We start from the raw sequence: 121,896 nt of genomic DNA, 5'->3' as shown, positions 1-121,896 counted from the left end.
ATCTATGCAAGCTTGAAGGCAGGTTCCAACCACACAAAACAACTATCAAGAGATGACGTCGAAAGAAAGGTCAAGGAAAATAGAAACAGATTTGTGCAGTTTGCAAAGAGAATGGGAAACCAACACAAAATATAACTTCAAAATACACCATAGGAAGAAAAAGGTTAATTAACTTACAAATTAATCAGCCCTATATTATTGAGACACTTTTTTTTAGTTTACTAACTGCATAAACTTTGCACTCTCTTCAAAATTATATAGAGAATGAGCCCCTAAAATAAGGAACCAAAACAAGGATGGTGCCAGAAATAGCTTGAATTGATCCTGACCTCGCACTCATCATTTCAGTTAAAATATATAATCTGTAACTATAAATTTACAACTATAATCCAATTAATTACATTGTTATTTTGGGGGGGATTTTTTATTTATTTATAGGCCTATGCAAATGCAGCCTATACTATAGAGTAATTTTTTACATTTCTTAATTGAAATTGACGCATTTTTTATATCTCTAGGCTTGTCAAAAAAACATGAAATGATTTTTTTTTTTTTGTTGTTGTTGTTTTTTGTTTTTTAGTAATGTCACTGGTGCATGATGTTTTCCTCTGAATGTGTTTATAATGTTAAATTTCTCTCTCTCTCTCTCTCTCTCTCTCTCTCTCTCTCTCTCTCTCTCTCTCTCTCTCTCTCTCTCTCTCTCTTATTTTATTTGTGAACCAACCTTTACAAGGTGATTTAATATAATTTCATTCCTGTAGAGGTTCTATATGTTCTGTCTTTTCTATCTGTTTATTGTTTGATACATTATATCAATAATAAAAAAGTCCATTTCGACACTTAAACAGTATTTTTAAAAGACCGGGTAAAGGGTAAAATTAAATATTCCACCAATAAGACAAGACGGCCGCATTACAAGTAGTACGAACGAAGGGGCGGGACTTTATGAAACAATTGACAATGCCTTCTCCAATCAAATCCAAGAAAGGATTTACGTAGCTGCGCCTCTGTCCAATCAGATGTCAGTGATGTTGCCGCTGCGCTCGACGCGCCTTTCAGTTCTCAGGTTCTGGCAGTTTTGATTCACTCTTCCTCCTCACGTCTGACCGTCTCCTACCTCATCCCACCACTTCTAACGCTTTTTTCGGACATTTTCTTTAAAACATCTCTATAAACCACCATGGCTGATACCGCTGTTGACACGACCACCACCACCGAGGTCACCGCAAAGGTAAGTTACCTTAAACATCGATGTATTTGTAAAAAAGTGGGTTTGTATGGAAATTAAAACAGAGAAAACGACACGAAACCTCGAGGGTTTAATGTTGTTCTCAATGAGAAAATGTTAAATTAGTTTAATTCGAACGCTAGCATCATATTTTCCGTTTATTCGTGTTTCGCGCGGAGTCGTGTTTAAATTAACGGTTAAAAGAAGAACCACTACGAACGTTTAATTCAAGGATAAGTCGTACAAAATAAGGCAAACCTCTATGAGGGAAAATTTCGACATATATTCCCATATGTAATCATATCCAATTAACGTTAAGTGTGGGGTTTCGGGGGTGTGGGGGTGAATTTGTGAACCATCTGCTAGATTTTTTTTTCTTTCTTTGAAATGTTGGTGTGTGTGTGTGTAAAGTCAAGGCTCTTGATCTCTGCCGCGCGAATAGGCGGGAATATCGCCGCCGCGTGCTGTAAAACGCTCGCGCCTCCCGCCCCCAGTCTCTTGAGCACGTTGTCTTGGCGCGCGCTCTGCCTCCTTTTGTTTCTAGCTCGGCGCGTGTGCGCGCATGCGCGTGCACGACAGTTACCGGGAAATAAAGGGGGCAATGGGGCAAGACAGCGCGAAATAACCTCAAGTGACCTCGACATGTGTGTCCAAACAATAGATTTAATTCACGAAGGCATGAACTTAAACTGATTGTCTTCATATAATAGACCCATTGTGATGTCGTTTTCAGAGAAAGAACACACAATGTTTCAAAAAAAAAATCCCCACTTTCTGTAGTTCACGTAGAGTTTCCGTTATGACAATGTGGTATATGTGTTAAATTAAAGGCAAATCATATAAAATGATGGCATAGTTTTCTAAAAGTGTATTTAAAACCAAAAACCTGAGGTGGTTTTCATGACCCTGGTGTTGGTTTGCCATTTAATGTATTTTAACAGGCAGTCAGCCAGCTGGTGTGTGTGGTCTGTGCCTCATCTGTGTGTGTGGGTGGGGAAGTAACTCGCGGAAAACAAACTTTCCCCTTTACTACCATGAGAAACGCGTATGCTATCAATGTGAAATAAGCACACGCTGCATTGTTTATGTAGTCTGTGGGGGTTTATTTATTAACCGATAAACTTCTGCTTTATTTCAGGACCTGAAAGAAAAAAAAGAGGTGGTTGAAGAGGCGGCAGAGGCTGCGAAGGAAAACGGCAGCGAAGACGCACCTGCCAATGGAAATGGAACAGTAAGCGTTGAGTATTTCCCAGCAGGCCTTGTGGCTTTTGTCCCCTAGTACCCGTTCGCCGCGCAGGTGTTGAAGGGCCCCCTCCCCCTCGTTCATCACACTGCTCTTTGTTTAGGGTTCGAGAGCTGACACACATGCATCTTATGAGAAAGCAGCTTTGAGGCTGGTTATTTACTTAACTGACCTTCCGTAATGATACTTAATCGTTGACTTTGTTCATAAATCCCCAAGTCATCTGGTGACATAACTTGGTATCGGTTTCACTCACGGTGTTTTCTCTCTTTAGACTACTAATGGTGCTTCACATAAAGAAGAGGAAACCCATGAGGACGAAGAGGGTGGGGATGATGAGGAGGGTGAGTTTGACCTTTTTTTTTTTTTCATCATTACTGAATTTACTAGTGCAAAAACTGATGAATGACTTAATGACACACTTTTTGGTTGTCAACAGCAGGAGAGGCAGAGGAGGAGGAGGAGAAAGAGAACGGTGCTGAGAAAGAGGCAGACGAACATCCCGTGAAACGTCCAGCAGAAGAGGAGGTGGGTTTGCGTTTCAATCCACACATGATCACAAACCCTCATGTCTCCAGCACGTCTAATCATTGCTTTTCTGCTTTTTCAGGAGGCAGTGGAAACAAAGAAACAGAAGACAGAGGAGAACGGCGGCTCCACAGAGGCTGAAGTCAAAGCTTAAAGTTCTCGCTGCCCTTCAGTAGCTCTGTCTGTATGGTCAGTTCGACCTAGTAGAGTTTGTGCTTTTTTGTATATTTCACAGACATTCCTTTGCCGCTACAAGATCTTTTTTTTTTTTTTTTTTTTATTGCACTGAGGCCCATAACATCATCATGACCCTGTCCCCTCTTTTGTAAGACCTTATTTATTGGCGTAGGACCAACATTAGAAAAACCTGTATTAAAATAAGCGATGGACAGTTTGTTTTAGCACACGTTTAACAAGCACACATTCTACTCTGTTATTTGACCAGCGGATGTACACGCAAGCAACTGAAAGCATGAGGTTCTTGTCATTTTCATGGGTGACATTTTTCTGATCCACTAAAGACCAAAGATGAGTTTTAAGCAGGGGCTAATAGACAATGTTTAACCTGGTTGTGCTGCTAGAAGTTAATCCCTCGCTTTAGCAGATCAGTTAACATAACAGATGGCTCATATGAACGAGAGGGTTCCCTCAGTCAACGCATCGCCCGTCCGCCCCCCACTTTTCCGAACGGCGTCTAACATGTTAATTAACCCCTTTTTAAATCTTGAAGGTCTTTTGTTCCATATGCATTTAAAAGGATTATATCTTTCTATCCTTATGTACAGTTTTGGGGTTTTTTGTTTTTTTTCCATTGTGTTTTATATGGGAAGTGCAGAATGAAAACAATCTATAACAGAACTGTATGCTGGTACTGGTGTTCTTTCAGTCCTTCAAGCAAAACCTTTTTTTATTACTGTGTTTTGGTTGCTTTTTTTTTTGACCACTGCTTTGTATAGTTTGGTTCAGGATTATAAATAAAAAAACAAACAGTCTTGTCTTTTTAAAAAAACGAGTGCCTCTTGGGTCTTTTTTGGCGTTGCGTTGGGTTGCAAAACATTTCGCGAGCCGCTTATAACGAGATTGAACACACAAGTGCTGGTCATAAAATTAAAATATCATCAAAAAGTTGATTTTCTTCGAGAATTCAACTTTACAGGTGAAACTAATATATAGACTCATTAATTTCAAGCCTTTGTTATAATTTTGATGATTATGGCTTACAGCTTATAAAACCCACTAAATCAAAATCCCAGAAAATTAGAATATTACATGAAATCACACAGTAATTATGGTCATTGAACCATGTTTTGTTTGTTGGCAGTGTGGGCAGGTGCAAATCCTGCTGGAAAATGAAGGATTTCGTGGGTTTCATTAGCTGTATAAGCCATAATCATCAAAATTATAACAAATAAAGGCTTGAAATATCTCACTTTGCATGTAATGAGTCTCATTAGTTTCAAGTTGAATTCTTGAAATCAACTTTTTAATGATATTCTAATTTCATGACCTGTACATCAAGTATTTGAAAGAGGATTGACTCTTTGCTGCTGAATGTACTCTTGGTTAAATCTAAAAGTAGCTCCTCACATTGAAGACTAGTTACTAGGATTTTCATTGGTTTGAGCTGGTTTGATCCTACGGCGCCCCCTGCTGGTTAAATCCTTAAACATGTTATACTAGAAACTACAGCAGTCAATCAGAACGACATCTGCAGTCCTGTGACAGTTTAATTCTCAGAGCATTTACCTGTACAGTGCCACTTATTTACATCATTTCGTTAAAGGAAGATACCATATCTGTACATGCTTGTGTAGATTAGGCAAAAAAATGTCATCTCGTTCAGGTCTTGATTTGCTTGCTACCTGGTGAACATGAGGTTTTTATTTTAAAAGTATGAAGTGTCGCGTGTATTGCAAAGCAAAACAGACAAAACATTAAAAGATGCTTGGCAATACAGGCGCACATCTCTGAGCGCTCTGGTGGAGAGTCCGGATTTGTTGTCGTCACCAAACAATACATTTGTCTTGTTCTTCCACACAGGGCCTGTTTCCGATCACTCACGCCTCGGCCTCAACGTCCGCTCTGCCTGATAATGACAAGAACGACGGTCATTACAACGATCACGCCAGACCACAGGAAAGCAGGCATGAGAGCGTGCGTTCCATGACATGGCTCAGTAGGGGGAACCATAAATACGTCATTTATGTTTTTCTTATACATATGTCATTGGAGCGTCCACCAGTGTCAAGCTACGAGCCATGTTACAGTATGGCAAACATGCGAAAGGAATATTGCTACTGTGTAAGGATGCGTGTAGTAGGTAGCTAGCTAGTATTCAAGCCTAATCACTTTAAAAACAGTATATGCAAACCAATAGACACACACATTCTCTGTTTTACAGTTTGAAACAGAGGCCTACAGTAAGGCTTTACATGCAAACAAACCGAACATCTTCAAAGTTCACGTGGACAGGATACATTTGCTTTGGACATGTGAGAGGGGTTTACTTTTATTAAAAGCAATGAGCTTTAACAATTAGCTGACCAAAAACAAGCTATAAACATTTTTGGCTTCCTCCTTTATGAGGAATCGACAGTAAAAAAAAAAACATTTGATATATGTACAAGCCAGATGAAAGAAGTCAGGCATCATGTTCACAAACACACTTTCTCTCATACACACACTACTCAAGCTCGCCGTCATGCAGTCACCGTCGCAGCATGCTTGCGTTAAGAGATCTGAGTGAGATGCATAGTCTAAATCGCTCTTTTTCCCTCTCTCACATCTCCAGCGCTGCGTTCGTGAGGCGTAAAGTGAGCAAGCGCAGAGTCTGAGCTGTTCGTTGGTGTCGACGGGGTCCAAAATTAACTTTTTACCATGTTTGCCAATGGCTGTTGACCACTTCTGCACAGTTTATACAACAGTGGGTCCAAAAGTCTGCATTATTTTTACATTTCTTTCTAGTTTAAAACAATTAGCTAAATTTGAGTATTTACTTGAAATATTTATCTCAGTAAACTTTAGTTTGGTTTATTTGGATGACAGCAGCACTTTAGATTATTTTATGGAAGCCCATTTACGCCACATAAGAAGAAAAAAAATCATGCTTTGGTAAATCATAATAATGAGATAGAAATTTTGACATACTAAATCGAAATTATGACTTAAAAAGTCAAAATTGTGGCGTGTAATTTAGATTTTCTAAGTCATCATTTTTTTTTTGTCATAATTTTTACTTTTTGTCACAATTTCGACTTAAAATCATAATTTCAACTTTTAATCATAATGTTATAATTTCGACTGGCAATTTTGTAATTTTTTTAATCTTATGACATTTTAAGTCAATTTTGATTCGGTATGCCATAATTTAGACTTTTTAAGTCATCATTTTGACTTTTCATCACATAGTTTCGACTGTTTTGTGTCATAATTTTGACTTTTTATGTCATCATTTAATTTTTTTATCTCATAACTATGATTTACCAGAGCATGACTTTATTTTCTTATGTGGCGGTAATGGGCTTCCATACGATGTTTTTCAGAATAATTTGAAAATGGCATAATTTACTGTGATAAAATTACCTAATTACCTAATTTATTTACACCTAGAAATTTGAAATATTCAATAATACTTATTCTTTATTTTTATGTGTAAAAAAAAAAAAAAAAAACTTAAATGTGGTCTCAGACTGAAGGACCCTAATGTATGTATATTTTTTGTACTTGAAAAAAAAAAAAAGATTATCCCTTACATATTTGTGTCATATATGAAAATTGTTACAAAAACAACATGATTCTGTTTGTTTTGGTGATATTTGTAGATTTGTCATTAAAAAAACCCTTTGGCTTCCTATAAACATAAAAGTAGTTTGCAGATGCACAACAGCCCTTGATCTTTTATTTAGAGGAGCTGCTGGAATTTCTTTGCTTTGATTCTTGGATATCAAAGAGCGTTCTTACATCATGATTTACGTTATGTTGCAAATCAAGAAAGCTGGTAACTCGTGTGGTGCTGATGGAGTGTTAATTTTGGACCCGGTGTGAGAGAGCGGATCTAAATGTGCACCAATAGTGGCTGGGTCTCACTCTGGGGAGGCTCACCCTCGGGTGCTGGCAGATGGTACACCACACACAGTGAGGAGTACAGGCACCCCACAAATGACATCAGACTCGAAAAGTACATCACGCCCTGGGCCCCGCCCACCAGTGACGTCAGAGGGCCCATCGCCACGGAAACCAGGATTTGAGCCAGGAAGTACTGGCAGCTGAGCAGGGAGATGTCCACCCCCATACCTCGCCTGGTCCCGTCCTCGGATGAGCCGCAGAACTGCGAGAACAACACGTGAGATCGATCACAACTGAAGTCACACAGATGAAAACATTTAGTACTGGAACTTTAGTTTAATACAAGTTAAACTCAATCACAACCGACATTAAAGTCGTCATGAAATCAAAATTGACCCTATTTACTTTGTTAGCGCATATTGCTAGTCTTGCAGTGCACAATGAATCCGTGCAAGTTAATAACATGTTTGTCATGGTAATCTTTAATCAAAATCTGAAAAGTTACTTGACGTAAGTTGGGTTGAAAACGCTTAACCACTCCCCTCAAACCTCAAACTTTAACTTTGGGTCCCTCGATTAGTGAAAACGAAGAAAAAAACATGTTCTGTATTGTACTTACAATGGAGTCTATGGGGAGAAAGATTAAAGAGGGTTTAAAAGCAGAAATGTGTGTTAAAGCACTTACAATTACTCTCCCATGAGCTGTACAGTTGTATCAAATCTTCGTTTTATGTGTTGCAAACATATTATTACAAATAGTTATGTTATATCTCTAGTATTTAGAATCCTTGTTACATGTCCACTATAAATGTAACGATTCTATATCGTTTTGCACAAACAAGGTTAGTAAGCAATTTGGTCACTAGTCTCACGCTAACACAAATAATGCTTCACTTTTGAAATCGTGTGTATTTTAATGTTTATTCTGATAAGGCACTTACGGTATTCCTTATGTGTGCTGTTTGAGCTGTAAAGATGCATAACATTCTTAATTTCATATGTTGCCAAAATATTATTGCAAATAGTTGAGTTATATCCCTATTTTCCCTATTATATCACTATTTGGTATCCTTGTGCATATTGTCTAAAAGTTACATGTTCACTTTAGTTGTGAAAGGAAGATTCTACGTATATAATTTTGCACAGACAGCAATTTTGTCACTAGTCTCATATGATAAAAATAATTAAAAAATTTCAATTTTATACTGATACCGTGCACCATAGACTTCAGCTGCAAATGCATTCCCATTTACACAATTTTGGTTTCACAGACGAGGCTTAAGTCTAGTCCCAGACTTAAATGCATGTTTGAGCTTTTTTAACTGAAGGCAACTTGCACTGTTATATCTTAAAATTTGTCACTACCATTGTTTTGTCTCATGATGACTGGTTTTTCTTCAAGACTGGTTCTTCAACTTTTGGTTACACTTTATTTTAAAGGGTAACTCTCGCCAAAATGCAACCTAGGCTCTTTTTGTTAATCTACCCGAGTCAAACTTTCGTTTAAAGGGATAGTTCACTTTGAAATTAATTTTTGATATGTTTTAGCTTACCTCAAGGGCATCCAAGATGTAGGTGTCTTTGTTTCCGCAGTAGTTTCAATTTTGATATTTTTAGGTCAAACCGTTCTTGTCTGTCAGTCATTTAATGCAGGTCGATGGTCACTGTCTCAAAACACAAGCACAGAGTCCAAATTAAAACAATTCCCCATCGTCCAAATTAAACAATTCCCAATCGTAAGTACACATTGATGGCCTAAGACATGAAACGAGCGGTTTGTGTGAGAAAATGAACAGTATTTATATCGTTGTTATCTCTTGAAAACAGCACACGTCCAAATGATCTGACGGCGCGGGCGGGTATAGATATATACACTAGATGTCGCTTGGCTACGGTTTCGTTCCAATGAACTGCAGTAGCAAAGGCGACATCTATTTATACATCTATACCCGCTCGCGCCGTCACATCATTTGGCCGTGTGTTGTGTTCAAGAGATAACAACAATATAAATACTGTACGTTTTCTCACACAAACCGGTCGTTTCGTGTCTTAGGCCATCAGTGTGTACTTACGATGGGGAATTGTTTAATTTGGACGATGGGGAATTGTTTTAATTTGGACTTTGTGCTTGCTCTTTGAGACAGTGACCATCGACCTGCATGAAATGACTGACAGACAAGAACGGTTTGACCTAAAAATATCAAATTTGAAACTACTGCGGAAACAAAGACACCTACATCTTGGATGCCCTAGAGGTAAGCTAAAACATACCAAAATTTTATTTCAAAGTGAACTATCCCTTTAAAAGCATAATTAGAATGGAAACTCCACTTTTAAGATTGACCGTATTTTCGTTTTAGGTCAAAATGCCTTTTGAATGGGAGTGTATGGGGCACTTCTATGATAGCATCAAAATCACTATCCCTTTAAAGTGTGTTTCTGTCGCAGATGAACCTCCTCTCACCTGTGGGCTCTGGTAATATTCACAGAGCAGAGAGTAAGGCAGCGTACAGAGAGAAGAGAAGAGCACTCCGTAGGTGACGCAGAGAGACAGCAGCACGTACAGGTTTGTGGAGAGAGTGGCCAGTCCTGTGCCCAAACCAAAGGCCAGATAGGCAAAGAAATACAGCGAACGTAATGAGAAGCGCTCCTCCAGCTTCTCCAGAATGGCTGCGAGAGGAAAACAGGAAAAAAGAGAGGGATGCTAATACACACTAGTCTTTGTGCATGGTCAAGTTGTACAGAATCACTCTCACTTTCACCAACCTGAATAAAAAGCAGCACTGAATGCATAGATGCACATCCCCCAGCAGCCCATGGTGACGCCAGAGTTGTAGCGCTTGTACTCCTCCGAATCGTGGTGCGCCTTTGGGTCTCCGCCAAACACAACCTCCCCCATGAAGTCGGTGTAGAAGAGCAGCATCCCCTCAAACGACAGCCAACCTGAGGATCATGTTTCAGTCCAAGTTGATGATGGAAGATGAAATAGTTGCACATAACCACTCACGCTTATCATTCACAAAGTTGTACACATCCTGGGGCCTTTGTGTTTTTAAAATGATTATCTATCAATGTATAGCACTCCCAGATCCATTTAATACATCTTAACATATTTAAATCTATTCCCTAAAATCAGTGTTATTTTAGCATTATTTATTCACTCTAATAGTATTTATTGATAATTTTGTATATTTTTTAAATAAATATATATTAAATAAAAATATATACTTTATATTTACATTTATTTAAATTAATTAATTTATTATTAGTCTTTTTATTTATTCGTTTTTTGTTTAAATATTTCTATTTAACTTTAATTCATTTTTATTTCAGTTTTAGGTTTAGTAGTTTTAGTACTTTAACTTAAACTTGTTTTTTTCCCGTTAGTGGCCAAGGAAATATTGCAAAACATTTTTTTAAATCTAATTGCAAGGTTTTTCATCATATATTTAAATTTTACTTCAGCTTTATTTCAATTAAAAGGAAATACTGCAATTTTTTTTAATTGCAAGGTTTATCATCATATATTTAAATTTCATTTCAGCTTTATTTCATTCAATTAACTTTTATTGTACATCAAAAATTATTTTAATAGTTTTTAATTTACAATTACAAAGATAAATTCAGCAGATTTCACTCCTAAATCAGTGCAAAAAATTCCAATATTTAATCAGCTGTCTGTGCTAACACTTTAGTCTGTTATCAAAATCTTAATGTCAGTGCTAATTATATATATATATAAAAAAAATCCATATAAAATATGAGCCTCAGACATTTTATATATGGCTAATATACAATAACTAATGATCTAATTAATGATCTAATTTTGCATATGGCTAATATACAATAACTAATAATCTAACTAATGATCTAATTAATAACTAATGATCCATGCGACGGAAGTGAATCAATCAAAACTAACTTTAGCTGGAAAATATCTTTATTCAAGAACCGCTATAAAGCCAAAACAATCTCTGTTACCTTAAATTATCCGTTTGTTACTGTAAACCCGCTTTGAAACAATCTACATGGTTAAAAGCGCTATATAAATGAAGATGACTTGACTTGACTTGACTAATGAGATTGAAAACCTATAGTACCCAGGAAATGGTTGGTGCACAGGCTTCGTAAACATGGAGGCATCCTGCAGATGGCGGTACAGAGCAGCAGGATTGACATCTCAGAGTCCGCTCCCTCATGGCTGCCACTGAGGTCACTGTCATAGCGCATGCCATTCAGCAGTATATTCGCCACCTTGGGAAACGATAAAGATGCTGAAGTTCAATGCCAAGTTGCATACATGCAATAGGCATAGTCAAACCACTGACCTGTTGACTGAAAGTGACCGTGCGTCTACGACCGTTGTCCAAGCCACCGCTTTGAGTCACGATCGGGTCCTCTATTAAGGCCAGACTCTGAGGACGCTTCAGTATCCCTGAGGAACTGCCTCTCTGCGACCCCGACGCCTCATTAGGCTCCGCGGGTTCAATGGCTTGATTTTGCTCATTCGCTTGCAACGCTTCACTCGCCTGCAACTCTCCGTTAGGCTGTGAGTGTGTGTTTTGCTGTGAAACCTCATTTGCACCCGGTGTCTCACTCTGCCCTTGAGGAGGGGGCGTTTCTCCCGGTGGCTCTAATGGCTGAGGAGTCTGCTGTCCCGTGTAGCATTCGATCAATACTCGGTCTATGTAGGAGGTGCCTAAGGAGGACGCGAACTCATTGATGCCCGTGAGCGAGTTGTCCCGACTGATGAAGCTGCCGTATTTGGGGGTCAGAGGACTGAGAGGGGAGATGGGGCTGGTGAGGCCTGCGTAGAGACGTGCGTTGGCGCTGTTGGAGCGACCCAGTGGATCCTGGTAGCGGTAATTGGAGAACTGGCTGTTATATAGGGCTTCTTCTTCGTCCTCTTCGTCCTGCTCGACGGCAGCTCCAGGAGGAGGCGGGGGGGAGGGCGGAAGAGGGAGGTTGGGGCTCTTCAGGTTTTGGCCGCTTCTGGTTTGAGGCTGGGATTTGGGGAGAGTTCGCTCAGGAATACTCGTGAGGGTCATGGCCGTGGTGGCGGCGAGGGTGATGCTGGTGAACAGGTATATGACCCGGAGCTGGCCACCGATTGACCTTCCGAACTCAGTCTTGTCCCAGTTAATGCCACCCACAATGTAACCAAAGCCGCCTCCAAGGCCTGAGGTAAATGAAAGAATAGAAGTGAAATGATAGATGCAATAGTAATGTGATTCAGTGCTGTTATTGTTAAACTGTGCATATCATTTTGTGTAATGTAAATAAAGCTAAAATAAAATAAAAGGTACCGCTTTATTTTATAGTTTCCTTATTGTTACATGTACTTATCATAGTAATAACAGTAAATTATGCACAATTACATGCAACTAACCCTCAACCAAATCATAATCATAATCCTACCCTAACCCTATAGTAAGTACATGTAGTTAATTATTATTACTCAGTACTTAAACATATAATTACACTGTAACAATGACACCTTAAAATAAAGTGTAACCAAAAAATATATAAATGTTAGATGAAAAATAAATGTTATAAATGCTAGACTGAAATAAGTGTTAAATAAACTACACTAAATAAAACTTATAAAAATGACAAAAGCACATAACAAAATGACGACTTAAACTAAAATTAAAAATATAAAAAAAGGAAATTCACGATATTAAATATTATAGTATAGTGTAAATGATACTAAAATAACACTTATTTTCAAGGAATTGATTTAAATATGGTCAATTAAAATTGGGTCTGAGAGAACTATATTTTTATAAGTAACTGAAAACATAATAAAAATTAACTAACTGAAGTAATAAATAAGTTATGGTTGAAGTACTAAAATTACTAAAAAAATAAAATTGGTATAAAAATAAATTAAAGCTAAATAGAAGTATTTAAAAAAACAAATAAAATTACAAAAACACATATCAAAGTTACTAAAAATAAAACTACAATTAAACTGAACATAAAAGCTAATTCACAAAATTAATAAAAACTATATTAATATATAAATAGTACAGATTTTCAAGGAAATTATTTAAATTATGGGACAATGTGTTAAATGAACCTGGGAGAACTATACTTTTACAGGTAAATGAAAACAGTCAAATTAGCCAAAATAAATAATAATAAAAAAAGGCCACAGGGCATATACAACTTTGTTAAAAATGATAAAAGCACATAATACAATTAAACTAAAATATCAAATAAAAATGTAAATGTAAAAATAAATGCCAATTCAAAATATTAATAAATACTATAGTAGTATATAAATATGACATTATATTGGTTTGAGAAAAAGAGAAAAAAAAATGCTTTAAATGAATAATTCGCCATAATTAATCTCAAAGTTTTCCTCTAACCTGCCAGAAGAGCATGTATATTTAGGCCTCGGTCTTGGTCCTCTGGGCTACACACATCCATCATGTACGCATGACTGGGGTTGTCAGCTGAGTCCGCGCTGAAGTCCATCAGAACCACACCGCACACCGTCAGCACGATGCCCCACTTGTGATCCAGGGCTGTGTCCGCCAGCGCTGAGCCAATGTCCCGTCCATTCAGCACCAGTGTTAGACCCAGCAGAGCCCCTGCAAACACAACCACAGAACAACATTATGACCAACTTCTCTAAATAAGAACCGAAAAACTGTAAAAAGAGAGAAATAGATGCTTGATTTGAGCAATTAGTGAAGTTTGCAGTAGCTAAATTCAGTACTGCTTACCTATCGCCAGGGCAAAAATAAAAGGTCTCCTGCGGCCAAAGCGAGACGTACATCGGTCACTCCATGCTCCAAGAATTGGTTGCAGTAGGAATCCTGACAATCATAAAAGACAATAAAAAAAACTGGTATAGCTATACATTATATAACAGGCCAGTTAATAAGTGCTGGAGGTTAGGTGTCTTGCTCAAGGGCACCTCAGTCATAAAAATGTATATGTTAAATATTTATGTTGCAATATAAATATATGAAAAATGTAAAAGAAATGTTGCCTTGGCAAACTAACTGAAATTATTATTTACTGAAGCTGAAATAAAAATAGCTAATAAAAAGTTGAAGTATTAAAATGACAAAGATTTTAATTAAAGCTAAATGCAATTAAAAAAAAAAAGACAAAAGCTCATAATAAAATTAGGAACATTTAATTAAAATAAAAACCTGAAAATATAAAATTAAAATTAAATAAAAATATTAATAAATACTATAGTAATAGAGCAATAATACTAAATGTTGGCTGCAATTGCAACATAGAAGTGGCAACATTTTTAATAAAAAATATGTTGCATGTTAAATATATATATATATATATATATATATATATATATATATATATATATATATATATATATATATATATATATATATTGCAATATAAATATTAAAAGAAAAACTTAAACTTATTTTTTTTGGGAAAAAATACTATTATATAGTAAAAATAAAAATAAAAATATGCCTTGGCATACTAACTGAAATAAATATTATATATATATATATATATATTGCAATATAAATATTAAAAGAAAAACTTAAACTTAATTTTTTTGGGAAAAAATACTATGATATAGTAAAAATAAAAATAAAAATATGCCTTGGCATACTAACTGAAATAAATATTATATATATATATATATATATATATAAATATATATATATATATTGCAATATAAATATTAAAAGAAAAACTTAAACTTAATTTTTTTGGGAAAAAATACTATGATATAGTAAAAATAAAAATAAAAATATGCCTTGGCATACTAACTGAAATAAATATTTACTGAAGCTGAAATTATTTTTTAAATAAACTAAAAAAAAAACTAAAATAAAAATAAATGAAAGCTAATATAATTATAATAAAAATAATAATAAAATATGATAAAATGTGATAAAATAATAAAAATGACAAAAGCACATAAGAAAAAACTACACATATAAAAATAAAAGACAATTTAAACTCTTAATAAATACTATAATAATATATAGATAATTCTAAATGGTGGCTGAATCTGCAATAGAAATGGCTAAAAAAATAGGCCTATGTTGCATGTTATATATATATTTTCCTTTTCAGGATATCAAATATAATGAAAGTGAATGCTTTTACAAAGTAATCCATGCGTTCTTCTAAAGGCATATAAGTGCTTTGTGCGAGGAACAGACCCAAAAACTTGGCATCTGCTCTAGCTTGTGTACGTTCAGGAGAAAAGTATAGATTTCTGAGTCTGATTTGTGAACGAAGTAGTAGAATATTCTCTATGAAGGATTCATTCACAAATCCGACTGATCCAGTATTTGAAAGAACCTCAATGATCTGAGACCGCTTGCATAAGAATAGATTTAAAATTAGAAGTTAGTCGTTTAATTTTTTATTTAAGATTGCACATAAATAAAAGTAGATTGGATCCGAGACTGATTACCCCTCGACTAGTTTTAAACACAGTGGCTGTTTATGCAACTGGACTTCAATTTCTGTCTGTTTTTTTTTATACAAAGATATCACATGGCTTCAGAGGCCTTTGAATATGAATATTTGAATTTAATATACTACTTTTATGTACATTTATGCATTTAGCAGATGCTTTTTTTAATCAGTGACTAATTTATAAATTTGGTGACACCTGGTGTTGTTCGCACTATGATCCACTATTTAATCTACAGGAACATTTATCATTTGCCTTATTTTTTAAGCTTTACATTCGAAAGTCTGCGAGGACATTCAAAAATGTCTCCTTTTATATTCCGCAGCAGAATCATTTGTTTGAATTAATCCTTTAAAGGCTCACTGAAGTGCCTTGAAACGCACAGCTTTGTACGATGCGTTGACGTAATTTACCCTGAAATAGGAAGCTAAGGTGGGACATATTGGCCGTTTCTCAATATGCGTTCTTGTCTGTACTTGTGTTCTTGTGAAACGTCATCAGTCGCTGCCCAAGTACCGTCCCAATACACAAGTTTGCATTTTGGCAAGAACGGTTAAAAATCCCATAAGTGTTCTTGACACGCCCATTTTGCATAGGTTGGTAACTTGTGTGAACTTGACGGCAGAAATAACCCAGCATTCATTTCGGCATTCGAGGAACGAGAGGTCAATACAGCAAGTCATTTTTCTACAATTTCGCACGCTATTTCATCACTAAATTCACTTCTGAGAACATATGATGCGAGAAATCAACTGTGTAGATTTCAAATATTGGCATTTTTACGAAAATTTATGGCGAATCGAAAATGCGCTCAAACGTTTTCAGAAGTGAGAATCTCCAGTTGTAGAGTAATCCCTTGAGCTGAGGGTAGGCTTGGGCGATAAAGCCTGGCTGTTATCGTCAATAATTCTCGTTATGTTTGGGTACGGCAGACGGCGTCTGTGCAATGCCAGCAAGAACACATCATCTCAAACTGTCAGCAGCGTTCTGTGTGCTCGTCACGTTCTGAGTTCATTCTTCCAAGAACAACTAGCAAGAGCGTTCTCCCCAAGAACACAAGTCCGTTCTTTGCATTCTTGGTTTTGAGAAACACCCATTGAATGGCTCCTCCCCCTTTTCAAATAGCCAATAGCGTTTCGTTTACCTCACAGACTGCGAGTCGTACTTGACAGCACTATGGAAGCGAATCCGAGCGCTGATGATACATTGGATTCAATAGTAGAGGTTTGAATAAATTCCATTTAACTATTAACCAACGTACAGTTGGAAAACGTAATAAAACTCAAGCGTTTGAGCAAACCGAACGGTCACTTTGGCCAGGTGGTATTTACAGCAAAGGGGGCGGAGCTTTAGATTCTAGAGAGCATTTGATTGGACAGAAGCTGAAGTCCGAAAAATCCGTGATCAATTTTAGTGGAAGAGTGAGACTGTAAGTTTTGAATGCTTATATCTCCTAAATGTGAATTTTGTCATTGTTTTGGAACAAACCAGCTTATTCATAACATTAAAGGAGAACTCCGGTCAATTTTACCATTGAGCTCATTTTTTTGTAAATTTGGAGTGCTGTCAATACAGAGAACAACGACAAACATTTTCTTCCTGTTTTCGGTCGAAGTCCATAGTAATCGATTGTCGAGTTCACACGCGTGATCATAGGTAACTAAACCTATGCGTGTGAACTCGACAATCGATTACTATGGACTTCGACCGAAAACAGGAAGAAAATACAGGTATGTGCGCTGGCTGAAATAACATCAATTTTATACATATCTTTCACATCTACTACAGTCAGATCCACTCGTGTTCACTCTGAAGGAATCACTCACATTAGCTGTGCACTTGTAATGACACATCAAGGATGTTAAGAGACTAAAAGCAGGTTTAAAACTTGCCCCATTGAAGTCAACAGGGTGCAAATTTTAAAAAGAGGATAACACGGTGTAGGCAACACCGATTTTTGTCGTTGTTCTCTGTATTGACAGCACTCCAAATTTACAAAAAAATGAGCTCAATGTTAAAATTGACTGGAGTTCTCCTTTAAGGCTAACATATTCATACTAAAAGCTAAAAAAACTTACATTTTGATGATTTCAGGGGGGCTTTAATATCTGCTTACCTAAGATTGGACTGATGAACCACACAAGACTGTAGAACTGGTCCGGCAGCCCCATCTGAAGTAACACAGGAGTAACATACGCCGTTTCCATTGCGTAGCTGAACTCGATACCAAACAAGATGGATCCGTTGAAGAGAAGCTCGGGGAAAGTGCGTCTCGGAGGCAGTTCGCTGAGGTCGAGCTGTTCCAGGGGACACGGGGTGTTCGGCGGCGGAGGAGGAGACGGTCGGATCAGTTTCCGGCGCTTCGGGTGCCTCTGGAAGTTATTGGCTCTGTGACTGAGGTGCCGTGTGGTGGACGCTGGGAAGCTGGACGTCTTGGACAGAGTGGGTCTCCATGAGCCATCCTGGGCAGTCCCGAACTTCCCCCCCACAGGACTGGACAACAGGGGGTCGCTCGAGGTGCCCATTCCAGGAGATGACATTCTGCTCACACTGCAAGGGGGAAAAATAGAAGCGTTGATGCAAATTTCAAAAGACATGGAAAAGCAATCTCAAATGCACAGAGCGCTCTTAGGTCATGGTGACATTGAGGTAGGACAAGATAAACAGCACAATTACATAAAGCCATGGCGGAAAGCATCACAACAGGGGGTTCGTGCATCAATATTGAGATGAATGAAGCGCCATTGCTTCAAGGTGGTCAGTGATATAGATATGACACTTCCCTCGTGCACACGACGCACTGCAAACCAATGCGCAGATCCAGAGTGTGAAGATGCGCAGTGCACATGTGGTCTCCTCATAGCTGAGGAAGCAAAACGCATAACGGCAGCCTTCTGAGAAACGCACCAGGCGTGACTACAAAGAGCACGTGATCTTCGATTAATAGAAATGTTTAATAGGATGATGACAAAGGAGCGGTGCACTATTAATCACCCCAATCATTTGATCTCAAGGTAAAGATTATAAAATCGACTCCTCCACTCGTTTGTTCTTTGTGAGAGGCGTGCACATGGAAATATTACCTTTATCCGGGATGCTCTTCATGCATTACTGGTGGTTTGCAAACAGCAGACGGAACGGCGAATCATGTTGACGCTGCTGTTTAACGTTTCTTCCTCTTTCGTCCTTTCTGGCGCAGTCATTTCTCTGCTTTTATCGCGCTCCTCCGGTCTTCCCCTGTTCTCTCATCTCTCCTCGGCTGAGGCTCGGCTCTCCCCCGTGACGTCACGGCATCGCCCCTCCCGCGCAAATCTGCAGCATCAGCATCAACTGAAAACTGACACCTGTCTAAAACACTTCAAACTCTTAAAGGGACTTCACCCAAAAATGAAAATTCTGCCACCATCTACTCACCTTCGAGTTGTTTCAAGTTGCTGATCAGGGGAGCGCGGGGCTAGTTGTAACACACTTGTTTTAAATACGTCCACACATGCTAGCATGACGAAACTTGGTGTGTTTACTAGTTGCCGCCAAAAAAATTTTTTTTTTTGGAAGATATCCATAGACATTTATTAAACCATAGCAAAAGCAAATTTCTCCATCTCTATTTTTTGTGTTTATTTAAAATTAGACAAATCTGATATTATTTTAATCTCCAATATGTTATTTAACAGTTGAGATAGTTCTTTAATGCTTCGCTAACTAGCAGAAGACACTAGCCGGGTTTAAATCCCAGTTGTGCAGGCGGGGCATGTTGTCACACTGCGTTACAATGTGCCCCTATTAGAAATATGCTATTATATTCTATACTTTTATTAATTCTATTGAGAAAACATGAGAAAAAGGTGAATAAAGACTGAGAGTCAATGTTCAGAAATTACTAATTATTTATTTGTTTTGAACTATGTTGTATAGCTGTGTTTTCCTGTGTTCGTAGTCAAAACTCAAAAATGAGTTTATTTTTAATTATTAAAAAATGCCATTATTTTATATAAAAAAAGTTAATAATTGTATTTTATTTAGAAAATATTTTAGTTTGTCTTGTATTTTTTTTATTAGATCAGATAACATTTTAAGCTGTCATATGGTCATGTTACAATGTGCCCCTCATATGTTACAATGTACCCCACCTATGGGGCATGTTGTCACATTTCACTTCCATTCTTTCGGGGTATATCAAGAAAAAAGTATATACTGTATTAATAAAACAAAACCACATAATTGTACTAGACATGTGTGAAATTTATGTGGGAAAAAATAAATACTCTGAACCATAAGTAGATTTACACAAACTGAGAAAGTAAAAAAGCATTACTTTGTGCCCCGCTCTCCCCCACAAAAGACGATATTTTAAAGAATGTAAGTACTCAAACAGTTGATGGGCCCCATTGACTTCCATAGTATTTTTTTCTATACTATGGAATTCAATGGGTGCCGTCAACTGTTTGGTCACACATATTGTTTAAAATATCTTCTTGTGTGTTCAGCAGAGGAAAGAAAGTGTTCAGCAGAGGAAAGAAATTCATACAGGTTTGGAACAACTTGAGGGTGAGTAAAGGATGACTGAATTTTCATTTTGCGGTGAACTGTTACCGTCCCACTGGCGCTTTTTTTATTTATTGCCTTTTTCAAATGACATATATTAGTAATCATCATGTATTAGATATCATTCGAAAACTTACAAACTCAAAATTCATCCTGTGAAAGCCATTTTGAAATTGGACCTTGGATTATGTTACCATGGAAACGATACTCTAATTTATTTTAGCGGCTAATCCACGGTGTCAGGTTTCATATTACAAAATTAATTTTAGTACTTTATAATCAAAACCATTTCTAATCTTGACAAAACACATATCATCTGAAAGGTCTGAGTCTCAAGGTTCCATATTTTGTATAGAAGTGATATTTGGACAGTAATGTATTCATTTATTATTCATTTATTAAGAGAATGCATTAACAAATTCATTGGAATGTGGCTGATACCCGGTGGCTATTTTTGGTACAGTGCCTAAACTAAATCCATAGGAACTTAATTTTTTGTGAAATCAACTTCAAATTTGGAACACAACTTGGTTGGACATATGGCTTTGATTTTATCGTATTTTTGTAAAATATATATAGAATAAAAAATATTTAGTTCAGTACATTTGAATTAGAGTAAATATAAACTATAATAGCATTCCATAATATTCCAACCAAGCTAGCAAAAAGTCGTCTATTAGACGTTGAATAGACGTAAATCTTCAACATCTAATTACGACTTTTCAACATTGAAAACAGGTCGATCTTCAACGTCTTGATGGAATATGTAAAACTCGTTAAATTTATTTGAGATAATAACGAACATGGTTTGGTAGTTTGTTTTTCTCTGTTATTTTATGTGTAACAGACTTATCGTGTAGATTATCAGTTGAAAACACGTAGTCAAACAGTCCGGCCAAAACTACTTAGTTGAAATCACGTTGTAAACCAGTCCAAGGCGGACCGACTTATTTTCAACCATATTTCAACGTTGAAAGACGGTAATTGTTTACTGGGAAAGCATTCTTGAATTACAACCATTTAAGTTTGGATAGTGCATTTTTCACATCTATTCTCAAAAAGAGGGGTGACAGTTAAGGCCTGTTCACACCAAGGACAATAGCTATAAATATAACAATAAAGATATAGTTCTAAAAATCTTTCTCAGTATATTAAAGAATAGCTGAGTTCACACCACTATAACGAAAATGGCACAGAGAAACTATATCATTGGAATCACTTTCAGAATGATTTTATCCAGCTGATGAATGATAAAAACACTGACAGCCAATCAGAATCCATCTTCTTGTTACAGACAAGCACGCTTAGAATAAACAATATGGTCCACTGGTGTGGATGCTATTGTTATCTTTATAGTTATCTTTATAGTTGTCTTTATTTATCTTTATAGTTGTCGTTGTTGGTGTGGATGGGCCTTTAAGGGGTTAAAAGCCACATGGACCTTCAAGGTGTCAAGATTGACGTCATAGTTGGGTAAACTTCTATAGCGGTGAATGAAGACAACATTAAATATATTTTTTGGTGTTCCCATTTGCTCAAATAGCAAAAGAAAAACTCCACAATGATGTGTTTTCACAACTTTAAAAAGAGGAATAGAATAGAGAGCGATTGATAAAGGCAGTCAGAAGAGAGAAAGATTACCTTAAGTCAACTTTACAGTCAGTTGTAGCCAATTAGAAACACCCTCACAGCAGCGTTAACTAGGTACTTGTTTCAAAGGTAATATAATACAAAGTATAGTGTTATAAATGTAGCCTACATACATAAAAAAAAAAAAAAAAAATATATATATATATATATATATATATATATATATATATATATATATATATATATATATATATATATATATATATATATATATATATATATATATATTAGGGGTGGAGCCGAACCCGAATACGGTATTCGGAAAGGCACAAATAACGTGTTTTTTACGAATACTTATTTCGAACAAATACTTTTTAAAATATTTGTATTCGGGAACAAGAAAAACTTTATATCAAAAAGCTGCGTTTCCTCATGAGACCGCAGTGCAGAGTGAGTGAGTGAGTGAGTGAGTAAAAGAGGTGACTGACACCTCTCAAACCCGGTAGTTGATGCGCGTGCATGCCCGAGCCACGAAGCGCGTGCCGTTGCGTCCTCTTCATAGTTCATAAGCGCTGAGACATAGCGACTGGCGGTGCTGCTGATGTGGTGGCTGTAAATCCACTTGTTGATAAGAAAGGAGGAAAGAGCCACGTATGGAAATATTTTGGATTAGGCTAATATCACGTTGTCATAAGGGGCCGTTCACATAGCGCGGTTTTTGCGCGTGCAGATTTCAAATGTAGGCGCGCTCGTTTTTCCAGGCGCGCCTATGGTTGCATAGCAACGACAGACGCAGGTTTAAAAAGCCCTTTTAAAATTAAATATGAATGCAGTTTTGGATCAAATAAAAGTACAGTCAAGTCAAATAAAACACGTTTTATCTCCTGTATAGTTTGGTAACAAAGATACCATTCATTAACATTACTTAATGCTTTATTAAACATCAACACATTGAGCGAACAATATATTTTTACAACATTAATTAATGTTTGTGAATGTTATTTATTACAAACATTCGATTGGTCATGTTTGTTCACTTCATTCATTGTGCATTAAATAATGTTAACAGAAATAATGTTAACTTTTGATTTTAAAAATGTATTTTTAAATTAACCCAAGGAGAATAATTGCGACAGTATAATTGTTTATTGTTAGGTCACTTTATCTTATGTTATCTAACAAATGGAATCTTATTGTAAAGTGTTTTTAATACTACAGTTTCCATCTTTTGTAATCTAAATTAAGCTTTGGTACCAAAATAGGTACAGAGAACCGTGGATTTTCACTGGTAGCCTATACCGAATACTGAAATTTTGGTACCGTGACAACACTAGTAGCTCTGTTAGCTCGGTAATTTAGACAATAGGCTGTTGACAGAGTAACGTTAACGTAGGTAATGGCTGTTATGTTTTTTTTCTTTTCAATGACGTTCCTTGTTACATGTTCATTGCTTGATTTATGGAAAAACATCAACCAATATTGCATATCCATAATTATTATAATGGATATAATTAAAGAATACTTACACTATAACGTAAATTAGAAGTGTAACGCAAAAAAAAATAGATTTTTACGCCTATTTTGAATTTTACTCGAATACAAATACAAATACAAATACAAATACTTTTCCCCCCTCAACAAATACAAATACAGATACAAATACCGGCTGCTTTGCACACCCCTAATATATATATATATATATATATATATATATATATATATATACTGTATATATATATATATATATATAAAAACTTTGCAGGATTTACGATTTTGATGATGACCGCCAAAAGGTGTCATCACAGTCTGTGAAAAGGGGTCCATTAAGGAGTGGCAAACCAACACCTTTCTGAAGTTAATGATTTACTATACACCGATATTGAGTCAAATATATATATTTTTTCTCTTGGTCTGTATTGATTAATGTAAATCATTACAACGTTCTAATTGAGGAAGACAGACTGAAGTTACTGACCTTTGATGTACTAAACCACATCCTAAATTATCTTATAGAATATGTTAGCCTTGATCTTGGGCTCAAAAATATATATTGAGTGATTCATAGCATCTATTTACATTTACAAGTACTGAGTTTGTACGGGAAAAATAATTTCGGGAAGTGATTAAATAACTAACAGATAATAGGCTAGTTGCCGTTGTCAAGTTACTGACCTATGATGTCAACCACACCCTAAATTACCTATTGAATATGTTAGCCTTGATCTTGGGCTCAAAAATACATATTGTAGACTAGAGTGATTAATACAGCATCCATTTACATTCACAAGTATTGAGTTTTTACGGGAAAAATAATTTCGGGTAGTGATTAAATAACTAACAGATAATAGTTGCCATTGTCATATTTATGTAATATGCCCCGCCCCTCGAGCGCATGGTTTGAATTCCCAAAGCTGTGATTGGCCTATACGAGTGTCACTCACGTCATGTCTTACACAAGTGGGCGTGTGTATATAACAGCGGCGAGTTTGTGTGCTTGTGTAATGACAAGTGTAAAGAACCGCTGAAGCAACAAGGGCATTTTTCACACCTAAAGGCCAAAAATAAACACTAAGAAAATGTCGTCTGTGAATTTGACCAGCCTTGGAGCCAACCAACTGAAAAACACCACGTCTGGAGAGGTAATAATTCAACTATAATGTTCCTATAAGTTAGCATACAACTAACGTTAGCAGACTAAGTTAAGTTACAGTGATGTTCAGAATCATTTCCAAAACTTAAATGAGTGCTAAAGAAACCTGGTTATTGATAACAAGAAATACAGTACTGCTTTATTTTAAAATCATTTAAATTACAATTTCAAAGTGTTGTCATGAAAAACACTTCCTGTTCTGATTTTTCACATTGTGACAACAATAACTTGCAGGTGTCAAATGCGATAATAACACATTATGAGTCTTTATAATCTAATGCAACAAAACAAAACTTTAAACCTATGCAGTTATGAGATTCTTTTGAGATTTTCTTCTTGTAGTTGGGTGTATTGATATTTAAAGTAATATATGTAATGGTATTTGCCTTCTAAGTTTTCTTTTTTTTATGTCTTTAAAGGCATATTTTTTCAAACTATTTAAAACATGCATGTGACTCAATTTATTTTAAATACTTAAAAGTGAAATTACTTGAATACCTAAATACTTGAGATTTTAATTTTATTGAAATAAATAATTCTCACTCAGTAAGTCACATGATAAATTACCATGAACATTCCATGAGCATTCATTCTTTTTAGAATCAGGAATTCAGGATTTTGTCACACATTAACATTTATATGTAGTATTTTAATTATGAGCTCATAAAAATGGCATGTGTAATAATTTTAAATGAATTAGAAATTGAATTTTAAATGAACTCTAGGCTTCATACGTAGTGTCAACCACCCAAAAATGTAAAAAAAAGTTGGTTTCATCCATATGCGTGTTATTCCAGATAAGCTGGAACTAATGAATGAAAATGTGATATGTCTGTTGATCTGTTAGTCTCTTGTCTTGTTTATTAGATGGTGGAGGTTGGTTCTCTGTGGCGGGAACAGACGGTCATCCTCTTCTTCTTGCGGAGGTTTGGTTGTCAGGTGTGCCGGTGGATGGCAGCGGAGGTCAGTAAACTGGAGAAAGACCTGAAAGCAAATGGCATCGCTCTGATTGGCATCGGACCGGAAGAGCTGGGAGTGAAGGAGTTCAAGGATGGGGGATTCTTCAAGGGCGGTGAGGATTTGGCACTTGGCTTTATATTGTTTAATATTGTACCTAATTTCTTAGTTTTACACTGTTTCTCAAATATGCAGTGGGTTATTAAAGTCTGAGACCACAGTGAAAGATCTAGTAGGTTCCTTATGAAGGCCTGTTCAGACCAATATCTATAGCGATAATGATAAAGATTAAAGTTCTAAATATAAATGAATAGCAGAGTGCAAAACACAAATGCAATGCAACGATAATGACACAGAGAAATAGTATCATTGAAATCACTTTTAGATCTACTGACGTCGTGCAAATTAATGAACAAACGCAGCCGGATCATTTCCACAATAACCAACGCAATCTGCCAAGAGAAGCACAAATTAGCGCCTGGTTTAAGACATGCTTTTTATGGGCGGTTAATAATGTCACAAATACCAGTAAATTGACTTACGCAAACCTTGCATGATTCATTTGAATACTCTCTTCCCATAAGTTTTGTGTGTAAAAGGGAAATTCCTACAAATGCATATACACTAATGTCAGCCGCAGAGATAACCCTGTTCACGCCTTTTCAGCGATTATTTTACACTGGGTGTCTTTAGCAAATCCTGACAGTAGTTTTTCAACACCAAAAGAAAGTTTGCGCTTGTTATCTTTATAGTTATCTATCTTGGTGTGAACGAGCCTTGGCTCATAATGCATTTGGGTTTGTTTTGACCCAAAAGAGATGCATAAAAATTTCTTTAAAAATTCATAGTTTTTAGTATGGGAACCAAACTTTGGAAATGTGTCAAGTCTATGAAAAACTTCTTTTTTTTTTTTCTTTTTTTTTTTTTACAAATATTTAAAAAAGAGATTTACATTTTTAAACCTGGAAATGAAAGAAACTGTAAAATAATGCATGACATAACATAAAACACTAAGTGTTTGATCATATGCATGAAACTGAGTGACATTGATCATTTTCTTGCTTCAATTGAAGCACAAGATGCTCAAATTCACCTTGTGCTGGATTCGGGTTTTCTTCGAGCGTCTCCAAAGCAGGAAATAACAAATTATCAAATGCAAAATGCAGTTTTCACAAGTGCACTCTTGGACCCCATTGAGTTAAAGAACGATTTCAATACTGCATTCTTTCTTCTGAAATAAGTGATAACCTCAGGTTAAGCTCATTGTGTGGGTTTTGAATTTATTAGTGATAAAACTCGTGTTTTTTTACTGTCTTTTTTACCTGTTACTATGCTTACCATGCCTGTGTTTACCTTGGGTTTGCCACTGATAAAAGGTGTCAGGCGTTTTCCTGATCCTGTGAATATTTAACTTTTTCTTTGTTCTAGACATCTACATTGACGAGAAGAAACAGTGTTACAAAGATTTAGGCTTTAAAAGGTATGAGGTTCAACTTTTACTTGTGGTATTGAATTCTTAATTTAAAAAGTCTTAAAGGAATAGTTCACCCAAGAATAAAAAATTCTCTCTCAAAATGTACTTACCCTCAAATTGTTATAAACATGTTGTGTTGAACACAAAAAAAGATATTTTGAAGTATGTTGATAACCAGACCCCATTGACTTGATGGACCCCATTGACTTGGTCTGGTTACTGATATTTTTCATGAAATCTTACTTTGTATTCAGGAGAAGAAAGAAATTCATAAAGCATGTTAGCATGTCAAAATTAACAAAAATCCTCTGTTTTCCAATCTCAGGTACAATGCCATGAATGTGGTTCCCGCTGCCATGGGAAAGAAAGTACGAGATATTGCCTCAAAGGTATTTATAACGCATTGTACATTCCCTTTCATAGTCATTTTTTAAAGCAAATTATAATTCTGGCCTAATGATAATTAGTGATTAAGTGACTAATGAGATGTCTTATTTGTTAACAGTTTTAATAATGACCAAATTCAAGGTGTTAAAAAAAGAATAGCTTATTTCAAAATGTGCTAAACTTTTAGATAACTCTTCTGATTCACGTTTTTTCACCCTGTCTTGAAGGCAAGTGCAGAAGGAATTCAAGGAAACTTTAGTGGAGATCTTCTGCAGAGTGGAGGAATGCTCATCGTTGCAAAAGGTAAAAAAGTTTCTGAGTAAGATGATTCATAATTTTTACTAGGAAAATGTATTGGTCAGGTCTTGTAGTTTTTTATAGTGATTATCTTTCTCTTCCTCTGTGCACTGATGAATGTGTCATAGAAGAGAACTGAAACTTGTCATCTAAGCAGTCTGCATTATTTTCACTAGAGGGCAGCATGACTTCACATTTAAAAAACGTAGCACATGCAAATCTGTTCTGTGCCATGAGAAATAATGTGAAGAAATCTGCTTGTAGCAGAGATTAACATTTTAGAATAATACCTTGATGTTTCTGGATTTGATGAGTCTCTGAAATGTGTCTGGGTCTCAGGGTGCCAACAGTATGGCTAGCACTAATTCAGCAATACAACTAAACATGTTTTCTTATTACTTGAACTCTCATTAACTCTCATTACTTGAATGCAACTGGATGTTGAAGTTTGTTTGTAATTCTCATTAATCTCATGATGATTCTCATTAGATTCTTATTGCTGTAACAGAGTGATGAGAATATTTGTCCAGACGCAATTGTTTTTCTAATTAAAATTAGAAATTAGTGGTTCAATGTGATTTCACTTTTCTAACTTTAGTTAGTGTGTAATGTTGCTGTTTGAGCATAAACAACATCTGCAAAGTTACAACACTCAAAGTTCAAAGCAAAGTGAGATATTTGCTTTTAAAGAAATAGTTTTTTAAGGACTACAACAAACGGCTGGTAGAGACTACACGAGCTTCCTCCCGGGACATCACTAACCCTAAAATTTACATAAACCCGCCCCCGGGAATGCTATTTATAGTTTATCAAGACAGAATATGCTAATCAATGACTAGAAGATAATTACACATAAGCTTCATAAATTCACCAACTAATCATTCAGAAATGTCCTGTTGCTTCTACATGTTGTCACTTCTTCTTGAGTCTCTCCATCATTGTCTGACTCCGGTTTGAACATAAAAAGGCTAAAAGTTTTTGAAATTTTCAGTGCATGTGTGTGTGTGAGGTAAAAGAACACAAGCTCTTGAAGCTCCGCCCCCTGTGCCGGGAGCAGCAGCTCATTTGCATTTAAAGGGACACACACATAAACGGTGCGTTTTTGCTCACCCTCAAAAAGTGACAATTTTAACATGTTATATAAAAATATCTGTGGGGAATTTTGAGCTAAAACTTCACATGCAGGCTTAGTTTACATCTTTTGAAAAGGGCATTATACCACCCCTTTAATGTTTAAACTGTACCACCATAACGTTTCATGAAACGTGTTAAATGTGCTTAACTGTCGTGGAAACAATATCACAATGCTAAATGTGTCACTCTGTTCAGGTGGAGAAAAGGTTTTGCTGCATTTTGTCCAGAAAACGCCTGCAGACAACGCATCTCTGGAGGACATCACCAAAGCTCTCGGGATCTCGGCGAACGTCCAGGCTGGTGAAAAGCCACAGGTAAAACAGGAAGTTTTAAAACAGAAACAGGCCCGGTTTACACCTGGTATTGAGATGCATTTTGGTCGATCGGATCACAAGTAGATGAGGCAGACACATTACCGTTTACACCCGTTGTTTTTTTTATCCATCTCTTTTGACCACTTTCTGTCCTGATTTCTTCGAGGGGTGGGTCTATGGGTGGGTAAATGTATGTGTATGTATGTAAATGTATGTAAAAACATACGGAGAGCATCAGCTTTAGTTTCTGCTCTGACAGCTTTAAGACCACACCGATATCAGGAATGGTGACAGGACATTGTGCTTTGGGACGTTTTTCATCTTCAAACCAAATTTGGGTCTTAATACTGACAAAGTCCCGTCTGGCTATCACACTTCTCATAATGTTTATGCTTTAGGTCAGTAGGCCGAGAGTAGGCGTCTTTAGTGGCTGTTCAAACGCATTTGAACACATGAGCATTTACACTCCGAGAGCAATCTCTTTTTACCTTTGTAAGTGGCTAAAAGTGGACAAGCTCAAAACGTTTTAGACCCCGTTTACATCTGTATTTAGTGTCGCCCACTTGTGATCCAATCGACCAAAATGCATCTTAACACCAGGTGTAAACAGGGCCTTTCATACTGGAGTATAGTCAGATGTCGCATGTAAATTTAGTGGTTGTGATTGTCATTGGGTGAACCAGTCAGGAGTTCTTCCTCTAAGTTGTTTCTGTATATTTTATGGTAATAGGAACAACATTGCAATAAATAAGGAAAACTAGATAGAAAAGCATCAGTGGTTCTTCACTAGGGGCCTCAGTATACTTCCAAGAGGGCCTCAAGGTGACTTAAAACTATTTAAAACCACACAAAACAAGCATTCAAATCAGTTAAAACAGCAAAAAATGTTTTACTTATGCCATGCTCTAAAATATTTTATCTGCTAGAAAATAGTAAGTAAAAGCGAGAAAAAAATATTCTTAAATCTCGTTAGCCTTAATCCTTATCTTAGCCAGTAAAGAATGAACAACTGGTAAATTCATGGATTAAAATGAGTGGACATTCAGCTCTTAAAACTTCTGGAAACCTGCTAATTAATTTACAGAATCTAGGAATGTTGGGATTTCGGATTTTCTTGTGGGCCACTGAAGTGCATTACTCGATGCATTAATATCTAATTAAAAGTGTGCTAGAGCTGCAAGATTTAATTGTTAAAAGATCGCGATTTTCATTCAAACACGCACGTGATCTTATTCCTAAATGACATTGATTTGGTTATGTCCATCAATCCTTTGACAAGTACAATCGCTGCAAACATTCAAATCTGCGAGCAAAAACGCTGATTAAGCCAGTAATGAAACAAGTGAAGTCATTGAATCAGTCATTCAAAATGATTAAAAAAAATAAATAAATTCAAATATTTATATATAATGAAATCAGTATAAAAAAAATCGAATTACTCATGATATTAGTCGTATACATAGGATTTTAGTCATACTGCCCACCTCTAATAACTATCTGAAGTGACATTAAATGGCTCAGATTAAAGTTTTGTTTTTTAAAATGACTATATTTTTTCAAACAAGTGGTTTCATTATTGTACTCATGTTGATGCTTGATATTGTATTACTTATGAACAACAAGTGATTCTTCTCCTCAAACTGTCTAACATTACCCACTCGTACATGTTTCACTTTAATTGACTCAAAAATATGTGACCACACTATTGCAATAATGTGTTTTTAAGGCCAGTCTAAATACTCTTTTTGTGTATTGTGTTGGGCTACTTTACATTACAAGGAAAATTTCACTGTGGATTTTACTGCAGTAAAGAGTTTATAGAGTGTAAGGTTTTAAGTTGCATTGATCCATGCAACCACACAAGAACGTTTAATTGCATGCACTGTGAAACCAGGACACCAGAGACACGCTTACCTTGTTTTGCTCAATTTCGTTGGAATAATATCTTGTTTTTTTTACCTCAGTGGCTTAAATAGACCAGAATATGAGGAAAAGCACAATTAAACCCTTGAAGGCCTCCACAAGACATGCTAAAGAATCCGTGTTCTGCCGCAGCGTGACCTAATTCATGTCAACGAGCAACTTCACCAGTAGCTGTTCTAGAAAGAAAGGCATGAATTTTCACTGATGTTAGAGCACAGATGCTTTGGCTTACGTAAGTGGATGTTTGAACAAGTGAAGTGATTGTGGGGTAGAACAGAGTCTTGTTGTGAGGCTCATCTCTTGGTTTAGTGTGATCTTAACCACCCTGAGGTCCCATGATGCACCTGGGCGTGAGATTACAGTGGAGCTCCTCTAACGACAAAACCCACTAAAACCAGCAGATGCCATTTTTGCTGCTGGTTATTACAGGGGGGGGTTTACATAGACGTACAACTCCTAAAGTCACACATGGTGTGAATTAAGGACTTAACCGTGGTATCCTGCAGGAAATGGCACTTTTGGCCTTTCTTTTCCTTGTCAAGCTCAAAATGAGGTGAAGTAGACAAAATGACCATGTTCAAATGGTGGACGCACGCAGTTCTTCTGGTTCTTTGTCCAGTCGAGGAAGCAAACACTTTCTACATAGAGAATCCCCAGAGAAACAGAAGAAATAGAGCAACTATTGTTAGAATAACCTTGTAACATGAAATTATTCATATGCCTAACATATGAAATTATTTTTTTTAAAGTTTATTGAATACAATACAAATAAAACTAGAGCTTAATAAAACATTTTGTATAAATTTCTTAATTCATAACTCAATTTGATAGAATATTACTATTAATTGAAATGCGTAAATCTTGAAAAAATGTTTTTTTTTTTTTTTTTGTGCAGAATATGGAGCTCAAAAAGCACCTAAATCTTATTCAAACTGAACAAAAATATGCAATTTGGTGCAGTTGCTGATATTTTAATGGCTGAAAATATGAAATTCTGATCACTTGTAGTATATATCTTTTTAACAGTTTAGCAGATACTTATCATAATTATCATTTAAATATCAGTCGTCACTCTATATGTGACCCTGGACCAGAAAACCAGTCACATGGGTTTGAGATTTCCATGAAATTGAGATTTATACATCATCTGAAAGCTGAATAAATAAGCTCTCCATTGATGTATGGTTTGCTATGATTGGACAATATTTGGTCGAGATACAACTATTTGAAAATCTGGAATCTGAGGGTGCATAAAAATGTAAACATTGAGAAAATCGGCTTTAAAGTTGCGCATTTATGTTGGCGGTTGTGCTGCATTCACTCACAAAAATAAATGTTTTATATATTTACAGTAGGAGATTTACAAAATATCTTCATGGAACATTTTCTTTACTTAATATCCTAATGATTTTCGGCATAAAAGAAAAATCGATAATTTTGACCCATACAATGTATTGTTGGCTATTGCCACAGATATACCCGTGTGACTTGTGACTGGTTTTGTGGTCCAGGGTCACATATCTGCCAATAATATGTCTTAGTAAGATATTTAAATGCTGAGTTTAATGATCAAAGCTCCGTAGTTTTTATTGTGGGAAAACATATAATGTTATGCAATACAATGTTGATTACCATTTCTCAAAAGCCTGATGGATCATATTTGATACTCCCATTTGAACATGATTTAAAAAATAAACGTGTGTTGAGATTGATAATCTAGTAAACCTAAGTTGCTTCAGTCCAGTTAATGTTGAAATATTAATAACAATACAAAAGTTATTCTTACTTTTACTGAAAATCAGTAAAGATTTCACAGCAAAAAGACACGTGAACCACAAGCTGAAGAGGGATGCATTTACAATTACATTAAAACACTTTTTATTTGCTAAAAAAGTATAATCTATTAATCAGACGACAGAAGGCATGTAGTAGATTGTGTGCAACAGATCATTCATCAAAGTTGATCATTTAGAGGCTTTAAAATTTTGCATATCAAAAATGAAACGGTACGCTTAGTGTTAAGAGTATAGACATCTTCTGGTTTCACTGTTTAGCCTCTATAAAAGCTTAGTAACTCTGTATGTGTAGATGTGTGTGTCTTCAGAGGACTTTGAATATAGTGCACAAGTCAAACGGACTGCTTTTATTATGCTTTTATGATGCTTTGTTGTCATTTTGGGAGCTCAACTGTCCCAGTACTTCTTCAATTTCATCATACTGATTGCATGCAAGACAGAAAAACATGCGTGAGTAAATAATGACAGAATTTAGATTTAGATTTCCAACACAATCCAGTTCCAACTGAGATTTTCGTTGCTTAACCTTTATTTCCAAGTACAATCAAGACGTATAGAAGTACATGGACACATACAATTGTTTAAAAGTCTTTGCATTTATATTTAGATGACAAAACATGTATTCCCTTATATTTCTGGCCTTATTAATTAATGTCTTGCGACAATTCAGAGAATACACCACTGAATTATTGTTCTTGAGATTTAATGAGGTGAATAAACCAGCCAAAAGGCTTACAGATGTTCTGACACACGTTTAGACAAAACGTTTAAAGTCAAAATAACAAAAATGTGCTATTCTTTCGTTAAATGGTTAGTAGTTCTTGTAATTTGTCAAATAAATCATATTAATCACATTGATATTATGAGCACTTATAAGGAATTAATCACCAGATTTGCCAAAATGCAACAAGTTTGTAGCTTGTGATCATTGAGAAATCTAAAATTAGTTTAGTTTGCATACAGTTTGTAATAAGACCTTTTTTTTGTCATTAAGTCATAAAAATGTTGTCATTTTTTGTCTTATGCTCATTAAGGCTGTATTTATTTGATCCAAAATACAGTGATAACTCTAATATCGTGAAATAGTATTACAATTTAAAATAACTTGTCTTTATTTTAATATATTTTAAATTGTAATTTATTCCTTTAATCAAAGATGCATATTCAGCATCATTACTCCAGCACACGATCCTTCAGAAATCATTCTAATATGCTATCAATTGGTGCTCAATAAATAATTAATGTTCTTATGATTAATGTTGAAAACTGTTTTTGCTGTTTAATCAGCCATTCTGATTGCAAGGAACATTTATTTCATCAGTTTTCTTCTGAGCCAAATTTTTGTGAAGTGGCACTCCATATTTTTAGACCGCTTTATTCTGAGCTATTATTGTGGTCTCATTTGTTTTACTTCGTGCCGAAGTCAAAAGTCTGGCTACTCGAGAAGAATCCATTGTGTCGTACCACTCCCTTAGATCTACCAGAAGACCTTTAGTCCATCTGAAGAATAAACATGTGTCATTCAGCAGCATATCTCAGCGCAGATCGGCCCCGAAGGTCTTGCAGGAAGGAAGGGCCCAACAGACACAGTCGAGAGCCCAAACCCAGTGTCGTCACTGGATGACATGGGAGAGTCTCAAGGGAAATCGATTCGACCATTAAATTGTATGCATTCAATAATAGATCTGTCAAGGGCATTATAGTCTCACACAAGACTTTCATAACCTGCAGATAACGTCCTCACATTTGATTTTTATTGTTGGTTGTTGTTATCTTCAACTATTTGATGATGCTCCGAATACATTAATATTTGTTTGTCAGACATGCATGAATAATGGCGACTGATATATTTCTATTCATATGACGAAGCTCCACAGCTGCTCTATATTAAACAGTTACTTTTGGAGTAGCCGACGTTGCTTTGAAGTTCAATAACAGGACGTGTCGCAGGTCTTGTCTACCCATTAAAGACTACCGGTGTCTGTTGTCGTTTTTGAGCCACCGATGCCATTTCCTCCGTGGGATTGTGGGGTGCGATCGGTTACTTTCACACGACTGTAAATCCAATGACAGACTGACCTGTGCGTCTGAGTTCTCCTTTGATTGTAGCTTGAAAGATCGACTTTCTTTTATTAAAGGGAGAGTTCATCCTAAAAAAATGTCAATTCGGTTACAATTCGGTGTCATTGTTTCAGAGTTATATTTATAAGGTACTTAATAATATATTTAAGTACCAAGTAATATTAATTAACTACATGTACTTACTATAGGGTTAGGGTTTGATTTGAGGGTTAGTTGCATGTAATTATGCATATTTTTTCAGTAACCACATGGGAAACAAGGACACTGTAAAATAATGTGTTACCATCAACTCTGTCATCATTTACTCCCGTCATTTCGTTCCAAACCGGTATGAAACTCAGATATTTCAAAAGTCTGTCAGTATTGTTTTCTCTTTTCCATACAGTAAATGAGGTCTAATGTTATACTCAAGTTCTCATTATTCATTTTTACACTATCAACCAAATGATTTTAATATTTCTGTGTCTTTTACAGTGTAATGAAGACGTTTGCACGAGATAGAGGATTCAATGTTCTTCAGGGATGAATGGACTGTGATTCCTGGTTATCCAGTGTTGTGTTGCCCCTTATCTGATTCAAATCATCTTTTACATGTATGTGATACTTTGGTTTAGATGCGTAAATATAATGCACTTGTCATACAGTTACAATGAGCATTTTTTCCTGCATTGTTTCTTTTGTTGATGAGTAATTAATCTCTCACAGTAGTTGTGTGAATAAACACTAATGCTGCTTTGATCCTCAAATTTTTGTTTGATACTCAAATCCTCAAAGTTTGTGTTTTGTCATAAGATACTCCATTTAATGAGATTCTTTTATAAACCTGAATTTATAATGTTTTTTCTAAACACTTCTGACCAAATGTGACTTGTTAATTTAAGAATGTGAATGACATTTTTTAAGATGCACATATTAAAACTCTAACCAAAGTATATTTGTGGTTTTTACGTGTGAATGTGAAAGAAACACATGCATGACATATATTAGTTGCTTTATATAAGTTTATTTTTGATGCTTACATTTTTCTCTTATATATATCATACAATATCTCAGTAAGTTTAAGGTAGCTAAATAACATTTTTAAGCCATATATGTTTGCTTGAACAATCAATATAGGCAGAACAATATAATTACAAAGCATTCACTTGGAAAGTCATTAAAACATATATGGTCTCGATCAAACGTGGACCCCATTTAATATCAAGAGCATTTATGTCAGTACGTATTAACTGAGATATTTCAACAGTCAACTAGTCTATGAACAGAACGAGACCAGCCCCAGACATATATTCATATAGCAGCATCTGTGGTCATGTGGCATATCTTAACATAAGGGTGAATCTCACAAAACCTGGAAAGAATATATAATGCTGGGTTATTTCAACCAATGCTTGGGTCAAATATGGACATAACATTTAATTAAACAATTTAAACCTAAACATGAGTTGAAACAACCCAGATTTTTTTTTAGAGTAATATATATGCCAACTACCCCTAGTTTTTAATTTTAAGTTTGCAATGAAATGTAACTTGGACATGTTTTCATGAGATTCATCCTTGAACTGAAAAACAAAAAATAACAGAATCTGTAAAATGGAATTGTGAACCATTCTTGAGTCTGACAAGTTCTTGGCATTGTCCCGATATAATGCATTGAAAAAGAGACTTCATATTTAATCATCATAAGCTTATTTCTAATTAAACACCTTCAGAACCAACGACACTGAAGACACTAAAATGCACACAAATTATATTTTACAATTCACACTTGGCAAAGTATTTGATAGATTATATGTAGTTATTCTTCCTTCAGCTCAGGTTTCTTCAAAGCAGCCGTATAAACAATCACAGAGGGTGATTTAGTGTTTCACAGATACAAAATAGCAATTTTAAAATGCGATTTTCTCAAAAGCAATCAGCAATCCTTGGCACAGAGAAGTCGCTCTTTAATGCGGTATAAAGAACAGGTAGTTCACATCACACCTCATTTGATTTGTTCTCAATAGTCATAATATTAAAAGCCTTAAGGCAAAAAAAAAAATGCACAAATAGGCGTCTAGCTGATGAATGCGTGCTATCAGGGAATTGATAATGTTGTGTATATGCATATGTAACATATTTTGCCATAATGCACCTGACTTCGCATTGACGTGATTGGCAAGTAAATCAACCCAAACATTGTTAAATACTGTACATAAAACCAATATGCACATTCTCTTCCTTGACCATATTAAAGCATTACAATACTACACATTTAGATAGAGTATGTTGCATTATTGGGTCTACTATTGTTTCCAAACCATCGGATTCTATCCAGCACTTTTAAAGCTCAAATCCTTATGTATCCAATTTTATTGAAAGGCAGAGAGCTGCACTTCTTGTCTGGCAGGTCTTGCATTGGAAAATGCATGCACTAATAATTCAGGGATTATGTTTTATTTGGCATTTCATCACTTTAAAAACCCTTTCCGCCGCTGGCAGAATCCGAAGTTATAATATTCAATTTGTTCTAAAGTTGCTTGCATTCAATACATCGCTCATCTCCCGTGCATCAAACAGTACGTGCCATTAGAGTGGTGTCGAGGTTTAGATTGGCTAGCAATGAAGGCAGATATGAACATTCAAATGATCAAAGTCTCTGTCGTGAGAGATAACAGTCATAATCAATAACCCAAGGCAACCCAATATCGACTCCGCTAAGCTTCCCAAGAACTCGACAGTTTTTCTGTCTGACGTCCGTTTGATCTTTTCCATTCTATTATTTTTCCTGCGTCCTGTTCGGCTCTTTAGTTCTGCTGTCATTACGGCTTAATCAAGACGGAAATAACAGTCCCCGGCCTTGACCGGGTCTCTAATGAGAGGGCCGCCTCCCGAAAGCGTCCATTTGAGAGACAACTGTCGGCTGTCGCTCCAGATAACACATGAACCCCTGCTGCCCCATTATCCTCCGTCTCAGATCAGTGTATGAAATCAACTTCGCCAACTTCCTTCAAATCACAAACCCACTGGCTTACGGATCCTTGAGTGAGACCTTTGCTTAACGATTCCTCCTGTCCGGAAATGGTTTGGTGTTACATGCCACCTTTTATGAATAAAATTACATATTCCCTGCTGGAAAATCATGAGATTTTATAGTTGGTCCAGGCTAGTTTAGATAGGATTTGACCTGGGGCCAGTTGCATAGACATCTTACATCTTACTTTTCGGTATCAAATCAGACCAATCTATGTTTTTATGTAACGGACTTAAAAAAGTTTTGAACAGTCTTAAAGGAAAACATTTGAAGACTAACTTGTAAGACTAGTCTTTATGCAACCGGCCCCTGATAGACCAAGGTGGTTAGAGTCAACCAGCAATTTAAATGAATTTTCAATTATTAGTGTATATGCTTTACAAAAAAAAATACTATTTCAGTCTTACATGTTTAATTTAATGTTACTTGCCATTTCTTGAAAAGTTTCTTGATAATCTTGAGCAGAAAATCATCATATCAGAGTGATTTCTGAGACTGATGCTGAAAATTCAGCTTTGATCACAGGAATAAATTGTGACATTTACTAGGAATTTCCAACTTGACCACTTTAATTTGTTGTTTTTATGTGACATGAACATTTCCACCAATGATCAGATGCTTGTGAAGTATTAAAACTAAACTAATTCATGACAAAACTATTGGTTACTGCTTAAGAAAGTAACCTCGATGTACTAAAAAACACAATTTCTCTATGTTTATTTGCAGAAGTCAGTGCTGTGAGGATGTTTTTACTAAGAGAACCGGATTAAACAGGAGGACTGAAGCGCTGAAGAGCCCTCAGTCTCAGATTCTTATCCCTAAACATGCTAAAACATCCATAGGTAAGTGTTAACAATAGCAACGTACAGAAGAAGCGCTCCCTGGCAGAACACACAGCTTGTATGAAACAAATGTACGGTCTTGAGTTCTTGTCGTAACTTTTTCGTTCCTGTATTGCAGCGGCTTCCAGCATTTATCTGCCGGCTTTAACAGAAGTTAAATTACAAGGCAAGGCCATGAATAGGATCTATTAATGGACAAAAACACATGAAGCTTTAAGCGATATGGTTTTAACAGTCTTAAGGTTGTCAATTGTCAACACGGGCCCGTTTACGTAACGCTAAGCCCTCGCTTTCAAAGAAATACAGATTCTTCTGTGAAACGTACATCACGTTAGGATTTTTTGGGGGGAAAACAGCGCTCAATACTCTGGCTTTTGCCTCTCACCACTGCGTGCTTTAGAAAATAATGCCTTATACCATAATCAAAATATTTCAAGGCTGCTTATTATGAAACGAAACATGATGCCTCGACTGGGTTCTATTCAAACCACAATCTCGCTCGGCTTCCAAGCCTCCAGTTGTTGGCTGATTTTAGGATCGCTCAAGCACAACGGATGTCTTCTTGGAGAGCCGACAGAATCCAAAGCCAACCGAGGGGTTTATCCGTTTACATAATCTGGAAAAATAATCTGATGTCAATAAAACCCTCCCTCTCGTTAATGTGAAACTATTTCGTTTACATGTATTTTTCCGATGCCAAAACCTAATAACGTGTCAAAGGAAACAAGCGAACAGGACGAAATCTTGCTTAAAAGTCTCTGAACAGACGATGAAAAAGCATGCCTCTTTTTCAGGAAAACAACACCCTCACTGCGCACGTTCACGACGCCTGCACTTGTTGGTTATATGTGCGCTTTTGAAAGTTCACAGTAGACATCTACGCAGTCACACATGTAGGTGTCTACGCCATGGTCGCGTCTGTCACGTCAGACTAACAGACGGGCAGCAATAACAGCACAACAAGCTCTCCTAACCGCTGCCTTTCTTCCTAAAATATACACTGACTCCAGGAACTCCGACGGCAGGTTACCACACTCGACACTTCTCCTCGGGGTTCATGGGAGTTCCTCGTTCACAATGAAACGCTTCGGAAAAAGCCTCGAAGTTCTGAAGGGAACCGAGAACCCTGTTAAAACACAAAACAACATGGCACTCAAACCTTTATAAAACACCTACAGTGTGTCCATACAAAATGTGTTTTAATCACACTTAAAAATGTCTGAATGCCTTTTTTATATATATATATATATATATATATATATATATATATATATATATATACAGTTTAGTGTTTACAGGGACAGTGCACATTAATAAACATTTATGTCAATGTGCCAGTTTAGCCAGCTGTAGTCCCTGGGCAGGTGTAATGTCAGATAAAATACATTAAAACAAATCAACAATACTTATACATACAGTAGACCACATTTCATAAGAATACATAAAGTGCATTAAAACAAGGACAGCAAAACATAAACATTGCATTAAACAACAAAATCGCTGCAGGATCTTTTCTCTTTTCTTCAATTCAATTCACGTTTTTTGTAAGTCACTTTTCACAATACATATTGTTTTCAAAGCAGCTTCACATGTGTCTACATTAAAATTTAGAGTGATTTCTTATCTTAATTTTAGCTTAGTGTCTTTGAATCAGCTGGTGTTTTGAGGATTTTTAGTGGACGTATGAAGTCAGTTTGCTCAGGTTTTACCACATGTTATATTATTTGCATATCTAATATAGCAAACTGGGGTAAGGAAATATAAAGTTGCTTCATATATATATATATATATATATATATATATATATATATATATATATATTATACACTACTGTTCAAAAGTTTGGGGTCAGTACATTTTTTATGAAACTATTTCAACAAGGATGCATTAAATTTATAAGAAGAATTGGACATTTATAGTGTTGCAAAAGATTTCTATTTCAAAGAAATGCTGTTGTTACGAATTTTCTAATAATCAAAGAATCCTGAAAAAATGTGTCATTGTTAATAATCATAAAAGTTTCTTGAGCAGCAAATCATCATATTAGAATGACACTGAAGACTGGAGTAATGATGCTGAAAATTCAGCTTTGATCACAGGAATATATTATATTTTACATACATATGTTCAAATAGAAAACAGTTATTTTAAATTGTAATAATGTTTCTCAATATTACTTTTTAAAATAAAGCATGAGAAACGTCTTTCAAAAACATCTTACCGAAAACTTTGATTTTTAAGATCCATTAAAAATTTTAGTGGGTAGAATTTGTTAGTATCAAGAATTCTTGCTTATTTTTGCTTGAGTTTAACTCTTTAGCCGCCACTTACGGAAATTTCCGGCTTTCTGTGTTTTACTGTTATACGGTAGGGGGCGCTATTACGCATCTTCTGAAAGAGTACTGAATCTCCAGATCATAGGCGAAGGAGAAGCAGAAACAAGTGATAGCATATTTAAACTATGAGTGTGTGAAATAACGCGATCATCAACATTAAAAAGCATATAAATTAAAACCGCCTAATGTTACCGAATGAAATGTCGACCCAGGACGAGCTACAGGACTGTGAAGCTATGGGGTGTTGATGGACTTGATCAACTCCATCTGTGTTTTGATCATCGTTCTGAATCTGATCCCGACAAAGTCTTTAAAAAACACGATTTTCTCAGCTTTTTGCTCAAAATGTTGCTTTTTTTATGAAACTTACCCACATTCAAGTGTTGATAAAAAAAGAATGCATGAAGCTAGAATAAAACAGTTTTTTTTGTTTAAAAGTCGAGGGCCTTTCTTTCTTTTGATATATTGCATGTTCAGATATTCATACAATAAAATATTCTAGGGGCCATGAAACTTTTGTGAAAATGATCAAAAATGCTGGGGGTTGCTGCCAACCTCATATAAAATATAAAAAAACTGGCGGGGAAAGAGTTAATAGCATGTGCTAACTGTAACCTAATTGAATGACATTTTTAAGTGTGACTTGGATACGTTTTTTCATTTTTAATAGAAAGATCTTGCCTGTATTCCAGAGGGCTGTGTGGGTCTGTTTTGATGGACTGAATGGCGTACTCAGGGCGACAGGCGCCACACCAGACCTAAAGAACACACACACGTTTTTACATTCAATACAATAAACCCAGTCATATTAAAGTCAGTTGGACAGATGAACACATGGATTTTAAACATTATTTTTGACCTAATATGCACTTAATGCGTGAATGACATTTGTAGGATTCTGCAAAACAGATCAGTTGTGTATTTTAACACACATTTTGACATGTGGCTGTTGTGTTCAAATCCCAGTCCTTTAAAGCAGTACTCATCCCAGTGGATGACATGATTCAGCCACGGATTTCATGCCTTAAAGGAATAGTTCACCTAAAAAGTAGAATAACTGATGGGATAGTTTTCATTTTTGGGTGAACTATACCTTTAAAGGGATGATTCGGAGTAATTTCAACTTAGGGTCCTTTGCACCTAGCCTGGTTCTACCAGACTCTCGTACATTTCATTTGTACAGAGAGTCTGGCCTCGCTCCATTGAGAAACGTTTACTTCCTTGAAGGCGGGTTCTCTGTTAAAGTTCAAAACTATTGGATCTGCCCAGAGTCACTCAGAATCTGCCATAGCCAATCGCTAACGTGTGGTCGTCCGAATGATCAGAGGATTATGTTTAGAATAAGATGTCTGTCTTTTATAAAGTTTATAAAGCAACGAGAATACTTTTTGTGCGCAAAAAAAAACAAAAAAACGACTTTATTCCACTATTCATTTCCTTCTCTCTGTTCCTCGAGTCTTGATAAAGCAGCGCGTCTGTGTGTTGTACGTCACACGTAGGCTCACTATTGGCCGACGCTAGTCATGTGTGTGATCACATCAACGTCATCGTTCTCAGCCACTCCCTCTATTCGCTGATTGGTCCTACAAAAAATTTGTTTCTGGAAACCTAAGAATATACAGCAGTCCCAGACGTAGTACTGAAGGAAAATGAAATTGAGCGGAAGTACGTAGGAGGGCGGAGCCAGGCTACTTTGCACCATGACCTCGACCCAAACACCCCCCCCCCCAGAAGCCTTTTTCCTTCGGTCGAACATTATTAAAGTTAGAGCTTATTTAGAGATATCAGCCGAATGGCTTAGTGCAGACGCTAATGGATCCAAGGCTGTATCTGGTAAATTACCCCACTAATAATGCCCAGAATGGACCAAACTTCTACAGTAGTACATATAGGTTCTGTACTTATAAAATGAGGCATTGGAAAGTTTGTAAGTACATCAGGAGTTTATTTAAATAACACTTGCCTGATGGCTAATGCTACCGCTAACCCGGACGTCGACGTCACTTCCGTTATTTGGGAAAAGCCGTAAAAGTTGACTTTTTATCTCTAAATAAGCTCTAACTTTAATAATGTCCGTATTTTGGGAAAAGCCCGTAAAAGTCCTGGCAGAAAGCGATCCATAAGGATGTAGTGTAACGACGCCCAGCTCCAGGAATGCACTAATATTTTGTTGGTAGTGCCAGTTTGCAACAATTATTAGCTAACACTAAGTTGTCAACAGTTCGGAAAAAATAAATTTCTATGGAGTGTTAAATTCACTAGCTTTTCCCTTACACTTGTGAGTTCTGCAAATGACTTTTACAGGCTTTTCCTAAATCTCGGAGGTGACCTCGACGTCCGGGTTAGCGGTAGCATTAGCCATCAGGCAAGTGTTATTTAAATAAACTCCTGATGTACTTACAAACTTTCCAATGCCTCGTTTTATGAGTACAGAACCTATTTGTACTACTGTAGAAGTTTGGTCCATTCTGGGCATTATTAGTGGGGTAATTTACCAGATACAACCTTGGATCCATTAGCGCCTGCATTAAGCCATTCGGCTGATATCTCTAAATAAGCTCTAACTTTAATAATGTTCGACCAAGGGAAAAAAGGCTTCTGGGGGGGGGGGGGGGGTGTTTGACTCGAGGTCATGGTGCAAAGGACCCTAGGTTGAAATTACTCCGAACAATCCCTTTAAGCATTTATTAGACAGCCGGTAGTCGTTTATTTTCCAGAGGTTAAGCAGCACCTGTATCTTATAAGTAATGTCAGTTTAATTTGATGCAGTCTATGCGAAACTGACCTCGCATGCGCATCAAGGTGAACACATAATTACATTAAAGTGTATGTAATTCAAGGTCACATACCTGGGCAAAGTTCAGAAAGAAGAGCTGTTTATGATCCATATCCAGTCCGGGAAGATGGGGCTCCTCGCCCTCCCTCTCCAACCACTTTATATACGCCTAATATCACACACACAAAACTAATTCACATAAACAGATTTTTACATGAAAATGTGAAAAGTTGCTATAGGGTGTTTACATTTATTCATTTAGCAGACGCTTTTATCCAAAGCCACCTACAAATTAGCAACACAACTATGTGGTTGCTAAGGTGTTGAGTAGTTTTTATCAGGTTACTAATTGGTTGTTTAAAGGGAATTGATCATTCAAACCTTATATGCTTGGCGAACTCCACCGTTATCAGCAATATTCTCTCCTAATGTTGTGATGCCACTGACCTGCAACAACATGAATGTAACATCGTTTAGTGTTATTAAATGATCACATGTGGTATTAATAGTAATTATTAATGTTTTGAATTAGCTTTTACTTTTACACTTTCATTGCTCATTTTAATTTTATGTTTTTTTGTCATTTTTATTACTTTTTTATATTTAAATTTAGCTTTTAATTTTAGTACTTCAACTTATTTTATATAAATAGTAATTTGGCAACATTACTATTTTTTATTTTATTTAAAAATTTTAAGCATTTCATCCAGTATTTATATTTTCTTTTATTTCAGCTTCATTTCGATTAATAAAAAAACTATTTTAATAGCTTAATTTTAAATTTTAGCGTACAATAACAACACTGTGTAACATATATAAATCACATCCAAAGTGTGACTCAAGTATCAAGTCTGGAATGTTTGAGTTTATATTAAAATCTTTTAATTACAGACTTTGATGTCGTGACAAATCTGAGGACAGTTTGAGTTGCACGATTAATCGTTTAAAGACTGTGTTCTCGGTTCAAACACCCACACGATCTTATTCCTAAATGACAACGATTCGGCTATGTCTATTAAACATTTGACAAAGAAATACAATCTTTTCAAACACCATATAATTATAACTGTCGTACAATCATTAATAATATCACAGACGTATTGGGATAGAGGTTTACAGTTCAGATATGAACACTGATTTCTATGGTAGCGATCAAAATCACAGTAAATCACCTTTCGTAAGTAGCTTGATTGAATCATTTACATCGTTACACCAGTAGGTGGCAACAAGTGACTGTTAAAATTTTTTATTTGTTATTGAATTATTCATTCCAGAGATTCGTTAAAAAATGCTGATTCATCCAGTAATGAAACAAGTGAAGTCTTTATGAGTAAGTCGGACATAAAAAGGACATATTTTTAAATAGACGGCAGCAATTAACATTTTGTCAGAATCTCTATTAAATTATGCTATTTTGTTCAGATGTCCGTTCAGAATCGAGGGAGGATCATGATCTCCATTTTTTAAACCAAAAACTTAAATTCAACTCAATTTATCTAGAATTGTGCAGCTCTATTTGCCGGTATCTTCTGAAAGTCAATAACAATGTTTAAAAGAAGCAAAATGTCCATAACAAGTTTTCACTGAATACAGTGCATCTTATTTACTGTAATAAAAAAATCTTGCAAATAAATAAATGCCCCTTTTAAAACAAAACAAATAAATATTGTAAAAAATGACAATAGAGGTGGTAACTTGAGTACACTAATTCTTCACTAAACATTTTCAATGTTTGTAAAAAGTTAAACTTAGTCATCTATTTCTGTCTTAAAATCCATTCAGTTTTAGTGGCTAGATATTTATTTGAGTTTTTAAAATCAACCGGCAGATTTTTTTCTATTTTTAAGTGTGTTGACATTTTTATGTCAGCAAAAGTTTTAATTTGCTCTGCATTTAATTTCATTGCTTTTTTTTTTTTAGGGCAGTGGAAATGCTTGGATGGGACCCAAAGCAAGCACATTCTACAAGTACTGTAAGTATAAACTTAATATCAATTTTAATTGTTTGTTTTCTGAAGTTCATATTATTTCCATTGTACTGAACCGAGGTTCAACTTACATTTTGTCCTCCTGCAAGTTTCCAGCTGAACTGGCCGTACTGTTCCACCATGCATTTAGACTGATCCTCAAACTGCTCGGCAGAGTAGTTGCTCCACCAGTTGTTCATGTTCCCGTCCTTGTCGAAATTCCGGCCTATGAAAATAAATATTTAATTTTGTGGAACAAAGTCATATTTTTAAACAGACAAGCGTTGTGGCATGCTGGTTTGGTCCAATGGAGAATTTATCCGTGATATTTAAACCCCGTCATTTAGCACAGAGTTTGATAATCAGCAAATCCACAAAGTTTATTCATCCACAGCTAACTGATAATTAGTACAATCCATCAGATGAAACCCATATTACCGTGATCATCAAATCCATGAGTGATTTCATGTCCTATAACCATCCCGATTCCACCAAAGTTTAGAGCTTGCAGCTGTTTCTCACTGAAGAACGGAGGCTGGAGGATGCCAGCAGGAAACACTGAAGGAAAGAAAGATGAATGCATAGAAAGAGATAGAATTCAGCATAATGCATGGATAATTGACCAGGAAATGCGTTTTTGAGATACTAATTGAGTCAGACAGCTCATTTTAATACTAGTAAAGTGTTAACTTTGGAAACTTTTATGTCCCAGAGGTTGATTTGTTTTTTATTAAAACTAACAGATTTCAGCTTTTTTCTAAAACCCTTTTTTTTGAAGGTCAAATTAACAAATTTATATTAAATTGTATTTTATGAAATTGTAACCTGTATGTATTTCTAATGTACTGTATTTATTTTAGCCCTACTTCCGTTTCCCTAAGTGGTTATTCCACTTGTCAGGCCGCCATTGTAAATAAGAACTTGTTATTAATGACTTCCCTGTAAAAAAAATAATAATAATTACCAACACTAGTTTTACTATTGTCCCAGACTCCGACTTACAAAATACTATATTTGATGTTTAACAAAATTTATATATACATTTCATGTTCTAAAGTATGATAATTTAGCATGATATATTTATATTATTTATCATATTTAAAATATGATATTTGAGAACAGTTTGAGTAAATAAAGTCAGTAAAAAGTCAGTAAAAATATTTTAAATGTCTTAAAAGTAGACTTATTTTCAGAGAATGCATGGATCTTCTGAAGTATGATCATTTATTATAATATATTTAAATTATTACTTAAATTTAAAGTTTGATCATTTTATATTAACATTTTTATATTTTTGCATATACACATTTCAATATTTATTGTGTATAAATTATTTAGATGATGCCACGGTGCTTATTTGTGACATCAATCAACAATTTTCCCAAATAATGTTTTTTTATTTATAACAATTAAATTAAATTAAAATGAAATAAAAAGGACAGATTTTTAAATAGACGGCAGCAATTAACATTTTGTCAGAATCTCTATTAAATTATGCTATTTTGTTTAGAATCGTGGGAGGATCATGATCTCCATTTTTCAAACTTTCAATCAACAATTTTCCCAAATAATGTTTTTTTCAAAATGTTAGCATTCATATTTACCCAACCGTCAGTGAAATGCGAGTCATGTAATGTTTGAAGGAGTCCATTATTCCACAAATGTCATTTCCATCACAGCATGCATGGGGATTTGAGATTTGTTGGATGACATTTGTTAGTTCAGAAGAAATGTCAAAAGTTGATGGACATCGTGTTAGTGGACAAATTAAATAAATGAGAGTGTGGAAAGTGCTTTTTAAGAGACTCTAGAAGTGCTCATTTGAAAGAACGTGATGGTAATATACCATCATCACCAGTGATATTGGAAGGACAGAACGATCTCTACTGTGTACCGTCCTCCAGCTATAGAACATAGGGCTCAAAATGCCATCGTGCCGCAGTTACAGCTGCCGCTCTTGTCTCTAAAATGGCAATTCAGCTCGAAGTGTTTCCCAGATTGTCCAGGAACATTAAAATGTGCAATCTAAGAGTAATTATGTGGAAATTTCTCCCGCTGAAAATCTGCATAATCACTTGGCTTTTTGTAATCTGTGTATTAACCAGCGCTTGGCGTCCGCAGCCCATCTCTGGAAGCACAAGCTTTGTGGGCACTGGAGCCTGAAACTAGCTTTGTTTAATCTACAAGAAAAAAGCACTACAGGCATTAGAGCCATTATGACAATGGGCTGAGAAAGCGTTTGTATTGAGAGCCTTCAAAAGCTTAGGAGAAATCTGACCAGAACAAATACTTCACAAAAGACCCGCGTTTGGACAATGCTGATTTTTTTTTTTTTTTTTGCGGTTGTGGAAAGATCAGGGGTGCGTTTCCCGAACAATGATGTAACTCGCTGCTTAACTACCATACACGATGCATCGTTGAAGAAATCAACTAGCCAGTCACGACTGTTTCCCCAAGCCGTATCGTCGCAAATTTGTCGTTCAACCACGTTTGTTAATGATGTCACGCAGGTGCTGGAGTAATAACGTCTTTTAATGAATCCTTTTGCGATAGAATTAATGCTAGATTTTTTGCTATAAATAATGAACATGGCATCTGAGGACTTTTTGAGGGAGAGCAAAAACGCACCGTTTTGTGTCTGTCCCTTTAAATGCAAATGAGCTGCTGCTCCCGGCGCAGGGGGCGGAGCTTCAAGAGCTCGTGTCCTTTTACGTCACACACACATGCACTGAAAATTTCTAAAACTTTTTGCCTTTTATGTTCAAACTGAAGTCAGAAAGATGGAGAGACTCAAGAAGAAGTGACAACATGTAGAAGCAACAGGACATTTCTGAATGGTTAGTTGGTGAATTTATGAAGCTTATGTGTAGTTATCTTCTAGTCATTGATTAGCATATTCTGTCTTGATAATCTATAAATCGCATTCCCGGGGGCGGGGTTTATGTACATTTTAGGGTTAGTGATGTCACTAACCGGGAGGAATGTGGTGTAGTCTCTACCAGCCGTTTGTTGTAGTCCTTAAAAAAACATTTCTTCAAAAGCAAATATCTCCCTTTGCTTTGAACTTTGAGCGTTGTAACTTTGCAGATGTTGTTTATGCTCAAACAGCAACATTACACACTAACTAAAGTTAAAAAAGTGAAATCATATTCAACCACCCCTTTAAATCTCTTGACAAACTAAAAGACTTAAATTAAATTTGTATTCATTAGAAATAAATATATATCCTGAATGTCAGCTTGCTTATTTTGCTCAAGATAAGTATTTATTGAGTCCACATGACATGCAAACAAGAAACTCTTGCTTCTAGCCACAGGTCGAGAGCCGTCGTTCCAAACACACAACTTTGCGATGCTGTTTGCAAATGTTCATTGGAACTATGGTTTGGGAAACACCGACTCGTTGAACTATACGCTGATAACGACGGAACATAGTTGGCTAACAAACACCCCTGTTTAGGCCACCGTGAATCTGGACTAGACTGGTTTGTGCTGGTCTAGCTGGTGGACTTTTTGCTTTAAATAGACTGGACGGATTGTAAAGTGCATTCAGCCATTTTGTTGTTTCATTTTGTTTGTTGATACCGCATTACAATAAGGTCTCATTTGTTAACATTAGTTAATGCATTAGCCTATGTCAATGCCTATGTTTGGATATGTTTCTAACTATATGGATATATTTCTAACTATATGAACTTACCAATCTGGTTTCTGTTGTGTGAGTAGAATGCATTGACCACAGCTGCACCGATAATCCACCTAACACATTCATAGAGACAAAGAGAAAAAGCAAAGACTCAGTGACGGGTCAAGAAAGAGAATGTCTTTTCAAGCATATATTTATGTGTCTCGTACATGTCAGGATCCACGGGCTCCCTCAGCTTCTTATGACCTTTCTGGGCTGATGCTGCCAGGTTTTCCAGAATGTTCTCAAAGTAGTTCTCCTCACTGAAATTAAGCTGTGAACAGAAACATAATAACACATATCATAGCTGTATCATTCTTGTATTTATGTAATCAGATGCAAGTTGCTTTGAATGGTATTTTATTTTGAGCTCAAGGTTCTCTGAGTTTCCATACATGTGTGTATTCCTCGTCTAGCTTCTTATTTTCCTCCTCAAGGATGTGGTCGGGATAACCGATCTGTTCCGATATCGCCATGGCCTGCAAAACAAGAGGTTGGAAAGCGAAAATAGCTCAGAGCAAATATAATAATATTAATAATAAACCTTATTTGCAGCACATTTCATACAATAAATGCAGCTCAAAAAAATTACAATAAAAAAGCATTATAGTAAACACCAAAAGCAAATAAAAATACCATAATTAATATAAAGTAACTAAGATTAAAGATCAAACCCACTTAATAATAAATATAATAACAAAAGATAAAATCTATATGCAAATGCATAATAAAAATGGAAATTAAAAACCAAGTAATGTTGATATACCACTGTTATTGAAATTGAGCTTAAAATTAGTTGGAATATTATGTAATTAATTTGATTAAAATGTTTAATTGATAAACAAAGATAATTGTGTATAGGATAAAGTGGGGTTTTCCAAACTGGGATTTGTGAGGGAATGGCAAAGGTTTGTGAGTTGATGAAAAGCTAATAATTATAAAAATATAAAATATAAATACATTTTTTTATAAAAAGTATCAAATTAAAACACTAAAAAAATATTTTATTTTATTTCATTTGTTTACTTGCATGTCATGTGACCATTAACTGACATTGGAGAACCATAAACATGCAAATGTGTCAATATTTTAGTTTAAAGGGGTTCAGCTGACAAAAAAGTTTGGGATGAACATTTTATTTTGTTGTGGCTATTAAAACCATCTTACCTTTTCTCTGGCCTTCTCCTTGGATTTTTCATCCATCCAGCTCAATTCTTCCAATGTTTCCACATAAGCTTCCTGAATCTTTTTGATCAGTTCACCCACCTGAGCAACAGCGGAGAGACACATTCAAGTAAAAATGAAATGGTCCTTTTTTAAATAGCAGAAATAGCTATTATAGTTGGCATATCATTCATTTAATCTAATTAAAATGTATAATTTAAATACGTTAAATAAAATTTATAATAAAAATATTATATTATTAAAAAAAAATCAGCTTAAAACTGATTAAAAACACTAATTGTTACTTTTTTTTTTTAGAAGGCCTATGTCATGTCAGCCAAAAAGGAAAAGTCGTTTTCCATCATTTTGATGAAAGATGATGAAGTAATTAAGATTAATTTTGACTTCATGCTGACTTTAAAATGAATACAACTATTCGACTGTCCTAGAAATACTATGTAAAGCCACATACATCTTTATATTCAATGCAGAGTTACATAAAATCATCTCAGATTAAAAATAAACTTAATAAACTGAGATGACTAACAGTCAAATCACTGAACCCGTCGTTGGACCAGTCTAAATCCATTTGTGTGATTGTTCTGATTGTGTAAAGCATAGAAAGAGGATGTTCCTGTTATGTCTAGCTGTGTGTTTTTAGGGCAGAGTTGGTGTTTTAGTGTTACCATGCGTTTGCTGTTTCCAGAGAAGGTTTCCCGGACGTACAGCGCTCCGACGGCGTTCTCCATGTTGCCCTGGACGTAGCGGACACAGTCTCTCCACCTCGCCTCCTCTACTGTAGTGCCATGCAAAGCCTGAGTGAACACACACACACCAAAAAAATGGGACCAAAATAAGGTTGAGAACACCATGTTAAATAAGTAAGGGATAATGTACATCCAGCCGTTTGTTATCGCAGAATAAACCCTGACAGGGTGATCAGGGCAGTCTTGCATTAGCCTGAAGGGGTTTATTCTGAGATAACAAACGGCTGGATGTACATTATCCTGCTTATTACACGGCTACTTGACACATAAGTAAATAAAGACACGAAATATTGTCGAATTATTAGATCTTTAAACACAAAGCTTCCGCGGAGAGAGCAGATGCAGTGCGGACATTTAAGGGTTACGGTACAGTCATACCACTTATTACACAGCATTTCGCCACATAAATAATAATGGAGATATTGATATTGATTTAAAATCGTACCTGTTTGTTATCTTATAACTCAACAGAGTACAAAACAATCGTCGCAAAATGGCAGCAGCTTCGTTTGAATGAAACAAAAAAGAGCGAGTCCACGATACTGGATGACATAATTAAATAACTGTACACAAAATATTGATTTGAATGAGTTTTAATATTTTATTAGCCCAACAAAAAACGCAAAACTTCCACAAAGAAAAAACGTTCCTAGCAAGCGTATAGTGCTGACGTCAGTTACCCGGATGAGCCTGTGTTAACAGATTTTACCAGTTGTTATTGGGGAATAACATACCGCTGGATGGCGCGATTGACCAATCAGAATCAAGTATTCCAGAGAGCCGTGTAATCTCAGGGAATAACACAACTTGGAATGTTGTGACTGACCAATCAGAATCAAGTATTACAGAGAGCCGTGTAATCTCAGGGAATAACACAATTTGGAATGTTGCGACTGACCAATCAGAATCAAGTATTCCAGAGAGCCGTGTAATCTCAGGGAATAACACAACTTGGAATGTTGCGACTGACCAATCAGAATCAAGTATTCCAGAGAGCAGTGTAATTTCAGGGAATAACACAACTTGGAATGTTGCGACTGACCAATCAGAATCAAGTATTCCAGAGAGCAGTGTAATTTCAGGGAATAACACAATTTGGAATGTTGCGACTGACCAATCAGAATCAAGTATTCCAGAGAGCCGTGTAATCTCAGGGAATAACACAACTTGGAATGTTGCGACTGACCAATCAGAATCAAGTATTCCAGAGAGCCGTGTAATTTCAGGGAATAACACAATTTGGAATGTTGCGACTGACCAATCAGAATCAAGTATTCCAGAGAGCCGTGTAATCTCAGGGAATAACACAACTTGGAATGTTGCGACTGACCAATCAGAATCAAGTATTCCAGAGAGCAGTGTAATTTCAGGGAATAACACAACTTGGAATGTTGCGACTGACCAATCAGAATCAAGTATTCCAGAGAGCAGTGTAATTTCAGGGAATAACACAACTTGGAATGTTGCGACTGACCAATCAGAATCAAGTATTCCAGAGAGCAGTGTAATCTCAGGGAATAACACAACTTGGAATGTTGCGACTGACCAATCAGAATGAAGTATTCCAGAGAGCAGTGTAATCTCAGGGAATAACACAACTTGGAATGTTGCGACTGACCAATCAGAATCAAGTATTCCAGAGAGCTGTTTAATAAAAATAAACAGAACCTATTGGACTGAAACAGTAGCGGACCAAAAGTGAGTTTTAAAGCAGGCGAAGTTAAATGCCATGAGAGCTCTCCTCTGTGTGTGTTTGTTCCGAGTGCGACTGACCTTTCTGTAGTGCGCTCTCACGTCTTTGAAGCGACGGCTCATACTGTTGACCCTCTCCATGATGAGCATCCATGCCAGATAGTTCTGCAGAGTCCTGCCGAGATCACAAATGTGCAGATCATTTAATATCATACAGCACAAAGCTATGCAACGTGCATTTTGGCATTCACATTTCTTAAATTCAACTAATGTGTTTGTTGTGGGTTGTTATTGCTAACCAAAAACTAAAAACTAAAAACATTTTCATTAAATGAAATAAGTTTAAGAATTAAAATCACTAAAGCTAAACCTGAAATAAAAACCTAAATAGAAATATATATATATATATATATATATATATATATATATATATATATATATATATATATATATATATATATATATATATATAAAAATACTAGAACTAAATTTAAAAATGAAAACTTCTTTAAAATTTGAATAAATACTATAATAACTTGAATGCAATGTAAATCGCTTTGGATAAAAGCATCATAAATGTAAATGTATATTAACAGTGTACAGAAAATGTCCTTAATAATTAAGTTGTTTCTCCATATATCAATACGATTAAATGGAGCGCAAATTAGAAGAGATCTTAACAATGTCTTAATCTGTGTTTAAAAAGTGTGTCAAACTCAGAGATCTCAACTTGAACTCAAATTCTATGCTATCCGCATTCATTTACTCTCATTGTGTGTCATTTATTGTCTCGTTTTATTTCTCCTTTTAGCAAGTTTAGGATAAGCACAGGTGACAAAGTTGATACTTCAGTGGGACATTCACCCTTTAAGTCGTCTCATCTCGGAAACCACTGAACCTCTGAGCAATATGCATTTCTTCTGGATGACCATAATTGACATGACAATGAAGAATTAACTAACATGTGTCAAACAGCGTCACCTAAGAACATCACCTGTGACTGTGCTTGGAAAGAACGCTGTGGAGCTTCTCCAGGTACGGCGAGCAGTACACAACCATGGGCTCTTCGGGTCGCACCGTAACGGACACGCTGGACATGATTCCCTGGATGTAGCGCGTCCAATTAAAGCCCTGACATTTCATAAAGAGAAACGAGAAGCATACGTGCTCTAATGAGAAAACAATGATGTTCCTGGATCAACAGGGGTTTGTGGGAAAGTGCAAAAACAATAATAATAAAAAGCTGTAACTATAATTTATAAAATTGACCAAATTTGACATTATTACATTTATATTCTGTCTTCTAAAGACTGGCGGGAGATCATGAAATTAAAGGGTTAATTCACCCAAAATTTGTAATTCTTTCATTAGTTAGTCGTTCCAAACCCGTTCATGAGAGCACCACGAAGATGAGGGACAGAAATCATTGATCAATGTTTAAATCTGAATAAAAGCCTAAATTAATTATGTTCATCATGTAACCTGATCGAGTCTATTCAGAAAATTTGGACTAAACCGCTGAATTCATATGGATTAGTTTTACGATATCTTTGTGAACTTTTTGAAGCGCCAAAGTGTTGTAGCTGTCAATGGAGGGACAGAAAGCTCTCAGATTTCATCAAAATTACCTTTGATTTGTTTTCTGAGGATGAACTGAAGTCTTGCGGGTTTGGAGTAATTAATGACAGAATTTATATTTTTGGGTGAACTATCCCTTTCATCACAATTATTTTGTTGTATTAACAACCATAATTTCTCATCAGGTTTAGACTGTTTAAAAGTTTGGGGTCAGAAAGAAATATTTTTTTTTATTCAGCATCAAATAAATAAAAATCGACAGTAAAGACATTTATAATGTTAAATGCACCAAATGATTAGAGCATCAAATCATCATATTAGATTGATTTCTGATGTGACACTGAAGACTGGAGTAATGATGCTGAAAATTCAGCTTTGATCACAGGAATAAATTACATTTTAAAATATATTCTCATAGAAATATTTAAAAAGTGTAATATTATTTCGAAATATTACTGTTTTTACTGTATTTTTGATCAAATGAATGCAGCCTCTGTGAGCAGTAGAGAGAAATCTTACACAAAGCTCAAACTTTTGAACAGTAGTGTATATTATAACAGCTTTTACTGGTGCAGTTTTCATTGACTACACTAAAGACTAAAGGGGGACCTAGAGTAAAAGTAAAAAAAATCCCCTTCCGTTAAAAACCCATGCTTTTCTGCCCTTACATTGAGGTTGAAAGCTTGCTGCACTTCTCTCAGTGTCATTTTGTTGTAAAGCACGGTGATGTCATTGCGCTCTTCTGCAGGTGAGGTAGCCTGTTGAAGTCAGAAGGGCAGAAGTCAGATGCAAACGCTTGACCGGAACGCATTTCAGACACTCAGGCCAACTTCGAGCGTGTTATTCTTTTGGTTGTTGTGTTTTACCATCCCCAGTTAAACTCACGTTAGCAATGTCTGTCTCCAGCTCCAACACTTGAGTCATGTCCTCCCACACGCGCTCTTCATCTTGGGTCAAGTTCCTGTCTTCTCGTGCGATCCTCGCCATGGAAACCATGAACTCCAGGTAGGACTCACGCACCTGCCCACAAACACGACCGAGGATCTGCTGATTCATGTAATTACAACAAAAGCATTGAGGGAGAGAATGGCTCTCACAAAACGTACCTTCTTATAATTCCCATCGCTGAGGTAATAATCTCTTGAAGGCATTCCTAGTGCTGGCTGGTCAACCTGTGCAATCAGAAAGACATAGTTAAATGATAAAATCACTTGTCATGACAAACAATCTTCTATATTCGTTATCTGCATCGCTTTTGGGTGCGGCGTGCATGAGATCATCCAATAGTGCTCTGTTCATAATTAAACCAACATAAAATCACATTAACTCATGCTCCAAATGGCATTTTAATCAGGGTGTATTATGTGAAATAAATTGCAATTAGCCGCTGTGTGTTTTCAAAGGTGATGTGCCACTAAAACAACCAATCTATCAAACCGACAAGTACTGATGTGATTACCAGGGCATCATAAAGCAATACCATGCTACTTTGATATACACCATGATGCTGAATAATTGCCATATTTATATACTACTCTTTAAATGTATGTCCAAAATCGTGGTATTGCATATAGGTCCACGTCCAGAAAACCATAGTAGCATCATCATACGCGTCCAAAAGACTGATAAACATAGTATTTCTATTGTATATACAGTACATCCAAAATGGTATTACCATATACACAGGGCCTAAAACTAACTTTTTGCCACACCTGCCAATGGCCGGTGACAAATTAATACAATATAACTAAGATACAAACAGTGATAATAAAACAAACAGTGCTTTTCAGGTTTTTCAGTAGTTTTCATGTACAGAAATTTAATTAAGTAAGCAAATGTAAAATAACACCGCATAGACTTCATTATAATAAATTAAACATCCTTATTAAAGTTATTCAGTCTAGAGCAGTGAGTGATTTTTTCTTAGTCCTTTGTTGTTTGATTAACATTAGAAACACAGAAATATTAGGCTGCTGTCCCTTTAAAGGGTTAGTTCACCCAAAAATGAAAATTCTGTCAGTAATTACTCACCCTCATGTTGTTCCAACCGCGTAAGACCTTCGTTCATCTTCGGAACACAAATTAAGATATTTTTGATGAAATCTGAGCCATGTCTCACTCCTCCATAGGCTTCCAGTGTGACCGAAACTTGCTGGCCCAGAAAAGTTATTAAAGAGATCGTTAATATAGTCCAAGTAACTCCAGTGGCTCAATCTTAAGTATATCAAGCGACGAGAATACTTTTTGTGCGCAAAAACAAACAAAAATAACGACTTTATTCCACTATTCATTTCCTTCTCTCTGGGCCTCTAGTTGGTTCGCGTAGTGTTTTTGCGCAGCGCGTCCGTGTTACACGTCACCACGTAGGCTCACTATTGGCCGACGCCGGTCATGTGTGTGATGCGTGATGACGTGCAACACAGACGCGCAGCGCAAAAACACTACGAGGCCCAGAGAGAAGGAAATGAAAAGTGGAATAAAGTCGTTATTTTTGTTTGTTTTTGCGCACAAAAAGTATTCTCGTCGCTTGATATACTTAAGATTGAGCCACTGGAGTCACTTGGACTATATTAACGATCTCTTTAATAACTTTTCTGGGCCAGCAAGTTTCGGTCACATAGCAGCCTATGGAGGAGTGAGACATGGCTCAGATTTCATCAAAAATATCTTAATTTGTGTTCCGAAGATGAACGAAGGTCTTACGCGGTTGGAACAACATGAGGGTGAGTAATTACTGACAGAATTTTCATTTTTGGGTGAACTAACCCTTTAAGAGTGAATGCACTGATCTAATATATTGATACAGTATACACTCGTTTACTTTCTTAATTGTTTACGTTATGACCTAACCGACTATGTTTACTAGAATACTCGCTTTTGCCATAATTTTGTGTGAATTTGTCCACTCAAGTGCAAGATGACGTGAAAGAGAGCTCACTTTATTATTCGCACGTTGACTGAGACGCGGCTTTCTGGACGCACGCTTTAGATGTGTGGCATAGAAAACATAGTAGCAGTACAATGAGTTTTTTGCTAGTCATACATAAATGTAAATTATACAGGATGTTCAACAACTTACATGGATAATGTAGCGGCTGGAGTCGCGATCATCTGGCCACACAAACATCTCCAGCACGGCCTTCTTATTGTACCGAGCGTTCAGAACAGCCAGCGTGTCCTCCAGGCTCCACGCTTGCTCTGTAAGATCAAAGTTTTGTGGCTTTAGTCCATGTCTGTTCACTTTGAGGCAATCTATATGCTGTACAACTAAATAAGCATGTGCCCAAAATCATTTTTTGCGCAGATATGCGTTTATTATGTTTAGATCTTACTCTATTATCAGCAATTTTCAAACTATGAGAATGGTGCGAGTCGATTCTTATGAATAATTAAAAGAGTTGTTCCAGTTTGAATCAGCCTGAAGAATCCTTCACTGAATGAATCTGTCAGTATGGCAACTGAATCAAAAAAGACTCACTTACTAAACTGCAAGATCCATGTCAATGCATCATTACTTCAATAAAGAAGGGCTGGTTGATGCATACACAGCTTTTACAGCATACACTGCTTTTTAATAGTTTAGGAAACCTGTTCTTTTCCATGCTGTGTTGTTTTATTCTCATTTTAAAGCATCATTAGTCTTTTGATAATGCAATGAAATGAACTGCCAGTTTAATACTTTGACAAGGAACATAAATGCTAAGATCAAATGCATTTTTATCACATATTTCACTAAAAAGAACAATCCTCTCAATCTGTCCTGCCTCAACTTTCTTTTTCATTAGGTAATAAATCAAAACATGAAAGAAAATTGCATTTTAAGGGATCTTGCATCATGAAATCATATAAATACACTTTTCTTGCATGTGATTCATCAGTGCAGGTTTTCCAATGAAAACAAATATATTTTTCTCTGAAACGACTTCAGTTTTCAGCCAGCTTTCTCATTTGTGGCTCCATTCTCCATTTCACAATCCAGTTAATTCCCAATGGACACAATCAGGTCCTACATTTTTTTTGTTACACATATAAATGCATCACATTATGGAAGTAAAAATAAGTTGCAAACACTGTTTCAAAGACTTTAATAACCACAAATGATGCCAAATGACTGCATTGCACATCATCACTGGTCAATTTCTCTTTTATTCAAAATTCTGGGAAGAAACTATTTTAAATATTACCTATAATAAAACCCAGTGTACTAAATTGCCCTTTGTTTGCACAATCAGACGGATACTAGTAGATGCAGTAAAACATAATTACAGGCTGGTTTTCCAAAGGCCAGTTCTGGTTAAACGTCTCCAGTGGCATTAAAACCAACATTAATTACCTGTCCATTGCTTTAAAGACACATAATAAATCTGTCAGCAAAGGCCAGAGTGTGTGTTTGGGTAGATGTATGCATATGAAGATTCAATTCCAGCGATTTTCTTCTATTACATTTAATCATTCTGCCCTCTGTCAAGGTCTATAATGAGGCACAGTGCCAATAATCACGGCGGGTCACCGTCTCGTCCTCTCACCCTCCTCGACGGGGCTCTATCTCCCTCTACACATGACAGATGAGCAGGACGGCCACTGCTCTGTGAAACCACTGGACTTTCCCATCAGTCCAGCGCCTTATCTACACCCAGCGACAGCACGGCTGGAGCGCTTGCATTTATCCCATTTAGATAAGCTCAAGATGCTGCCATTCTCTGCGCGAGTGAATTAGAGACGGCCTGCGCTATCTCCAGTACCTGATGTGCCGTTCCAGACCTCAGAGGCCACGGGCCAGTCGCCGATACTGTCAATGAGCCCGAGAAGAGGCTGCGAGTCGCGCTGCTCTATCAGAACTGCAGGGGGAAGCAGAGAGACGAGGCCAAGTTGGTTCAAATCTTTTTAATAGTCAACTATAATAACCCTGAAACTAACCAGCTTTGAGATGCATCATAACATTACAGCGTGTAATTCAAAGCCATTTGAACTCATCCAATAAAGCACTGCTAAAAATGTAGCAGAATCAAAAATGGCATTGCAATATATAACACTGATTTACAGTATAAAATACAATGTGTTCATTAAGTTTAATCACAAACACATACAAATGTCATGAAACTCCATCATCTGCAATGATTTATGGAATTGCACACTATACGTGTAAAATAATTCGTTTTCGAAGTTGTAAATAAAACGATGAAACTACATGAAAATACTATTTCAGTCTTTCTAGTGCAAAATAACACGTTTAATTCAATGTGTTAAATTTCTCTGTATTTCTATTTTTTACAAGTAGTGGTAAATCATAACAGAAACAATATAACAGAGTACACGTCGTCGATCACAGTGTTGTGTACTCACTCTCGTTCATGCATGAGCTGTAGAGCGTTTTGGCTTTCTTGAAGGCCTCTCTGTCGTCCTTACTTTCCATCTCCAGAACTCCTGTGAGATAATGAATCAGCACCAACAAGACGAAGCTGTTTAAAAGAAACAACACTCATGGTGTTTGTGTGAAGCTGACGTAACCCACCCTTGAGCACGATCTCCAGCTCGTCTCTCAGGATATTGAACACGCTGTGGAGTGAGCTGGTTTCGGGAATGACGTGCCGCTCGATCCAGCCTCCACATGCGTACTGGTAGAAGTTCTGGCACGGCTCCACGCTGGGGTCCATGTTCTGGAGCAGTCGGGCCGCTGTGGCATTGACATGAATCAAGAAATGATTTCAGATCTAGAATATAAGTTTGGACATGGTATATGAAAGTAAAGCTTTCAGTCATTACCGGCAGTGACGCACTGTGGGGTTGTACAGACATTGCTGTCAGCTTTTGATGGATATTTCAGCCCTATTGTGATGTGGTGAGATAAACAACACAATTGAGGTTAACGTCTGGCTGAGATCATGTGACATAATCCACTCAACAGTCCAGCTCTATAGTCAGAGCTTATTGCTTCAGCTTAACACTGCAGGCTAGCATGTAATATAATGCAATTTATTGAAATACAGCTTCAGTTGTTCACTCACTTACCAAAGGTTAGCCATGAGAAGAAAAAAAAACTGACATTGTGGTTGGTTTCAATTGTTAATAGTAGTGCATATGTGTAGTACATGTATACTATGTGCAAACATATTGTACAGTATATGGAGTGATTATACAGAATTTATGGCAGGGCAAAACTTAAAGAAAATAAAAAACAGCAGGATTTAAATGAACGGTGTGGATAAAAATCAGATAAAAATATTTATGATCAACTTAACAGCATACTTTACCTTTTGAAGAATCATTTATGTTAAAACGCTCTGAAATATAAAAAGAAAATGCAAGATCTTAAAGAATATAATTGGATGTGAGAACCATTTGATAGATGCTTTTGGCTAATTCTACATTTTATATTTATGTCAAATTTATGAGATATCATTATATGATAATTCTATACACTTAAGTTAGTAATAAAAGTGTATATATATATATATATATATATATATAGATGTATATATATGTATATGTATATATATATATATATCAAAAGGTACTGTATGTTATATATATATGAAACATACAGTACCTTTTGATATATATACACACACACACACACATATATATATATATATAATGTAATATATATATATATATATATATATATATATATATATATATATACATATATACATATATATATATATATTAAATAAAATAATAGTATATAAATAAATGTACAAAAACAATCATACAATTTTTATATAATTCATTTATAATTACAATTTTTTTTTTCATTCTGGTTTTCAAGTAAGTTCCTTCAAAAGAAAGGTTTCACCGAGCTGCTCCACATGGGCTATAAATAAATGAACGCTGGATATTTCTAACAAAGATCGTGAGCATGTCTGTTGTGTTGTTTGAGTGTTTTGAACATGAGTGTGACGCGTGCCCACCTCTCAGAGCTGAAGTGTAGAGCACTATGAGTCCAGCCAGAGCACAGCTCATCAGAAGAACAATAACTGACAGTCCGATCTCCACCACAGTCCAGCGATGCTTCCTCGGTTTAGTGCTTTTCTCCATGATGTCCATTTGGCTCTCTGATTTTCCCATTCTTGGAGCTGTGGAATAGAGTATTGAAGTGTTTGTGGAGAGGGCCGAGGTGCCACAGGTCATCTGAGGATCCTGCCTTACACTTTTACCTCCAAAGAAACAGCATGCGGTAGCTGCTACTGAATAACAGACTCGTACAGAGATTTCACTGAGAATTAGGACGACACGTGATAGACACATGACTAGAAATACACAGTTTGACCCACGAATTTCAATGACTTTTTCCAGTCTTTGACTTTTTAATATAAATAATTTTATGACGATTACACTAGGCTATATGTATTATATAGTATGTATTTACTTTGGTAATATGATATCATTCCTAAATGAAACGACACATTCAATACAAAAATGTGAGGCGGGTGATTTAATGCATGATTTCTTGCATCGATTGATTGGATTGTGTAAGGAGGGAGGTAGTACGGTGGCCGAGAAGTGCAAAACGAACCACAATTCCGAAAACAAAACAACAAATTTATAAACGCAATGAAAATACTAAAAACTATTTTGTTTTCGGGAATTGTGATTTGTTTTGCACTTCTGGGCCACCGTACATTAGGCCAGAATAGTGCGAATCTGAATCTGAATGCGCGTTTGCTATAACAATACCATTTTTTTCCACTAGTCTTTCTTTCTTTCTTTCTTTCTTTCTTTCTTTCTTTCTTTCTTTCTTTCTTTCTTTCTTTCTTTCTTTCTTTCTTTCTTTCTTTCTTTCTTTCTTTCTTTCGAATAACCTGCAATGGTGAATCGTTAACAATAGGACCAAGAATGCATATTAAGAAAGTAAATTGACTTTAAGACATGAGGCAAGCAAAGCATGAGGCAGTTAATGTAGCTGATAAAAGTTAATGTAGTTGATCTATTGATGGTTATATTATTGTAATAATAATGCACTCAGAGTAACAGCTTTGTTGTGTTTAATTTTTAATGATGGCTAGATCCAAACGAGGGTAATATGAACCATTCTCGGGGTGTCTTCAACCACATCATGAAACAACGCATGTAAACTGTGGTTTTAGAAAAGAGTTTTTGCTTCATGACAGCCTCAGCACTTTTTCTGTCTTGGAAGCTGGAAAGAGCTGATAAATTTCCTGCAAAATTTTTAATTTCCGGACTCATTTGATGTCTTAAGGCAAAACAGTAATCATAGAAAACAGTCTCACAGAATAGTTGCTTTTCTATTGCATTTTTAGTCACATTTGTTTTAAAGCTCTCAGCTATACACAAGGCAAAAATGATCTGTGTGCTTTTTGATTGTAATAATGTGTATATGTGTACGCACTATATCATTGAAGAGACTATTTGCATTAAACTACGATATAGGAAAAATCAGGAGAATCACATTTGTATTTTGAATAGCCTATATATATATTTGGTAACACTTTACAATAAGGTTCATTAGTTAACTACCTTGACCAAACAATGAACAGCTGGATTTTTATCCATTTATATAACAAAGATTAATAAATACTATAACAAATGTATTCCTCATTGTTAGTTCATGTTAGTTAATACATTAACTAATTAACCTTATTGTAAAGTGTTACCATATATTTATATAGTATTACACAACATCTGCCCACATCAATAAAATGCCCACATATAAGTTTAGCTTTTCTGCAGGTTATCTGTCATTTGCAATTAGACATCATAAAAACTGTACTAATAGTATGATAAGTTTGAAAAGAAGTACAGCATGTCACATTCATTTCATTTTAACTGTCATGCGTCCAATTTGTATTTATCATGGGAAGCACTTGTAAGCGCAGCTCATCTGCATGTGTGCAATGCATTAAGAAAATTAGCTGTGAGAGTAAATGATGGTTGTAGAGTCCCCTGCGGAAATGCCAATCTAGTCAAGAAAAACCAGAAAGCAGCACAGAAAAGAATCTGCATTACTCTATACAATAACTCAATAATTGATGTGCAAAATCAGTGAATCGTTAATTAAAGTCCTTTTACAAACAGCTGTTGGCATCCATCATCTCAGCACATAACTCCACCTGTAAACTACAGAAAAACTGTTCCCTTCAGTTCCAACACAAAACACCCTCATGCTGTAGAATGTGAAGCGTCCGTACCTCTCTGATGATGGGGTCCTTGTTTGCCCTGTTAGGACGCCTTTCAATTTCACAAACACCCCTTCTGAGTTTGCACCCAGAGCTGGTGTGTGGTGAAATGAAGCAGCGTCCGACAGCTGGGTGTCGGGGAAGCTGTCTGTTCTGATGTTCCTCTGACTGACTGAGTGAGTGAGTGAGGAAAATGCAGAGGAAGAGAGAGAGAAGGAGGGATGTAAAGGAGGAGGGGCGATCGAGAGACGTTTGTGCCTGATGATGGGTGTTTTTAGGAGAAATCAAGAGGAGCTTTCAGAGGAGGGTCAATTATCAGTAATATATATATGTGTGTGTGTGTGTGTGTGTGTATGTGTGGCCTGGTAAACCTTACATTATGGGAACATAATGTCCCAAGATGGCAATATCCAAAATCTTTGTCCTTGTGTGGAAAATTTTGCGTCCTCATGAGGAAAACGTGTTTAGTGTAAGGGGAAAGAAGATATAGATTGTAGCATAAAAATCATTATGAAAAGTCCCCATAATACATGAAAACACAACATGTGTGTGTGTGTGTTTGTACAACTATCTTTGTGAGGACCAGTTTGAGTTTTTTAGACCATTGGAGTGAGGACAAAGAGAGTAAAGTGAGGACATTTTGGCCGGTCCTGACTTTCTGAGAGCCTTTAAAGGCCTGTTTGAGGGTCAAGACTTGGTTTTAGGGATCAGGTTATAATGAGGTTAAGGGTCGGTTTAGGGTAAGGGTTCGGTTAGGCACTTAGTTGTGATGGGTAAGGTTAGGGTAAGCGGCTGATTGCATTGTGTCAATGAATGTCCTCATAAAGATAGATGTACAAGAATGTGTGTGTGACATATGAGCCAATGTTTAACACTTAGAATTATGTGGTTTGTTAATAGTATTAAAGTGAACCAGAATAAAAACTTCTTTTTTTTTTTTTAATTAGCCTCTTTATTTCACCTCACAGCACCTGTTAAACAGAGGTAGTCCAAATCTGGAAGAGCAGCGCAGGTTAATGTCCGCTGGCCTCTCATTATTCACAGGCCAGGTGGACTGAGGACCGTGGCGCAGTCGGGGAGCTGGCAGGAACTGACATCAGCTTGGCAGGGAAGTGAGCTTCACTCCCACCAGTGTCAGATTGAAATGGCATGGTGCCCATACTCATTACCAGCCTGATTAACCACTGTAATTAGCTGATATTAGAGAAAGCGAGAGCCACCGGTGGCGACGATCAGCACTGGTGCAGAACTGCCCAGCTGTCCATATCAGTTAGCCCATCATAACACAAGTCGAGGGATAAATGCTAGAGACCAGAATAGAATGAGAACAACCTTTAGCTCACAATAGGGAACATGGGTGAATGGCTGCTAATTACGGTCGTCCATTAAAGACGATGAACTTCTGCAGGGTGATCTCTACGCAGGTTTAGATGGATATAGAAACAAGATGAGTGTGTCTTTGCTCAGTTCTGCAAAAAAAAAAAAAACATTTTCCAAATGTATTCAGTTTAGTGCTGCCTGCTAAAGTAAGCATATTACTTAAAGGAATTGTTCACTTCAAAATGAAAATTCTGTCATTATTTACTCACCCTCAAGTTGTTTCAAACCTGTATGAGTTTCTTTCTTCTGCTGAACACAAAATAAGATATTTTGAAGAATGTTGGTAACCATACAGTTGATGGACCCCATTGACTTAGTAGGGGAAAAAAATACTATGGAAGTCAATGGGATCCATCAACTGCATGGTTATAAACATTCTTCAAAATATCTTCTTTTGTGTTCAGCAGAAGATAGAAACTCATACATGTTTGAAACAACTTGAGGGAGAGTTAATGATGACAGTGAACTATTCCTTTACTGATCTGAACAAACCCATTAAAATGATGCTTGCCTGTGCACTAATCATTTAAGACAGAATATGGTGCAGAATTTACACACTTCACCTCTAAAATCAACGTGAATTACCATTCACATTATGATGCATTTGATAATATGATGCATTTCTAAATGAAACGGCACATTTAATTGAAAAAAGAAAGTGGGACGGGACTTGGATTGGATTGTGAAAAGTGGGAATTGCACACCAGAATTGTGCAAATCTGAACGCATAATAAAAAACATAATATTAATAAAAAGCAATTCATTTTTGAACAATTCAAATCAACATGTCAGAGTAAAAAAAAACTATTTTATATGCATTATTGTATTATTTAACAACCAGACTCATAAAAGAACAAGCATTACTCAGAAAACCAAATATCATTGCAATAAATATTAGTTCATCAGCAGAAACCTCATTTAAATAATGGACTTTTAACAAATATCAGCTAAGCTGCTCTTTTAAGATACGAGTTCCGCCTTAAGAGCTTAATTAAAAAGCTTTTAAAGCTTGTTTTTTCTATGTTCCTAATCATTGAGACAGTGAAGTATTTACCTGAGCGAAGTCAATCCCCGGCCTTACACAGCATGGCAAATAAATCTCTAATGACTGAATTTGTTCTCCCTGCACTGGTACACAATTAGACACGTTTTGCCAAGAAGAGCCGAGTCCTCAGTCTGCCTGCAGGTGCCTGAGCATTCAAATGACAAGCCATGAAGCCAGTAATAAGTGCAAGCAGACATCTGAGACCAAGAGCATTCATCTTTGCTTCGAGTCACATTAGAGGCCGCAGGTTCACGATTCAGCTAGAACTTCACATTAAAGCCTATATGCAGGAGAGGTTTTATTTTAATAAGAGTTTAGAGTGCTACATAAGATTAAAGTGCAAAGGCGAACGACACCGCTTGGAAATTCGTGGAAATTTACGTTTAATAAGCATGCATCTTGGTTCCAGGAAATCAGTGCTGTGCAGCCGCATATATTAATGTCAACACTCGAGCAAATGCTGTTTAAATGGTGACAATCAAACTGGATTTTGACATTTTCCAGAGTAAATGCAAGTGGTGCGTGCTTGTAAAACTCATGAGCATCTAGGATGTTATGGGTGGTTGCCGGGGCATGGTTGCTAGGGTGTTGTGGATGGGGTGAAGTTTCACTTTAACTTCAAAGAGTTTTCATGCATTTTATCATCCGCCAGGTGAAAAAAAAAAAGTCTGATTGCTCAGAAAAGTAAACGTACCGCTCTTGTCATGATTTGAGATATCATTCATGTAGCAGAAATGATGCAGGACGAGATATGCAATGAAGTTTATTACTAGGGTTAGTGACTTGAACAAACATAACATTACATAACTTGTCTAAATGAATGTTATATCAAATCTCTCGCCTGTCATTTTGAACATTATGCCATTTTAACTCAACAAACCTTGAGTTTGTGTGTGTGTGTGTGTATAGGGCTTAAAATTAACTTTTTGCCACACCTGCTAATGAGCGGTGACTTAAAAGAATAATTCACCCAAAAATGACATTTTTGTCATCACTGGTTACCAACATTCTTTAAAATATCTTCTTTTGAGTTCAACAGAAGAAAGAAACTCATTCAGGTTTGGATCAACTTGAGGGGGAGTAAATAATGACAGAATTTTCATTTTTGGGTGAACTATCGAAGAAAATTTACATAAATATTTTTTCACCAGCCATGAAACAGAAATTAGTCCTTATTAAAGTTCCAAAAGTCATTCAGTCTTTGTCTTTTGTTATTTGATTAACATTAATAACACAGACAGCAGCAGATATATTAGGCTTATGTCACTTTAAGACCTAATGCACGAATCCAATATACTGATATACATGCTAATTATGCAATATTCTTTCTCAACTGTTTACGTTCACTTAAAACATAACTGACCGTGTTTACAAGGATACATGCCAAGATGGACATTTTGAAAATTTTGTTTAAATATGTTTGTTTAAGGACAAGAAGACTGTGGAAGTGAAAGAGAGCTCAATTCAGTATTCACGCGAGTTATATGGAGTTTTCTTTTGTGTCGTCTTGTGGTTAAATTTTTGTGACGATGCAGCATTGGCTCATCAACTGAGCGTTGTGTACGTTCCTTCACATTCTAACAATCAGGGACGTGCACAGGAATTTTGAGGGGCAGTTGCTCTGACCTGAAAAAAGCCCCCCCCCCCCCCCATGGGCTATATGAAGGACTGAGAATAACAGGGTCTTTATTAAAATATATATACACAAAGAAGTAAAACACTGAAATACAGCACTCAATCACCTTAACTACTACTAATAATAACACAGATTTTATCAATAATAATGCCACTGACGATTCTGATTATCGATCCGATTCTTTAACGGTTCTTCTTGATAGCACTGTGTGGAAAAAATGTAGTATGCTTTTCAAAAAAACAAGTGGTTTTATTTATTTTAAAGCTTAAGCTTGAGTAAGCAAACTGTACTTTTTATGTAATTTATGTAATAAATAGAACCTTATTGTAAAGTGTTACTGATTAGTTATACACCGATTCAGACGTCTCCTGAGTTCACTGTTGGAAAGATCAGTTGTTTTAGCCATTCATTAAAATGAATCGGTTCAAATGAGTCATTAGTTCGCGAATTGGACGTGTCATGCGCCTTGTGTGATTATCCCAGCAGTTAGGACATGGACATCCAAGATTTCTGTCAACACAGAAAACATTTCATCACTGGATAGTTTTTTTCGTTTAATTAAAGTGTTGTTTTATGTCAGCTGAATGTCCGGAACACTTTTCAGAGAAGTTAAGGAAACTTATTTAGCACAATTCACACCCAGCGGTAATTCAGGAAAACAAATCTCCGAATGCTCCACATGAAACTTTTGGTCTTCCGACCTTTTACCACCGTATCGATTAATTTTGATTAATATGTGTGAGGGAGAGAGAGCAAGACAGCGCTTAGTTTGGAGACGGTGAAGTCTTGTTTACACTTTCGCCTGGCTCCGAAGAGAGAGAGTGCGCGCGCGCAATCGGGTCTCTCTCTCTGCTTGTTCTTTCAGTTAAACATGCGCCGTCACAGGCGCAGCAGTTCATCTACATTACTCACCGATCAAATAAGACTTTGGCGGGACAAAAATTCACTTTGGCGGGCGCTAAAACAAGTTCAATGCAGGAAAATTCTTGCGTGAATTTAACTGAGTAGTACATGACCATGCACTCGCACAAATGTGACCACATAAAACTCGCACATTCTCAAAAAATGGTCGCAGTCTGGAACCCTGATGATGATCGTTCGTTTGTTATACATCACAAACTCACCTTTTCCGACAACGTTGAGTCGTCTCACCCGACAACCGCGACAATCTCCTTCTAGGGCCGCTCATGCAGGCTCAGCTCAGGTGCCGGTCGCGTGCAGCGCTGCAGCCACGTAAACAGAGTTTGCCCTTCCCCTAGTGACTTTCACTTTCGGTGCCCGAATGGAATTGAATGAGGCTTTGCGATTTTTTTTAATCTAGGCCTACGTGAAATTCTGCATCCATTGTACTTTTTATTTATTTTTTTCCCCCTCGGAAGGGCAACGTGAGTCAAGAAGGGCATATGGGCAGTTGCCCGGGCAACCTGAGCAACCCCCCTGTGCACGTCCCTGCTAACAATATTGCATTTTTAGAAGAATTCATAAAAATGTTACCGGCCAACTGGCGATTATTGGCATTTGGCACTTGGCGAGTGTTAATTTTAGGCCCTGTGTGTGTGTGTGTGTGTGTGTGTGTGTTTATATATGTAAATGTTTACATTTGTATAACCTTTTTTGGCTGTTTCAGTAACTGCATTCAATTATGTATTGATCAATACATGTAGAAAATTTTGCACATGATGTTATTTTACAAATTTGCATTTAAAAGAAACGTATTATACTATAAAACATTCCTCCAAATCTATGTTTAAATGAGCCAGATTGTTTCACATAACCAAATGCATTTCCAATATTAGGTGAATATATGCACATAATGACCAAATTAACATAATAAATCAATGCAACTTACGATGATGGCTTGATTAGGGATAAGGCATTGCTTGCTGGAAGTGAGCGACACGAAAGCTGAGGACGTCCATCTTTTGTGCAAGCAGCTCTTGGCAGATTCATGAGCCTTGGTCATGGTGTGGTGACCTGCCCTCCATCACACACTCATTCCAATCCTGATTGACTGCTATGTTCCCTTCAGGAGATTTACTGCTCGAATTTAACTCATCAGACAAGGCGCAAAACAAGGAGACGGCGAGAGGCCATCAGTCAAAGTACACCCTGTAATCAGAACCTAACTTTTTGTTCGGCCAATTAGTTTGTGAATAACCTAGAATTAAAGCCTTGGTCTTAAATCTAATCCTAATGGTTAAGCTCTGTAAGCTAAGCGGTCAAAATACTGTGAAGAACAAGAATCAAATGAACCTTTCTTGCTTTCTTAATTCATTCTCTTGGGTCAGATTGTGAAAATGATTATTATTTCAATGAAAAATCTTTCAAACCCTCTTATTTTTCAGACCCTTCAACCACCTGTTATATAAGATGCAATCAAAATACAATTATTAATTCATTCTTTTGACTTAATTACTGTACTTTTAATAATTTAAATTTTGTGAATTAAACATACGGCATATTTTATCGCTAGAAATCTTTTTAATTGCCTGTTAAACATGTATTAAGCAATAATTTCAGATATGTTTCCTTATATAGAACCTTTTTGGCATAAAGGGTTCTGAGTTAAGAACCACAGGGTTCTATATAGAACCTTTTTTTTTCTAAAAGTGACCACAGAAAATTTATCTCAGAAGGGTTTTGCCGTTTAGCAGACTCTTTCTGATCCAAAGTGACTCCAATTCTCCTAGTACAACAAAGTGCTTTGCACAAGGTCTCAGGGTCTCAACCCACAAAACTCGGGCTATTAGCCAGGATCTTCAACCGCTAAGCTGCACTTCCCAAAAGTGCCTTGCAGTAGCACTTTTAATCACATGCACAACAAAATAATTATGCTGTACTTTAGGCGTCCGCTAACCTGTTATTACAGCCCATGTTTCCAAGGCAATGCGAGGAAGTGCATGAATTCCCTTGTGTAGAGGTTGACCCCTCTCCGGAAAATGCATGTTGTGGATTTTTCTTTAGCATCATTACAGCCACTTTACTGTTGTTTTATACTGCATTGAAGTGATTTTGATAATGCCAAACCGTTAGACCTTGTTGCCCCTGCATGAGCTTGTCATCCAGTGTGTTCTTGCTAGATTCAACAGCACTCGGCTGGAGTCTTCTCATCTACCCGACTAATCCATTCTTATCTTAATAACATCCAGCCTCTATCTGGCACATTGCAGAAACAATCGACCCAAAAGTGCTCTTTTATCAGTGCATTCACAGCCTGTTCAATATCAGGATACCTGTTCTACAGCCACTGCCCCTGCTGATCTTATCAGTTTGACTCGACTTTTTCACTCTCACAAGTTCGCATTTTCATGCTAAATCTTCCTATACTGTTAACATGTTATGCCTTGAAATTCATTGTTAATATTTGAGCATGCATTCTACACCAGTTAAGATTAGTCATTTATACACAATAGAGGCCTACAGAAATCCATAACATGTTGTCTAATTTGCCAAATACTGCCCTCTGTTGGAATATCTCAAATATAACAGACTTCATGTCACAATCGCATAGGTCGTGAATCTAATTAGTTTAACTGATATGTTTACGTATGGCCAAAATGCTCTGTTTGTTAATGCAACCTATTTTGAATTATTCCACTGTTTACATCTTGTCCACATCATGTTTGTTTTTCTCCCTGTAGCCGTGATAAATGATCCCTCATTAATGAGCTATGAAGTATTCAAGCAGCATGCATTAATTGTCCACAGCTCAAACTGTGAAGCGAGAAATCATAGGGACGGTTAGAGGTGACCTGACTCCACGACCAGCAGTGTTTAAAGTTAATGGGATGCAACACAACAGTGCAGTGGTCAGTCTAATGACATTGCACTTGCCTGGACACATTAGATACGTGCTCTGAATATGGAGAGCTACTGCGCCTACACTAGTCTGCACTGCGTCCATATCATTACTGTCCTCACTATCTGTCACATGCTGTGCTTTGATTGCTGACATTATGTCTGGGCAACACTAACACTTAAGAATCAAAACACAAGAACAATAAACTAATGCACAAATACATATGAAGTCATAAATGAGAGATTTTAAACGTTTGCAAAAATGAGGGTATTGCCAATGCTGTAGGCTTGTAGCCTCTAATTTTCTTTTGATTGTGGTGTAAGAAAGAGGATTTATTGTAGCCTACTATTAAAATCGTGTAGCCTACTGTCTATGCTGACATCCCCCCCTAAAATGAATGGCTGTGTTTTTTAGAAATATATAATAGAAACTCAATAAAAATAATTGAATGTATATATTTTTGTATTTCTTCTCTGTTTTTGTTTCTGTGGCTCTTACACAATAAAATTTAATTTTACACATTTTATTGTTGTGCATTTCTTAAATATATTTAAACGATAGACAGACAGGCAGAGCGTTAGACAGACAGACAGACAGACAGACAGACAGACAGACAGACAGACAGACAGACAGACAGACAGATAGATAGATAGATAGATAGATAGATAGATAGATAGATAGATAGATATTCTTGTCCCTTTAAATAAGCCCACTGGTCACACAGATGCATTGTGGGAAATGTCCGGAGCCAATCACTGTTCTCTGTGCAGTGTTTGAGTTTGACCGTTTTACGCTTGTGGCGGAAGTTTAGAATCTCTTATTCTTTTTATTTTAGCATATTTCACAGTCACACAACATGGTTTAATAAACTATAATTTAGATTCCAAAGAGGTAAATGTACCCGATGTAGTGTGTTTAATCTGTTCCACGTCTGACTCGCGTGCAGGTTTTTTTTAACTCGTTGCTATGGCGACGGAATGGCCGCGCACGAGCAGATAGACGGTTTACGGAAGCAGAACAAAGATTTACTGAAGAAACTGAAGAAACAAACCGAAAAACTCCATAAACTGACTCTCTTATGGCCGGACGAGGAAGACCAAAGTCACCGCTCTGTGTACGAAGCGTTTAACGCCGGGATTGTCCCGCGTCGAGCGCCGTTAACGGAGAGAAACGGAGCGCGTGCGGCGCGAGCTTCACCCTCTTCACCAACAGCAGAGAATACCGTCCAAATATCCGGTCAGAAACATTAAACTTCTTATCCCGATCAACTATGATGTGTGAGGTGTTGTTTACAACTTATGGGCTCAGATTAAAGTGTGCATGGGTATCTGTAAATTAAATAGTAGCCTAATAATTTACCTATTACCTTTAGTCTTAATAGACGTTATGTTCATGTCTATTTTTAATCTGGTTTAAAAGGCCCTGTATGTCTTTTCGTTCCTATATAGGCTACATAGATAGATTTAAGAATTCATAGAAAATAATTATATTTTGAATAAATGCTGTTCTTTCTAACTTTTTATTCATCAATGAATCCTGAAAAAGGTTCACACAGGTTCCAAAAAAATGAAGCTTATAATCAGCATATTATAATGATTTCTGATATTATAATGATAACTCGATTTCGTCTCTATTTTTTATCAAATAAATGCAGCCTTGATGAGCATAAGAAACATTTTTCAAAAACATTATAAATAGTAATGTTTCTGGTACTATCATAGAACTGACCAGTTATATATAAACACTTTCTCTCTCTCTCTCTCTCTCTCTCTCTCTCTCTCTATATATATATATACATATGTGTGTGTGTGTTATCACATTTTGCTGATAAAATGTCTTTGTATCTTCAGATGAACAACTTTCTGAACATTGTGAAGACCCCACACCGGACCAACATAAACCCAAACACAAGCAAAGTTCAGAGGTGACCGAGTACAGCACACTACTGCAGGACACAGGCAACAGTCGCTGGATGGGACAGAGCCGATCTGTGAGACTGATGCTGCCCAAACCTGCACCTCTCACAGCGGATAGTCACCAGGTACGTGTATACTTCAACATCAAGACTTTCAAAAAGACAGCATGGTCAACTAATAAAACCCGGGTTATGCTAGATGGCGCCATGCATCCAGTGCACAGTAGAGAAGAAAAAGTGGTCACTTAATCTAATGGAGATCTGATGGTTTGTATTGATTTCCAAAGAAGTGAAAAAAGCACCTACAAAGAAAAATCCCCATCTGCCACAGAGTGTTTTCATTTCAAGAGTACTAGATGTGTATTGTGTTTTTTTTCCTTTCCTTTTCTTGGGACTGCAGAGAGAGACTGACAGCGCAACGACTGCGGGACTGGATACTCTATCAGAGAGACACATACAGCCTTTACTGGGCTATGATTGGATTGCAGGTAAGTTATTTGAATAACATTTAAATAGTTAGCTTCAACTCAACAGTTTTCATTGCAGGTGCAGTTTGGAAACCAGTAAAGGAAACCGTTTTGGTTTGGTTTGATTTGTTTATAGGCCTCCTGGACGCTGAGAGCTCTCTTGCCGATCGCTCTGAGCAGTTCTTCAGCGAGCTCCGGAGTTTCCGTCAGGTCAACCGAGACGAGTGCGTCCACAACTTGTTATCAGGGTCGGTCTCTCTCTGTAAAACTGTAGATTGTGTCATTAGACAATGAAACCCTGTTAAAAATAATGATTTATTGTATAATCCAACGAAAGTTAGATGTCTAAAACCACCTAATCATGGTAAAATCTCTGCTACACACAAGCTTTTGTTGCATAATTCAGGGACATCTCAAGTCATCCATGTCAAAAGTTGCTGCTTGTTTCACAGGCTTCCATCTGTTGCTGATCTTGTGTCTTCCACACTTGATGACGAAGAGCCGCAGGCGCCTGCAGACACGCATCGGTGTAAGAGATCTGCTGATTTGAGTTTTCATAACATCGCTTTTGCACGTCATGAACGTACTAGTAAGTACGTGGAGTCTTCATTTTCATTTGGCCTTCGGTCCACAGGCACGTTCTGCTACAGAATAAACGGTCGACTGTTCGCGGTTCCGCTGGACACACAGGTCGGCTGTCCGGTGTGCAAGATGCCCAAATCTGAACACCCTCATACTGAAACAGAGCCTGCTTTCATCAGGTGAACACAGCAAAGAGTCTTTTTAAACTTATTCATACAGTGCCGTTAAAAAGTTTGTGGTCAGAAGCTAATGCTTAATTCAGCAAGGATGCATTAAACTGATCAAAAGTGACTACAGACATTTATAATGTTTCAAAAGAATTCAGTATCAATATTGATAATAAGGAAATGTTTCTTGAGCGGCAAGGATGATTTCTGAAGGATCATGTGACACTGAAGACTGGAGTAATGATTTAATAATCACAGAAAAAAAAACTAGGGCTGTCAAAAGATTAATCGCGATTAATCGCATCCAAAATAAAAGTTTGTGTTTACATAATATATGTGTGTGTACTGTGTATAATTATTTTGTATATATAAATACACACACATGCATGTATATATTTAAGAAATATTTGCATACATATACTGTATATATTTATATATAATTTATATTATATATAAATATAATTTTTTTATATATAAATTACACATTTTTCTTAAATATATACAAGCATGTGTGTGTATTTATATATTCAAATTTAATTATACACAGTACACACACATATATTATTTAAACACAAACTTTTATTTTGGATGCGATTAATCGCGATTAATCTTTTGACAGCCCTAAAAAAAAAACACATTTGAAAAGTTATTAAAATAGTTGTTATTCAAATAAATGTTTCATACAAAAATCTAAAATAGTTTAGAATAGTCAGTAGTGGTTTAGTTAAATTGTTTTAAATGGTCAATGATAAATTAAGATGTCTGAAAATTATGAAAGACAAAAATGCATATGACATTTTCTTTAGAAAGATGTTTGGAAATAATGTTGTTTATACCATTTCAAACAAAATGTTTACTTTACCTGTTTTTTTCTTTTTCTTTTTTGAATCAATTATTGGATGTAAGTTCCAGATAAAGACACCCCCCCCCCCCCAACAAAAAAACAATTATTGACAGAAATGAATGTGCAGTTGGGTCTGTAGACATTACAGCTCAAAAAATTGCCGTTTCCAAGACTTGATTCGTATTGCTCCGTGATTGAGTGACTGTTTGAGTATCGGCGTCTGACTGTCTCTCTGCGTTTGTTTCAGGGTCAGTATTCCTCGCTCAACTCTGCTGCCAGCTCACCAATACAAAGCCCATCGCCGCTGCAGTTTTGATTCCTCTGACAGTCTGAGTTTGCCCTCTGTGAGTTTCATTTTGGGAAATCAGCATAAACTGATATATATATATATATATATATATATGGTACCTGTCAAAGGTTTATAAACATTACAAAGAAAATGCTCTAGAAACATTTATGATTATTATCAATGTGCTTAACATAGCGCTGCTTAACAAGTTTGTGGAAATGGTCATACTTTTTTCTTTGATGAATAGAACGTTAAATGAATAGCATTTATTAAAGCATTTCTTAAATTGAAATCTTTTGTAACATTATAGTGTCTTCACTGTCACTTTTGATCAATTAAATGAGTCCTTGATGAATAAAAGTATACATTTTTATTTTTTAAATCTTACCACAAATGTTTGAATAGTATCATTGTTTCCACAAAAATGTGAAGCAGCAAAAACTTTTTCCAATATTGACAACAATAAGAAATGTTTCTTAAGCATCAAATCATCATATTAGAATGATTTCTGAAGGATCATGTGACTGATCATGTGACGACTGCAGTAATGATGCTGAAAATTCAGCTTTGATCACAGGAGTAAATTACATTTTTAAATGTAATTTAAATCTAATAATGTGCCTGTCAGCTTTATTAATGGATAATTCACATTTTTCAGTGTTTGATCATTTTTGTATCACAATGACTACATCATTATGATGATTATGAACATCTGCTAACTATTTATTCTCATGCACATATGAATTTTACAGCACTGTTTGTCCGGGTGGTCCAATCCCACCCTGAACTCTGGCTCTCAGATGAGCAGTCTGGATCTGCGGGGCTCAATGGCACAACATGCGTCCACGAGAGGCTCATCCTCATCCTGGCTTGACAATAAACTGGTGAGACATTATAGGGAGGTGTTAAGCGACCATTGCAGATACTACATATTTATAATTGTCAATTTGTTCATTTAAATGGCATTTCAATATCACTTTAAATGAAAACATTAGTGTTGATAATATGTATTTTATCTTACTGTTAATCTCTGTTTTACAATGCACCTGCTTTATTGGCTACAAGCGTTTTATTTTCATCTGGTATCAGGGCAATTTCATGTTTCAGGCATCATGCAAATCAGATAATCTATACCAGGTTTACTTTACAGTCAGTAAACAGAGATCAAACGAAATGTAGTTTCCTAGGAAAAAGAAAAAAAACATCTCATCTTATTTAGAAATCTGACTGTTTTCCTTTGAATGGCTAATGACTGAAATGTTTGTGCAGAAACATGGTCCCATTTGTCTTGCAGTTGCATTGGAAATTGTGTGTCAAATCTGTAATGTTTGTTCCTTTCAATCTTTTAATATCACACCTGCATATACATGTTAGTGTACAAGAAACTACAAGCAAGTTATTTCTAGATTAAGAATGACATGGCTTCGTAACTGTTTATCTCAGCTCAATATTTTTGCTAACTTTCAATGACTTATAATCATATTTTTAGGATTCATCCCTGCCCAATGGATCAAGACACCAGCATTCTGACCAGCTTCAAAACGTGTCTCGTTTGCCACGATATGCCTTTCAGCATTTAGACCCAAAGAGGCCAGAACCCCACAGCCGCTCTTACGCACTTTACTGACGTCTCTGCCGAGTTGCATTAAAAAAGGAGCAACGCATGAATGTGTTTGCTGAAACGAGTGCTTATGAATTTACTTTTTTGTATGTGTAATAATGAAAAACCATGAATCATTTGTGTGAATCACTTCTACCATGGTGATGTTCGTTTGTTTATTTCTAAATTTTAAATAAAGAAATGAAATGGAACAGGACAGGTTGTAAATACTCAAATGTGTTATGGTAAATTATGCACATATTTATATGCACATTACTGAGTTATTCACTTTATATACACTAAAACTAATTTGACAAAACTTAATTGCACATTACAATATTTATTACTAAATGTTGCTACTGCATGCAGAAATTAACAGCATGTATTGAACTTAATGTTTATACAATTGATGCTTAAACATATTGCTATACGATTATTGAGGTTGCACTTTGCATGCACTAATGTGTACTTAAGAAATGACTGGGAAAATATAAGGTAACTACATAAGGTTAGGTTTAGGAGTAGGTTCAGTTCCTAGTTATTGCAATTACCATAAGTACATAGTATGTTTATGGGGAACAGGACCTTAAAATAAAGTTCAACCGTTATTTAATTAATCTTAATGAATGTGTAAAGGTAAGGAGTAAAAAAAGCGTGTAAATAAAAGTGATACTAGTGTGTATATGGCAACTTTCAATGAATACATACAACTCCTCCTCACTGTGTGTGATTGGTCTGATGCTAGGAACGCTCAAAATATAAAGGCATTAAACTGAATGACATTTAGTGCAGCGCTCAGAATCTGCGTCTGCTGTTGATCATGACACCATCTACCTCAACAAGAAGCACTTTTATTCTGCTGTTTTATCTGGTGAGTTTGGCTTTTCTTTCTACTTTCGACTAGACGTTTTTCAATAATATTAGTTTATTACGGGTGTTTATTCTTTTCTTCCAAAGGGACTTTTATTATTGTCGGTTTAGAATAAATCATAACTGCAGGACATGTCTCAAGACTAAGCTTCAAAATAAAGGTTCCAATTAGCGCCAAAATGTTGTAATATTACAATTTGATGCCACATAAGTTGTTATTCAATTTTCACAGAGTTTTTAATTCTCTAGTTCTTCAGAAAACAAATGGAAAAACTTCAAAACAACCATATACTGTCTAAATGGTTCCTGTTACGATGAAGGAGTTTTACAAAGAACCGATAGTTTAAGTAAAATGCGTCTGGAAAGGCAGCTCACTAGGTTTTGAGACACACAGACAATGTGTGCCATCGCACTCTTGGTCTTTAATGGCATTTAATAATTAGTTAAAAGTTTTGCGTGCAGCCTATATCAGTTGATTTTTATTGAATATTCATACTTAGTAGGCTATGGTATATTGAAAGAGCTCAACCAAGAGGCACTGAATGCAAAACGCTGTTTCTCAGTCACACTGACCCTTGGGAGGCTTTAAACAAGCAAGTGCACTTCAAAATTTAGTCACACAAGAGTTTCCAGTAATTTTAGTAAGAGGACAACAAAGCATTTCAGTTACTGGTAATCTTAATCTGTAGGGTACCTAGTCATTTCTGTCCTCAGATACAGATGGAGAACTTTGAATTGTAATAGTTCTACCACAATATGACCAAGATAAAATAACCAATCTGTAAGAGGATCTTTCAAAACAGATCAGTGAGATGAACCTGGATATAATGGACATTCAGTTTGGTTGGTTTGATACGCTGGGATCCCCGATGAAAAACCAACCCACCCACTCACAGCCTAAATGAAACCGTGTCTCTTGGCTTGCTTTTCTTTAGTTATTTACCTGTACATTTTGTGTGGTTTTCTGTAGTGACCAGGTCATGAAAGCAAACCTGATAAGATTTTTTCAGTGGGTGTTTTTCTGGTTGAGAAATTTCCATTTAGTGACCTATCTCTTATCTGACCCTTCTCTCAGGCAGTTTGACAAACAACAAAAAAAAAAACAATTACGTTCCTATGCGAATTTGACAATCCTCTGAATGGCACGAAAACATCTACAATCCCATTGATTGTCCTTCAATGACATTTTCCCTAGAAAACATGGCATTATTCCTAGAATTTCCCTGGACTGTACCTGTTTTCACTCTGCGATAGGGCGACACAGAACTGTCTGTTTGTTTATTGATTAAATCAAATGTCAGCCTCTGAACTCATCTTGCCAGCTCATTTGCTTACATCAGATGACAGATTTTAACTTTAAATCACTCTTATTAAAAGCATCTGCATTTAAATCAAGAAAGGCTGTCGGGCAGGTTGGCAAACCTACAAAACAAACAGTTCTTGTCATCAAATGATCTTTAAAACTTCACACCCTTCCTAGTAAATTGAATAATGGTGAGCTCATGCACTTTTCTCTGTATCCTCTAATATAAATGTGTCACACGCTTCTTAGAGTTCATTGGGGTCATACTTATTGTGATGTTACCTAACTGATTATGCAATCCTAAAACTAGTCAAAACAGCAACAAAAAAAAACTTCCATTGGTTACAACAAATGTTTTGATGGTGTTTTTTAACCTTTACTTCCTTTCAAAAAGACAAGGTTAAGTCAAGCTTGTTATCATTCACTATATCTGCAGGGAACATGCATAGCCAAACCTTTTTTTTTTGCCTGATGCGATCATAGAGCCTTGTTTGCTGTAGTACAACTGCGCATTTACTCTCAAGTTTAAACACTGTAGTAAGCCTATAGATTACTACATTCGGTTTAATGATCAACAGAATACAGAGAAACATTAAAGGCCAAAGAAAAATGCAGAAAGTAGATCTAACCTGATATAAGTAGACAATATTTATGATTAGCATTCATACTATTCATGTACAAATCAGTTTCATTTGTTTTTCTTTTACAGCTTTTTCCATGTATACCCGCCAGCTGTCCAACTAAATGTGGCAATGGTAAGTTAATACCACTTCATCTTTAGCATCATCCATCAAATATACTGCCCGGAGGTGAATTAGATCAAATTTCTGAAGTACAATTCACAGTCAGCCTATAGTATTCTGTGTAATTACTCACTCCTGAGAGAGAATTTAGATTATTATCTTAAAATAACTGATAGTTAAAAAAGCCACATTAAAGAGTGTGGGAAACAAAAGTGCTGGTCTTTTGAACGCTGAGACTGACGTAAATGGCATTTAAACAGATTTATCTTATGTTTTTATCAGGATTGACCAAGTCAGAGACTTAAAACAGCTTATACACTATTAAAAATTTCTCAATGCAATGGTTCCCCCAAAATAACCTTTCAAAGAAACGTTCTTAGAAGAAGAAGAATCGGAATAACCTTTTTCCATTTGTGCAAAAAACAACTAACCTCAAAAAAAGTACCACAACCCTCAGTAACCATTACCTTTTAAGTGTAATGTCTGAAGAAAATGACAGACATTAAACATCCTTATAGCGTAAGCATGACCCAATGTCCTTTTATAGTAAAACAGTGACCTAATATCTATTATGGTAATACTATCTTTTATAGTAAAACAGTGGTTACTTGCTCATCCATTCCATTTAGCTTCATGTAATTTTGTTTTGCATAAGTTTCATGCTATTAGTGGTATATATTTTGAGGCAAGCATCACTAGACAAACGATAGAAATGCAGCTTGAGGAGAAGAGAGCTCTTACTTTAAGCGGCCACACTTTTTATGCCTGCCGAAATGGACAAAAACTCCTACTGTATGTACCAGAGTTATCTAAAAACTTTAGATAAACTTTCATCTTGGGCTGTAAAAAAAAACGAACACCTTAGAAATCACACTGAAACCATCTGGAACAGTCATAAGGTTTTGCGACACTTGTTTCCTAGTGAAATTGAAAAATCTAGTGTCATGCTGCCAGTCAACATAACAGATGGGTGGTTTAAAACAGTCAATCTGTCCCTAACTGGCGTTAGAAAACATCAGCAGATGTTTTTGCGCTGACCAAAAGCTTGCACCCTCTGTCACAATAAAGCCTTGACTTATGTGAACTGACTATAGGGAGTTTACTCAGCCTTTAACTGAATGCTTTTCCCTCAAGTTTCAGAATGTCTGTATCTGTAATTTGTGTATGAGTGTGTGCTTTGAAACTTTCTGCTAGTCACTTCAAAACTCTTGTAATCATGCTGCATAATTGCTTTTACTCCTGCACATCCAGCAGAACTGTATCACATGGAGATTACTTTTGATCTCTGTGTTCTGTTTCTCATGTAGGTTATAACAAACTCGACTGTGAGTGTAACAATGATTGTTACCGGACATTCAGACAGGGAATCCTGACATGTCAGTACTGCACACGGAAGTGTTCTGGTTAGTGATTGCATGACATTTCCCAGCATTTAAATGCAAGTTAGCTTTGAAAAGGCAAACAAAACTCTGGATTAATGTCATCCTTTATTTACTTGCTTCATACACATTCCTGGTCTTACTGTGTGTGTGTGACTCATCAGTGCTCATTATTACACAGAAAAAAGTGATCTTTTTTCTATGAAATTTACTTTTAAGCCATGTGTAATAACTTCGTCTGCCTCTCAAACAACATTTTATTTCAGATGATCTCACTAAGGAGGTTTTCGGGAGGGGATTACTTTCGCCAATTTCAATTAATTGAAATTAAAATCAAGTTACACCCCATTTCCTAACCCTTCTCAGGAAAGTGTTGTATTAACACTTGTTGTAAAAATTGACCAATCGTGCACAAGACTGGGAATGTGAAATAAGAAAGTAAACAGAGTAAATTTCATGTTGACTTTAACCTTAGTGTCCAACACAGAATGCGTTTTTCTAGGCTTAAAATAAGTTCAGCAACACATCTCGAGACCTAGCGTCTTTATCCGTTTCACTGCTCGCGTCTCACGTTTCACGCGTTGTGTTCTCGCCAATCATGTGGTTTGCGTGTTGTTTGCGTGTCAGTACGTGTTGTTTTTTTCACGTGTAAGCAACAAAAGTTGAACTTGTTTTAACTTGAGCGCCACGTTTTTAGATCGCTGTGTGTCGTGCACGAGCGCAGCGACCAAAGGCGTCCGTCTATGGTGCATGCTTACATAGAAAAACAATAGAAAAGCAGCTCAGTACAATGCAAAAACGCTTTCTGTGTGAATTGCCCCTAACCTGGGTCAAGCTTAATGTGAAAAGTACACTTCAAATTGAAAGTTTTTCATACTAATTTAATTTTTAAAAAAAACTATAAGATGTGTGTATGTTTGAGCAGAATTATTGTCATTGACGGCTTTGTATGTCTTCGTATATTTTGGGTGGAAACAGAGGATAAAAATCAAATGGAAGTTACTCCATGCACTCAGGAAAGCAATCGGAAGTGCTTCTGCAAACCAGGTTTTTACTGTGATAAAAGCAACAATTATGACACATACTGCCATAAACCATGTGTTCCCTGTAAGACGGGCACATTCTCCAGCAATCCCTCTCTGGACCCAGCCTGCAAGCCTCATAAAGAGTGAGTTACATTCATACACATTTGAACATTCATGGCCCACCATGGGTCTGATACTGTTGTCACAATACCTTTAAAAAATATTTCGAAATTATCAATAATGCATGCAATCTTGGTGATGGGCTGTTTTGACCTTCATTAAACTAGCAACAGTATTTTATGGGACTGAAATACTCAAACTTTTTAATAGGCATGCTTTTGTGTAAATGTGTGATTTATTGCACAATGCATTCTTTTTTATTGGCAATAAGCAGCTAGTCCTTCATATAACAATTCAGCATTTAAAAATGTAAAGAGAATGAGAACAGCATAAATTCATTTTAACAGGAAGATTAGTCAGCTAGTTTCACTCTCTTTCATTTTTCTATCTATCTCTGTTTTTTTTGTCACACTCACTCTCTCTATCTCTCTCACACATTTTGTATCTTCTGTCTGGGAAGGTTAAGGTTGACAGAAGCACAGATAAGATTGAGTTATTTGCATATTATCTACTAGATATCTGAGGAATGTTAAACCAGTGCTGTCTTACAAACACACAATATTAAATCAACATGAAAAGGCTGAGCTGCTCTTGTCTCATGCGTTCTCTCGGTGCACTTTCTCACAGTTGTGCTCAGTTGGGAATGATAATGCTCAAAGATGGCACAGCGACACAGGACAAAGAGTGTGCGTATGCCACAACAAAGATGGCAGCATTATCTTCCCCCTCCATTATCATTACTACCAACTCTTCCGATACAACTCCCACCCCTAGAACAGGTACTGTTGGGATGTGTTGTTAAGATAATTATATCTTTATGGAATGGAATGTATAAAATATTTAATCTTACATTGAAAAAAATAGTAACCCTCAGGAACTTGGGCACAGAGGGCCCATCAACACAGGACATAGAGGGCACATCAACACAGGACATAGAGGGCACATCAACACAGGACATAGAGCGCACATCAACACAGGACATAGAGGGCACATCAACACAGGACATAGAGGGCACATCAACACAAGACATAGAGGGCATGAATGCCACAACAAAGATGGCAGCATCATCTACCTCCTCCATTATCATTACTACCATTTCTTCCGATACAACTCCCTCCCAGAGGACAGGTACTGTTGGGATGTGTTGATTAGACTATTATATTTTTATGGAATGGAATGTTCAAAATATTTGAATCTTAAAGTTTTTTTTTTTTTTTTTTTTTTACTGTAGAAGTCAGATTTGCGAGATATAAACTTGCAATTCTGAGGAAAAAAAGTCACAATTGCTAGACAAGTACAAGTTTAAAAAAAATGTGTGTGTGTGTGTGTGTGGCGGAAACAAGCTAGTAACCAGATTTAATTCAGATTTAAAAGCATATAGCAGAGTCATATTTCCTAAAATTTAAAATGAATCAATTTTGCACAAAGAAAATGATTAATGAAAAGTTTTTTGTAGCATTATTTTCATTAAATGTATGAATGTATTACCCTAATGCCAAAAACTCCCCTCAAATTTTTTTTTTTTTTTAAATTATATGGTAGTATTTTTGTGCTTATTTAATCATTGGATCACGGTAACGAGAATCATTACTCTTTGTGTTTCTCTTTGTTATCAGCAGAGGGCAATCGACTACAAAGCAACTCAGAAGAAAGCCAGTCCAGTTGGCTGCTGCCGCTGTTCATCTTACTGTTGATGCTCTTGTTCATTGCTGGATTTTGTATGCTGAAGAAAGGCAAGGCCATGAAAACCCTTTCAAAATGCTTCGGTATGATATAAAGACTATAATGCATTGGATCATATGAATACTTAAGCAAGCAACAGGCTACAAATCAATACAAATAACACAACCCTGCAATGATACTGTGTGTTTGTCAGCAGTAATTGTTTCGGGATTTTTCAAAAACCAAGAAATTCCTTTTGAACCACAGCATTCTTTTGTCATGTCTAAAGTGCAAGTGTAGTGGCTATAAGAGGCCTGGAATCCACCCAGATCACTTCTTACAGTAAAGCCAATTGCACTGTGTCTCACGTGCTTTAATTCCCATAAGGTCACACTAAACATAAATATATTCAGAGTGTTTCAGAATGACATGAATTCAACACATCCGTGGCAACCTGAGAAACCACAGAACGCCTATAATGCACGAAACATACATTTCACACTCACCGTGCACCTACACAAGCTGCTCTCACTGTCTGACACACACAGCATATTTACTTATTTCTTGTTTTCATTTTAGGTTTAATAAAGGGAGAACATGTAAGTACTTTTTGAGATTGCATATCACAATAAATGAAATTAACTTGATTTTGTTCATATAACTAAAGTGTTAAAGAGGACCTATTATGCACTTTTGCACTAAGTCTTGTTTTGGGGCTCTACTAGAATATGTTTAAGCTTGAATGTTCAAAAAACACATTATTTTTTCCCATATTTGATTGTGTTGTAGCTCTTCTCATTAACGCTCCGTTTAGTTCCTGTCTCTAAGTATGAAGCCCCTCCTTCTGAAAAGCACAATGTGCTCTGATTGGTCGGCTGGACCAGTGTGTTGTGATTGGTCAAGCGCTTTGAGCGTGTTTGGGAAATGTCCCGCCCCTTGCCATAACGTTGCTGAATTATACTAGTACTACTTTTACCATATCTTTCTATATCAGAAATAGCAAGAGTAGTATGCTAGTATGCGGTTACGAATTCATGTGAGTTTCAACACACTACTAACTAACTCAGCCAGGCCCGTCCCTTTATTTTGCATATGCCTTGGGCAGGAATTAATTAAAGAAGAACTCCGGTCAATTTTAACATTGAGCTCATTTTTTTGTACATTTGGAGTGCTGTCAATACAGAGAACAACGACAAAAATCGGTGTTGCCTACACTGAGTTATTCTATTTTTAAAATTTGCACCCTGTTGACTTCAATGGGGCAAGTTTTAAACCTGCTTTTAGCCTCTTAACATCCTTGATGTGTCATTACAAGTGCACAGCTAATGTGAGTGATTCCTTCAGAGTGAACACGAGTGAATCTGACTGCAGTAGATGTGAAAGATATGTATAAAAATGATGTTATTTAAGCCAGCGCAAATACCTGTGTTTACATCCTGTTTTCGGTTGAAGTCCAAAGTAGTCGATTGCCGAGTTCACGCGCGTGATCATAGGTAACTAAACCTATGCGTGTGAACTCGGCAATCGACTACTTTGGACTTCAACCGAAAACAGGATGTAAACACAGGTATTTGCGCTGGCTTAAATAACATCATTTTTATTCATATCTTTCACATCTACTGCAGTCAGATTCACCCGTGATCACTCTGAAGGAATCACTCACATTTTCTGTGCACTTGTAATGACACATCAAGGATGTTAAGAGGCTAAAAGCAGGTTTAAAACTTGCCCCATTGAAGTCAACAGGGTGCAAATTTTAAAAATAGAATAACTCGGTGTAGGCAACACCGATTTTTGTAGTTGTTCTCTGTATTGACAGCACTCCAAATGTACAAAAAAATGAGCTCAATGTTAAAATTGACCGGAGTTCTCCTTTAAATGAGGAATATTGTGACGTGTTCGTTCCCGGAAGAAAACTCAAGACTACAATGGAGGCGTTTCAGGGAGTTCAGAAACTGACACTGATATAGAGAATAACTCTCGCTGGAGGGACTTTGTTTCTTTGGAACTTAGCAGACCTCAAACAGCAACAAGGCATAAAAAAAGGCATAAAAGGTCCTCTTTAAAGTGAAAATTCCCCTTTAATTTTGTTTTATGGTCACTGTAGGAAGAACAGCAGCACTGGAGACAGAAAGCAGGTGACCACCAAATTTTGTCCAATTCCCAATCCAACACCTCAACAGATCACAACATGGAGACTGAGATACCGCTTGGCAGTGATGTCAACGGTCAGAGTATGGGGATGGCACCCCAATCTAGGGGTGTGCAGCAGGTCACAGTGAAGCATGATGGGAGTGGTGGGAACGTCAGCAATACTGTAGGTGAGTCCTGGAAGCCCTCCTTGAGCTTAGAGCCTTTTCTGAACTTTATGTTGAATTTGCCTTCGCATTGCATTTGAACTTATTGTACAGGATCTTCGTAAATGATTTAAAGGAATAAAAATGCTGTCATGATTAAACAAAAAAGTAGATCACAGGAAGAAGTCTCTTGCTCACTCAGATCTGGAATGTATGCATATGTCATGTGGACACTGCAAAAAATGAAACAAAACAAAACATCTCTACAAACCTCAAATTTATTGTTGGCTCTTTGCTTTGTTCCTCTCTTGTAATTCGCTTTGGATAAAAGCATCTTCTAAATGCGTAAATGTAAATGAGATGGATTAAGTATTTTATTGAGTTTTGTTTTCTAAATTAATAGAAATTAAGTGATTGTATTAGTGCTGTCAAATTGATTAATCACATCTAACATAAACGTTTATTGTTTATGTAAGATATGTGTGTACATTATTTATATTTATATATATATATACAGTGCTATGCATAAGTTTAGACACCCATGCTAAAGTTGACTAAAAAGAGGAATAAAAAATCATCTTTTGGAAATTGAACTTAATGCCTTAATTAAAAAAATTAGGAAAAATCCAACCTTTAAGGACACCAATTTTCTTTGTGAATGAATAATGTATCATAAATAAATAAATATTCTTCCTTAAAATACATGGTGCGTAAGTTTGGGCACCCCTATGTTAAATTCCCATAGAACCAGGCAGATTTTTATTTTTAAAGGCCAGTTACTTCATGGATCCAGGATACTATGCATCCTGATAAAGTTCCCTTGGCCTTTGGAATTAAAATAGCCCCACATCATCACATAGCCTTCACCATACCTAGAGATTGGCATGGAGTACTTTCCATAAGATCATCTCTCAATGCAAATCAAACCAGCTATTAGGCTAACTGAAATAAAACCATGCCAATCTCTAGGTATGGTGAAGGCTATGTGATGATGTGGGGCTATTTTAATTCCAAAGGCCAAGGGAACTTTATCAGGACGCATAGTATCCTGGATCCATGAATTAACTGGCCTTTAAAAATAAAAATCTGCCTGCCTCTATGGGAATTTAACATAGGGGTGTCCAAACTTATGCACCCTGTATTTTAAGGAAGAACATTTATTTATTTACGATACATTATTCATTCACAAAGAAAATTTGTGTCCTTAAAGGTTGGATTTTTCCTAATTTTTTAAATTAAGGCATTAAGTTCAATTTCCAAAAGATGATTTTTTATTCCTCTTTTTAGTCAACTTTAGCATGGGTGTCTAAACTTATGCATAGTACTGTATATATATATATATATATATATATATATATATATATATATATATATATATATATATATATATATATATATATATATATATATGTGTATGTGTATGTATATATATATATGTATGTGTATGTATATATATATATATGTGTGTGTGTGTGTGTGTGTGTATGTATGTATTTGTGTGTGCTATCACACATATACACACACATATAGGCAAAAGAGCATCTTCTTTTGTGATTCACAAATGATAATACAGGGTCTGATGAGGAAATAATGACAACTCATTTTTAGGGAACTTTTTACAAGCCAGAAACTGTTGCAATAATTTCAATAGAGTATTTCTTTTCAGTTTAGTTAGAACCGGCGTGTCACTTAAGCCGGATGGAGCGTGAATGTTTTAGACTGGTTATGTGATGGAAATGAGTAATTAACTTTAAATGTTCTGTCACCTATGCTTTAGGGCAGACACACCACATGTTTCCTTGCACTTTATCTGCAAGTCCACTATTGTCTAAATTCCCTTTCACTTCCTGTTATGTGGGGGCTTTTCTCTTTTACAACTTTTTTGTTTGTTTTGGATTTCCTTTAAGCTTTTTCCTGCTCCTGTTCGAGCTGATACAAAACGGGTTGGTTCCTCTCTGTCTGCCTAGACAGAGGCCATAACAAGCCCTTTTACAAAATCTTGACTTAGTTTTTAGGATCTGTTGTTTGAATGTTCAAAAAACACCTTATTTATTTACATATTTAACATTGTTGCAGCAACTCTCTTCCCAGTCTGTCAGTCTGGTGTGTTTCTCAAAGCCATCCATGCATACATACATACATATTTATAATTTTGGCTTCAAAAAGGTAATGGCAGTATAAATTTGCTGCATTTTTGCATTGAGAGGGTATAAATAAGAACTGTTTTGGTTTAACTTCATCATCATTTGTCTATTTTAGGGTCCATCTACATCTACTCTCCTGGAATGGTGATTTTAGGCTCTAACTCAGGCGATAAAAAGGAAGAGGCAGGAGTTTGCGAAGAAGCCCTTCCCCTTATCAGCTCACCACAGCAAGAGTCAAATCCACCCTCACAGGAGGTCAGAATTACAATGAGTGCACAGGAGAAGGCCGAGGAGGAACCGAGCTTGAGTTTTCCTGTGCCAGCAACTGGAAAGTGAGAACTTGAACATGTGGTTTCTTGCACAAACTTCAGTATAGCCTTCAACAAGGTTCCAGGTTGAATCACAAGGCTGAAAATCACAAGTGGCCAGGTGTAATATCCCTGGTAGACTGTGGCATAATATGAATGCTAAGGTCATGGTTTCGCTTCCTGAGAAACACGCATGCTGACATAATGTATTGGTTAGGCTACCTTGAGTGAACTGAGAGTCGAATACAGAATGCGCAAGTGTTCCAGATGTAGAGCGCCAAGTAACAAGTTTTGCCTTTTTTCACATCAAGAAGATGATTTAAGGCCGTTCACACCAAGGATGATAGCTATAAAGATAACGATAAAGATATATTTCTAAATCGTTCTAAATATTACTGTATAGTAGAGTTCACACCACAGCTATAACGATTACAGCAGAGAAACGATTTCATTGGAATCACTTTCAGAACGATTTTATCCAGCTAATGAACGACAAAAACATTGGCAGCCAATCAGAATCCATCCTGCTGTAATGAGCTCGAGCATTTAAAGTGACAGACAAGCAATGTGGATGCTTATCTTTATAGTTATCATTCTTGGTGTGAACGGGCATTTACCCTTAATTTACGTTTGTCAATTTTTTTTTCCGAAATGCACATCTAAATTGCTGCTGCAGCAAAAATGTCAGATTTTTTAATGTACTTTTCTTCTTAGGCTGCGTTTACACTTGGCATAACATGCAACCTTGTATCCGGATGTTGTCCACATACACATTGAAAAGATAAGTGTAAACGCGCTTCTGATCGGAATGTTATCCGATAAGCGCGTACAGTAACGCGCATTTTCCCCACCACAGCTGGCAACGTTCTCAGACCCATACGTTTCTGTACCGTTTCCATTAAGACATCCACATTATTAGTAGCCTACCACTTGCAGCCTCTTCATCCTCCTCATATTGCGAGATTTGTACAGTGTCCCCCGACTGAAAACTGTTTTTAAAAAGAAAACTCACCATTAAAGGTCGACCTTGCATGCACCGAAGCCATCCTTTTTTTCTTTGCTTTATTTTTCATCCAGATACAGAAGCCACTGATGTGGACAGGTGTAAACGCACCGTGTCCTGATTGGCTTATGATCGGATCACGGTGATCGCATGTTAAAGTCAAGTGTAATGACACTGTATGAATAATGTGAGCACAGGAGGTACAGACAGGGTGAGAAAACCGCCCACGAAGGTGTTTTGAGTTTTCACAACATATAGTCTATCCTATATAAGACTGGGGTAATAAAACTAAAATGCAGACGATGTGCATGAAATGTTTTGTTGTTTAAGTGAGTGGTCGAGAACCAAGAGACTTCATCTGTATGTTTCTAAACAGGGTTTTGTTTTAGCACGTGGTTGTTTAATATGCATATCTAAAAAAAACCTGACCTCACCTCTGGAAAGAAGGTGTCTGATTTAACTTCTGTAGGAGGTCGCAGGCAGACTGCATTTAACCTGCAACCTTTACATGACAACTTTAAAAACAGCAATAGAGTGCCTTCAGAAGACGCTTCATACACCTCACATCCTCCATTTACTTTTGCTTGTGTGTCAGCTTTATTTATTTTGGTTTGTTTTGCTATTTTTTATGTTTGTCTTTGGCAGTGTGCATGGAGGTTTTGTAAATGAATGTGTTCTGATGCTTTATTAATATAAAGTAAATAAAGTATCTTTATTTAGCCTACTCTATAGACTGTTTTTTGGTCATCATGGGTATATGCAAAACTCATCAAGCTGCTCGACGGTATTTTTTGGGAATGATGGACATGGGAAAAACCTATGACCTGCCTACCCAGACGACATATTTGAGCATAATAAAACATAAAAACATAATAAAACATCTATCTATCTATCCATCCATCCATCACACTCCCAGTTTACTGGTCTAGTAAACAGTAGGCTAGCCTACACCTGATGGATTTGTAACGTTACACAACATAAATGTATAATTATGAAGCTTTCTAATTTATGATATAACATTTGAGTGATTGAACTGAAAAATGTCTCAAAATGTACACAAATCAGCTCGGTGACCTAAACATAGTTCTGAAAAGTCTATTGTTTATTTCTTCTTCATTTAGGCTACGTAGTATTTTGTATTTTATTTTTCGAACTCCTCATTTATTTCCAGGTTTAAATACTTTTTTGAGTTCATGAGGAACTCATGCGGGGACTTCAGAGGTCTTGTGTGTCACACACACACACACACACACACACACACACACACACGCCGTCGCTTCCTGGTTACATGTATGCAGGGGGATTGTCGTGCAACATTTCCGGGACGCGCAGCGCGTGATGGTCAGTTCGCATTCAGTCGCGCGGGTCGCTGAAGGATAATGTTGATTCTCATCTCAAGGTTATTATTTATGACGGCGGTGTGGCGTGTGGCCGAGGGGAAGGTAACGAGCAGGTTTATATGTGTGTTGCGGACAGACACAATGTAATGATTCATTCTTATACTAATGACTTTCACAAGTGTGTTTTGATAGACATGAAAAGCTACTTCTGAAAAACACTAAACGAAAAACAAAAGTTATTCTCGGATTCTAAATGTGTATCGTAAATGAAGGATATATTTATTTTCAGTTGTGTTTTGTTATTTTGCTGTTGGAACTTCCAATCTAGGTTGCGTGTTTTGGGTACGTCTCATATAGTGAGCTGTACTGTTTGGGGTATCACGTGCAGAGGCAACATACAGTAGCTGTCTACCTAGGCTGCCTACCTAGGCTCCTACGTAAACATTGTGGGTGTCCTAGTGACCTAATGAGCTACATGCTGTGACTTCTTATTTAGGCATTATAGGCATCTGAAATGTAGTGTGCTGCCTACTTAACTTAGACAATATTTTGGAAATCTTGGCCACCACTCTAGTGTGTGTGTGTGTGTGAGAAAGATGGACATGAGAAAGAAAAACTAATGACCTGTGTCACTTGCCTAGTGTCTAACTCCAGATAGCACATTTTGGCATCATACAGCATGATGTACTGCCTACATAGACAGCATTTTTGGGTGTCTTGTATCTCACAGCAAGTGTGCCTACACACATAACATGGGCAAAACTAGTGAACTGCCTGCCTAAATGCCATTTTTTAGCATCATATGTATCTTAAAACATAGTTTGCTGCCTATTTAGACAGAATTTTCGACATCTTTGGTATAAGCACCACTCTATAGTCTGGATTTTTGGTCAGCATGGGCATATGCAAAACTCAGCAATCTGCTAAGATAGACGGTATTTTTTGGAATGATGCATATGGGAAAAACCCAGTGACCTGCCTACCTAGGCGTCATATTTGAGCACAGTAAAACATACATTACTGCCTACATAGACAGCACTTATTTGAGCACAGTAAAACATAAATTACTGCCTACATAGACAGCACTTTTGGGTGACTTTGCCTAAAAAACTGTGCTGAGCATCATAAGTATAATACAACTATTTTTATTTTGGGGGTATAACATGGGGAAAACTAGTGAACTTGAGCATCATAGGTATCTTAAAACATGTTTAGTCATCATGGGCATAGGCTAAAGCTACCCATCTAGACAGTTTTTTTGAACATGATAAATGAGAAAATAAAAACAATAAAAGTGTGCTGGTCTACATGGATAGCAGTTTTATCCATCAAGTATCTCAAAACCAAGTGTGCAGAATTTTTGGTATCTATAGACGATAAGATGCTTACCTAGTTCTAGCTCTTGTGGTCTAGATTGAGAGGGTGGGGAGTTCACGTATGTCACAGTTTAACTAGAACACAACCGCGTACTTTACCATGCAACAAGACAGTCAAGTGAGCATGCTAATGAAGTCTAGTTAACCAGCCTTGATTTCACCTCTCAACCAAACCTTTCAAAAAGTTACACTGCGGGTTCCACTTGCTGTTCTTGATTAGTATGTCATGGGAGAATAAACTGCTTTGACTGAGAAATGTGCTGGAGCTCTGAACAAAGAGCATGCTTAAATAATAAACAGATATGACTCATGCATATTAAAGATTACTGAATGATTTTGGTTGGTTACAGACAATGTTTTAGTATTTTTAACAAGAAATACGTGCATGCATTCTTCATGCGACGTGTAAATGTGTTGCCACTGTTATCAGCTAAGAGATAGGCTTTACTCGTTTGGCTGACTTCAGTAAAGCTCACTGTTGCATGGAGGAAGTATGCTGGCCTGTATATGTGGGTCGTTTCCCAGTAACACACCTCAGCAATTTCCTCTCTACATCTTGAGCGTTTGTCATTTATCTGAGAAGACGTCAGTGGTTTTAGAGATGATGCAGTAGTTTTTTGTATCGTCTAATCTGCATGATTATCTCAGGATGTGCATTTCCTGCTTGATTTTTAATTTGGAAGTTGATGTTAATAGTTAGTCTTTTCATCTCAGATAGTTTCTTGGGCCAGCTCTTTTTTCTTTTTTTTTCAGTTATAAATGAGTCATTTATGAACCTGCCACATGAATTGAGTGTGACGCTCAATTGCGACAACTCTTAGATCATTCTGTGCATTTTGGTCTGAGGCAGAAAGTACAATCCTCCAGCAACTTCCTTTTTAGGAACACGGATCAGTAACAGTGCCGATAAATGCTGTACAAATGTGCTCAGGGTTGTATTTTCAGATCTATGAGGGATTATGCTAAATCCATCTTTAACTGTTTGATTGTTCACACTGGGAAATACCTGGACCTTTGAATGTGACATATGTTGTGTAATGATTTCATATGTAACTTGTTCCTTGTTCCTGCTCCTGTTGGGTCACTGTCCTGCAAAGTTTAGCTCCAACTTTCCTCAACACACCTACCTGGAAGTTTCTAGTATGCCTAGAAAGATACTATCTGGATCTGGATCTGGATAAAGATACTTTACTGCATCCCAATTCACATTATTATACTTTGCCCTAAAAGTATGTCCTGTTTTTTGTGAAGAAAAAGTACACACTTTTGAGTGTGTAGCAGAAGAGTATACCGCTTTGGATATACTACTTTGTCATAATTGCGACTTTAACAGTGCATCTTGTCAAAAATCTTGTCACCGTTAAAATCCTCCACATTCAATTTAATTTAATTCCCTTCCCTATCTGAGAAATGTAGATCATGTTGATCTGCCAGTCGTAGGTTTTTCATGCAGAGACTTTCCTCATGGGTTTGTAATTTGCATTATGATGCATTTAAAAGTGAATCACCAAACGGATCTTTATAAAAGTTCACAGTGCAGTTGCAGATAAAATATAATGTGGATAACATTGAATAAATATCTTTTTGTCAGATTGGATACTGATAATTAATCACTCAAACCCTTTATCTAAACCTCTCTACTTAAGGTCGGCATGAAATCAAATCTTCTTTTTATATGTAATATTGTAGTGTTTATTCTAAATGATTTATCTGTGCACTTCATTATTTTTTTTTAAATTCATGTACCCTTATAATCTTTAATCAAATACATTACCTTTCCCTCCCCCCTCGAAACGACCTCTCTTCTCTTTCGGTCACGTGCCATGGCGAAAGGGTGCGGCCAGAGCCGATGAGGGTGCGGCTATCGAAATGCTCTCGAGGGTGAACTTGACTGATAACAAAGAATGTCTAACAAGGATGATAACTTGACTTGACTCATCTTGGTTCGCGGGAATAATAAAATAAAATAAAAAATCCTTCATGGGAGGGTAACGGTGGGGAGTCCGGTGGAGAGAAATCCTCCACAACTGAATGTAAACTGGCATTCAAATCTGCCTCCATTTTGTTTGCAACGCCCAACCTCCAAGGATCCAATCAGTTCCCGAAGGACGAAATCAAGCCCCGCCCTACATTTTTTTTTCTAATTTCAGAAGCCGTTTCACTCGGATATACGTCACAACAAGGAAAAAAAGACAATACTCAACTTCCGTTTCATGCCGACTTTAACCGTCTTGCACATCTGCCATGTTTGTAGTTTTTTCCCAACACATTTTACTTGTGTTTGTAGTTCTAATCGAATCCTCGTCCAACACGCAATGGGTTGTGGGCAATATTAGCCGTAGAGTGTGCACGGATCTGCACTTCGGATTCTAACTGGAAAAAGTAGACCATCTTTGGAATACTTATTTCAACATACTAAGATTTAGGACACATTTATTCTAATTTCTAATACTATTTAGGACGGTTAGTATGCGAATTGGGAGCTAGCACTTGATTAGCTGGTTCAGGTGTGTTTAATTGGAACTTAAAGCCACTTAAAGTCCAACACACCTGAACTCTGAGTGCAGTGCAGGATCGGAAACCCCTGCTATAGGAGCTCAATGCAAACATATGTACTCTTGACTGGTGCATAACTTTCTTTAGGCATAAAATAATTAATTTTTTACATTTGATTCGGGCTTAGATGTGATCTCGTTAATATGCTCTGTTATAGTCATTCATGTATATCAAACAATCTAGCAAGATTCTACATATCGTTAGATATTATAAATCACCTCTGGTATATTTTATGTGTGGCTGGTTTTGAAAACACATAAACAAATTCAAGCATGACTATTTAAGCAGTCAAAAAGTTCCCGATGTTTTGCAAAAGTCCCTTGCTTTTCCTCTAAACAGTTTGTCAGGTTTCCCGATCTGAGTTTCCCAGTCATTGTTTCTCCCTCGCTAATTTGTATATTATTATTTAGCTTGTTAATAGTAGTTTCCCTCTGATATCACTTCTGCTTTTGTCCTCCTTTGCTCCACCTTCCATCCATGTCAGTGTTTATCATTTGGAGTTGTGCGTTTGGACGCCTTCTGCACTCAGACAGAAAACTGCTGGAGATTTTGCATGCATGCAAAGCTCAGGATATCAATCTATTGGTCATAAGATTATTATAGGACAGAAAAACAACAAGCTTTGATCTTTGCCACTCTCCATTGCCTTTGGCCATTCATATCAGTTTCCACTGTGCATGTGGTTCACCTTTGCACTGGGAAGATTAAGGGAGATTAGTGTGTGTGTGTGTGTGTGTGTGTGTGTGTGTGTGTGTGTGTGTGTGTGTGTGTGTGTGTGTATATGTGTGTGTGCAGGGGTTAAATTGGGATTTATTATGTGGGGAGGTCCGGGGGTACGCTCCCCCGTGAATTTTTTTTGAAAAATAAACCATTAAATGGCATTTTCTGGAGAGTTTTGTGCAAAGAAATGGAGAAATTGAGTCTTACATGTGAAAAACTCCAAGGTTAAGAGGATTGTTGTAGTATCAACAGGTATTAGGACATCTAGCATTTACATTACTGTTAATCAGCAGTGGTGGAATGTAACTGGGCCTTCAGTAACGATCAACACAACCCCCCCCCCGGACATCGTAATATTATTTTTCCCGAAAATTGTTATTGTATACATGTATTCTATCTGATTTAATATTATATAGCAACCTCCCCCCACCCATGTTGTTGACATCAGTGTGGGCTAGCCGTCGACACATCATACATACAGGGAACTACATTGCGACCAAAATGGTCGCATATGCGACCTTTTGAAATGCCATTGCGACCAAAATTTTTAATGGGTCGCAAATGTATCACTGATTATTTTTGTACCTAAGTTTTAGGCAATGTACTATGATTTACTATGAGCATTTATTAAAACAGAAATGTGTATTTTAAGAATACGTTTTATAACGTGCTCTGAGCATTCAACACATCAAGTTGGCTTCAGCCCCGCGACCGTTACTTGGATTAAAACGTACCTTTGTATCTGCGCGACTCGCGAGCTCTCTCTCTCTCTCACTAAAGGCGGGCGTACACGGTGCGATTTTTGCTGTTTTTACGAGCTCGCAGATGATTTTTTTCACTCGGGAGAAATCGAGTGGAATCGGTGATGCTCGCATGGTCGCGGCTCGCAGCGTGTGAGAGGAATTACGAGCCGAGCCGAACACGTTATGAGCACCTCCCCGACCTACCGATCATTTTTAAACATGTTTAAAAAATTCGGGGAGTCGGCCCGATTTTCACCAGCTGTCCCCTATTGCCAAATCATACACAACCACGTGGGGCTATACTTCAGTGGCAGCAACCATACAGCGTGCGCATACACTGTCTCTCTCTCTTTCACACACACACACCCCTCTCTCTCTCTTTCTTTCTCATAAAGTTTTTATGTTGAAAGGCTACTGTTCTCTGCTTTACAACAAATCATTTGCACACACATTTCTGTCATTTTTTCTATCTGAAGCTTTGCCTGCATGCAACATTGACGGTCTCTGTGTTTAGCGCGAAAGCCCACGTGATTGCTGCCGGCTCGGGATAAAATTCGTGCGGCACGTGTACCAGCTGCTTTGACGCGATTATCAGTTAAACTGACTCGCAACGTGTGCAATATCTCACGACCTCCCGAGTGTCCGATCCTGGTCCGAACTCGCACCGTGTACGCCCGCCTTAATACGGACGCGCGCGCACACACAGAGAGAAGATAATTGTAAAATGAAAATTGACGGGCTATAGTTTAAATTTTGTTCTTGCTTGTTTTTTTTTCTGTCAAAATGTCGGAAAGCATATTGTATTATTATCCATCCGTGTTTTTAAAATTCGTTAAATGACGGACGTTTTACAACACAGCCCTCGTTATATGTCGGATTCGTCAAACTTAGCCTACTTGATATTATTTTTAGAATAAGTGATTCGTTATGCTATTATTGGACTCCTGTCTATTCATTGTCAACTGTTTTCTATAAACATGTTTGTATTGGCTAACATGTAGCCTATGCAGCTAATGCTTGTCCTGTTTAAAATGTGCAATGTTCAAATGCAAAGACAGCACGTCACAAATAGAAGCTCTTTTCCCTGTGCTATTTAGTATCATATTTGGTTATTGGAATAATAAATTAAGTAGCCTATCTTTATTGTACACCTGTTTTTTGTTTAGTTTTTTTCTTTGTTTTTTGACTGTTTTCTAGGGTTTTCTTAATTTTAGACCAGCACACATTATATGCAATGCAATGCAATATAATGCATGTGTGTCCTATATGTGACATATTTTGCACACAGGTAAAGGTGCCCAACATAAGTCATTTCTAAAGTAAAAAAAAAAAAAAAAAAAAGTGTTTCTCAAAAAAAAAAAAAAAAATCTCTTTATTTGATTATCAGTAAATTTGTTTTCTATACAGAGATATCGATATCGGCCATAACAGCAATATTAATATCGGTTATTATCGGTATCGGCCACAATTTTCATCAGTCTGCCCATCTGTGCCAACCATAGCATGTTGAAATCCATTTAGCACTTTATTACTGTATTTTCTATTGCAGTAAATCTATCCCAACCAATGTTAAAGAAAACAAAAACAAGAAGGCATGTGGTTTAAAAGATGGCAAGTAAAATAAAAAGCACATCTGTGTGCAATACAGTTTCATTTTTGTTCATTATTATCCAGAGCGGCTTACTATAAACAATTTGTGCGACCAAATCATGTTTTGCGCCAGTAACTGAAAAAGTTAGTAGCGCAAGTGCCACCAGTGGAAAAGGTTAGTGTAGTTCCCTGTACATAACCATGAGAATGAGGATAAATGTTGAAATGAATGATCCAAAGTACAAAATGGAAATGCAGAATTATTTCTGCTTATTGTTGACAATACACAATCACATATTCCAAACAGGAATGGCCTTAAATGAGAAATCTTTCAAGGATTATTTTGCATAGGCCTAGATGTTACATTTCAATCAAACACCAGTGCAATATTTTTGTGTCCAGAGGCAAATGAGCAATTTATATATTAGCATTAAAGATTGGTTTCAGCAACTTTAAAAGTTAGAAGTTAGAAAAAGTTGGTTTTCTTCTTTGATTAGTGCCAAAAACATTGATTAACTCAAGAAAGAAAAAAGTTGCTGAAACCAACTTTGTGGGCTCGTGTGGCTACAGTGCCAGGGCTGAATTAATTATGTTATCTTATAAGCCCAGCCCCTGACGTTTCGACATTTAATTTTTTTTAATTGCTGTGAGATTGTTCGCTGTTGCACGCAAGTCCTGGAGATATTCTATAGGGGTGTAACGGTTCACAAAATTCACGGTTCGGTTCGATACGATACACTTGTGTCACGGTTCGGTACGGTACGTTTTCCATACAGCAAAAATAAATAAATGCCAGAGAAATTTCCTTGAATTATTTTATTTAATTATTATTTTATTTAATAAAACTAACATCATAAAGTATGATTTTTTTATTTATTTTCTTTGTTAATAATGTAGCCTACTAATGGAGCTATACTTGACTCTTATTATGAGCATATAAAACAAAACAGCTCCTTGGACAAAATGAAATGTAATATTATATAAACAAAGGTTTATTTTAGTTCAGAATCAGATTAACATTTGAGGGCAGCAATTGTATTCATAATGTCAAAATAAAACCGACGTAATGTTACTTGAAAGCATTATAGCCTAACAAACTTCCATACCTTGCAGTTAGTGTTACGTAAATCGGTGAATGTTGCTGATCTGTGGACATCGTCCAGTTCATTCATTCATGGCACGATGTTTCTTCCCATGGTTTCCACATCAGCGCTGTTTGATCCGTTAATAACAGAGAAATGTGAATGTTTCTCACTAGATCTCGCAGCGATGTTATTACTTAAGTGGCGAATTCAAAAAGCATTTGAAATTCAAACGCGTTCTTTACTGGTCTGGATCTCTTAGCGCTGTGTGGTGTTGCTTGATTAGGCTCGCGAGTCCCGCTTCACAGTTGACGTTGCGGTCGCGGCAGCCTCTATGAGCGCGCTTGCCACCCGCGACGCGCCTTCATTTGAAATAAAGAAATTTTGGTCGGCAGAAAAAATGGTCCAACGAACCGTTCGGTACGCAGTGCGTACCGAAAACCGAACCGAAAGCCTCGTACCGAACGGTTCGATACGAATACGCGTATCGTTACACCCCTAATATTCTAGGATAGGCTGAAATCACTCACGTGGTGTGTCTCTGTGTGAGAGATTTCAACTATCACCAGTCTGAGACAGCAACAAAGCCAAAGCACAATGAAATAAGGCAACTTATGTTTTCAAAAGCATCACTTTCATCAAATTTTATGTGACATAATTTCCAGTAAGCAACTGACTGCAAACAGGCACATCAGGACACAAACGAGCAGACTTATGTGCCGGGGCTGAGCCCCGGAGAGCCCCGGCCCATTTTAACCACTCTGTGTGTGTGTGTGTGTGTGTGTGTGTGTATATGGATATGTATATTCCTTTTCCTTTCAATATATTGTATTGTATTTATATGATCTATATTTACATATCAGCAACCACACTGAAGAACCCACATCTGTCAAAACATCTAGATAGTAGGGTTTGTTTGTGCTAAATTAGTGGTTGACCATTTGAGTTTTTCAGTGTTTGATAGTGATTCCTATACGGCACAATTTCAGAAATTAAATGAACACAGTAATATTTTTGCTGAAATTAAACTGTTTTTCATATGCAATGGATTTGTCAATGTTGGTAGACTAAATAAATATGAGCTAGTTAATTGGCCTGGCTTAAATATCACTCGTCTGTCACTCGTTACTGAGACTCTGTTGTAGTTTTTGACTAGCTTTGTAGCTGACGAGTGCAGATTTTAGACTAGTTACTCTGTTTTTCGTCATGTCAGTGAATCTTGTAAAAGTTGTATCAGTCCCACACTAAATACCCTAATAGTAGTAGCGTTGGCGTCCTTGAGAAAACACTTATACTAGGAGGAAAGTATGCACACAGTTTTGCTCACAAGCCACATGACATGTCCAAGTATCAGTTCCTGATAATTCAAGGAAAATGTCACTGTTTGATATTTTTGGCTTTGTCCCTTTGTGTTAATAGGCACCACTTCCATATAGCTCAAATGGAGAATGTGACAACACAACCACTGAATATTACCTAAAAGATCTGAAATTATGCTGCAGTAGATGCAAACCAGGTAGGTTGTAAAACAAGATTACAGATGTTTCTGTTTTTACCATGATAGGACAGAGTGTGACCATTTGTATTCAAACGTTTAGAAACGACTGCAGGTTCTGACTTATTTATATTTATTGTAGGAACACGTCTGGATAAGCAGTGCACTTTGAATACAGACACCATCTGTGCGCCCTGTCAAGCTGGACAGTACTCGGATCGATTTAACCATTATCCCAATTGTTTCTCCTGTCAACGTTGTAAAGATGGTGAGTCAACTATTTTAATAAAATCACCCCAGAATCAAAAAGGCTTGTTTTTAGTATTCCTTGGAATATATCTTTGAGGGATAGTTCATCATAAAAATTATTCCGTCATCATTTACTCTTCCTCTTGTCCTTCCAAACCATTGAAGATTTTCTTTTTTTATTAAACTACAAATGGAGATATTTAGCACAATTTTCACACTTCAATTTTCTGTACAATGAAAGTGAATAGTGACCAGAGGCTGTCAAGCAACAAAAATGACAAAAAGCACCATAAAGTAGTCCATATAACTGTTTCAAGGATAATCTGTGTAATCCTAATATGAGCATACAGAGGTGAAGGTCATCAGTGAATTTCTCACTGTTTGATTGATTTGTGTAAATGGTAATTTGTGAGAATTTGCATTTTTTGATTAACTATTCCTTTAAATATTAGAAAATTACAAATTAAAATATAAAATGTACAGATTAAACAAACTACATGCTGATTTCCACAAAATTACTCAAGTGAGCATTTGCTTTTTGCATTTACTAACAATTTGCAATACATTTATTCATCTTTATTAACTTTAGTTTATAAAAATACATCTGTTCATTGTTATTACATGTTAGCTCAGGTCCATTAAAAATATTAACAGATGCAACTTTTGATTTAAATAATGTGTTAGGAAATATTGAAATTAACATTAAATAAGATTAATAAATGCTCATTGTTAGTTCATTTGAACTACTATAGTTAAATATATAGTTCAGTCATAAACTTTAGAGGGCACAGGCTAGTGGTGCAACGAATCACTAAACTCACGGTTCGGATCATATTACGGTTTTTGAGACAGGATCGGATTTTTTCCCTGATCAGCTAAATAAATAAATATATTGGGGGGTGGGGGGTTAATGTAACTTTGCTTTTCATTTATTACTTAAAGCCCAATTTAAGTATTTCGATACCACAGAAAAAAAGTGTTCACTGTATAAATTAAACATGTTCATCTTTCTCAAGATGTGTTTTGTTGTTTGATTAATATTAATGACATGGACAGCAGCAGATTTGTATAGGCTGCTGTCATTTTAAGACCTAATGAACGGATTAGGGCTGGGTATCGATTCAGATGTTACAATTCGATTCGATTTTGATTCAGTTTTCGATTTCGATTCTAAATTCGATTTCGATTCGACTCAATGAATATATATTTAATACAAATGCTGACAAAAAGTCAACATAAGTTTACAAGTGGTTAATTAATAAAAAGAAATTAATACAACCCGTATATTAAACTCTATTTATTTTAGGTACACTTGGGTACATTAAAACAGAATCATATTTACCTGTGCCCTTTCTGTCTAACAGGTAGGCCATATGCAGAAATTGAATAAAGTTATCAAACAGTCTGCGCTGTATTAATTATAAATTATATATAGACTAATCCTTATTAAAGTTACAAAAGTTCTTTAGTCGAGAGCAGTGAGTGTTTTTCTCTGTTCCCTTTGTTCTTTGATTAACTTTAACGACAGAAGGTGCGTTTCCATTACAGATTTGCGCAAAACTTTTGTGAATTTTTTATTTTTTTAATGTCAACAAAAAACTAGTGCGAAATGACAGCGTTTCCATTGACCGATCTTTTGCGACTAAAACTTCATTTTTTCCTCTCGCGATAAGTAAAATCATTCCAAAAAACATGGCAACGGACACTGGTAGGTTTATGTACTAAATCCCAGCCACTGCACTAGCCATTATTATTAACCGAAGGAGATGTATGTTTGTTTTCCAAGCATTGATGGTAAGGAACGACCCTTATACTTGTGAGCGGTACATATGAGGAGTTTCTAGGTGTTTCTCCCTCATTTCTGCTTCGAGGTCTTGATTGTGTCATTTATTTGAGGTTTAATCCATTATTCCTGTAATTCTTTTGTCTTATATGAATTTAATAAAGAACTCTGTCTCGTATTCTGTCCAAACATACCGCGTCATAATAATATTTCGAAATAATAACATAACGAAATATTTATTTTTCGAATTGCCTGAAAAACCACCTCATGCGAGCGTAAAAACTTTTTTGCAATAAATTTTTGCGAAATTGACGTGTTTCCATTGGGCGTATTTTCAATTCGCAATTTCAATTTGCGCAATTTGAAGGGTAATGGAAACGCGGCTAGAGATAATTAGTGGCTACTGTGTACTGTCCCTTTAAGACCGGCCGCTGCTGACAGAGACACGGATCTCACACGCGCCTCATTCTCTCACGAGTCACAACTCTTCACGTTCATCATAAGACTGCTCTTATGTTATGAAGATACTCGACAAAAAGACATTTTGGCATAATTGTGTGTGTTATTGTTCGTTCGCACGAAAGAGAACTCTTTTCTGGGCTGTCTTGTGCGCACGCATGATATCAGCGCGAGTCTTTCTGTGAGTCACAGTCAGGACATTCAGGCAGCGAGCTCTTTTTTCTCGTCGCGCAGGAATGGTTTAAAAACATTTGCATGGGTAAAAATGAACAACTCAACTCAACTTTTATTTATAAAGCACTTTCAAAACCATTAGAATGGACCAAAGTGCTGTCCATAAGAAGGCTAATCAATAACTCTAAAATACATACAGACATTAAGTTACATTAAAACAAGACACAAGAGAATCAAACAACAAATCACTCACAGATCTCAGACCTAATCAAACGCCAAAGGCCTGATTAAATAAATAAGTCTTCAATTCCTTTTTAAAAATATCCATGCTTGATGAGGTTTTTAAGGATAGTGGCAACACATTCCAAAGTGCAGGAGCCGTAACAGAAAAAGCGCGATCTCCACTACGCCTCAAGCGAGACCGTGGGACGGTTAGGAGCATATTCTGAGAGAAGCGAAGATGACGTTGAGACTGATAAGGAATTAACATGACTTTTATGTACTCAGGAGTTTAGTGCTTTAAAAACAAACATCAACACCTTGTATTGTATTCTGTATCGAACAGGTAGCCAGTGAAGGGATATCAATAAAGGTGTTATGTGATCCCGTTTTCTGGTATTTGTTAAAAATCTCGCTGCAGTATTCTGGACACGTTGAAGACGAGTAACCAGTGATTCACTTATGCCCAGATAAAGAGCATTACAATAGTCCAGCCGGGTTGAAACAAAGGCATGCACAACAATCTCCAAGTCCTTGTACGAAAGGATTGGTTTCAGTTTAGACAGTTTTCTTAACTGGAAAAAAGATGATTTCACAACGCTGTTAACTTGACGATCAAAGCGTAATTCAGAATCGAAAAATACTCCAAGGTTCTTTACATAACTTTGCATATTGTTGGACAGTAGTCTATTATTTCCAGCCAGAGCATTCCCAAGCTCCTTGTTCCCAAACATAATAAACTCAGTCTTATCCTCATTTAATTGTAAAAAATTATTTGCTAGCCATCCCTTTACCTCAGTCAAGCACTTATAAAAATTTGTAAAAGATGCACAGCCATCACACTCCAAAGGAAGGTACAATTGTAAATCATCAGCATACAAGTGATAGTTAATATTATGTTGCTTAAAATAGACCCCAGGGGTAACATATACAGTGAGAACAGAGTCGGACCAAGGATTGATCCCTGAGGAACCCCCCAAGAAATAGCAGCGGATGCAGAGACATCATTTCCAATTTTAACAGAGCATGTCCTGTCATGCAAATAAGAGGAATGCCACTTAAGGGCTACACCATTGATCCCTACATAATCTCTAAGGCGGTCTATTAAAATTGCGTTATCTAAAGTATCAAAGGCTGCACTTAAATCTAACATCATTAAGGCAACACTTTTCCCAGAGTCAATACTTAACAAAATATCATTTGTATATTCGAATATAACAGATGCTGCTTAACAGCCCAAATTAATTTATTTTTATAAAAAATCGCAGCATTTTGCGTCATATAATTGCGTAGGCTTGACATCGCAATTGCGATATGATTAATCGTGCAGTTTTATGATTAAGATAAAACAAACATAACATTTCACAGCATTAGCTATAAAATGGAGTTTGCAAGCCTATGAACAGTGGAGGAAAACTAATACTGGCTTTTGGGTAATAGATACATAAATATGAAAAAAAATCGATTAGTGGTGTTTGAGAATCGATTTTGAATCGACCACATTATAAAAAACGATTAAACGGATCCGATATAATGATACACATCAGATTTCTCTCTCAACTGTTTACTTTCACTTAAGACATAACTGACTTTGTGACGGGTGTTTTGTGTACGCGAACACACAAATTTACTTGTATAAAAATATTTATTTTTATTTATTTTATTTCCCCAACTGAATTTCTTACTGAATTGTTGCTGTTCAATTCTTCTTGTTAGAGAAAGGACTGGTTTATCATAAGAACTGCTCCGCTGATACCCAAGCTGTTTGCGTTTGCAAGCCTGGATTGACCTGTGTGGACACTGTTTCTGAATGTGATCAGTGTAAAAAATATAAAATTTGCAAACCTGGTCAACACATCATCAGAAAAGGTAAGAGGCAAACATATATAATCTAGCTACTGTACATAAACACTATAAGAGCCTGGGAAGCCAGAATTGGAGACTTGTAGCATTTATGTCTGTTGATGAAATTAATTTTTAGCACACATTCACATCTAACATTTACAGTCTCTTTTGGGAAAATGTAAAAAATATTGATGATTCATTCAAATTTTGTCAAATAAAATGCTCTCCAGATTACGAATGCTTCTCCCCTTAATATCTATAATCACTAAAACAGCATGTAGCAAATTATTGCTGGTTACTTGCTTTATAAAAAGCTGTTTGTTTCAATGGGAAATGCATTAATTTGCCATAAAGTCATTTGATTATGTATGTGAATATTTATTTCAGTAGACCAGTTATATGTGGCATCATCCTTGTTTTGTGAATGCAGGATCACCTAAAGCTGATGTCAAGTGTGAACTGTGTCCGACTGGAACGTTTTCAAACCACAGCAATGCTGAGTCCTGCCAACCACACACAAAGTAAGATGTGAATGGAAAGAAAGAATCATTACTTACAAATATACACCTATGCATACGGCTTATTTGTCTTTTTTTTTTCTCGGTTAGATGCTATAACGATTCAGTTTTAAGACCTGGCACCTCTAATGCTGACACACAGTGTGAAATGACACAACCCACATCAACAACAACAACAGAGGTTTCTCTTCAGAATTCATCAATGCATCCTAGAGGAATAATTTTCATTCCAACTCCAAAGGGGAAATTGCAGCAAATGAACACGACCACCACACCATCTCTGCTTCCATCGAGCAGCATGACGCCAAGCACACCAGAGAATCAAACCACAATAGGCCCTAAACCAGATACCTCGATTATGATCTACTGCACTGGTAAATATGAGGCCATTTCATTCGAATTTAGTTTACAAACCTTATAAAAGTGCCATGTTGTTACATTGTATCAGAATACTATGCAGGAAATCGGTTGCCTGGTACAAAGGCCATTTAAACAGTTTTGTGGTCATTAAAGGTATTTTTCACCACTGGAAAGATGAATGTGTATTTAAATTGGGTCATTTATGTAGTAGAAATGTGAAATTATTTTAGATGTTGGTGCCTTCTAGACTGAGAAAAGCCAGAAAATGTATTTTTGGCTCATGTGGATGAAAGACAACAACTCCCAGAATGCACTTGCTTCGATGCTTTACGAGGCCACTCCCAAGCCACGCCTACCGGTTACAGAGGGCAGTGTCGGGAGAAATGATACAACTCGGCTACTAGTGACTCGAAACTGAAAAGACGGCGTTTTATCGTGAGATCCCCCTATGGGCGGGTTGAAGACATGCGGGACGAGCTCCTCCTACTGGCTGTAGTCTCTCGCCTCTGGACAGAAAAGCCTCTGATGAGCTAAATGAAGATTTTTTGTGTCATCTGAGGTTTTTTTCCAGACACACAATACAGAAATCTCTCGTCTCAGGGGGACATGAGGGAGGGAAGCACGGTCATTCGAAAATATTACCGGGTTTCTACTGATACAAAGCTTAATGCTAATCAGTGAAGTATCCCTTAGCACAAATATTTTACTGCAGAATGCTATGATCGACCAATCAGAATCAAGTATTCCAGAACGCAACTTAATAGAGTGCAATAGTCCCAACAACTTTTTATTTTAACTTCTTAGTATTTCTATAGGATTTATAGGAGTTTTTGTTAAAGGGGTGGTATAATGCCTGTTCAGAAAATGTAAAATAAGTCTTTGATGTCCCCAGAGTGTGTGTGTGAAGTTTTAGCTCAAAACACCCCACAGATATTTTTATATAGCATGTTAAAATAGTGACTTTTTGAGGGTGAGCAAAAATGCACCGTTTTTGTCTGTCCCTTTAAATGCAAATGAGCTGCTGCTCCCGGCGCAGGGGGCGGAGCTTCAAGAGCTTGTGTTCTTTTACCTCACACACACATGCACTGAAAATTTCTAAAACTTTTAGTCTTTTATGTTCAAACTGAAGTCAGAAAGATGGAGAGACTCAAGAAGAAGTGACAACATGTAGAAGCAACAGGACATTTCTGAATGATTAGTTGGTGAATTTATGTAGCTTATGTGTAGTTATCTTCTAGTCATTGATTAGCATATATTCTGTCATGATAATCTATAAATCGTTTTCAGGGGGCGGGGTTTATGTACATTTTAGGGTTTGTGATGTCACTAACCCGGGAGGAATGTGGTGTAGTCTCTACCAGCCGTTTGTTCAAGTCCTTAAAAAACGATTTCTTTAAAAGCAAATCTCTCCCTTTGCTTTGAACTTTGAGCGTTGTAACTTTGCAGATGTTGTTTATGCTCAAACAGCAACATTACACACTAACTAAAGTTAAAAAAGTTAAATTATAATCAGCCACCCAAAAACAATCAGCTACAGGTGAATCATAACATTACAAGCTTTGATTTTAAGCTTTTTTTTTCTTTTAAATCGGACAATAAAAACAAACGTACAAGACTTAAGTATGAGGGAAAGAACTGAAAAAGTCACTTTTTGATGCCTTCGTTTGTGACAATGTTTGAAATTTTAAATTCTATGTCATGCATTTCCTTCCTTTCTGTCACTTGTAACCTTTTCATTGTTTCATCTGTGGTCTGTCTTCTCTTCAGTCATTGTTTGTGGTGTTCTGGTTTTGCTGACGCTGGCAGTGATGGGGATTACTTGCCTGTTACGAAAGAGAAAAGGTAGTGTGGGTTTTCATTTCAATTATAAAGAGATCAAAGAAGTAATTTTGGTAGATCAGTTAAATGTTATCTGCTCTTTAGATTCAGAATCGGTACTTTTACATTTTTTTTTTTTTTTAATCATGATCACCTTTTTATGCTTTCGGTGACGTCTTTCTCTAACTTTCTTCTGCAGGTGAACACAAAGTTCCAATCACAGGGGTCAAAAAGGTACGTTTTTTAAAAGTGCATACTGCACAGTATGTACTATGTACTACATACTACTTTTTTTTTAAAGAATTTAAAAAAAGAAAATAGTATGTTTAAAGCAGTTATTTTGGTGTAGCTTTACTATCAAACAAGGTAAACCACTATTAAAAAAGGTAAACTACCAGCACAATGTTAATGTAAAGTTTAGGTTCTCCAATCAACAAGCCTAAATTCTGAATAGCATACCATCATAATACTATTGATATAAAGACATAGTAAGTCTATATATCTTGTTTTGTTACATATAAAGGATAAGCATACTAGCATACTACTCTTCTGGCAAGTAGAGATATAATAAGGCTGTCTCTGAAATCGGCCTTATACCCTTAAATAGGGCACTATTGAAGGGGATAGCCATTTGTAGTGGTGTCCGAAACCATATTGGATGTTATTAAGTGCACTCATTCAATCCCACAATGCACCGCAATAACGAGTGTACAAACCAACCTTTATTTACCTGACAAAAGCACAAAGAAAAGATTTCCAATGTTTTCACTGATCAACTTAATTGTATTTTGTAAAGATAAACATATTTGGATTTGGATGGCTGCAACACGCTCCAAAAAAGTTAGGACAGAGGCATGTTTACCACTGTGTCCCATCATCTTTCCTTTTAATTACACTTTTTAATTGTTCGGGAACTGAGGATACTAACTCTTCAAGTGGAATTTTTACCCAATCTGGCTTGATCGAAGACAGCTGCTTACCACTCTGTGGTCATTAGGGCTGCACAATATATTGAAATTATCGAAATATCGCAAATAACGGGTCATGAACAAAAGACAAAGAGAAAATCACTCACTGCTCTTGGCTGGATAACTTTTGTAGCTTTAATAAGAATCAGTATATATTTAATTCATACAGTAAAAACTAAGCAGTGTTTTATTTTTACATTTGATTATTCAGTTTCTGTTGTTAAATAAACCTAATGTAGGATAACCTGAACCCCGAGGTTTACACTGATGTTAAAATAACACTTCTTACGCTACAGTAAAACACTGATGTTCACTTTCAGAAGTTGTAGGGATGTTTTCTTGTCACAAAAAGAATCTGAAACACATAATTTTAAAGATAATTAAAGTTTATTTTACACACTTTAAGCATTATCGTATCGCATTATTTAAAGGGTTAGTTCACCCAAAAACGAATATTCTGTCAGTAATTCCTCACCCTCATGTTGTTCCAACCCCGTAAGACTTTCGTTCATCTTCGGAACACAAATTAAGATATTTTTGATGAAATCTGAGAGCTGGCTCACTCCTCTTGCAGGCTTATGGACACCTTAACTTGCTGGCCCAGAAAATGTATTAAAGACATTGTTAATATAGTCCAAGTGACTCCAGTGGCTCAATCTTCAGTTTATAAAGCGACGAGAATACTTTTTGTGCGCAAAAACAAACAAAAATAACGACTTTATTCCACTTTTCATTTCCTTCTCTCTGGACCTCGAGTCTTTTTACGTAGTGTTTAAGCGTAGCGCGTCTGTGTTTCACGTCACCACGTGTCACACATGACCAGAGTCGCCCAATAGTGAGCCTACGTGGTGACGTGCAACACAGACGCGCTATGCTTAAACACTACGTAAAAAGACTCGAGGTCCAGAGAGAAGGAAATGAAAAGTGGAATAAAGTCGTTATTTTTGTTTGTTTTTGCGCACAAAAAGTATTCTCATCGCTTGATAAACTTAAGATTGAGCCACTGGAGTCACTTGGACTATATTAACAATGTCTTTAATACATTTTCTGGGCCAGCGAGTTATAGTGTCCATAAGCCTGCAGGAGGAGTGATCCAGCACTCAGATTTCATCAAAAATATCTTAATTTGTGTTCCGAAGATGAACGAAAGTCTTACAGGGTTGGAACAACATGAGGGTGAGTAATTACTGTTTTTTGGGTGAACTAACCCTTTAATGAGTTATCGCATTTTTCTTCAGTATCGTGCAGCCCTAGTGGTCATCATTGTCTGATTCTCCTTTACACGATGGGTCATACATGAGTCATACATACTACGGTGTAGAGTGTCAATAAACCACTCGGATATAGCACTTGCTGAATGAGACCTGGCTTTGTCTTGCTTCCCAGGAAAGATGTGATCTTAATACCATGACAAATCTCTGTTCAATCTGAATATACGCCCCCATGTCAATAATACCCTCACACACATGCAAGTCACCCCTGCCGTTTGCACTGATTCGCCTCCGCACTATGACAGATGTTTGCTTTTGCACCTGTCGCTGATGAAAGTCTGAATGGTCCCTTTTTTCCTTGGGACTGAGAACTCATTACTCATCATCTGTTTTTCCCAAAAACAAGCTGAAACATGGACTCATCAGACCACAGCACACATTTCCACTGTCTTTTAGATCATCTGAGATGAGCTCGGGCCCAGAGAACTCGCCGGCATCTCTGCTTCGAACGGATGTATAGCTTTCTATAGATTCTAGTGGCATTTCTTGATGCTGCAGCAGACTGTGTGAAGTGACGGTTTTCCAAAATACTCCCGAGCCCATGTGGCTATATTTAACAAAGTAGCATTATGGTTTCTCATGCAGTGCCATCTGAGGGTTTGATGGTGACGCCTTCTTGTCTTGCCCTACACAGCCTGAGATTTCTCTGGATTCCCTGATTCTTTTCACAGTATTATGAATGGTAGATGGTGAAAAACACAAATTGTTTGCAAATTTGCATTGAGAAATGTTCTCTAATGAAACTTGGTGGTGAGCCATGACCTATCTTTGCAAGCTGTGGTGGCAAACAGTTTTCTAATTCTGAATAAGAGACAAACATGTAACAATTGTCTTTAAAGATGATTTATTCCCCTGCAAGGAAAGGTCAGCAATCATACAGTCAGACAAAGTGACTACGATGACAACGAGTGGGAGGCATCCTTCCTTCTTTATAGTTGTTCCTCCCCCAAGGTTGTTTCTCAAGGATATGTCTCAGCCATAACTAACACATTGTTTACATTTGTTTATCATATTATACCCTTGAATAGAGACCTCGGTCTCGGTCATACACTTGGTCACAGATTTACTTTTGTAAGGTCATATACAAGGTCATACACATACATACATTTTTAAGGGTATGTATGGACACTACATTAATCTAATTACCATCATATTTCTAATATTCTAGGAATATTTCTTCCACACAAGCAAAGACTGAGATGCTCCCAATAAAGATACCCTCACCTATTGCCAATTCACCTGCTTATTGTGGGCTTTTTCTAAACAGTGTAACTTGGATATCCTCTAATCTTTTAACTTTTATTTTTTCCCCCGTCTCAACTTTTTTGGAGTGTGTTGCAGCCATCCGAATCAAAATGTGTTTATCTTTACAGAATACAATTCATTTGGTCAGTGAAAACATTGGAAATCTTTTCTTTGTACTTTTGTCAGTTAAGTAAATGTTTAATAAAATAAACAAATCACAGATTCTTTATTTTATTGCACTTCTCAAAGCGTCCCAACTTTTCAGGAAATGCCGTTGTACAACAAGAAATGCTTAGCACACTAAACTAATTCGTCACATGACCTAATTTCCACATTGCATAATTCAGTGTCATACATTTAATATATTAGAAATAAATAGGATTATTGTGCAGTTTTTCATTAATCCAATAAAATTACGTCTGCGTCCGAAATCACATACTTCACGACCGCTAAAAAAGTATGTTCTATATAGTATGAATGTTAGTAGTATGAATGTAATCTAGGCGTACTACGTTTGCAATGTTGTCATTATCATGTGACCAATCAGCGTCAGTTGCGCCGCTACACTTCCCATTCATAAATCCTCTCCCATGGCTTCATGGGGGTGAACGTGATTTCACCAAGTACCACATGTTCATGATCATCTTTGTTGATCCTGGAACAACTTTTCAATCAACCAATCAGATCTGAGGGACAAGTTTACAGTTTATGTCAAGTTTAGGCTTAGAACCAGGGTGAGGCGCTTCGACATCAGTGTTATTCACCTATCATTTCCCTCTGATTTTAGCGAAAAGTTATGGGTAGGGGTAGGGATAGGGTAAGGACTAAATTTTGGGACAGGATCAACAAAATATGTCTTACTTGGCAAAATCACGGTGACCCTTCATGGGATAGTAAAGTGTCCATCATAAACACACTTCAGAATCCGACCAGAAGTAGTAGGTCATCCGGGTACTTTTTTCCTACTCTTTATGAATACTGTGAATTTGGACATACTAATTTTGTCACATACTGTTTTTCGCCTACTATATAGTATGGAAGTATGTGATTTTGGATGCAGCCAATGTTTTGAAAATGGAATTTCTAATCGAGCACATTGCATTGTAAGATACAGTATTCCACACATCCTCATTTAATTTTTTCCCATCTCTTCTTTTCTTCAGATAGAGCAGGATCCCTCAAAGAGTAACATACCTGATTGTCAGCATCTATTAACCGCCGACAAGTGCCAGAAGGAGCCCTCCATGTCTTCATCGGACAGCCAGAGTCAGCCGGACTCCAGCCAGAGTCACATCAGCGGAGACTGGCTGGAACGCACCAGTCAGGAGGAGCTGCCGTCCGTCTCCAGCCCGTTAGTCAATCTCAGCATCACGGCCACCTTCAACTGCCAGGTGAACCCGGCCACGGCGTCCTGTTCCATCCCGATGAACACATCTGCACTGACACCCCGCGCTGAAGCTCCGGTGCCACTTTCCCAAGAGGAGGTCTGTGTATCCTGCCAGCAAGAGGACGGCAAAGAAGCTCTGCAGTCAGTGCAGGAGTGCGGCCCGTGTACCTTCTGATCCATATGTTACCGATCAGGCCAACTGAAGAAATGTTTAGAGAAATATATTTGCCAAATGCCCGAATGTAATGCAATATAATGTTAATCAGGGATTTAAAAAAGACATTTATTGCATCTTTAAAAAAAAATGATTATGTAAGGCTGATATGTAAAACATATAGATTGATATACAAGCTCACATTACTACTTTAGCACCAATTTGTGTTTTTCACCATACGATGCTGATGTATAAAGAGCAGGGTGACTGAAGGCTGATTTAATTTCACATCATTTGATGATAGGAACTTACTCATACACACAATTTCTGGCCCAGCTGGAAAAACGTGCATCCGACTTCATGCCACCAAAGCGCTATCCTGCAAAACTAATTCACCAAACAGACGAAGTCGGCAATGCTGATCTTTTAAAATAACAAATATTGGCCTTGTTGATATCTTGGCCGACCTCTAGTGTGAATTATTTTCATCAGTGATGTTTCATAGTTATAAAAAATTCATTGTTTATACTTATACTTTATACTTGGTTTCATAGTCATACTTATTTAGTAATTGTCTTTGACCCAATAAGACTTAAAGCGATAGTTCACCATGTGTCGTTGTATACTCAACCTCAATATGTTCAGAAAGTTTCTTTGTTCTGTGGAAGTTTAAAAGATATTCTGAAGAATGTTGGAAACCAAAAAGTTTCGGTCCCCATTGACTTCCATAGTATTTTTTTAAACCAGCATTTGTTTGAATATTCATAGAAATATCTTCTTTTGTGTTCAACAGAGCAACTTGAGTAAATGATGACAGATTTTTGGGTGAACTATCCCTTTAATGAATAATAAATAGATTTGTTTAGATATATGAAGCTAGCGCCACCCAGTGGTTATTTTCTCTACCTCCCCAGTTGCAAACCTACACAGTGTTTTAATGTCCTGTTGTTTTTCCCCCATTATGATATAAAGACTCGGTGAATGGAGGGATTACATGAGATGAATGAGAAATAGAGCCTTCTGTTACAGCACAGGCTGTCCAAAACTTTTGTTAGATTAAAGAGTCAACGCACTGTATATATTGCACTGCCAAGTATATTACCAAAGATGATAGATATGTATATAGATATATTTTTTAATGTTTTTAAAGTTGTAAATAAATTGTCTTTGTAACATTTTGTGTGTATATATATATATATATATATATATATATATATATATATATATACACACACACACACCTATAAAACCCAATTTTATTCTTAATTGTTTGTCTATGTTATTTTTTTTTTCTATTAGGCAATCTATTACTATTACTTACACAAGTATAAGTTGTGTCACTCATCCAGCGTCGTTTGTGCTTCAGACATGGATGATACCTAGCAATGTCTTGGTACAAAGCAAGCGAGTTTTGAACAGGAGTTCAGGAGTTCCCAGTCATATTTTATTCAGCGTATATTGCTTTAATTTATATATTTCCTCATAGACTGGCAACTGTGGAAACTACAGTGTAGTCAAGACCAAACTGTGGTTCTCCTTGCCAGAACATCCATTATACAGACACTGTTGGTAGAACACCAGCACAAAAAGCAGTTTAAGATGAAAGTCTCTTTATCATGAGGCCGGAGGACAGCCTCCAGCGGTGGGTCAATACAGCTGTTAACAGACTTAAGGAATCAGAGAAGTTTCTCTTTAGGAGCTGATTTAATATTGATCATGCTGTTTTGATGGTTGCTACTCCCACGTTGATATTGCACTGTAGAGCGAGCTTCTTGCTTTTTCTGCGTGTGGAACAAAGTCTTCAGTAAGCCGCAGTCTGTTTGTTGTGGGACTGGTTCAGGAAATCTGGTTTTCATTTGTAGCTCATTGAGTAATCACATAATTTTTTCAGAATTGGAACAGATGATGTAAGTATTATAATGTACAAGCACCCTTTTGGACACAGTAACACCACTGAAAACCAGTTGGGGAATATTGGGGTGTGATTTTTATTCAAATAAACAGGCATTTTGTTGTTATTAAATTAACTTACAGTTTTTTTTTATTTTATATATGTAGCCTATACACTTTATATATATACAGTGCTATGCATAAGTTTAGACACCCATACTAAAGTTGACTAAAAAGAGGAATAAAAAATCATCCTTTGGAAACTGAACTTAATGCCTTAATTTAAAAAATTTGGAAAAATCCAACCTTTAAGGACACCAATTTTCTTTGTGAATGAATAATGTATCGTAAATAAATAAATGTTCTTCCTTAAAATACAGGGTGCATAAGTTTGGACACCCCTATGTTAAATTCCCATAGAGCCAGGCAGATTTTTATTTTTAAAGGCCAGTTACTTCATGGATCCAGGATTCTATGCATCCTGATAAAGTTCCCTTGGCCTTTGGAATTAAAATAGCCCCACATCATCACATAGCCTTCACCATACCTAGAGATTGGCATGGTTTTATTTCAGTTAGCCTAATAGCTGGTTTGATTTGCATTGAGAGATGATCTTATGGAAAGTACTCCATGCCAATCTCTAGGTATGGTGAAGGCTATGTGATGATGTGGGGCTATTTTAATTCCAAAGGCCAAGGGAACTTTATCAGGATGCATAGTATGTATCCTAAAAAAAAAAAAAAAAAAAAAAAAAAATACTTAAAAATAAAAATCTGCCTGCCTCTATGGGAATTTAACATAGGGGTGTCCAGACTTATGCACCCTGTATTTTAAGGAAGAACATTTATTTATTTACGATACATAATTCATTCACAAAGAAAATTGGTGTCCTTAAAGGTTGGATTTTTCCTAATTTTTTAAATTAAGGCATTAAGTTCAATTTCCAAAAGATGATTTTTTATTCCTCTTTTTAGTCAACTTTAGCATGGGTGTCTAAACTTATGCATAGCACTGTATATATATACAGTGGTGTTCAAAATTGATGGCACCCCTGATAAATATGATGCAAAATGGCTGTAAAAAATAAATCTGCATTGTTTATCCTTTTGATCTTTCATTAAAAAAAATCACAAAAATCTAACCTTTCATTGAAGTAAAAGAATTGAAAGTGGGGGGTAAATCACATTATGAAATAAATGTTTTTCTCCAAAACACGCTGGCCATAATTGTTGGCACCCTGTTATTAAATACTTTTTGCAACCTCCTTTTGCAAAGATAACAGCTCTGAGTCTTCTCCTATAATGCCTGATGAGTTTGGAGAACACCTGACAAGAGATCAGAGACCATTCCTCCATACAGAATCTCTCCAGATCCTTCAGATTCACAAGTTCATGTTTGTGCTTCTTCTCTTCAGTTCAGCCCACTCATCAGGTCAGGGGACTGTGACGGTCATGGCAGAAGCTTCATTTTGTGCTCAGTTACCCATTTTTGTGTTGATTTTGATGTTTGTTTTGGACCGTTGTCCTGATGGACGATCCAACCACGGCCCATTATAAGATTTCTAGCAGAGGCTGTCAGGTTTTGATTTATCTGTTTGTATTTGCTAGAATCCACAATACCATGTATCTGAACAAGATGTCCAGGACCTCCAGCAAATAAATAGGCCCACAACATATAAGATCCAGCAGTGTATTTAAAACTCCCTGTTTGCACCAAACACATCTGCTGGGTTTGCTGCCAAAAAGCACTTTTATTTTATTTTATCTGACCATAGAATCCGGTCCCTTTTGAAGATCCAGTTGTGTCTGACAACTGAACATGCTGGAGTTTGTTTTTGGAGGAGCGAGGAGGATTTTTCTTGAAACCCTCCCGAACAACATGTGGGGATGTAGGGGTTGTTTGATCATTTTTTTTTAGGCTTTCTGTCCCCAAGACTCAACTAATCTCTGCAATTCTCCATCTGTGATCCTTGAGGAGTCTTTGGCCACTCAAACTCTCCTCCTCACCGTCCATTAAGACGAGACACACGTCCTCTTCCTGGCAGATTCGTAACATCTTTAGTTGATTATAACTTCTTAATTATTGCCCTGATGGTCAAAATGGGGATTTTCAATTCTTTAGATATTTTCTTACAGCCACTTTCTATTTTGTGTAGCTCAATAATCTTTTGCTGCACATCAGAACTAAATTCTTTGGTTTTCCTCATTGTGATGGATGAGCAAAGGAATTTGGCCTTTGTGTTTCCTCATATTTAAACTCCTGTGAAACAAGAAGTCATAGCTGGACAATTTCATGTTCCTAGTCACCCTGGTGTGCTAAAAAAGGGTAAATATTAATGGGAATATACTTCAGAGACATTTTTCTCATAAAAAATTCTAGGGGTGCCAACAATTATGGCCAGCGTGTTTTGGAGAAAAACATTTATTTCATAATGTGATTTACCCCCCAATTTCAATTCTTTTACTTCAATGAAAGGTTAGATTTTTGCAAATTTTTTGAAGGAAAGATCAAAAGGATAAACAATGCAGATTTATTTTTTACAGCCATTTTTTATCATATTTATCAGGGGTGCCATCAATTTTGACCACCAATATATATATATATATATATATATATATATATATATATATATATATATATATATATATATATATATATATATATATATATATATATATATATACAGAGCCGGATTAACGCAAAGGCAAACTAGGCACGTGCCTAGGGCCCGATTGGCGGGATGGGGCCCAGACAGAGGGACAAAAAAAAAAAAAAAAAAAAATGTACAAATGTCCCATCTACAATTTATTTCAATATTTATTTATTAACTAAAAATAGTGACGATGTTTATCTTAACCATAGACTGTTACATTACTGCAGTTAAACCAATTAATGTGTCCGTTACAAAGCGGGTGCCGGCTTCTGAAAGTAGTGTGTAACGAACGCATCCATCAGGTGCGAGGCAAAAGCCTAATAAGCACACAAAGAAGCACAGCTCATAATGCAGGTGTGTGAGTTGTCGTCATCTAGTTTGGAGTGATTGCAATGTATTCTAAATATAAACTTGTACTGTAGATCAGCGTCATTTCTGGAAAAATCATTCACCGCTTTATTACGAGTTTAAAAGAGCGCGAGCGTCATTAACGTGCCCAGACGCGACGCTTTGAATTTGCGCGTACAATAACATCGCGTCGGGAGCTGACTAGTAAAAAAGCTACAAAATTAAAAGACAAGACGTCTGTATTCTAAGTTAAAAAGCCAACACACTACAACATTTTTAAATGTTTCAAATAAAGGATCTCATATCTATGGGTCTATCTTCTAAATTCTGCTGCTGATTAGATTCCTGACATTACGCCAATAATATCACTTTATATATTTTTTTTCTGCTCAGTAGCGATCGTGTCTTTTTCTTCCACTTGATTTGTGTATAGCATATTTAAGGTAGCAATGCAATATAAAAGCACTTATGCTCATCTACTGAAGTGGGATTCTGGAACTGTGAATAAATTGAATAAAACAGCAAAATAACAACAACAACAATAACATCTTCATTAAACAAAAAAGAGATTATCTTAGATAAAGTTTGATTACTATGTACATACAGTACCGGTAAAAGTCTGGACCCATTACTATTTTTAATGTTTTTGAAAGAAGTTTATTATTATGCTCTACAAGCCTGCATTTATTTGATCAAAAATACAGAAAAAAACAGGAATATTCAGCAAGGATGTGTTAAATATATAAAAAGTGATAGTGAAGACTTTTTTAAAACAACGTTTTAATAATCAAAAATCCTGAAAAAAAGTATCACAGGTTATAAAATAAATATTAAGCACCATTTCTAACATAATAAATCAGAATGATCACGTGGCACTACATTCAGCTTTGCATCACAGAAATATAAACTATAGTAAAATAGAAAACCATTATTTTAAATTTTAATAATATTTCACTATATTATTTTTCTGTATTTTTGATCAAATAAATCCAGGCTTGATGAGCATAAGAGACTTCTTTCAAAAACATTAAAAATAGTAATGTGTCCAAACTTATGTACTGTGTAAGTAAAAATATACTGCTTTTAAAATTAAATGTTATATAAATAAAAAGGTTAGGAATCATATTTGTTTCAAGTGTTTTTTTATTGGGGGTGGGGGGCCTCCAACATGAATTTTGCCTAGGGCCTCCTAATGTCTAGAACCGGCCCTGTATATATATGTATAGCAAATACTGAAATACTGAAATCAAATACTGAAATAAAAAATAAAAATGACCATCATTTTTATTTTACTTTTTTTAAATAAATGGGAAAAAATAATATATATATATATATATATATATATATATATATATATATATATATATATATATGGTCATCTTTATGAATGATTTCAGTATTTGCTGTGATTCCTATAGCTAAAAAATAAAAATGAATGAACTTTTTATTACAAAGGCTAAATTTATTTTTTTTAGCCTTTCAGTTTTGCAATATGAAAATCCAAGAAGAGCACTCTGCTGACAACTGTAAGTTTATGTGTTCAATTCCCAGGTAATGCAAGATAAAATTTGTTTAGATCTACAGCTGTAAGGCAATGTATGTCACTCTCGATACATTTAGCATAAATCTAAACTTATTTTGTGTAAATCCATTTTTTTTACACAGAGTACATCCCTCAGTTTAGTGCATCCTTTCCATCACAGAATAAATGATAAATTGCAATGTGATATTGGAAATGAGATTGTGTATGGTTTGAGAAAGAAAGATAAAAATACAGAATTTTCCTGTAATGCATGAAAGGCCACTGTTGAAGAAAATAAATAGTGTGAAAGTTTGTTTTCTAAAAGTTCACAGTTTGCAGAAAGCCTTTAGGTGCTCAAGTTGAGTCATTTTAGTATGCTGTTCTCCATTCTAATCCATCCCTGTTGTGAAACCACAGCATTATGATTATGAGTAAGCAAACAACTGAGATAGAGTTGATTGTGGGAAATGGCTTGTTTGCGCTGTACTCTGTGACAGGATTTCCTGACATCAATTTGAGGCAGGGAAGCAAACCGATGGCCTAACCATTAACAGCACGCCGTTTCTCAAATGCAATGCAAGCTATGAATGAATTCTGATAGTACTTTGTTGCACGCTTTCATAATGAACACGTGTGTTGCACTGAAGATACGGACAGCGCTGCAACTGAGATGCAAGCAATGAATGTAAACCACAGGACCTCAGATTTTCACACCGAAACTAGAGAGATAAAGAAGGTTTGCACTGATGTCTATCAACCTCATAAACTGCTGATTCATAAATTCTCTTTCTTCCTGTAAAGTGGGGACAGGTGAGGAAGGCATCCTTATTTCTTTTAGTGATACAGTAAGTGTTGTTTAATGTGTCTGGGCACAAGTCAAACCATGAGCACCAGAATAACTCAGCGAGAGGGTTGGTGGTCAAAGGTCAGCTTCTGAAGTGAGATTTGTGAGGCCAGTGTCGAGAAATGTGGGGGTGTGAAAGGTGAAAACACAATTACATTGACATTCTTTGGAAAGAGCTTTGACAATAATAAGGACAATAATTTAGTCAGGCAGTTGACTTGTTCTGCTAACCCCAGGCCTTTGTATGGCCTACAATAATGCACACGCACACACTGCAACCCGGTATCACGACAAGACGTGAAATAACCACGTTAGTCCACTTTGGAAAACGTGTAGATGTCACGGTTTAACCCCATCAAACGTGAAACTTACACGATTGCGTTAACACGTTCCAGTGGAGAAATACCCGGATGTTGACCTGTTCTACACCGGCACACACACACAAGCACACACATTTGGCAAGATATTTCGAATAATGTATGGAAAAAATATAGGGTCCATGTCTGGTTACCCATATTCTTCAAAATATCTTCTTTTGTGTTCAGCTGAAGAAAGAAACTCATATCAGTTTGGAACAAACTGTTGCATTATTATTGGCTGTTATTATTTATATCGGTCATCCGCTGGAAAAATCGTTCTAAAAGTGATTCCAACGATATAGTTTCTCTTTGCCTTTATCGTGATAGTTTGTACGTGAACCCTGTTATTCTTTTACATTTAGAATAATTTTTAGATCTACATCTTTATTGTCGTTTTAGTTATCGTTTGTTATCGTTTTAGTTATCATCTTTGGTGTGAACGGGCCAAGACTTGTTTCTATATCTATGTTCGATATAAATGTTTTCAAAAATGTATTTTCCATGGGAAAATTAATAAGTAAAGCAGGACAAATTATTCCATGATGTATAAATAGGCTACTTTTGCATTAATTGCAGCAATCTTCTTTATACAATATTATTAGTATCACCCTGGAACAGGCTTCATGAGATTATTGTCATTATGTAAAATCGTAATGCACTTTTGCCAAGTTGCACTGAGAATATATGACAATCTATATACAATAAATTATGAAACAATAAACTAAATTACTTGCTTTGAAATCTGGATTTT

General features: G+C 36.5%; 7 protein-coding genes across 11 annotated transcripts; 5 read left to right on the top strand and 2 right to left on the bottom strand.

Moving 5' to 3' along the window:
• Window positions 1-1,001: 1,001 nt before the first annotated feature.
• LOC308685573 (uncharacterized protein) lies at window positions 1,002-4,008 on the top strand. 2 transcript variants are annotated; one of them, XM_081357442.1, is made up of 5 exons: window positions 1,002-1,231; window positions 2,367-2,459; window positions 2,746-2,815; window positions 2,911-2,999; window positions 3,082-4,008. In XM_081357442.1, exons 1-5 carry the CDS (start codon window positions 1,181-1,183, stop codon window positions 3,151-3,153), a joined length of 375 nt encoding a protein of 124 aa, XP_081213568.1. In that variant the 5' UTR covers window positions 1,002-1,180; the 3' UTR covers window positions 3,154-4,008. The 2 variants fall into 2 exon arrangements, with proteins under 2 accessions (XP_081213568.1, XP_081213569.1); XM_081357443.1 differs by having other exon boundaries at window positions 1,018-1,231; window positions 2,914-2,999.
• A 1,044-nt stretch (window positions 4,009-5,052) lies between these two features.
• On the bottom strand, window positions 5,053-18,035 carry slc45a1 (solute carrier family 45 member 1; the record flags this gene model as incomplete). Its single annotated transcript, XM_081357055.1, has 9 exons — window positions 5,053-5,085; window positions 7,066-7,326; window positions 9,529-9,734; window positions 9,831-10,007; window positions 11,165-11,318; window positions 11,393-12,243; window positions 13,442-13,666; window positions 13,802-13,894; window positions 17,612-18,035. 9 exons carry the CDS (start codon window positions 18,033-18,035, stop codon window positions 5,053-5,055), a joined length of 2,424 nt encoding a protein of 807 aa, XP_081213181.1.
• Window positions 18,036-24,058: 6,023 nt separating this feature from the next.
• prxl2b (peroxiredoxin like 2B) lies at window positions 24,059-35,623 on the top strand. Its single transcript, XM_081357005.1, has 7 exons — window positions 24,059-24,269; window positions 25,148-25,352; window positions 26,666-26,717; window positions 27,037-27,100; window positions 27,326-27,401; window positions 28,725-28,843; window positions 35,119-35,623. The coding sequence occupies exons 1-7, from the start codon at window positions 24,207-24,209 to the stop codon at window positions 35,143-35,145; spliced, it is 606 nt and encodes a 201-aa protein (XP_081213131.1). The 5' UTR covers window positions 24,059-24,206; the 3' UTR covers window positions 35,146-35,623.
• Window positions 35,624-38,055: 2,432 nt separating this feature from the next.
• On the bottom strand, window positions 38,056-63,753 carry mmel1 (membrane metallo-endopeptidase-like 1). Of its 3 annotated transcripts, none has more exons than XM_081357002.1 (24): window positions 63,612-63,753; window positions 61,374-61,538; window positions 60,714-60,743; window positions 60,226-60,288; window positions 59,975-60,136; window positions 59,806-59,886; window positions 59,205-59,300; window positions 57,542-57,660; window positions 55,569-55,634; window positions 55,348-55,482; window positions 55,131-55,220; window positions 53,879-54,015; window positions 52,966-53,059; window positions 51,112-51,240; window positions 50,429-50,527; window positions 49,657-49,740; window positions 49,432-49,535; window positions 49,277-49,335; window positions 46,016-46,135; window positions 45,670-45,803; window positions 43,993-44,058; window positions 43,685-43,780; window positions 41,517-41,593; window positions 38,204-39,625 (listed from the first exon to the last, which is right to left on the bottom strand). In XM_081357002.1, the coding sequence occupies exons 2-24, from the start codon at window positions 61,528-61,530 to the stop codon at window positions 39,526-39,528; spliced, it is 2,298 nt and encodes a 765-aa protein (XP_081213128.1). In that variant the 5' UTR covers window positions 61,531-61,538; window positions 63,612-63,753; the 3' UTR covers window positions 38,204-39,525. The 3 variants fall into 3 exon arrangements, with proteins under 3 accessions (XP_081213127.1, XP_081213128.1, XP_081213129.1); XM_081357003.1 differs by lacking the exon at window positions 63,612-63,753 and adding an exon at window positions 61,620-61,708; XM_081357001.1 differs by lacking the exon at window positions 63,612-63,753 and having other exon boundaries at window positions 38,056-39,625; window positions 61,374-61,737.
• An 8,428-nt stretch (window positions 63,754-72,181) lies between these two features.
• miip (migration and invasion inhibitory protein) lies at window positions 72,182-77,770 on the top strand. 2 transcript variants are annotated; one of them, XM_081357201.1, is made up of 9 exons: window positions 72,182-72,695; window positions 73,310-73,500; window positions 73,775-73,862; window positions 73,978-74,089; window positions 74,294-74,370; window positions 74,476-74,602; window positions 75,682-75,778; window positions 76,476-76,607; window positions 77,213-77,770. In XM_081357201.1, the coding sequence occupies exons 1-9, from the start codon at window positions 72,437-72,439 to the stop codon at window positions 77,348-77,350; spliced, it is 1,221 nt and encodes a 406-aa protein (XP_081213327.1). In that variant the 5' UTR covers window positions 72,182-72,436; the 3' UTR covers window positions 77,351-77,770. The 2 variants fall into 2 exon arrangements, with proteins under 2 accessions (XP_081213327.1, XP_081213328.1); XM_081357202.1 differs by having other exon boundaries at window positions 72,226-72,695; window positions 73,978-74,065; window positions 77,213-77,539.
• A 5,919-nt stretch (window positions 77,771-83,689) lies between these two features.
• LOC308685667 (uncharacterized protein) lies at window positions 83,690-90,900 on the top strand. The gene is made up of 4 exons (XM_081357617.1): window positions 83,690-83,891; window positions 84,380-84,550; window positions 86,533-86,746; window positions 88,982-90,900. Exons 3-4 carry the CDS (start codon window positions 86,617-86,619, stop codon window positions 89,200-89,202), a joined length of 351 nt encoding a protein of 116 aa, XP_081213743.1. The 5' UTR covers window positions 83,690-83,891; window positions 84,380-84,550; window positions 86,533-86,616; the 3' UTR covers window positions 89,203-90,900.
• Window positions 90,901-91,485: 585 nt separating this feature from the next.
• On the top strand, window positions 91,486-114,626 carry tnfrsf1b (tumor necrosis factor receptor superfamily, member 1B). The gene is made up of 9 exons (XM_081357204.1): window positions 91,486-91,619; window positions 101,004-101,100; window positions 101,222-101,347; window positions 105,680-105,832; window positions 106,239-106,329; window positions 106,417-106,700; window positions 108,454-108,528; window positions 108,704-108,738; window positions 113,152-114,626. Exons 1-9 carry the CDS (start codon window positions 91,557-91,559, stop codon window positions 113,548-113,550), a joined length of 1,323 nt encoding a protein of 440 aa, XP_081213330.1. The 5' UTR covers window positions 91,486-91,556; the 3' UTR covers window positions 113,551-114,626.
• The last annotated feature ends 7,270 nt before the right edge of the window (window positions 114,627-121,896 follow it).

The sequence above is a fragment of the Scardinius erythrophthalmus genome (assembly GCF_964197995.2).
Source record: "Scardinius erythrophthalmus genome assembly, chromosome: 25".
Taxonomy (NCBI): domain Eukaryota; kingdom Metazoa; phylum Chordata; class Actinopteri; order Cypriniformes; family Leuciscidae; genus Scardinius; species Scardinius erythrophthalmus.
Note: the sequence above shows the minus strand (reverse complement) of the source record. Positions and strands in the feature narration are given on the sequence as shown.

Bases quoted from the DNA above. Each gene is read 5' to 3' on its own strand.
- tnfrsf1b (XM_081357204.1), top strand. From the start codon at position 91,557: ATGTTGATTCTCATCTCAAGGTTATTATTTATGACGGCGGTGTGGCGT. The intron at 105,833-106,238 runs GTAAGAGGCAAA...TTGTGAATGCAG, and splicing joins TCAACACATCATCAGAAAAG to GATCACCTAAAGCTGATGTC. The intron at 106,330-106,416 runs GTAAGATGTGAA...TTTCTCGGTTAG, and splicing joins TCCTGCCAACCACACACAAA to ATGCTATAACGATTCAGTTT.
- prxl2b (XM_081357005.1), top strand. From the start codon at position 24,207: ATGTCGTCTGTGAATTTGACCAGCCTTGGAGCCAACCAACTGAAAAAC. The intron at 24,270-25,147 runs GTAATAATTCAA...CTTGTTTATTAG, and splicing joins AAAACACCACGTCTGGAGAG to ATGGTGGAGGTTGGTTCTCT. The intron at 27,402-28,724 runs GTAAAAAAGTTT...CACTCTGTTCAG, and splicing joins AATGCTCATCGTTGCAAAAG to GTGGAGAAAAGGTTTTGCTG.
- LOC308685667 (XM_081357617.1), top strand. From the start codon at position 86,617: ATGGAGACTGAGATACCGCTTGGCAGTGATGTCAACGGTCAGAGTATG. The intron at 86,747-88,981 runs GTGAGTCCTGGA...TGTCTATTTTAG, and splicing joins GAACGTCAGCAATACTGTAG to GGTCCATCTACATCTACTCT.
- miip (XM_081357201.1), top strand. From the start codon at position 72,437: ATGGCCGCGCACGAGCAGATAGACGGTTTACGGAAGCAGAACAAAGAT. The intron at 74,603-75,681 runs GTGAACACAGCA...CGTTTGTTTCAG, and splicing joins ACAGAGCCTGCTTTCATCAG to GGTCAGTATTCCTCGCTCAA. The intron at 76,608-77,212 runs GTGAGACATTAT...TCATATTTTTAG, and splicing joins CCTGGCTTGACAATAAACTG to GATTCATCCCTGCCCAATGG.
- LOC308685573 (XM_081357442.1), top strand. From the start codon at position 1,181: ATGGCTGATACCGCTGTTGACACGACCACCACCACCGAGGTCACCGCA. The intron at 1,232-2,366 runs GTAAGTTACCTT...GCTTTATTTCAG, and splicing joins CCACCGAGGTCACCGCAAAG to GACCTGAAAGAAAAAAAAGA. The intron at 3,000-3,081 runs GTGGGTTTGCGT...CTGCTTTTTCAG, and splicing joins AACGTCCAGCAGAAGAGGAG to GAGGCAGTGGAAACAAAGAA.
- mmel1 (XM_081357001.1), bottom strand. From the start codon at position 61,710: ATGTGTCTATCACGTGTCGTCCTAATTCTCAGTGAAATCTCTGTACGA. The intron at 53,060-53,878 runs GTGATGTTCTTA...TGATCTCGGCAG, and splicing joins CTTTCCAAGCACAGTCACAG to GACTCTGCAGAACTATCTGG. The intron at 46,136-49,276 runs GTAAGTTCATAT...TCTTTCCTTCAG, and splicing joins ACACAACAGAAACCAGATTG to TGTTTCCTGCTGGCATCCTC.